The sequence below is a fragment of the Melospiza melodia genome, unplaced genomic scaffold (assembly GCF_035770615.1).
Source record: "Melospiza melodia melodia isolate bMelMel2 unplaced genomic scaffold, bMelMel2.pri scaffold_18, whole genome shotgun sequence".
Classification (NCBI taxonomy): Eukaryota; Metazoa; Chordata; class Aves; order Passeriformes; family Passerellidae; genus Melospiza; species Melospiza melodia.
In genome coordinates, this window is record NW_026948525.1 from 2907080 (window position 1) to 3050452 (window position 143373).

The following is a 143373-nucleotide window of genomic DNA, read 5'->3' on the forward strand; positions in this document are numbered from 1 at the left end:
GGAAGATTGACCAACCTTCCAGCCAATGGTATGCCAAAAGTTTCCATTCTTTAAATAATAGACTGCAATAAATTAGTAAAAAGAAAGATATGGAAACAAATCTCGCACAGCTGCTGGCTTTCCTCAGGCTCCATGGTCTATGTATTGCTAGACTTACTTCATCTAGGCAGAATATTAACTGCCCTGACTTGTTGGAGACTGACCACAAGGTCTCATCTGTGGTGGGCAGTCACTAAAATTAGCTCAGCAGAGGCATCTTCAGCTGTCCAAGTGTAGCAGAAATACATATTCTCTGCTTCATGGCTGTGTGGCAGCAGCTGCTGGTGTGGGTTTGTCAGCGTTGCTTCATGGATTACTCCTGGGAAGGAATTGTGTGCACAGGCACAGTATGATGGCTTCGATCTCCTCTAATTACTCCAATCAGATGATGGCCAAAACTTTTAGGCAAAAAGCATCATAACAGAATAATTTACAATATTCTTCAAACTACTCCTGTGGTTTGGATTTTCTTACTGATTAGGTTCAGTGTCTGGCCTCAAGAAATCAGTCCAGAAAGAACAGGCAAACCTCAGCTTGCAAGCTAGAGTGCAAGTCTTTAATCTGCTGGTTTTGCAGCATGTACAAACAACTTTCCAGCATATTTGCAAAAAAACTCTTAGTTTTTGCTATACCTATCCAGAACCTGACTCTCTCCTCATTTTATTTTGATTTGAGATCCAAGCATGATTTTTTTATGGACAGGAAGGTAAGAACCAGCTGCAAATACAGACTACAAGTGTGCATCTATACTGCAGGAACTGAGCTGTAGCTTGGAATTAAAGGCAAGAAGTGATGCCACGGTAAATGTGAACGTTTAGTGCTGGCATAGGAGCCTTCTGCAATGCCCCACCAACCCATGGTTCACATTGCTACAAACTCTCATTCTGATGTTACAAAGAGTGTTGAAGAGCTGGCTGTAAGTAAAAAAAAAAAAAAAAAACAGCCAGAATGTTAATTTTTGTTAATATGGCAAACAATGACTATCTAATACATCAGAGCTCATAGGAGTGAGTATTCAGATTTCCACTTAGTATGTGCTGGCAGTTTTAATTTGTAATCAACAGGTTTATCCAAATCAAGTTATCCATAGGAATTAATTTGCTCTTTGATCTACCTAAAAATGCCTCATTGTCTGATAAATTTAGTAGAAATTTGCAAAGTCAACAGTCCACAGATTTTCATTTCTTGTTTAGTGGCTATTCTGCAGGAAGGCTTTTACAGACTAATCAGTTTGGATGCAATTAAAATGCCAGTACATTTCATTTAGCCATCTTGGTATTAGAACAAAACCATATGACTGTGCAGCCTTTTAAAAATATTTTCAAATAAATTTTCAGATCAACAGTCTGAGTAGGACTCAGAATAAAAACTCTACCAAACTTCAACTCCATTGGAAGATTCCCTTGTCACCCTGTGAATCAGCTCTACATTCAGAAGATTAAAAGTCCTAATGATGGTGGTTTTGGTATGGTTAGGAACTGGGGAAGGGTCTTCTTCCTTCTCAGCTCCATGCTGCAGTGCCTTTGGGATCTGGCCCTGCTGGCTGTTGTTTGTGCAGCCCTGCTGTTTCTCCATGAGGCAGAAAGTGCAATTGCATTTCCAGCCCAGAGCCCGTGAGGAGTGGGGCGTGCAGAGCTGTGCCAGACCCAGGCCAGCAGCTGTGCCCCAGAGGGTTTTGGTTCCTGCCCAGTGCAGCTGGTGCATCTCTGCCGTGAGTGCCTCCCCTTGCCAGGTGCCCATGGATGGCAGGTGCAGGGTTCTGCAAGGGGCATGGAACAGGGTGGGGATGTCTGCTGGCAACAGAGTGCAGCGGAGAGCAAACAGTCCAGGATGGTCCTGGAGTGTGTGACAGAGAACTCCTGACACAGCTGGGGACTGAGCCAGTGAGGGAAGGCACTGCTGGGCCTGCTGTTTGTGAGGAGAGAAGGGCTGCTGGGTGACAGGAGGGTTGGAGGCGGCCTTGGGCTCAGGGATCACAAAATGCTTGTGTTTGAGTCCCAGAGAAGGAACGAGAGACGTTGGGGAAGTGTTGACCTGCAACAAATTGTGAATTTGTTAAGCTTTAACAGGCAATGCTTAGTCGTACCTTCCCTCACAGCAGTGGTTACTGTGTGCAAGTGGATGTCTTAGCCTTGAGAATAAAGACAGTGGGCCTGCTGAGGAGGTAGCTGCAATGCATTCAAGCAGAAGAAGGCTCTTAGCCACGGGAGGAGAATTTGAGGAACAGGATATTCACCACATGGCCACCAGAGACCCTCAAGAGACCCCTACTCTAAATGTCAGTAATTTTGGGGAAGTGATTTAAACATGTCAAACACTTTTTGAGAATGTTTAGCCTGTGAGTTTGAGCAAAGTAATGAATAAAAGTAATGAAAGTAATGTCTTAGTTCCGTGGATACTAACACGTGGGCGTGCATGTTTCAGGGAAGTGATTCCTCACGCACCCAGCACTGAAATAAAGTAATGCCTCTTTTCTCACACTGAGCTGGCAGTGTGGATTGGGCCCTGCTCGGTGACGTTCATTTTGGTCATTTCTATTGAAGCATAAAGAATGGTTGAAATGAAATATTTTCCAGCTGTTTCCCTTTGGTTTACCTGTTTGAGGGTTAAAATTCTGTGCTGCAGGTGTGCTGGGTGTGTGCAGAGCAGTGCAGCCCCAGCAACCCCTTGGCTTTCCCAGAGGTTGTCATGCCTTGTTGCCAGGTGTGCCCAGATGTGGCAGGAGAAGGAGCCCGCAGCACAGTGGGCACCGTGCCCTGCCCAGCCAGGGCTCTCTGGCACAGAGCAGCAGCAGCGCCAGCACCGTTCAACCCGCTCCCTCCTTGGCTTCCCCTGGCACACAGAAGCCTCTGGAAATCAGCACGGCCAGCGGCGTTCCCAGCTGGGAGCAGCTGCTGCTGGCGGGCAGATGCTGTCAGTTTGACTGCTGCCAAAGGGGAAGAAAGGCAGAGATGTACCCGCACCGGAGCCCTGGGCATGTCCAATAAAGGAGCAAATATGTGGGGAGATTTGTTAGGAAACATTTCAGCTGTGATGCCAACAGTGGCTTCTCTCCTGGTTCTGTGTGTTCTGGACAAATAATGCAATGGTTGGCTCTGACAATTAAGAAGCAGATGTTATGTGGATGTTCAAATGTGCAGTGATGGTATTGTAATATATCCTCCCATAGTCCTCTTTCCCGTCCCCCTTGTAATAGCCTGGGTAGTCAGGGCATTTGGAGAGGGCTGGCTTGTGACCAACAGGCAGGGTGTAACAACACCTGACCTCCAGTCAGGATGCAAGAAAGTAATCTCCACCAATGGACAGCAGAGAAAGAGTTGACTGACAAAACTTTTGGAGGGGCTAAGGGTATAAAAGGCAGAGCATCCTTTTTGTAGATGAGAACATGGCTGCTAGTCACAGAGACTCCCAATGCTGCAATTTTTCCTTATTCAGTCCTTTGTTAAGGTTTACTAAAGCTTAAAATGTTAAAAGTGAGAGTCATTTCTCACATGTGCAATGCTGTGGGCCATTGTCTTGGTCTGGTTTCCTTTGCTTGTGTCCCATCTGAGTGCTCAGCTGGGGTACAGGCTGTAGGTGCTTGAGGCACTCTTGGAGTTCCCCTTGGATCCCCTGAACCATGAGGGGAATTTGTGCTTCTTTGTGACAGAGAAGAACTTCCCTGGCTCTTTTGTGTTTGCTGTACGGAAGGTTGGTTATTGCTTTGCATAAATTCACAGACTAACATGCTTTGTGATGCTTTTCTTTGTCATACTTTGCTTTGTGATGTCACGGCATGGTTGCCACATCGTTGTGGTGACATCAGAAGGTTGCCTTGGTGCACAGAAGGCCTGAGTGTCAGAGCAGCCTTGCTCACATCAGGAGAACCCTCCTGGCTGGAGCATTGGTCAGTGGGTAGTTGCACTCTAAGAGGCCATTTGTTTTTCTAGTGTTGGAGAAGACTGGCACAGCTCTGGGAATATGATCCACCATCTGGCCACAGCAGCTTTTGCTGCTTATGGTGTTTGTTTTTCCGCGTATTACGTTATACACTTTGCACGTAAGTAGAGTTTTCCATTCTACTTAGGTTAGGGTGTATCCTAACCTGGCTTTTGTATGTCTTCCTGCTGGTGGCTGAGTTTCTGATTTTGAAAGGGAAAGAGCTTTAGGATGCCAGTGGTGTGGTAAAGCTCCTGTCATGACGTTCAGCTAAAAAGGGGGTGTCTGTAGCCACAGGGGCAGCATTTGCAGGGGAACTTGCAGGGCTTCTGTTCCCTCCAGGGGAGAGTCTGTGGCAGCAGAGTCTGTCATTTCCTCAGGTTGCTGGGACAAGCAAGACACCTTTGAAAATGTAGACTGGCAGAGATTCTTGGAAGGCCTTCTAAAACTCTGCAGCTGTTCCCAGAATTCAGAGAAAGCTTATTTATTTTAAAATTTTGTCATGAAAGGATTTGACTGTCTAACTTGACCTTTTTCAAAGTGCTAAAATAGTGATTCCCTTTGCAAGGAAATGCAAACTCCAAAGCAGTGAGTGTCTGCCACAGCTCAGGGGGATTTTAGGGAAGCTTTTCTGAGCAACTGTTTCAAGCAAGTAATGAGAACCGGTGCATGCAACTGATTAAAAAAAAAGAAAAGAACCTCAAGGAGAGGATTTCAGAAGCTGTTTTATGTCTTTGGTAGAACAGGAGCACTGAGTGTTAAAGAACAATTTGCATTTTCTTGGTCATATTTGTATTCATTTAGTGGCAAAACAGGCTGAAGTGTAGGCACAAGCAAGAATATTGTCCTGATCCCTTGCTGGCTGTGTGAATGAAATGTGTCTGCTGGAGGGATGTTGTGATACGGGAAATCATCTCTGTTTGGGTTGACTTGTTCTGTGGGATTCAGCAGCCCAGGCAGTTTTCTGACAGCATCTGGTTCATTTTCCCTTCCCACTACAGGTCACCTGAAGCGTGTATTCAGCAGTGCTGAAGATCCTGAGGTGAGTGAGAAAGGAACATTTCATGTTCCTGGTGTTTAAGAATTGTAGAGCAAGCTGAGAGCTGGGCCAGTAGCAACAGAGTGTAGAGAGCCAGCTAGGAAGGCTGAAAGAAAATCCATTTTCATGCCTGAAGAAAAATAACAAAGTGCGAAATGGATATTTTAAATTTCTACATCAGAGCTTTGAAGAACTACAAACCTAGTTTTGAAGAGAGAACCTTGCTTGCTGACGGCAGATAGGGTGGAATATTTACATAGGAGCAATTTCCTGTACAGTTGAATTAGACCATTTTAATTTAGTCAGAGTCCCTTAGAATTCTATTCCTATCAAACTTTATGATATCTACTTAGAAGATATCGTTGTAGAACAGGAAGGCCATCTTGGCAATGGTGCCTGCAGTATCTGAAGTGCAATGGGCACCTTTGTGGCTGGGGAGCTGCGTGGGCCCAAAGGACGCAGGGCTGGCGGCCGTGAGCAGCTGAAGATGAGGCAGCGTGGGGCCAGGGGGCCCAGAAGGCCAAGGGCACGGTGGCTGTGCCAGCAGCAGTGGGGCAGCAGGAGCAGGGCAGGGAGCGTGGCCTGTGCTGGGCAGCGCTGCTGCCACAGCTGGAGTGCTGTGTGCAGCTGTGGGCCCTGGGAAGCAGAAAGTCATGGAGGGGCTGCAGCGTGGGCACAGAGGGACAGGGGAGCTGGGCAAGGGGTGCAGCACAAGGCCAGGGAGGAGGGGCTGAGGGAGCTTTAGCCTGGACAATGGGGGCTCATGAGGGACCTTCAGGCAGACTTCCATACATCCCTGCTTTAGATCCATAGAGCCAATGCTCAGCACAAGGGTTGTTTCCCTGGCAAACAACCCTTCACTGCATCCAAGTGCTTTAGACACTGGAGTAGGTAACACTTTCATATTTTGTTTATTTGTTTGTTTGCTAGAAGGAGAAGCCTTGTGCAATTTCTCCGTCTCCAGGGAGCAAGGGAGCTTTTACTCAATCTTTCCTGCCCTTTTCCAGCACTGACAGAAACACATTACTTTCAGATTAATGACTCCTGTGTCTTTTGGCAGCCCAGGGAATCAGTGTGTGTTGTGTTTGGGAATTGAGCAGGAAATCAATGCCCTTGCATTCCAGCTGGTGCTCAGACATTAGAGGAGCTGGGAGGGGCAGGGCTGCATTTCTGATTCCAGCCACTTCAGCACCATCAGTGTGGGCGAGTCCAAGTGAAGAACTTGCCCAAGCACAGATGCACAAAGAGTGCAGTTCCCAGTGCAATGCTCTGGGTTTGGTTGCATTCCATAAGGACCGACATGCTCCAGATTCCCGAAGAGTGTGGGTTACTGAAGCAACAGGAGAGCAAGTTCAGGATGGCTGCTGATTGGGGCACTGCTGCAGAGTGCTGATGTGTGTAGTGACAGAAGGGACAGAATTGATTCAGGGTGACCTCCACGTGGGGAATAATGTGCTTTGACTCTATGATTTAGAAGGTTAAACAAATGCTTTCTTAGGCTATGCTACATTACACTAGTACTATATTAAAACTATACTATAGAGATACTATACTAAAAAGCTACAAAAGAAAAACTCGTGACTGTCTCCAGACAGTCACAACACAGATTTTATCTAATTAGCTAATCAAGCTAAACAACTATCACTAAAATCCACTTAACAAATCACTTTCAGTAAACAATCACTATAACACATTCTACATGTACTAAACAACAAGAACAGCCAGTAGAGATAATTGTTTTCTTCTCTAAGTTTCTCACTACCTTGCTTTAAAAAAAACCTAGGAGAGAGAGAGGAACTATATCTCTCTGTATTCAAAGAATGTAAATGCCACAGCACAGTAAAGAGAGATTAAAAAAGTGAGATCTGTTTATCTATCTGTCTTTTGAATCTTCCTGGCTCAGCTCCAAACCAGTGGAAGATGCAAAGCTCACCTAAAGGCATCCCTTCAGGAGAGGAGTAGAGACAAGTTCCATTGACTGATCCTGAGCAGGCAGAGATGTTTCCCCCTCCAGAGATGGTTGTTTTTTCGCCTCATGTTTTCCTCCTCCAGCCTCTTGTGCCCTGAAGCCTTCTTTTTATCCTTTAAATTTTTGCATGTCCTGAGGGAGTGGAACTATCCCATGCTGTAGCTGGGGTCTGGTGACTTTGCTCATACATGACACATGGTTTGCATTACATGACACATGGTTTCCTTCGCTGGCATCCCCAGGGCTGTGTACGTGCATTCGTTAATGGGGCCTTATGAGAAACTCTGTTAGTGCTGGTCAGAATTCTCCGTTGACAAAAGAGGGAGAAGAAACACCTTGGTCATCCTCCATATACTGAGGTGGCCGTAGGGGTTCTCTGACTTCCATCAGAGATCTTTGCATGCATCCTTATCTCCTGAATGACCCGGTTTTCTAACGAGAGTGTGGATGTCAGGAGGAAGGAATGCTGGTGCCGGCCTGAAGAGAAGGTGAACTCCAGAAGTGTCTCTCAACAAGGAGTGAGCTCACCCAGGAAGCCCCTGCAGAGCCAGGATGGAGCTGTGGGACAGGGCGGGGTGTCAGTCACTACTCAAAGACAAACAGGACATGGCAGAAGCAGAGGGAGGCTCTCACCAGACCCTTGAGAAATGCCACCCCTTCCCTGTCAGCTGCCTGAGAGGCTGCTGGAGCTTCAGTCCCAGATGGCCCCTGATTGTAGGGCCAGGGGCACTGTGGAATCTGTGCCTCCCCTCGGGCAAAGAACGACCCAGGAGAGCAGCAGCACAGTGCTTTGGGAACGTGTGAGCCCAGCAGCCTTTGAGTCTTGGCCCACAAAGGGCGTATGGGAAGTTGAAACCCATCTTCTCTTGCTTTCTGTGCAGGTGCTTCTAGAGAAAGAGCAGGAGCACACTGCCTCATCTGAGATGCCATGCCAGACTCAGGGACAGCTGTTCCCAGCCCGAGAGCAGGAAGAGCAGCTCAGGCAGCAGGTGGAAGAGCCACAGGAGAATGGCCAGGTGAGCCTGACTGGCCAGGGCACAGAGGGAAGGGCAGGAAGAGGGGCATAAACCAGAGCTCTTGGGACTGAGGAGGCCAGGGGTCCCACAGGCACTGGAAGCACAGAGCCTTGCAATCTGCAGAGATCAGCACCAGGACAGGAAGGTTACATTGGAAACAGAGCTGAGTGGAAAAGAAGCAGAAAAAGGGGCTGAATAAATTTGATTTTGAGGCTAAAAGAGGGAAAAGCTGAGCTTGATGGCAGCTCTCAGTCACTTGCTCTGCTTTTGTGTGCACAGAACATCAAGGCAGAGCCACAAGCAGAGCTGCCTGAAGCTCAGAGTGCCATCATGGCAGTGAAGAGGAGGAATGAAGACATCCAAGAGGAGAAGAATCTCCCTATGCAGAGGGGCAATCAACAAAAAGAGGTGAATGAAGGAATGGCAGCCACTCCACTCATGAAAGAGAGTCCTTTCCATTGTTGTTTGCAGAAAATTGACGAACAGATGGAGGCACAGCTGCAAGAAACTGAGACTAGGATAAAGACAAGGAAGAAGAGGCTAGATGAAAAAATTAAAATCATCAAAGAGAAAATGAATCACCTCCTTCAGGAGCAAAAGGCTCTAGGAAAGCGAGTGAAATAGCACTAGGCACTGCAGTCACCCAAGGGGTGGTTTCTGCCTGCCCTGCCTTTCCAGTGCAGAGCAGCAGCAGCGGGTGGGTGATGCCTCTGAGTGCCATCCTGATGAGGCCTCTGTCAGAGCTGCTCTCAGGGACACTTCCTGCTCTGCTGGATCTCAGATGATGCTCTAGACAGTGGCATTACTCCTTTGGCCATTTAGCCAGCAGTCATGCGAATGAACTCCTGCTGGTTTCTTCCAGGTGGCCTTGTTTCTTGAGGTGTTTTTGCAGGTGAACATGGTCACTCACATAGATTTGGAATACGAGCTACAAGCTGTCTGTATCCCTTGCAAATCTGCTCCTGTCCTTTACTTTCTTCCCAGTCGATGGCTCCTGGCTGACGGGGACAAGCTGTAGTCTCTGACTGCTTTGTTCTGTTTGACTTGAGGTGGAAGTGTCACCATCCTACCTGGCAGCCTGCAGAGAGTTCCAGCAAATGACGGGCAACCAAGAGCCCCGAGGCTGGCATGAGGCTCAGGATATGACCCATCCAGAGATGCTGCAGGATAAGCACATCCCGAGGAAGGTGCAGAAAAAGAGAATTTCATGGCAGGAGGTAGAATATTAGAATGAGGAGCTGCAAATGTATCTGCAGACCTAGGAGGGGGAAAGGAGTCTTTGGGAGAAGTGGAGCGGTCGTTGCTGCAGTCATCCTTCAGAACACGAAACTGGCTATGAACTCGAGTCAAACCAGCCTTTGGTTTTGACCATTTGGTTTCACAAGTGGACATCCAAAGCAATCCAGTTGAAGAGCTCTGCATGTGGCTGACAGCAGCTTCCTTAGGGCTTGCATTTCAAATAGCAATCTCTCTTGCATTTCAGGGCAATCTCTGCCACACCTTCCTGACATCAACTCATTTCTTGTCTCAGATCTACACTGACTCTGACACTGAAGCTGCTGCAGAAGCAGCAGTGCCATCCCAAGGAGCTTTTGCTCTCCAGCTGAAGAAGTGGAGCCTGAGCCCTTGGTTCACCTGCCGTGCTGACCCAGCTGCTGCTCAGCAACAGGAGATGGCGGGTGACTCCCTGGAGCAGCAGAGTACGTCTGGTATCTTTCTTATCTGAGGGACAGTGTGTTGTGTGCACGTGTCAGCACAGCTGTACCAAAGGGTTCTGCTCAGTTTAGTGTCACAGAAGTGCTGGCAGTGCTCCGAGGCAGCAAGAGAGAGCTCTGGGTGTTCCTGCTGCCTCTGAGGGCAGCTTAGACTGGCTGGAGTTTGCCTGGGCTTCCCTTCTCTCTCCCGAAGGCAGAAGCAGGGATTGTTCCTGGATCAGCAGAAGGCTGTGACTGCTTGAGTCCTAGCCATTGGCAGAAGCCCTGCTGAGATCAGTCTCTAGGAGAACACATCAAGCCCTTTGTGATTCTGCAGCACAACTCAATGAATCTGCTTCTTGCCCTTAACGGCTGCCAGTGCTGTGCTCTCAGATAAGATCTGGTAGGGTTGAGAAGGGAGCCCAGTGGATTCTGTGTCTACCATCACCTGTTGGGACAAAAAGGGCACTGATCTGCGCCTCGGCGTGGCTGATCTCAGAGCCCATCCTGTTGTATCCTGAATGGGGGCAACAGCTTGTCCGGGGCTCAGACTCACTCTGGCTTCTTCCCATCAGTGCCTGTCAGTGCTCATGCTTGGGCTTTGCCAGCCTTGTTGTGGTCACTGCCCTGCCCCTGAGGGCTGGTGGGAATGCAGAGGCTGGAGCCTTCCTGAGCTGGGAGGGTCCCACTGCTGCCCGGCTGCTGCAGTGCGGAGCTGCCTGAGGCAGCAGCCCCTTTCTCTGGGCCGGCTTCTGCCTCGCATGGCCTGGACTCACCAGAGGGTCAGCATCTCCTCTGGGCAGCTCTCTGTGTCACAGGGACGCCTGAGGAGCACTGCTGTCCTCTGTGCCCGTGCCCGCCGTGCCGGGTTGGGAAGATGGGGACGTGTGCGGTGCCGAGAGGGCGAGTGCAATGGGAGCGACTGAGCCGCGCTGTCAGGGTGAAGAGAAGCGGCGCGGTTCTTCACATGGGGCACGGGCAAGGGCGTCTTTGAGCTCAGCCTGCTCATAAAGGGTGAGGGTCCTGATGCTGAAAGCCCCGTGGGGATTGGTTCTAGCATGAGCTGCTCTGGTTTACAAACACAGAGGCATTCTTCTGGCAAACTTCTGCAAGGTGGAAAAGATGGGAACACTTGGCAATATTCTGAACTTGGCATCTGTTCAGAGGAATTGATTCTAGATGTCCAGGTGCATTTAATCTTAGCAAGTAGAAAACCTTTTCTAAATCTCACAGTGTTTATTCCCAAGAAAACAAAGGCACTGTTAGTTCCAGCTCTCCTTAATGTTTCTAGATGACAAACTTACTTGCCTTGGTAGGTATTCTCTTCTGGTCTCAGTCTCCTCTGAATGTATCTCCCTGTGCTTCCCTTTGTGCCTGCTGTCAAGAGGTCTCTCAATTCAAAGGATGCTGGTAATCAGTCTCTGTGCTAGCCACTTGTGCTGTGGGCCTGCTGTTCTTTTCTTGGTGTTCCAGTTGCTGTTTCTGTTGTTGTTAGCCAGTTGTCCACCAAGGGAGGGCTCAGAGCCCCAGACAGTGGGGCTGCCTTTTGTATCTCCTAGAAGGTGGGATCTCTGCTTTAAAGTGAACATCTTGCATTTTGTTTCCTTCAGGGAGAATAGTGAAGATGGAAAATCCTATTCTAAAATACATTGAACTGGAAAATATTGGCAGTGGGTGAGTCCAAGCAATGTTAATTGTACAAAACTATGCATCAGGTGTTTTGCGTGTGGAATAGGTATCAAGTGTGAAGTCAGACAAGTTGAAAATGTGTTCAGGTACTGGGCTCAGATTGTCAGTACTGATCAGAATTTCTAAGTGTGCTCAGAAGGCATTGTCAGACATCTCCATGCTTCCAGTGTCCTGCAGGTCTTAGGCATTTCCAGCACTGATCTCCTGTGTGGGCTGGCTTTCACTGCAAGATCTAAATGGCTTCTCCTTTCTCTGCTTCTGTTTTGGTTCTAGGACTTTTGGAGATGTTTGTAAAGCACTCGACACTGCCAAAGGAGGAGAGGTAAATGTCAACAGCCCCTGCAGGCTCTGCTGCACTTGAGGGCTTTCCCCTCTGGTGTGAGCTGTGGCTGGAGCTTTGGGCAGAGCTGTGCTGAAAAGGCACAAGAAGCACAGACTGGTGCCAGCCCACAGAACACATCTGGGACTTTGTCCTCCTCAGCTGCCGGAAGGAAGGCACGGAGGGCAGCGGTTCCTTTCAGAGAAGGACGCGCTCACTCGCTCTCCATTGCTAAAACAAAGGTGGTGCCTTTGAGCACCTCACTGCTCTTTGGGGCTACAGCTTCAGAGTCCTGAATTCTCATTTCTGGCTGCCAGCAAATCCATCTGAAAGTTACTGGTAGTTCCTTAGCCACCTGCAGTTCTGCACTTGGGAACTGCACATAGGGAGAGATCAGCAAGGCGTCCCTGAAAGCCCTAAGCCCTGCCCATAGCCTAGGATGTATCCACAGAGTATTAAGGCAAGGATTACTTCTTCTGAATCCCAAATGACGCAGCAGAGAGTGTGGTCAGAGGTTTGTGGGTGATAACTGAGACACCGCTGTTACCAAGTGGTCAAGGCAAAATGTCAGTGGCCCCACATGTCCTGTAACTGGCTCCCAAGGGAGCAGAGAAATGGGCTGTTGGAATGTCAGTTCCTAATTATTGCAGGGCCTAATCAGAAGGCAGTTTGGCACAGCTCAGCTGTGTCATTGCAAAATCACTCGCTCCACGTGTCTTGTGGTCTCGTGCCACCAACGTCTCAAGTTACTGATTTTCAATGTCTTTTTAGGTGGCCATCAAGAAAATACGTCTTCAAGGACTGAGGAAGAAGGAACTAAAAGTCAATGAACTCATGGTCATGAAGGTGAACAGGAATCCCAACCTGGTCAACTGTTTTGACAGGTGAGTTGTGCTTTTGTCCTATGAATGTTTGTTCACATATTGCGAACATGCAAGGTAAAATCCCACTTTGGTCAGTGGCAGAAAATAGAGCTGTAATTATTGGCTAATTATTATTGCTCTTTTCATCTCCAGTGGATGGGAAGAGATTGCATTTTGTCTGCTTGAGTCTTCGCTGGCACATGGTATTGGAAAATTGTTCAAAAACCCAGATGAGTTGTGTCTTACTAAATCAATGATCTCTATATTCGCAGCCACCACTTTGTTTTGGAGCTTGATTTTATTCAAGTGTCTTCTTACATCCAGATAAACTAACAAGGATTTCCCTTGGATTGTTGCCACTGTTTTCCATTGCTATGCATGCCAGGAAGACTAGGTGCTTTTTCCCAGAAACACCATGCATGACAGGCTTTTTTATCTGGGCTGTTACTAAACTGCACATTTTGCTTGCTGCCCATCTAAGACATCTCCTTTTTCGCAGCTGCACCTTTCTCTTTGAGACTGCACAGCCAAGAGGGGATGTCTGTTCCTTTGTTTTGTCTTTGTCTCAAAGGGATCTGAAAAGAAGAGTCAACCCGTCTTTTCCAAACAGCAACATTCATCTCCACGCCCTTGTTTCCTTCTTTCAGCTACCTTGTGGGTGAGGAACTGTCCCTGGTTATGGAGTACATGGATAGAGGCACTCTGAGCGATGTCATCAGCCACACCTACCTGTCAGAAGATGAGATGGCAGCCATCAGTAGGGAGGTCAGCAATCCCATCTGTGTTTCCAAGGGCTTGGGCAGCATTGTCTGGGAAACGGGGCCTCAGAGCTGGAGTGATTTCCTGTGCCAAGCTTTGTTTCTGTGTTGCTGCTATTCTATGGGCAAGTAAAAGCATCTCAAGTGAAAGGCCTGCCAGTGTCCCTGCACTCCCTGTACTCAGTGCCAGTACTCTTATCTCCTGCTGTTGTATTCTCGCTCTCTCTCTTGTATTTGTATTTGCTGTTCTCCACCTTGCCTCTCTAAACATTTGCCTGGAGTCTGTCTTCACTGCATTCCTTGCCTGTGAAAGAAAAGGTGCTGGTGGCAGGATTTGAAATGATCAGCAAAGAAAAAATACTAATTTCTCAGAGTCCTCAGCTGAAAAGGATAGTAGTGCAGCCAAAATGCTCTTTGCCTCCGCAAAGTGACTGGTGTGATACATCCAAGCCTGTGCTGAGGCCAGCAAGAAAATCTTTGTCATGCAGCCTCCCACCCAAACGTGATCCGCTTCGCACCAAAGGGAGGGACTTTTCCTTTCAAAACCCCTCCTTTGTCCTCTGCATGGAAAAAGCACGTCCACTGCAGCAGGAGTCATCCTGGCTGGTTGGCAAGGGACAGCCTACAACAGCAGGTGCTGTTGCTCTTTCAAAATCTGACGTGCCTTTCCTCAGAAAGGTCCTGCTCTGCAAGTGTTGGAGCAGCAAGCTCTTCCTCTCAGTGGCCATTACTGTTCTGCCCTTACTCCCCATTCCCCTGGAGAGGGAATCTTTTAGGTTCTTTGTTTTCTTTCTTATGGGATGAAATCACATCACTCATTTTTGACCTCCGATTTCTGTTTTCTCTCTCAGTGCCTGCAAGGACTGCAATTTCTTCATTCAAACCATGTCATCCACCAAGATGTGAAGAGCAGAAACATCCTTCTCAGAACTGACGGCTCTGTCAAGCTGGGTCAGTATATTCTTGGTCAGGTGCAGCGTTCCAGGGATGTGGGTGTGGGGCTGCTTGGCGTGACTGCCAGCTCACCAGAAATGGTGCTGGTGGCAGTGCAGGGACCCCAACTGCAAGCTGAGGGTACAGTTGGAATGTGCACAGAGGTATAAGGAACCACAAGCAGTCAAGAGTGGCCTTGCTCTGTGTGTGTCCCTTCCAGACAGAGGGAGCTACAATCTAAAGCTTCAGGGGAATAAAGTCCACTGCTGTGAGCAGCATTAAGAAACCTGGGTTTTTTTGGAGGTGGCCAATTCCATACTCCCTTGGCTAAAGCCCCAAGGAAATCGAGTGTGGACAGTTCTCCAGGAGATTCAACAGCACATTCTTAGCCTGAGAGTGGGGAATTCTTTTGCTTGGTTTCCTAATTGGAGCTGGCTTTCATGGTTTGTTGTTTTCTCCACAGCTGACTTTGGCCTCTTTGCTCAGCTCAGCCCTGAGCAGGGCAGATGGAGCTCCGTGGCCAGCGCTGCTGGGTGGCTGGCGCCTGAAGTGGTGACAGGCCAACCATGTGGCCCCAAAGTGGACATATGGTCTTTGGGAATCGTGGGCATCGAAATGGTGGAACGAGAAGTTCCTTCCTGGAATGCAACTCCTATCTTGGTAAGGTGCAAATACTCACTGATCCCACTGTCTTTCTCACCTGTCCCGTGTTCTGTGTGCCATTGGACAAAATCCCATTGCCATCTGCTGGCACCACTTCCACCAAGGTCTCCTTCTAAAAATGCCCCTGCAACACATCAGCATCTGCTGTAGCTTTGGTTGTATCAGAAAGGGAAGTGGCAGTTCAGAAACCTAACCAGTTCAGAAACCTGCCATTTTGGCCTCCAGCCGTGCCTGGCATTTCTCACTTGTTTTTTGAACAATGTTGGAACTCTGTTTCTGAAGGACAAGAATTTTTCAGTGGAGAGGGTAGACATGTGATAAACATCCTGAGAAATGGAGGTTAGACCTTCCCAGTTTCAATTTTATAGAAAACATAAGAGAAAAAGGAAAAAGAAAAGTAAACAAAAAAGGGAAAGAGAAAAAACCTACTACCAAAGCAATGCCCAAGCAGTTCTGCTTGCTTTCTCATTTTTTAAACACAGCTCTTCTCTTCCATTCTGTAGCATCTTTTCCAAATCCTGTGGTTGTTGAAACTTTCAGGCTTTCAAGTCATCTGTACATTGTTCAGTCACGGATGTGGGTGGCCTGGATAAGTTTAGGATGTGTTTTTCTCCAACTGTAGTTAGAATTGTTTGCCAAACCCTTGGCTGTTTCTTGGTACTTTAACAAGTTGATGAGCTCGCAGGCAGGTGCCTGGGCTGGGATCCAGCGTGGGCAGTTGACACCGGTGCTGTGTTTCTTTACCTCAGGAGCAGGGCCATCCCTGGCCTGCACAGTTCTAATGACAGGGAGAGCTCCAGCTCCCCACCATGGCCAGTGGCTGAGCTCAGCTGAGAGTCAGGATAAAACCCTCTTTGTCACCTCTGGTGATGTGTAAAAGGACAGAAAGCCACATAAATTATTTGTACACAAGGGGAGTGCATTGCCATTTCCGGCTTTGAAATTCTCCTTTGGCTTAAAGAGGATAATAGCAAAGTCTCTTTAGTCACCATCTATTTCAGTGCCAAGAGCACAGAGTTATCATAACAATGGTGGGCATTTTTATGGAGACTCCAAGGCCTCTTGCCATTGTTATTTTTGTCTACTTGAGATGGATTCTGCAAGTTGAGGTTTGAATAGTTCCAAGTTGGTGTCTTATGTTTCTAAATACCATCTTGCAAAAGCAGAATGAGCTTTCTCCCTCTGACTTGTCAGCTTGTTAGAGCTTGGTTCCACATGTACCACACTGGATAATGATCAGCTGATGTCTTGCCAATCTACACTGTAATTCCTTGGCCTGAGGAGTATCAGAAAGACCTGCTGAGCTCCATGGACACTGTCAGCTGCATGGAAGTGAGCATCCTTGGCCTTGCTGAAGAAACTGGAGCTCAGCTTAGGTTAGATGCTCTTGAGCAGGAGAAAGGCTGGAATCCTCAGGGGTTTCCAGAGGCCTGCATGCCCAGAAGGACTGAGTTCTGGGGAGCAGTTGGATGTTTCTGCACATCATGGAAAGGGATTGCCAGACAGGTCAAGCCTCACCACAGGCAAACATTACCCAGCTCTTCTCAGGCAACATTTGCTTTGGGTTTCAAGTTGTTCCTACTTGTCTGTCTGTGAAGATGCCCCTAAAACCACAAGGCAAGCCTCTCAGAACTGGTGTTCCATTTCCAGAAATGAAGAAAGGAAGCCCAAATACAAGGAAGTTGCTAAGGCACTGTATTTTAGAGAGGAACTTAACCCCCTGTGCAGTTTCTTCTCACTGGAAAACATGCCTGAAACCTGGGCATGAGGATGTAAAGGCCACAGAGTCTCTTCTGCTTCTTGCGCAGTGCTGCTGAAACACTCAGTGACCGTGTTTCTCTCCTAGCCCAAAGCAACATTCTCCACATCACCAAGCCAGAGCCTGGTGATGTGGAGAGCCTGCCAAAACCTTCCGTTTGTTTCCTGGCACTTTCTGGGATGGGCCTACCATTCATGCATTGATTTGTGTAGCCAAATGAGTCGAGGGTGACTGTAGGGATGGAACCTCTCCTTCTGATTTGACCATGAAAAGTTTTTCTTTTCCATGTAAGGAAAGCAGAATTTTTCAGGCTGCTGACAGACAGAGCTGCAGGTGGCTCCTGTATGTCCCAGCAGGCGTTTTCATCCCAGTACATTTGTGCATGCATCTTAATGTGTCTGTGTTGAAGATGAGATTCCAAATGTTTGTCTCCTTACCAGAGGAATACCTGGTGGATTTCCTTTCTTTCCTTCCAATTCCCATTGTTTTCAAGAACAAAGCAAAAAGCTTGATTGGTTTTGTTTTATGGCAGCTGTGCTTAAGAGACAAGAAGCACTGCAGAGATACTTTTCATATCCTAACCCTTGGATACAGTAGAGTTAGTATAGCAAAGTCCTTCTTCCAAAACGCCTTCTTCGAGGCTGATATGAATCCTCAGGGAAGGAAATGTGCTTGTGCTGATGTAGTTCCCACTAACTAGGTCAGGCAATGAAATCAGTTGCCAAGGCAAGATCTGCAGGACAGTGGGAAAGCTGTGGCTGCATCGGAGTTTGGGTTTTTGGTTGGTAAAGGAAAGTCATCTCTGGGTCTCTGCCAGGGCAGAAACTGCCACTGCAGAGTGGAGCTTAATCAATGGGATCTGGGAGAGCAGTGACAGATGGGAAAGAAGCAGGTGGAGCCTGGTGTCTCCTTTTTCCCCAGCCTCAACTCCTGATAGCCACAGGAGGAAGACAAAAGCTGAAGCAGCCCAACCTATTTTCATCCTGCCTGCGTGACTTCCTGAGCTGCTGCCTGCAGAGAGACGAGGCGCGGCGCTGGTCTGCCAAGGAGCTCCTGCAGGTAAAATGTGAAGGGGCTGCAGGTGAAACAGGCTCTGAGGGATGGGCTCCTCCTCCACTCAAGTCCAAGGCAGCAGATGAGCCCCCTTCCTCCTCACCTCCACTCTTGGTGCTCTTCAAATGAAAACAGTGAGGAATCCTAGACTGGGCTGGGTGGCAGGGCCCTGTACAGGTCCTGTGGTGCAAGTGTCCTGCAATGTGCAGGGACATCTTTTAAGAGATCATGTTGCTCAGAGCCCTTTGCCACTGGAGCCGGAATGGTTGGAGGGATGGGGCACCTACAAGCTCTTGGGGCAAGCTGTGCCAGGGTGGCACCATGCTCCGAGAAAACAAGTTCTTCCTTAGACCTACTCTGATTAGATTCCCTTTGTGTTTAAAAATATTTGTCCATATCCTATTGTAACTGACCCAGTTAAAAAAGATGTCCCCCACTTTCTTCAAAGTCACTCTGAAATCTTGGAAAGTGGCAATAAAGTCTCCCTGGGGCCTGTCCTTCACAAAACTGAATAACTCCAGCTCCCTCTGCATTTCCTGAGAGGAGAGGTGCTCTGTCCTCTGACTGTGTCTGTTGCCCTCTTTTGTAATTTGGTGGAGTGCTCAGTTTTATCTAATGGCAAAAGAATTGAAGTAGAGCAATGCAGGGTACAGAGACATGAAATGGTGGTGGAGGAACCCAAGGAAGCCAGTCCCAGCCTAGGGGTCAGAGATTTGGCTGTGGGCAGGAGGGGCTGTGGGGGGCTCACTGTGAGCCTCTGAGGGGCCCCGGTTTGTGCCCCCCAGCCCACCCTCAGAGGTTTCTGCCATGCAAACAGGGACAGCTGGGAGGGACTTTTCCCAGCCCCATCTGCTGCCTGGCACGCTCAAGCAGACGGCAACTGTGCCAGGGTTGCTGCCAGGTTGTGTGGCAGAGAGGGAACTGCAGGGCCCAGTGCCACTGGGCTGGCCCTGCTGGGAAGGAAGGAGCCATCCAGCACACGAGGGGCAGGGCATGGAAAGGTAGACACTGCTTTCTGTCCCTGTGGCAATCAGCACAGTGCCAGTCTTTCAAAGGCAGGGACCCATGTGAGCCATTGGAGTTTCCTGAAAGGAAGAAAACCCAGGGACCGAAAGCACCATTTCTAGAGCACTGGCAGGGCAAAAATCCCAACAAGATAAAGAAACCTGAATTAATGGATGAGTGGGATTCTTGGCCAGGTTTGCCTGTGATGGCAGGGTCCTGCACATGACTGCTGGGTAGCAGATAGTCCCACTGCTCCTCTTTCTGGGTCTTTTTAGGACCCAGAGCAATCCCAACTGAGCCTGTAAAGCATTGAGCTTGGAAAGTAATGGTTCACTGTTCACTGTTCTTTGTCTTTTTGTTGTTTGGTTTGTTGTTTGTTTTGGGTTTATTTGTTTTGTTTTGGTTTTGGGTTTTTTGTTTGTGTTTTGTTTTCTTTTTTGTTTTTGTTTTTGTATTCGTTTTTTTGTTTTTTGTTTTTTTTTGTGAACAGCATCCATTTGTAACATCAGCCGAGCCTGCATCCACCCTGGCACCACTCATCATCTCAGTGAAGAGGAGGATGGAGAAGCAAACGGTGCTATAAACATATCAGGACCATTTTCTCCATAGCCATCTTAGAGTAGGATTGTAGAGTAGTAGGGTACAGTAGGATTTAGAGTAGGATTTAGAGTAGGACTATGTGGAGAAAAGAAAAAAGACTCTGCACAATTTATTGTGAATCAAGGAGAAGCCATTTATTGTGCTTCTAAACATAGTTTATAATTAGTTCCTATCCTATAGCTTTCTGTAGTCATGCATTGTTTGGTTGCATCTTTTTCTTAATCTAATTGGTAGATGCTGTAAGGGACATTTTATTTGGGTTGCTACCCCTTTGTCTGTCAGCAACTTTTCTGCTTCTTCTTTCTGCTCGCAACATCACCTTTTTATCGACAAAGTTGAATGCAGCTTTATTAAAAACCTGACTTAGTCCTAGAAGGTTAGTTAGTTTAGTTAGCTCCAGAAGGTTAGGCTGGTTCATTTAGTGCCTGTCCATTTTTCTGTAAATACCACCCTACAGGATTATAGAGTAGGATTGTAAATAAATAAAGTTTCTGAAACTTTAACTCATCTGGAAGAATTCTTTCTTTCTCACCCTGTGAACAAGCTGAACATTTCCTTCTGAGTTGTCAGCTGTCTCTTAAAGGTGCAATGGCTTCTTTGGTGTTGTAAAAAGTACATACTACAGGACAGGCTCTTCACAGATATTAAATTATATATATATATATATATATATACTATATGTGTTATGGTGTCTTAGTTAGTAGTACTGTATTTTTTAAGTAGTGTGATATGTTGCGGTGTGATGTCATGGTTTGCCTCAGATACCCCAGGTTCCTCCCTGATAATTCCCTGCCAGGGGTGTCAATCATCCCTCCTTTCCACACCCTGACCCCTGCTGAGCGCTGTCTGTCAATCCTGGCATTCCAGAAGGGCATCCAGTGATTGGCAGAATTCAAAAGATGCCCTCCCATCCTGGAAGGACATTGGGCCATCCAGGTGTCCTCTGTCCCTTGAGACTTCCCCACCCGTACCTGGTTGGTGCTCCCTGTGTTCCTTCCCTGCCCCTCTGCCCCGGGTAAAAGGGCGAGCAAACCATGTGGTTGGGAGTTCTCCTGGAGCCCTTGCTGGATCCAGAAGCCTGTGGGCCAGGAATAAAGCTCTGGATAGAAACCCTCCATCAGAACCGACTCCTTTCCTTCGCCTCGCCTTAAAGCTTCTCCACCAAAGGTAAACCTGAACTCCTGCATGCCTGGACTTGCCTCCAAGCGCCCAGCTGCAGCACCCAGCTAGCCAAAAGTGTCTCTGGGGTAAAATTCCACAGTTGCCACTATTTGGTCAGGCAGCAAAGGCCAGACAAGCTCATGTATGTCCCGTCCAGCTATATTGGTAATTATTTCAGTGGTAAATATAGTTTTAGGTTATAACATTATGTAAAACAGGAGCTATGTGATGTAAGATACTTTTTTAACTAGCTCAAGAAAGGGATGGGGTAATCAAGAAATTCTTTGCCCAGAGATGACAGCAACAGGACACCAAGAGCCCCAAGGGAAGAATTCTTGCGTCCTTATTGGAAAAGATCAACTTTCTTCCACCTCCTTCCCGACTTTGAGGAGCCAACAGGATTAAGGGGGAGAACTTGACAATAAGCAGAGAACACCCTTTGTTTGAAAAGAATTTATGCATCATGTATGAGATATATGAAAATGCAACAGGCTATTGCTTTTAAGGGCTAATCCTTTGCTAGCCTGTGTGCTTTCGGGGCATAATTGCCCAGGAGGCACCAGGACTGTCCGTATGTCTTTGTTTTTATTGTCCTTTACTGTTCTGACTCTGATTGTCCAAATTCTTATTATTCTAACTTCTATTACTATCTTAATAACCATTTTATTGCTACTAAACGGTTCAAATTTAAAAAGAAGGGATTGTTGTTTTTCTCAATTTGGGCTGAAAGTTGGGAAGACTCTTCATTCATCCTCTCCAGAGCACACTGCCTTTGGCCAGCACACTGGCCCGTTTTGGTACATCTGTGACACTTCTAGTTGAGGCAGAAAGGGCAAGGGCATTTGAAGGCAAAACCAAAGGAAGAATGGAGCAGCCCAAATATCTTGCGCAGATTCAGGCCTTCAGCTGTGACTGGAGAGCATTGGGGTTCCTGCCACTTGGATTTGTATCCCTAGGTGCAATGTCTTTGGCTGGAGGAGAGCCTTGCTCAAGTGAGAAAGCAGAAAGATCAGAGAGGGTGCTCGGGAAGGTCTCCTGTGGTGCAGAGCTGTCAGCGCCTGTGAGGTGAGAGCGGGCCCGGCCTTGCCCAGGATGGAGCCCCAGCAGAGCCCCGGCAGAGGCAGGCTGGAAGGAGGCCCTTGGAGCTGTAAGAGGCAGCAGCCGGGCCCTGGGTGCCTCTTGCTGGGAGCGGGCGACTCCTCCACCCTCAGAGCCCAGGTGGCAGCTGGCTGCTGCCGAGGGGAAGCGCAGCCGTGCTGGGCACAGCCCGGCCTGGAGGCCATGGCCGTCTGGAGTGTGCCCAGGAGCAGAGAAAGACCAAGGGCAGCCGCGGGCCGCTGGGCTGGCTGAGGATTCCTCCTCTTCTGCCGGCTGCCCTGCAACTCCTGGGAAAGGCCAGCAGTGTGTGCAGCACTCTGGGCACTGGGGCAGGGAGCCGGGCTGCTCGGCAGGCTGGAGCACAGGGCAGCTCCTTCAGGCCCGGCACTTGTGCCAGGGGAAGCGAGGCCAGCGTGAGGCAGGGACAGCTTGGCAGGGCCCATCTGCAGGAGCCAGCGCCTCATGCAGCTCTGGGAGGAAGCGGCTGCAATCCTGCAGTTCTGCACTGAGCCAGAGCAAAGGTGTGAGATGCAGAGTGTTTGGCAGAAATATTCAGGCCCACCAGGCCAGCCTGCTTTGTGCTCTGTGGCGCACAGCAAGCGCTGTGGAATGCAGCTCTGAGCTGCTGGGAGAGAGGCAGTCGGGGATGTGCCTGAGGTGAGTCTAGGGGTTAGCTGAAAAGGGAATTAGGATAATTGAAAAGCGCAGATGAGTCGAGGGGCCAGCTGGGAATAGAATTGGGATAGTAGGAGAATGCATGTTTTAGTTAAGATTTTAAAATGAGGAAAGAAGCTAAGTTAGTAACAAAGCTAGCAGCAATCATGTCCCTTAGTTAAAGAGTACCAAATATATAAGGAAGGTAAAGCTAGGAGTGACAGGGATAGAGGAAGCAATTGTGAAGAAGCAGAGACCATAGAAATACCTTGCCTTAAGAATAATTGAACAGTTAGGAGAGGCTTGGACCATGACCAGCAGGTCCAAAGGTCTCGCCAGCTGGTCATGGGAGAAGAATTCACCATGAGGAAGACGGCTTTCTTCCTCCCATACAACCACTCCCTCATTTCAAAATCCCACCGACCCAGTTAAGGGACTACAATTGTGCAGCTGTAATAGATATTCAGCTGATAAAAATGCAAAGCAGGCAGGTAATAATTATGTATTATGGGTCCTTAGAAAGCCAATGTAAAACCTTTTCTGTAGAAATAGAGAACAGGAGTCTGCAGCTCCTTGCACATGTCTTTGGAAACTAGTTCACATGTGTCCAGCACTGCAATAAATACCCTTCTTTTCTACTATAATTGGTTGAAGAGTTGTTTGTCCGTGCTTCAAGGGTTATGCTGGAGTAGTGAACTGATTTGGAAGGGAGCAGAAGAGTTTCAGCAGGCAATTTTTGGAAGAGATGGAAGGCTCTTGTGACTGAAGGGAAAGCTATTTGGAATGGAGTAATGATCCCAAAGTCCATACAATTGTATCTTTGTGTCTGAATTTAAATCAGAATGCTTATAGATATCTTCATGCAATTTGTCTACAAATTTATCAAAGTCTTCATTCTTCTTTTGTGAATTTGTGTAAAAGACATAGTGTGTAACTCATCTGGAAGTGCAAGGATAGCATTATATGCCAGTTGTTGGCTCATCTGCAAGACTTGATCAATGCTCTTAGCCTGGGCAGTGGCAGTAGCCCAGGGCCCTTTGCCAACTAACTGATGTGCTGTTAAACCATACAGAGGATCACCCTGCACTCTAGGTCTTGCTGCTTCTTGAGCACACTTTTCCTCCCAGCTTTTATGAAACATCACCTGCTGATAGGGTGGCATTATAAGTCATATCAGGGTATGCACATCAGCTGGAATTAATGTGTTAGATGGAAAAACATACTGCAGAAGTGACTGTGCAAGTTGGGATTTTCAACCAAATTGTGAAATTACAGCTCTCAACTTTTCTAAAATCTTCCAATCGAAAGGTTTTCAAACTCTAGTGGCAGTATTAGTTACTACAGGAAAACTTTCTACATCATTTGAGAGAAAAGTCCCTTCTACAATAGCTTCTGCAATAACTTTTTTCTACTTTCATTTCTGAGCTGCTTCTATTTCAGGGTCACATTCCAACTCTAATTCCACATTCTTTACAGTGTGAGAGGGAGGATTTTGTTTAACTGGCTCGAATGCTGGCTCAGAGACATAATGGAGGAGTTTTTGCAAGAGAGTGGCCATATTCAGCCAATGCCCAATCCAGCCTGCTTGTAATAATGGACAATGAACACGTTCACAAAGAATGAATTATGGACATATTCAGAAATGGGCTCAGTATATCCTTGAAAAAGATACAAGAAGAAGAGTCATCAGGACTCAGCAAGTTTGTCAGCAAGTTTGGGAAAGTGAGCCATCGGTGGGCCAGACAACCCCAGCCAGACGTGTGAAAAATTAGATGATCCAATCAGCATTCTATTTTAGACGTGTGAACAGCTAGGATTAACCAATCATGTATTAGCTAGAGACACGTGGACAGTAAAGATTTATTATAAATAGAGTCTTTTTAGGAATAATAAATTTAGCTTCACTGGATCATATTGGTTATGTTGTGATGTCCCTGAACCTCCGCACCACGCACTTAAGGGTGGGTTGGTGTTGCCCATGAAATGTACACATCTGGGGAAGTGCCCTTGGCAGAGAGGGGCTGGATTGCCAAGGGAACTGCTTCCCCAGGAGCCCCCCGTGAGACAGGTGCAAGTGTCTCCATTTGACTCCCTGTGTTTCCTTCAGTCCTTGACGCCCCTTGCACTTTGCAGAGGGGCATGCAAAGGGAGAAGGCTGTGAAGAAATACGAATTATGTTTCTTGATTCAGAGTGTGATTTTATACACTCTCTCCTATGGTGCAGGCATTCTTCCCATAGAAAAGCTTTCCTTGTGTATTTGATTTATGTCTGCAAATGTTGATACGTAACTTTAGGTACCTGAATTTAGCCCATTTCTCCTCTCACTTTAATTTCAGAAAATGTCAGAATTACAGATGTACGCATTAAAGTTTCCAAGATTTCTGTGCAACAGAAAGATGAGTAAGCAGTAGTACAGCTTAATCTACATTACCTTTAGCAGTTACCAAAGCAAGAAGGTATTTAGAAAAGTGTGCCTTCTTTCGGCAATATTACAAATAGATTCTTATATAAAAATTATAATATTAGAATACTGGCTTTACAGAAATATTAAAATGGATTCTATATGTGTGATGTTAAAGTTGTGATCTTTATAACTTTGTTATAAAGATATAGTTTTTATTTCTGTTGTTAATTAAGCTTAGAGAGCTCCCAAGGCCTTGAAGATACTTGAGACTGATTTTGTAATAAACTATCTTTTAAAACTCTGTTTGGAAAGCAGAAGGTAGGAACATCAGTCATCTGTTGTGTTTGACTTTATTGTTATTTGAGATTGTAGTAAATACTGAGCATGAGCTGGGATGCAGATTGTAATTGCTCATCTTTCCAAAGATAGATATGGATACTATTAACATGTGCCCTGTTTATTGTTCCTAACTGACTAATTTACTGCAATAGTTTTATAGAGCATTTTTGTTGTTGTAATGTCTAAATGTAGTGGGACAATATATATTTGACTTGGGGTACTTTGGCTTTTGTTTTTCAAATAATAAAACCACTCTCTTCAGCCTGGTGAAGAAGAAATCTGTTTCTGTCCTTGTGTACAGCTATGGGTTTGTTTACATAGCTTCTCCTTCCCTTTTCTGCCTAGGCTTTCTCACCTGCAATTTTCAGTAGAAAAGCAACAAACCTTTGAAAGGCTAAACCTCAACATAACTGTGACCTTCAATCAATACTTCCTTCTTCCAATTTCTTAAGATCTTTTTGTCCTGGGCACTCAGTATGGCCTTTTTCCTCAAAGTTCTTTAGCTGTCTTGAATGCTTACAGCGTAAAAGGTAAGCCCTGATCTATTTTCAACTCCCTGCTCAGATGCAGACTGCTGGAAGGGAGCTAGGACTGGTACTGGAGACCTGGCAGCTTGTCCAGGAAGCAAAATTTTTGAAATAATGGTAATGTGGAGAAGCATGCAAGTCCGGGTGGTGAACTCAAATATGCAAGTACTTGCAGTTTCCTGACAGGACTTTACAGTTCAAGGGTATGGTCTCTTCTTATTTCTGTCCCTTAATGCTCAATCCTTGCCACATTTCTTCAACTTCTTTTGCATTGTCATCTTCTCTGTTTTCTTCCTCTCTTCTTCTCTCTGTGACTTTCTATGCAGGACAGATAACCTGTCATACAGTGTCAGCTTGCTCAGTGACCTGAGTAGTGATATGATGGTGTAGAAATTGTAGGTGCACAGTAGGCAAATGTGTCATGCTTCTGTGTGCCCTCTGCCGGCAGATCTGCTTCCCAAACCTTCAGTCAGACTTGGAAAAAAGGCTTGTCACCACTACTTTGTTGTGGTTTATGCATTGATGAAGAAACATTTCCATCTCAGCCCACTTAAGCCACTGCAGAGCAGGAGTTGTTGCTTTGGTAGCAGATGTGCTGGCAGGGTCCTTACAGCTCCACAAGATGTGCCTCTTCTAGAACAGATTTTTGCATTTTTGCACAAAAAAAACTATGCTTTAAATTGCACCAGTGTAAGTCATGCACTCCTGTAGATGTGCTTTCAGACATAGATATTTACATATATATGCCTAGTGAATGGCCTCCTGGGGAGCAGGAACAAATGAGGAAGGAAACTGGGCTGATAAAACATGCTTCTGCTTCAAGAAAAACCCCCCAGTCTTCCCTTTCCAGAGAAGGCTATAAACTTTTTCTTGATTGGCCTATAGGGGATAAACAAGTCCCTCCATGTCCTGATCTTTTACTAGTCTCAAATTATTTAGAAAAGTTTTAATTTCTTTTTATTTGGTGGGGGAGTGGTGGTGTTGGGGTCTGCACTTCAGACCTGTTCTCCCAGCAGCCAGGGACCTGCACAGCTGCTGTGGGTGGGGCAGGTGCTCAGGTAATTACCAACAGGTGCTTGGTAATTGCTAACAGCAGTTGAGGTGAGAAGTTGGCTTGTGCCTGGCTGAGGGCTTCAGGACTGTGGTGAGAGAAGTGATAGGGAGTGAAGTGGAAAATATTAGTTACACAAGCAAATCTGAGGTGTAGGTGGGATTTATCTGGATTAGGTACTGCATTTCATGGTCTTAATCACAATTTATGAAGAACTGAACATTTAACTATGAGATAGGACTATTTAGTTGTTATTCTAAATGCTGCATTTACTAATATGTAATGTAGTTTCTTTGTATTTGTTCAGAAGCTGTCCCAAAAACATTGAAGTTCAACTAAAGTCTTCATAAACACAAGTTAATAGCTTACTTTTGTTAAAAACAGAAGTTGAAAGGGCCAATGGCTCTTGCATTCAGTAATTCACACATTTTAAAGGAAGTGGCTCTCTCTTGTTCCTGTGGCTAGCTTGTCTCTTCAGACTAGAAAACATTTCTGGGAGCATTTCCTTGCTGCTCCTATATCTCTAAGCCCTTGGAATCTGATGCTAATACTATATTTTTCTAAAATTAGAAAATTTTAAATGTCTGTAGGCCCTTTCATTTTGTAATCTGCACCTGTCACTCAGAGGGGAAAAAAGTCTGGTAAGTTTTTTTCTTGTAGGCCTCTCAAATTGCAGCCCATTGCATTTAGCTGCAAAATCCTAAGTCATGCTAACAGGATGTCTGAAATGGACACTGGTAGAGAGTAAAAAAATTTGCCTGATACAGATGCTATCAACTATTTTTAGTTCCTGACAGTCCAGTATTTCCCTTACCCAAGGACTGTTCATATTTCTTTCTCTTTTTCTTGCAGCTCTCAGTTCTGTGATGACTGAGAAACAAAAATACAAAGTAAGCATATGCCGAGTAGATGGACTTTATGAGAATTAGGGGGCAATTTGACCATACACTGAGCTGTATGATTGCCTTCTTCTGTGAGATTGTAGAGGTGTTGTAATATATGTTGGGAAATAATCAATGCTATGAAAGCATGTATTTCATATAAAGATTGCAAAATCCAACCAAGTCTCTGATCACAAGCAACCTGAGAGGCGGGCATCTATTCAAATTCCGAAATTCCTGAAGGTGGTCGGATAACGATCGGAACTTTAGCCCAAGAATAGACACACCCAGCGCAATGATCACCATTATCCCGAGTCATGGGAAGATGCCTAAGAGCAATCATTGCCCTGTTGATAACATCGATCAAGATAGCCAAAGTCGCCAGAAATATACCTGTGAATACCTGACTTCCCTGAATCCGATCAGTGCTGGCTATCAACAAGGAAATGGCGATTGTCCAGCTCTGCACACTGAAAGATCCAACTATGAATATGCAGAGTTACAAAAGAAACTGGGACTTCTTAGCTCAGGCATAATAAACTATATAAAGCATCCCTACAAGAAGCAACTCTCGTGAATGGTGGAGGCTCCAATGCAATAGAGGTGGGATCCAGGTTCACCCAGCACCAACCCTGGGCTCGACACTGTCTCTTTGGCTGTGGTGGTTTTGAAGACCATATTTTAGTCGCGGAAAAAGATAAAGAAATCTTTTCGCATGTTTTATAATTTGGCTTTCGACTGATCATTCATAACACTTCCATATAGATGATTCCACATTTGGTGTCTTGCTGCATAAATCAAGAGCACAATCAGTCCATGATAAGCACCAGTACAAGCTGGACTTCCCAGAGTAGCCAACTGAAAGAATCTGAAAAGAAGAAATGCAGGAAATGACTTGGTAAACCTTGCCTGAAAGATGGGTGACTTTTTTTTCAGTAATCTATAATCCATTCCCTTGGCTTTTGGCTTTCTTAGCAAGGCCATCTGCATCCCAGATTCCCAATGAAGTGAGAAGCCTGGGCTTGTGCAAGTGCCTGAAAGATGCCCTGTTCCTCTGCAGGGACATTCAGGCTGGAACAGGAGCTGAAGCCCTCTCTGGGGCAGCCTCCTCCAAGCTGGAATTTGTGCCGCGCTGGGAGAGGAGGAGGAGGGGCAGAAGGCTGGCGCTGTGTGGCAGGAGCAGGAGGTTTGGCTGCAGGACATTCCGTCTGCACCGCTGCCCTGCAATGGGCGGCCCTGCCTGGGGCTCTGGGCCTGGCCCCGTGTGCGCTGAGCTGCCTGGGCTGGGCTCAGGTTCCCGCTGGGACTGGGCAGAGCCTGGGCTCAAACTGGGGGCAGCAGCAGTGCAAAACACCTCTGGGCATCTGCATTTCCTGCTGCTGGGAAGGAGCAATCAAGTGAGTCAAGAAATTCTGGTTTCTGTTTCTCCTGGTGGATTTTTCAATTTAATTCCACACTGCGGAGGCAATTTCTGTGATGGCCTCTGTCAGTTTATTCTGTTTCAGCAGTGCCAGCAACAGGACTCTGTTTGAGCACTGCAAATGTGGCCTGTGTGGCTTTAATTCCCCTCACTTTAGTGCTCAGGGGCTGGTGGACATTCCAGTATCTGCTGATCTTTATGCCTGTGACAAAAATACTGACTTCACTGTCATGAAAGCACCATGGGTAGCACCAACTGAAAGAGGCACTTGCAGTTTTATGGATAAAATTCAGGTGGCAAGCAGAAGAGGGCCAACAGCAGTCATGATCCCCAATTCCCAAGGCAAAGGCGCCAGCAGCCTCCTGCTGTCACCTCAGGGTGAGTCAAACAGAGGTGGAAACAGCGCTGGAACCCGATCCTTTCTTCCTCTGAGGGCTGGCTCAGGGCAGCACAGGCAGGCCCTGAGCAGTCAGGGCTGTGTGTGGGTGCTGGCTGCTCTGCTCCAGAATTGAGCTGGGAAAAGCCCTTGGGAGCCGAGGCAGGAGCAGGCGGGAAGGGGCCGGTGCTGCTGCTGCTCCTGGCCGGGAGCCCCGGCTGGGTCGGGCCGGCGCCCCCTGCGCTGCGGCTGCTGCTGCTGCCAGAGCTGGGCGGGACTCGGGGACAGGGAACGGACACGGGGGGACAGCAGAGGCCTGGCGGCTGCAGGGAGGGTGGCGCTGGGGCCGGGGCCAGCACAGAGCTTCAGCCCACAGTTAACCCCGAAGGAAACGCTGGGGAAAGGCTCCATTTCAGCCTTTCTGCACTCGCGGCTGTGAAGGGACTGAAATTAAAGAAGAACAAGCAGGGTCCGACCCCTTCTCCTTTTGGAGGAGCCCTGTGCCTGGGGCTGTGAGGGGCCATGAGGGGCTCTGAGGGGCCATCAGTCATGAGGCACCATTAAGGGCCTTGAGAGGCCATGAGGGGCCATGGGGAACTCTGAGAGGCCATAGGGGTCTGTGAGGGGCTGTGGGAGCCCAGGCACCTCATGCAACCAAGGGTCCATCATGTCCCAGCAGGGCCTTGTGCAACCAAAGGGACCATGGTGACACTATGGAGCCTCATGGTATCACAGGTCCATTGTTACACAGCAGCCACAGCAGGACTGCAGAACCAAGGAGGTCATTGTGACACTGCACAACTGTGCAAACCTGTGAGCCTACCAAGGAAAAGGCAATAGCAATGCCCTGGAAAGACACACCACAGGCTCTGGGCACTCCTCACAGCTCAAGGTGAGAAAAAAGGCTTCCCCATGGTGCTCTGCAGCACTGTGTTAATTTGTCCCAGTTCTGTCCTCTCCATTGGCCTTCTCTACCCCTTTTACACTTACATGTTCATGTTCTGGCGAGTTCTCCCTTCCCATTGGTGTGTAACCCTGTCCATCTACCCTGGCATTCCCTACTGGTCCCTTCCCACTGTACCACCCCTGAGCCCTCAGATCATTGGATACCTGGTGCCCTCCATTGCACCCTCTTTCCCTTCATTTATGCCGTGGACAATCCTTTCTCTTTGGCCTCTGGACACTTACAGCGTTTCTCTTTCTTTCTCTCTCTGCATGTGTGTGTGTGTGTGTCTGTGTCTGTGTGTCTGTGTGCTGGTGCTCTTCGTAGTTCCTACCCATTGGCACAAGACACTCTCGGGGAAGGTTTTGTCCAGACCACCTAAGACTGCAGCAATAACTCATTTTTTTCATTGACTCTGTGGTGTAAATAAACCATTCTGTCTAATCATGATCAGAAAAAAATCAGAACTGTATTTATATAAATTTATCTGCTATTCTATGATTAATCCTGTGGGACAAATAGCGATAAAGACCAATTCCAATGTCCAAACTTTTACACCTTTGAGAAAGACTGGGGCTGGGATTGGATCCAGCCATTCCCAGTCTCCTCCCTTAGAAAGAATTTTAGAAGTCTAGGGGCCCTGCACAAGTTTGAGGATCCATGGTGGCTGTTTCGTGTAATATCTGCACCTCACGTCTCGGCAGGAGTTTCTCCAATAAAGAAATAAAGCTTTTGCCTGAAGCTCCCACTGTGCCCATGACAGGAACCCTTTGAGTGTCTGGGACATCCCGGCTCTTTGGCAGCCTGGGGACTCCTGGGATGTCCCCGTGGAGCCCCCGTGAGTGCCTGTGACAGATCGGTGCCTTTGCAGCACAAGGTCCCCTGGGATGTCACCATGGAATGGCTGAGACTGCCTCTGACCACAGGGCTCTTTACCATCCCCAGAAAGCCCTGGGAGGTCTCCATGGAGCCCGTGTCTGTGCCTGTGACATTCCAGCTCTGGAACAGCCTGGAGACTCTTGGAAAGTCCCCATGGAACCCCTCCGAGGGCCTGTGACAAATCTGATCCTAAGCAGGCAACCATCAGAAGCCCCCCTGTTGCTATGGTCAGTTTCCGTGGCAACCATCACCAGCCCCCTGTTGCTATGGTCAGTCCCTCGGCAGCTCCATGGAGACCCCATGCCAGGGGTGGTTGCCATGGACACCAGCTCAGGCCTGCAGCCAGAGCCCGTTGCCATGGCAGCCATTGGCAGCCCCCATCCCCAGGCTCATGGGATCCCAGAACCACAGAATTGGCTGAGCTGGGAGGGACCCATCAGGATCCTCCAGTCCAACTGCTGGCCCTGCACAGGACACCCCAACAATGCCAGCCTGGGCTTGGCAGCGCTGTCCAAACGCTGCTGCAGCTCAGAGAGCCCTGGAGCTGAGACCCTTCCCTGGGGAGCCTGGGCAGGGCCCCAGCAGCCTCTGGGCAAAAACCTTTTCCTGACATCCAACCGGAGCCTGCCCTGACTCAGCTGCAGCCGTTCCCTCCACTCCTGTCCCTGGGCACCAGAGGGAAGAGGTTCCCACAGCCCCAACCAGGGACCCGCTCCCAAGGCTGCTGCCATGGCCACCAGGGCTGGCACCAGCTGGGATGCTCGGTTTCCACGGGCCAGGATTCAGGAATGGGATTCCCCAATTTCCTGCCCCTGCTAAAACCGCGCTGTCCTCGCTGCCCTCCCGCCTCCCCTGGAAAGCGCAAAAGGCAAAGATCCAAGGCTGGGATAAGAACAATTTATTGGGAACAGCAATGAGATAAGGAACGAATGGAACAGAAACAATATTGATAACAGAGTGTATAAATAAAACTGTTTACAGGGAAAACTATAACACAACTTACTGGGTCTGCCTTGCCACGTATTTCCTCCTGCCTGGAAAGCACACCCTTCTCCTCAGGGACAGAGAGAGAGAGAGAGAGGGAGAGAGAGTCCCTTTCCTGTCCCTGGCAATGACCTGAGGTGGGAGTGAATGTAATGGCACAGTCATTGCCAGACTCTCATGTTCTTCAATCCCACATCATGTCATTGGCAGAGGCAGGAAAAGGGACAGGTGTCTTCCTAACATGGATCAGAAGGAAAAATGGATCACCAGGGCCCTTCCCAACATCGATCCTCCAACTATGGATGAAGTTGGGGCAGTGCACAAAAGTCCTCCTGCATTGGGGCATTGGCAGAGCTTCCCTTACAGGTGCCTCCATTGGTGTCTGGTTAAGACAGAGATCTGGGTGAAGCTTTTCCCACACTGGGGACACTCGTAGGGCCTCTCCCTCTCCCCAGTGTGGATGCGTTGGTGTATGACAAGGGCAGAGCTGGAGCTGAAGCCCTTCCCACATTCCCCACACTCATAGGGCCAATCCCCAGCGTGGATCCTCTGGCTGATCAGGGTGCTGCTCTGCCTGAAGCTGTTCCCACACTCCAAGCACTTGTGGAGCTTGTGCCCATCATGAAGCTGCCCATGGACTACCAGCTCCGCGTTCTGGCTGAAGCTCTGTCCACCTTCCTGGCTCAGGGTGGGTCTTTCCTCCTCAGAGAACCCTGGGTTGGGTTTGGAGCCCCTCCTCCTCATGGGGGATCTCCAGGGCTTTTCCTCCCCATTGGATTCTTTTCCCATGGAGCCACTCAAACTGGCCTCTTCCATGAGGTTGTGCTGTGGGGATTTGTTGTCCCTGATCTTGATCCTCAGCTCCTTCTCTGGTAGAGGAAGGACAAGGACAGGATGGGATTTCCCTCCGTGCAAGAGGGAAGGGGAAGGAGATCCCCACAGTGCATTCCCAGCAGGATGGCGTTGGCAGCGGGGTTGTCCTGCAGCGAGGGGATTTTCTGGGCTGGGAGATGGAGCAGGAGAGAGGAGGAAAGGGGCACTGACTTCCTCATCATCTGCCTGGGTGTCCTGGGGCATCTTCCTCTTCCTTGAGGTGTCTTCCGCCATCTGGCCAAGTTTTAGGAACAGGATATTCCTAAAACAAGGGAGGAAAACAAGGGATTAGTACAATGAGCTTTGTACTGATTTAAAGGCAAACCTGAGGAAGAGTCTAAGCCATAATTCCAATTCAGTAACAAAATAAGGATCCAGGCAATGATACAGAAACACTGCCTTAAACTGACAGAGTCAGGATATAACCTGACACCCTGTTATTCAGGGTGGTGGCAGCAGTCCCAGTAAATGGTGACTGCAGTCCTGTTGGAGAGATGAAGGTGATTCTGTCGAAGCAGTGATCCTGTAGAAGGGTCTGGTCTTCCTCTGGAGGCCCAGTGGTGGCTAGGGAGTTCTTGTCCTCTGGGAGTTCAGTAGGCAAACTGCTCCTGGTGTATCAAAGTGTCAGCTTATATCCAGGTAGGAATGCTTGGATCTTCCCCCTGGGTGGAGCATCCCACAATGGGAGGATGGAATTTTATCAGTCCTGCAGTGACACTCAATGGCCCATTCACAGGAGATATCTCCCCTGGAGGGCGTTATCAGGGCTGAGTCATGGAAGAGATAAAGAACACTGCCCCACCTGTTTATAACAGTTGCTGAAGGTGGGGATTGAAAACATGCATTTGGTTACATCTTGCATGGCAACCTGAAACAGTGGGGTAATCCCTGTTCAGGGGGTGAACACCACCCCCCTTACCCAAACTGGCTCAGCTGTAAAACCCCCACCCCGAAAAGGCCACACACACAGGGGACAATGTCACACTTACCCTGCTCCAGGGGAGGTCTGTTTCACAGGCTGGGGGACTTTGCCAAGTGTTAGAATAATTTTTCTCTTTGTCCCTGTCGCCTTTGTGACAGCTACACATAGCTTCCCCTTCCTTTTCATAATCCGTATTGGGCTTTTTTTCCACTTTTCTTTTTTTAGAATGTGCCAGCATCTGAGCTGGAGCTGTGCAGGACCAAAGGAATTTGGATTTGCCACAAAATAGCTTCTACTGTAAGTTTATAAAATTTTGGGATTTATTTGCCTTTCCATCACAAGTGACTTGTGGGAAGAGTAAATTCAAGACATTTTATCTATGGTCAATTTTGATTTCTGACAAGAAACAACAGTAGTTTGTCTGGTGCCCAGGGGATGCTTGTGAAGCCTCTGTTCCTCTTGCCCTGGGAGATGCTTGGGGGGGTTTTTCCCTGTCCCTGTCACCCCAGGCCATTCCCCAGGGGGTCTCCATCATTCTCACCCTGAGGGATGCATGGGGGGTTCTCCCTCCCTCTCACCCTTTTGCCAGGGGGTACTCAGGGCAGTCTCTGTCCCTCTCAGCCCAGGGGATGCTCGGGGGTCTCTGTCCCCTCACCCTGGGGGATGCTCAGGGGTCTCCATCCCTCTGGCCTCAGGCAATGCCTGTGCAGGGCTGGGGACCAGGGGCTCTGTGTCCCTCTCACCACTGAGGGTGCTCAGGCCTGGGGGGGCTCTCCAACCTTCTCACACCTGGGGAGGCCGAGGGGGTCTCTGTCCCTCTCAGCCCTGCTGTGACCCCACCCAAACATCATCGGGCTCAGAGGGACAGAGACACCCCCAAACCCCCAGAAGGGCTGAACCTGGGATTTGGTTTGGGGCTGAGGATTTAGGAAGGGGCTGGAATTGGGGCTGGGATTGGAGTTGGGGCTGAGGTTTGGATTAGAGCTGGGACTGGGGTTAAGGCCGGACATGAGATTAGCTTTAGGGCTGGGGTTGGGATTGGGTCTAGGGCTAGACAAGTCTGGCACTGGGATGAGATTAAATACAGAACTGTGAGTGTGTCTAAACATGGAGTGAGATTGAGACCAGGATCAGGGTCAGGTTTGGGACTGAGCTCACCCAGAGTGGGACAGGGGGGATGTTATGGTGAGAAGGTTTGGGGAAAATCCTGGTTTGGGGAAAAACAAGGTGTGAATGCCTTTGGATGGGGATTCCTCCCACCCACGTCCATTTCTATAAGTCACCTGATGTCCCAAAATAAAGAGTAAATCAAAAAAAGCCACCAGGAGTTTCCCATTTCCAGTCTCATCCCTCTTGGGTTATGGTTGGTCCCCCTTCTCAGGGCTTGTGGGGATCCCATGGGGCCTGGGGATCCCCCCTCTCCAGGGTCCTGCTTTTGGATTCTGGGAGGTTCTGGGGTCCCAAGGTCCCCCTCTCCAGCCTCCCCTCAATCCAGCCACTTGGGGTTCCCCCTTCTTTCTACCACCTTGTCCTGGATTAGGGCAAATTTGGTTGAAACCCTCCAAAAGGAGTTTCCTCTAGAATGCTGATTCAGCATCCCCACCCTCAGCCAGTTTGGGAAAATATTTCCTTAGAGGAAAAAAAAAAGTTACTTTACAGGAAAAGCATTTACCAGCACAAAAATTGAACAATATTAAGCAAAAAAACCTCTTGCTGCTACAAAATATATGACAAACTCTGAAAGTTCCTCCTTGGGTTGTAGCTCCGCACACTCAATCTCTTATCAGTCTCTTATCAGTTTCTTATCAGTCTCTTTTCAGTCCCTCCAGCACTGGAAATGCTGTGGCCCAGGCTCAGCCAGGTGGGCCACAGGTGTGAGCTGCCGGTGGTGTTCTGGCTGTTCAGTACAGAGCAGATTTAAACAGCTCCAAAGAAAAAGAAAAACCACAGTCCAGGGAACTTCTCTGCCTCAGCGAGCTAAAAACTAACTAAAAGCAAAGGACAGCTCTGTCCTGCTGTCTGTCCATCCAGCAGCTGGAATGTAGAGGAGTGAGTGCAGTTTCTGAAAACAAACTGCAGCTTCTTCCTCCTCCCCTTCGCTCTCCGAACCAGCCTTAAAGGCGCAGAACTCATTTCTGGGCTAAACAGACGGATGGGGTCCGAGCATCATGAAGTCACCCCAGGACACCCCTGTCAGGGTCAGAGGGTCCCGTCCCCGCCTCATCTCCGGGCTGCCGGGGGTCCCCCAGCTCCGGTATCGCCCCTTCCCCTCTCCCCGCCCCGGGGGTCCCCCGTTCCACAGCCCCGGGTCTCACGGGGATCCCCAAAACCAATGTCCCGCCCCGTCGGTACCGGGCCATCCCCACGTGGACCCCTGGGACCCTCCCGAGGGGCGATCGCGGCTCCTCTGCCCCCGAAAAAGATCCTCTTGGGGAGCCCGGGGATATCCGGGGCTCGAGTCCGGGATCTGCCGGCTCCGAACACTCTCCAAAAAATCCTCCGGGAGACCCCTGGCTGGAGCCGGGGCGAGCTCGGCCTCCGCCCTCCCCTGCGGCTCGGGGCTGGGGGCGATGCTCCCGGGGCAGGGGGTGCTGCAGGCTCGGCGTGCGGGCGCTGCGAGCGCCGCGATTCTCCCGCTCCTGCTCCTCCTCTCCCTCCTCTTCCTCCCGCATTTCCTCCGCTGCCAGCCCGGACCCCCCTTTCCCACCGCTCTGCCCCGCGGCCCCGCAGCACCGGCTGCTGGGTGGGGGAGCCCCCGATCGGCCCCAGGGCTGGGCAGGGGCTCGGGGACACCCCCCGGGCGGATCCGTCCCCCCGGCCCGAGCCCCAAATTCCGCTCGGGGGCCGCCGGGCTCTGCGGGCCCGCCTGGCAACCGGGAGTCATCGAAGAGAAATGCTCTGGTTGGCTGGAAATTGTTCAGCGCGTCCTCTGATTGGCTGGAATTGTAAAAGACGCTACGCCCTGCGGGTGTTGCTGCGAGCTGCGGAGGCCGGGCGGGAGCCTTTTCCTGTTTCTTTCTGTTCTCTGAGACCTCTTTCCTTTTTCTTTTTCTCTTTGAGACCTCTTCCCGCTTTCTTTCTCTCCCTTCCTCCTCCCCATTTCTTGTTCCGTTCAGTCCACGCTCAATAATCGTCGGTTGCTTTCCCACGCTCTCATTCGCTCCTTCACTGGGGCAGAGGCGTCTCTCCCTCGCGGGGTCGTAATCCATGGACAGGGTCCCTTCCCACCCCAGTCCTTCCAGGACTCGCTTCTATTTCCTCCCTCCCTCTGCTTCCAGAGGGGAAGGTGCTGGAAAATGTCCATCAAAGCCACCTTTGCTGTGTGCCCTGGGAGCCCACAGAGCTGCTGGATCTACTCCCCTTGAGAGAGAAACTCCTTGGGAGGCACGGCAGGAGCAGCACCCTGGGAGCCTCGGGAATGCCCCTCTGGGATCCACAGCACACGCTGCCAGGGTCTGGAATTCCAGTTCTCAGCTATGAAAAGATGTTCCTGCCCTTGAGGGCAAAGCTGGTAAGAAGGAGCCAAAAGCCAGGTGGAACAAGATCTTACAGTGACATTTCACTGCGAGCCTTCATAACTTCCCCCATGGTTGTTGTAGCTCCTGAATTGGGAATGAAATCCGGGCACGGTCTTTGGTGTGAGCTGCCCTGGGTCAAGGGAGACACTGAGAGAGAAACAGAGCAGGCAAAGAGAGGCAGGAGAGAAAGGAGGGCCCAAACACAGTCAGCTGAGAAGGTGGCACTCTGAAAACAGACCAGAACTGACTGAAAAGGAATATAACAGAAAGGAATAATTTTGCACCTTTTATTTACTATCGAAATACAGTTTCTTCCTCTTCTCACAAACCTCTTGCCAGTGTCATTCAGCAGGGCTGTCAGAAAGTCCTTCATTCTGGGTGGATGTTGCAGGCTGCAGCCACAAGGAAAGAGGGAATGGGGATTTTCCTGCTCCTGGGGAGTTTGACATCCTCAGCTGAGGAGAGGAGGAGGCACCAGAAGAAAAGGGCAGCTGGGCTTCACCCTTCCACAGGAAAAACGGGGGAGGGAATCTCTCATCCTGTCTGCTGCTGCTCCCACAGGGATGTGAGGGCTGATCCCAGAGCCCCAGTGGTCACAGTCAGGGCTGCCCTCAGGGAATGCTCGCCTGGTATTGAGGGGCAGCATGGGAGCACGTTATGGTTTGACACTGGCACAATGCCAGTGCCCCCATGAAAATTCCCTCTCCCTGGCATCTGCTGTGAGGTGGTACTCGGGAATAGGCAAAGCAGGCTCCTGCTTAGGGAAAAAAGGGAAAAAAAAACTTTATTAACTAAACTACAAAAAAAAGAAACCACAAAGGAAAAAAAAAAAAAAAAAGAAAACACAAGGAAAAGGAAAACTACACAGAAACACTTCCCCCTCCTCCTCCAGATCCCCAGTACAATTACATTTCCCAAAATTATCCACACTCGGTCTGGCACCCTTCAGAAAATCAAATCTTCAGCTCATGAAGATTAGACGGAGTCTTTCCTTGTGCCACGGACTTCTTGCCACAATTAGCACCGCCCGGAGTCCTGCTGTCTCGTGACATCTCCTTTCCATGCCAAGGTGCTCTCACCACCAGGCATGGGATGGGGCAGACGCCTGCTTTCACGGTGGACCGTTTTAAGGATGCCTCGTCTCGTTACAAGCAGAGCACACTCTCATCTCTGGGACCTTTGTCCCCCCCATTTCTTCTACACCCCCTGGGGCCGAGGGGTCTCAACACCAAACTCTCTTGGCTACGAGCCCCCGCTTCCCCCTGCAATGCAGCCTCTGTATCACCAGGAAACAGTCCATGGATATACAACAAAAGAATCCAGCAAAATTGCCACTCCATCTTCCCCCATTCCTTCAACATCTCTCTTTCTCAGACCTCCTTACTGGCCTATTTCTTCCTTCATCCTCCACTCTTATCCCTTTCCTAGGAAAGGTAATGTTCCATGAAGTTCTCACTATCCACAAGGGTTAAAAGCTCTCCCAAGCAGCTGGGCTGCTCCCAGGGCCCCCCCCCTTCTCCTCCCAGCCGTGCTTGCCGGCACATGATATCAAGTTTCAAGGTAACAGTTCAAGCACAGGCTGCATTCTCTCTCCATCTCCAAAAGGAGGGGGGGGGGGGGGTAAACAGGTCGCTCAGTGCCCCCTCCACCCTTCCACCGAATCCGGGCCTACCGTAGATGGACCATGTGGCTTTCCCCTCCCCCAGCCCAGCCAGCAACTGGGCCGGGGGAGAGACCCAACTCCTTCCCGCCGGAAATCCAAAGAGAGCTCTGAAGGAAAAGAGCCCTGCTTTTAACTCCTTGTGTTTGTGGTCTCAAGAGGCGGATCCAATGCCCCACTGGTCAAACCAGGTGCTCATCTAAAAATCCGAACACCCATTGGTGACCACAGCAAAAACAACATATCCCAGATGTCCCATTTCCGGTCAAACCACGACAGAGCACCTGGATCTTGGGGCACCCAGCTGCTCCCCATGTTTGGAGGTGCCTGAGGAGGGCTGGGACAACGCCAGGGACATCCAGCAGTGACATCCCCCCTGTCCTGCCCTGGGGGAGCTCAATCCCAAACCTTACCCTGATCCTGGTCTCAATCTCACTTCATGTTTAGACACACTCACAGTTCTGTATTTAATCTCATCCCAGTGCCAGATTTGTCTAGCCTCAGACCCAATCCCAACCCCAGCCCTAAAGCCAATTCCATGTCCAGCCTTAACCCCAATCCCAGCTCTAAACCAAACCTCAGCCCCAACTCCAATCCCAGCCCCAATTCCAGCCCCTTCCTAAATCCTCAGCCCCAAACCAAATCCCAGGTTCAGCCCTTCTGGGGGTTTGGGGGTGTCTCTGTCCCTCTGAGCCCGATGATGTTTGGGTGGGGTCACAGCAGGGCTGAGAGGGACAGAGACCCCCCCCGGCCTCCCCAGGTGTGAGAAGGTCGGAGAGCCCCCCCAGGCCCGAGCACCCTCAGCGGTGAGAGGGACACAGAGCCCCTGGTCCCCAGCCCTGCACAGGCATTGCCTGAGGCCAGAGGGATGGAGACCCCCTGAGCATTCCCCAGGGTGAGGGGACAGAGACCCCCGAGCATCCCCTGGGCTGAGAGGGACAGAGACTGCCCTGAGTACCCCCTGGCACAGGGGTGAGAGGGAGGGAGACCCTCCAAGCATTCTCTGGGGTGAGAATGATGGAGACCCCCTGGGGAATGGCCTGGGGTGACAGGGACAGGAAAAACTCCTCCAAACCCCTGCCAAGCATCCTCCAGGGCGAGAAGCACAGAGACCCCTCGAGCATCCCCTGGGCACTGGCAAAATAAATTTGGCAGAAATCATACTTGACTCTGCATAAATCACTTTGATGAATATTTGATTTTCCCAAAAGTCAGATGTGATGAAAATGGAAACAAATCCCAAAGATTAATAAACTGACAGTGCAAGCAATTTTGTGGCAATTCCAAGTTCCAGGGGTTCCTGCACAGCTCCAGTTCAGCTGCTAGCACGTTCTGATAAAAGTGTAAATTCAGCCCAATACAGATGTCATTAAAAGGAAAGTAAACTCTTTGTAGCTGTCGCAAAGGCGACAGGGATGAAGGGAAAAATGATTCTCACATTTCGCAAAGCACTCAAGCCTGGGAATTCAGGAGTTATTTGGGAATTTAGCTACTTGAGCTGAGCTTCTTGTAGGACTTTTAGCAGCATTGTGTTCCTCACCATGGGGTGAATGAACCTTGTCAGTATCGCTAGTATCATTTGCTCCCTTTCCTCCTGTGATTTAAAAAAACATTTCAAGGAAGGATGTCGCAGACATTTTTTTCATAAAATCCTCTCTTTTAGGATTTGTCCTTTCTGGGAAGCTGGGGCCCCAGAAGAAAAATGCGAACAATAATTATCTGCTGATGTGAAATGTAACAGGAGCATCTGTGATTGGTCTTCTGTGAGTGTTTGGATTTGCTGACCACTCACGGGAGAGTTGGTCCTTGCTTTCAGCTGGACACAGAACTCTGTTATTCATTCTTTTCTTTCTATTCTTAGCCTAGCAAGCCTCTGCAACTTTTCTCTTTATTCCTTTTAGTATAGTTATAATGTCTTATATATCATATATCAATAAATCCAGCCTTCTGATCATGAACCAAGATTCTCGTCCGCTTCTCTCACCCTGAAGACCTTCATCAGGTCGCTGTAATAGAAGGACAACAAAATATTTTCTTTACACTCTGGGCCCACAAAGGCGATTTACCTCATCGGTTCTTCCATAAGTCACTCAGAGGAAGCTGCAGCCCAGTTTCAAAGAGTTCCTCCAGACAGAACCACAACCTCCTCAGAGGAGGGCACCATGCTGTTGTCAAAGGCACTTGGGGTCAGAGAACAGTGCCTAAACTCACTGTGCCAAAATAATTTCACAGTCTGGTGAGTCTGGTTAAGAAAAGTGTTAGAGAGATTCCACTGCCCCAATTAAGGTGATAATGAGACCAAACCCAAAATGAATTTTATTGAACAGTAAATGGGATAGAAAAAGGGGGGACAGGAAGGGAATGACAGGAAAAAGAGCCCTCCCCTGGGGCAGGGCAAGTGTGACATTGCCCCCTGTATGCGTGGCATTCCCAGGGTGGGGGTTTTACAGCTGAGCCAGTTTGGGTAAAGGGGGTGGTGTTCACCCCCTGAGCAGGGATTACCCCACTGTTTCAGGTTGCCATGCAAGATGTAACCAAATGCATGTTTTCAATCCCCATCTTCAGCAACTGTTATAAACAGGTGGGGCAGTGTTCTTTATCTCTTCCATGACTCAGCCCTGATAACGCCCTCCAGGGGAGATATCTCCTGTGAATGGGCCATTGAGTGTCACTGCAGAACTGATAAAATTCCATCCTTCCATTGTGGGATGCTCCGCCCAGGGGGAGGATCCAAGCATTCCTACCTGGATATAAGCTGACGCTTTGCTACACCAGGAGCAGCTTGCCTACTGGATTGCCAGAGGACAAGAGCTCCAGAACCACCACTGGGCCTTCAGAGGAAGACCAGACCCTTCTACAGGATCACTGCTTTGACAGAATAGTGTTCATCTCTCCAACAGGACTGCAACTACCATTTACTGGGACTGCTGCCACCACCCTGAACAACAGGGTGTCAGGTTATATCCTGACTCTGTCAGTTTAAGGCAGTGTTTCTGTATCATTGCCTTGATCTTCATTTTCTTTTAAATTGTAATTCTGGTTTAGACCCTCCCCAGGTTTGCCTTCAAACCAGTACAAAAGACAATGTGCGCACCCTTTGTTTTCTTCCCAGAACAGGATTTCCCATTCCCAAACCTTGATTGGATGGAGAAGGAGGCTGTGAGGAAGAGGAAGGATCCCCAGGACACCCAGATAGGTGAGGAGGAAGTCAGTTCCTATTTCCCCCTCTCTCCTGCTCCATCTCCCAGCCCAGCACAGCCCCTGGCTGCAGGACAACCCTGCTGCCAAAGCCATCCTGCCGGGGATGCACTGGGGGAATCTCCTTCCCCTTCCCTCTGGCATGGAGGCAAATCCCATCCTGTCCTTGTCCTTCCTTCCCCAGGGAAAGAACTGAGGATGGAGACCAGGGAGGAAAAATCTGCATGGCAGAACCTCGTGAAAGAGGCCGTTTTGAGTGATTTTAACGCACAGGAATCCAACAGGGAAGAAAAACCTCAGACATCCCCCATGAGGAGGGGCTCCAAACCCAGCCCAGGGTGCTCTGAAGAAGAAAGAGCCATCCTGAGCCAGGAAGGCGGGCAGAGCTTCAGCAAGAGTTCAGAGCTGGTGGTCCATGAGCAGCTTCATGATGGGGAGAAGCCCCACAAGTGCTTGGAGTGTGGGAAGAGCTTTAGGTGGAGCTCCCACCTGATCAGGCACCAGAGGATCCACACCAGGGAATGGCCCTACAAGTGTGGGGAGTGTGGGAAGGGCTTCAGCTACAGATCCAACCTTGTGACCCACCAACGCATCCACACTGGGGAGAAGCCCTACGAGTGTCCCCAGTGTCAGAAGAGGTTTCAGAGCAGCTCCAGTCTCCTCCAGCACCAGCGGATTCACACTGAGGAGAGGCCCTTCCTCTGCCCTGAGTGCGGGAAGGGCTTCAAGCACAACTCGGACCTCATCAAGCACCGGCGCATCCACACTGGGGAGAGGCCCTACCAGTGCGCCACATGTGGGAAGAGGTTTAAGACCAGCTCCAATCTCCTCCACCACCAGCGGATTCACACAGATGAGAGGCCCTTCCACTGCCCTGAGTGAGGGAAGGGCTTCAAGCACAACTTCACCTCATCATCCACTGGCGCATCCACACAGGGGAGAGGCCCTACGAGTGTCCCCAGTGTGGGAAGAGCTTCACCACCAGCTCTCACTTGACCAGTCACCAACGGAGCCACCAGTAAGGGATCCCTGCAAATGCCACAAATGCAGGAACAGCTTCATCCACCACTCCAGCTTCATCCCCCATGGGAGAACCCACATTGGGAAGAACCCTGGTGATCCATGTTCCCCATGATCCATGCTGGGAAGACACCAGTCCCTTTCCCTGCCCCTACCAGTGTCATGATGTGGAAGTGAAAAACATGAGGGTCTTACCATGGCTGTGTCATTACATTCACTCCCACCTCAGAGAATTTCCAGGTGCAGAACAGGGACGCTCTCTGTCTCTCTCTCCCTGAGAAGAAGGGTGTCCTTTCCAAACAGGGGAAATTGTGGCCAGGAAGACCCAGTGAGTTGTGTTTTAGTTTTCCCAGTAAACTGTTTCATTTATCCCTTCTGTTATCAATAATGTTTCAGTTCTGTTTGTCCCTTATCTTGTTCCTGTTCCTAACAAATTATTCTTATCCCAGCCCGAGATCTTTGCCTTTGTGCTTTCCATGGGAGGCGGGAGGGCAGTGAGGGCAGCGCGGTTTTAGCAAGAGCAGGAAATTGGGGAATCCCATTCCTGAACCCCCGCCCGTGGAAAACAAGCATCCCAGCTGGTCCCAGCCCTGGTGGCCATGGCAGCAGCCTTGGGAACGGGTCCCTGGCTGGGGCTGTGGGAACCTCTTCCCTCTGGTGCCTAGGGACTGGAGTGGAGGGAACGGCTGCAGCTGAGTCGGAGCAGGCTCCAGTTGGATGTCAGGAAAAGGTTTTTGCCCAGAGGCTGCTGGGGCTGTGCCCAGGCTCCCCAGGGAAGGCTCCCAGCTCCAGGGCTCTCTGAGCTCCAGCAGCGTTTGGACAGCGCTGCCAGGCCCAGGCTGGCATTGTTGGGGTGTCCTGTGCAGGGCCAGCAGTTGGACTGGAGGATCCTGATGGGTCCCTCCCAGCTCAGCCAATTCTGTGGTTCTGGGATCCCATGAGCCTGGGGATGGGGGCTGCCAATGGTTGCCATGGCAACGGGCTGTGGCTGTGGCCTGAGCTGGTGTCCATGGCAACCACCCCTGGCATGGGGTCTCCATGGAGCTGCCAAGGGACTGACCATAGCAACAGGGGGGCTGGTGATGGTTGCCTGCTTAGGATCAGATTTGTCACAGGCCCTCAGAGGGATTCCATGGGGACTTTCCAAGTGTCTCCAGGCTGTTCTAGAGCTGGAATGTCACAGGCACAGACAGGGTCTCCATGGAGACTTTCTGGGGAGGGCTTTCTGGGGATGGTAAAGAGCCTTGTGGTCAGAGGCAGTCTCAGCCATTCCATGGTGACATCCCAGGGGACCTTGGGCTGCAAAGGCACCAAACTGTCACAGGCACTCACGGGGGCTCCACGGTGACATCCCAGGAGTCCCCAGGCTGCCAAAGACCCAGGATGTCTCAGACATTAACAGGGTTCCTGTCATGGGCAGATATATTTATATAAATATGTATTATCTATTATGGTAATAATTGGACACAATTGCCTTAATCAGAAATATTTATGCCAGGATGGCATTGGTTGGACTTGATGATCCCAAAGGTCTTTTCCAGTCTATTTGATTCTGTCTTTCTTTGATAATTGGGACACTCTGGGGCCATTGTGACACTGCAAGGCCTCATGGAACTAAGAGGACCATGGTGACACCATGCAGCCCCACAGAACCAGGGGTCCTCTGTGGTGCTCTGGGGCCAAATGGAACCAGGCAGTGCACCGTGACACTCTGGGTCCTTGTGGAACCACAGAGGCCATTGTGATACTGCAGGGCCTTGTGTAACCAAGGGGTTTCACCATTTTGACACTAGAACACCAAGGAGACCATTGGGAGACTCCAGGGCCCAGTGGAACCAAGGGGCCATTCTGACACTGCGGGGCCTCATGGAACCACGGGGACATTGTGACAGTGCAGGATCCTGTGTCACCAAGGGGTCACTGTGACACGAGGGGGCCTCACGGGATCTGGAAGAACGTTGTGACACTGTGTGGCCTCGTGGAAACAAGGAGTACATTGTGACACTGAGGGGAGTTGTGGAACTACAGAGACCATGGTGACAGTGTGGGAACTCATGTACCCATGGGGCCATTGTGACACTCTGGGGCCTCATGGAACCAAGGGGCCACTGTGAAACTGCAGCACAAACAAGAACATGTGAAGCCCCATGGAACCAAGGAGTCCATTGTCACATTTTGGGGCCCCACGGAACCCAGGAGACCATTGTTGCTCTGCATGGTCTCATGGACCCAAGGAGAACAGTGTGACAGTGCAGGGCCTTGTGTAACCAAGAGGCCATTGTGACACTGAGGGGCCCCCTGGAACCTAGGACATCTTTGCAGATGACACCAAGGTGGATGTGAGTGTTGATCTGTGGGAGCATAGAAGGGCTTTGCAGAGAGACCTGGACAGGCTGGATTGAGGGGCTGAATCCAGCAATTTCAGGTTTAAAAAATCCAAGTACCCGGCCCTGCAATTTGGCCCCAGTGTTATAGGCTGGGGATGGAGCGGCTGAACAGCAGCCAGGCAGAAAGGGACCTGCAGGGACTGATGGACAGCAGGCTGGACATGAGCCAGCAGTGTGACCAGGTGGCCAAGAAGGCCAGTGGCTCCTGGCCTGGCTCAGGAATGGTGTGGCCAGCAGGATCAGGGCTGATGTGCCAGAACTGATCTGCCCCCAGCTCTGCACACAGACATTGCTGCTGCAGCTCCAGAGAAGGCAACAAAAGGGCATCTCTGCAGAAAACTTTGCTGGGACATCCTTTACTTCCTTTAAATACACCAAGAGAGCAGTTCCCCATTGACACAGTCTGTGGCCACAGGGAACATGGAGAGAAACAAAATGAGAAATAGCACAAGCAATTATGTTTCTTTGTGGACAGAATGGAAAAACTAAAACAAAGGAAAGAAATCTCCAAAATGAAACCAACAAGAAGTATCAAAAACTAGTTTTATTACAAGTGATTTGCAGAAATTGACCAGCAGTTTAATGTTCCTGAAAGCACCCAGTCATCAGTCTCCTCACAGCAGCCTTGAGCTCCTGGTTCCTCAGGCTGTAGATGAGGGGGTTCAGGGCTGGAGGCACCACTGAGTACAGAACTGACACAGCCAGATCCAGGGATGGGGAGGAGAGGGAGGGAGGCTTCAGGTGAGCAAACATGACAGTGCTGATGAACAGGGAGACGACAGCCAGGTGAGGGAGGCAGGTGGAAAAGGCTTTGTGCCGTCCCTGCTCAGAGGGGATCCTCAGCACGACCCTGAAGATCTGCACATAGGAGAAAACAATGAACATAAAACAACCAAATAGCAAGCAGGCACTAACTGCAATTAGCTCCAGTTCCCTGAGTGAGGAATTTGAGCAGGAGAGCTTGAGGATCTGTGTGATTTCACAGAAGAACTGGCCCAGGACATTGCCATGGCACAGGGGCAAGGAAAATGTATTGGCTGTGTGCAGCAGCGAATAGAGAAAGGCACTGGCCCAGGCAGCTGCTGCCATGTGGGCACAAGCTCTGCTGCCCAGGAGGGTCCCGTAGTGCAGGGGTTTGCAGATGGACACATAGCGGTCATAGCACATGATGATCAGAAGAGAAAGCTCTGTTCCAAGGAAGAAGTAAATCAGAAATAACTGTGCAGCACATCCTTTGTAGGAGATGTCCCTGGTGTCCCAAAGAGAATTGTGCATGGCTTTGGGGACAGTGGTGCAGATGGAGCCCAGGTCAGTGAGGGCCAGGTTGAGCAGGAAGAAGAACATGGGTGTGTGCAGGTGGTGGCTGCAGGCTACGGCGCTGATGATGAGGCCATTGACCAGGAGGGCAGCCAGGGAGATGCCCAGCAAGAGGCAGAAGTGCAGGAGCTGCAGCTGCCGCGTGTTTGCCAGTGCTAGCAGGAGGAAGTGGCTGATGGAGCTGCTGTTGGACATTTGAGCTGTCTTGGCATGGGGATCTGTAAGAAAAGTAATTATGGAATAGTTGGGTTTGGAGAGGACTTTAAATATCCCAGCACATCTTGGGGGCACTTTCCCCCAACTGCCTGCCCAGGGCTCTGCTGCCTGGAGCAGTCCCTGCCAGCAGCTGCTTCCCTGTGCCCAGGGCTGGGCCCTGCCAGTGCTGCCAGAGCCCAGCCCAGCCCTGGGGGCTCAGCTCTGCCCTGAAGACCCCTCCCAGCTCTGGCACTGCCCAGGGGATGCTCTGGCTCTGCAGGCTCTGATAGGAATGTCAGAGCAACCCTGAGGAGGCTGGAAAAGAGACACTGATGCTGCCTCAAAGGGGCCCTGTGCAGATATCTGTCACTGCCTGCTTTATTCAGATCTGAGACAAAATGTTTTTATTGTTCCATTCTGAACTGAGAGATGAAAATCTATAGGCTCCATCCAGGCAACCCTGAGCAGTATATTAAAAAAGCAGGATTTTCGCTTTTATGCAGCCCCTGCCTTGCTATGCTCCCTTTATAATCTACTTGCAAATGTGCTGCAGTTAAATGCCATGCTAAGAGCAGCCCTGAACAATGCAGCATCCTCCCCACACAAGGAGAACACTTCCAAGCCTTACCAGCTGTCACCTCCCACCCAGATCTTATCCCCCAGCACTGGGAGCAGATGCCAGGGCTGACTGAGAGCGTTCCCTGGCAGGCAGCAGAGTCCCTGCCCCAGCACAGCGCCCTGGGCTGCAGGACCCTGCTCTGCAGGACAGCCCTGGGCACCCCTGGCTGCTCTGCACAAGAGACAATCAGAGAAGGTACTCACAGGGTCTGTAGGCATTGGGATGTTCCAGCTTGAGGAGATCATTCCAGGAGCTGCAGCTGCATTGTCCTGCAGCCAGAGGTTCCTGTGCCAAGGGCCGGCAGTGATTCTGCCCCAGGCACTTCTCAGCACCTTCCCAGCCCTGACTGATTGAAGCTCTCTGTGCCTCTGAGCTGTGCCTGGGGTGGCTGCAGGCAGTGCCCCAGCCCTGCTGGGCTGGCAGAAGAGCTGCTCATCAAGGGAAATGTGCTTTTGAAGCTCTTCTTGCTTACCAGGAGCTGCCTCTGTGCCAGGAGCCCAGCCCAGCTTAGCAGCACAGACACAGCACCAGGACTTTAATGAGCCTCTGGGGCTTTGTGCTGAGGCCCTGAACATCAGTCCCTGAGAGGGAGCTGAAGAAACCTCTCCAGAACTCCAAGTCAGAATCCAATTCCAAGGTTTCTTGGACTTTTAATGGGTCCCACTGAGGAACACAACAGAGAAAGTGTCCCCAGGCCCCAGGCAGAGCAGAGAACTGGAGGCAGTGATGACAGGTGGGGACAAAGAGAAGCCAAGTCTTGGTGCCCTGGGGCACAGCAGGGTCTGTGCCACCAAGGGCTGGGAGGATACACCTTTTGCTGAGGCCCTGGGGCCTCCTGGAACAGCCCCAGCCAGGCTAGGCACTGTAAGCCCTTTGTCCTGCCCTCAGCATCCCCCCCTAGCCCACATCCCAGTGGCCTCAAGGATCTGCTGGAAGGAGTCGCTGGGGAGCCTTGCTCAGCAATGGCCCTGGGGGCTCTTTAATGCTCCCCGGGACTGCAGGTTTTTCAAAGGACTTTGGGTTTGGCTTTTGCCTTGGAGTCTCTGAGAGGTTTGTGCAATCATGGCCTCCAATTATCTGCTGTAATTAGTCCTGGAGAGGCTTTGTCAGTAACAACACTCAGTGGGGCTCATTAATGCTTCAAGGTACTTCAGTTATTTTAAGGTACTTGGTGTTGCCCTTTGGATACAGACTCTGTGAGAGGTTTGTGCAATCATGGCCCCAATTATCTATTTTAATGAGTCCCTTGAGAGCTTTGTACTGACATTCAGTGGGGCTCATTAATGCTTTGAGGTACTCAAGGTTTTAAGGTACTTTGGATTTTTCTTTCTCCACTCTCCATCTCTGAGAGGTTTTTGTGCCATCCTGGCCTCCAATTCTCTCCTGCAAGGAGTCCATGAGGAGCCTGTGTTGGAGAGGGACCTCAGTGGGACCCATTCATGCTTTTAGAAACTTTGGGTCTTTCCTCTGACTTTGACTCCTGGAAAGGTTTGTGCAATCTCCTCTCAGGCCCTGAGGTTCAAGGGCTCAGCTTCAAATGCACTCAGAGCTCATTAGGATCAGGCAAGTCCTGACAAACCATGGCTCTGCCTTGATTTCCCTCTGGTCTGGAGCAGTTCATCAGGAAGGTTTCCTTTTACAGTTACGGAGAAATATTTCAATGAGCTTCTAAGAAATATGTAATCCTATTTTAAAGACTGTATTTTATTACTTTTCTCTTTTGAGAAGAGGTGATTGCAGCATTCCATTCCTGATATTGCTGTAGTGCTTCTCCTAAGGGGGTCTGGCCATGTCAGAAGAGTTATACATTGGAACTGGAGTCCATTGTGGACAGCCATGCCTCAGATTCCCCAACCCCATGTGAGACATGATTTTCACTTTCAATATTTTCAATGGTTTATTAAGTCCTTATCAAAATACAACAGAAGGGTCTTGATTTTCATATCTTTTCAAATACAACAGAAGACTGAATAAAGAAAAGAATACAGCGCCAGAAGCAAAGAATTCAGTCACCATGTGCTCATCTACAAAATGGATGCTCTGTCTTTTATATCTCTAGCCCCTCCCAAAGTCTTGTCAATCGACTCCTTTTTCTCTGTCTAGTGGTGGAGATCACTGTCTTACACCTTGATTGGAGGTCAGGTGCTGCCATAGTAACAAGCTGACCCTCCCAAATTCCCCAACTACTGAGGCCGTCCTGTGATAACAATGCAAGGGGGAGGGGAAGGATAATTATACATCTACAAAACTTCTCTTAACATATATTTAATATTCACCCTTTAATTGTGAGAGTCAACCATACAATCACTCATCTATAAAACTCCCCCCTTTTCTTTTTCTCTAAGTCATTTTGCTTGAACAATTAAGTAAAAAATTTTCTCTCTCTCTTGAATGAGTCACACCAGCATCTGTTGATGTGGGCAAGGACAAGTGGGAACAGGTGAAAAAAAATCTCAGATTTTCCTCAGACACACTTATTTGGAATGGACAAAAGGACATCACAGAGGTCCAGTATGGCTTTGACTCCCATCTACCGTGCCTATGTGGCTGCTACCCATAGTCAGTTGTCGGTTTCTCGGCTGTTTAGGTGACCTGGAAAGGCCCGGGGTGGCCTTGGACAGCCCGCACTTCAAAGGACGAGAAGAGGCTTCAGATCTTTTCTCGGTCTCAGTGTTTATTAATTGTTTATCTAAAAGATTTTCTCTTGGACCGACAGAGGTCTGCTCAGCAGCCAGCCATGAGCTCACTGCGTGCCCCCGAGGCGGTCACCTATCTTTATACTCGAAGTTACGTATACAATATTTATCATTTCTCCCCAATACCTTTTACCCTTATTAACCAGTGCACTTTTAGTAATAACCAATCCCAAAGTGCCAACATCACCACAGAAGATGGAGGCAAAGAAGAAGAAGAAGAAGAAGAAGGACAGGACACGCCCCAATTCCTCCATCTTACTTCTTTAGACCCCCCTGTACATAAATCCTAAACCCTGTGTTTCACTCTAATTAACTTATCCCTTCACCATTCACCCAGTGAAATCCTCCCATCCTCATACAGGTGTCGTCTCCTGTGTAGGATCAAAGTCCAGCCACCAGACACTTCTGGCAACATTCCAGGACTCCCGAGCCCCCCAAGGGTGGTCTCGGTCACTCTGCACCTCAGTCCTGAGGTGCTGAGATCCCACAAGGTGGCAACCTTCTGGGGTGAGGTCTGGAAGGGTAACCCAAACATCATTTCATAGGGTGACACCCCCAGACCTGACGAGGCTGGGTTCTAATTCTTATTAAGGCCAAAGGGAGACATTTTGTCCATGACATTTGGGTTTCAATCATCAGCTTAACTAGAGCTCTTTTAAAAGTTTCATTCATTCTGTCAACCTGACCGGAACTCTGTGGACGCCATGGAGCGTGTAATTCCAATTTTACTCCCAGGGTCTGAACAACTTTCTGCAATATCTTCGATGTCATATGAGTTTCCTGGTCTGAATCAATCCTGTTTGCCATTCCATATCGGGGACTGATTGATTCTAGAAGGGTTTAACTCACAACATTGGCATTGGCTTTCACAGTGGGTACTACCTCTACCCAATGAGTCACGTGTTCTACTATCATTGGCAAAAACTTCCACCATTGTACCTGGGGAAGCTCAGTAAAGTCTACTTGGATGTTTTGAAAGGGCCTTAAGGCTAGTTCTCAACCTCCCCTGGGTGTTTTCCTAATAATTTTGTTACTTACTTGTTGACATATCACACACCATTCACTTACTTGCTTAGCTATTCTGAAAATTCCTTTGCATCCCCAATCCCTTAGAAATTGATCACTTAGCACTTTTGTACCCCATTGTGTTGTTCCATGTATGCCTTCTAGTATTTTCCTGGCAAAGGCCTTATTCAACATTTGCCTCGCATCTGCTAATCTCCACTTCCCTTTGTTATTTTTCTTGGCTCCCATTTTGAGGCGTTCTTCCTTTTATGTCCCACTGAATATCAGGACTTTTTGCATTTCTCTCATGGGTGTTAGTATTATTATTAGTTTTTCTGTCTCTGATTCAGTTGCATTTTTAGCTTATAAATTGGCTAAGTTGTTCCCTTGCTCCCCTTTTTGATGTCCTTTAACATAAACCACCATTACTTCCTCTGGTAATTGTAAGGTTTCTAACTCTTGTAAAATAATTTTTTTGTTAAATAGCCCCTTTCCCTTTGAATTGAATAGCCCCCTCTCTTCCCAGATTTTTCCAAAGGTATGCACTATTCCAAAAGTGTATTTTGAATCTGTATATGTTGTTCTCCATTTCCATGCTAATATTTCCAGAGCTCACTTTAGGGCATATGGCTCACACCTTGGGCTGACCAGTTGGAAGGTAACTTTCTCTTTTTTATGGCCACCAACCCTTCATGCACTATAGCGTACCCCAATACCCTGTGCCCCTTTATTACCCGGGAAGATCCATCGATGTACAATCGTTTTCCACCTTGGAGTGGTTGATCTGTTAGGTCCTCTCTTCCTTCAGTTTGATAGTTTATAACCTCTAGGCAATTATGTATTAGTTTCTCATCTGGTTCTCCATACAAAAACTGGGCAGGGTTGATTTGGTTACTCAATATTAGCTCTAAACCATTTTGTATTAAGACGGCTTCATAATTTAGCACTCAGGAATCAGTGAGCCATTTCTCAGCCTTTTGGCTCAGGATACTCCTTACTGAGTTTGGGATATATATCTTCAATTTTCCCCGAGAAGTTAATTTTTGCTTTCTGCTAGGAGCAGGGCAGTCACTGCCACAGCCTGAATGCAGGTTGGCCACCTCCAGCTGATAAGGTCTCGTAATTTTGATAAATTAGCCACTGGTTTCCTGGATCCTCCCCAGTCCTGGGCTAACACTCCATGTGCTACCCATTTTTCTATATCGACAAACAATAGAAGTGTTTGTCTAAGGCAAGAAGACTCAGTGCCAATGCACTGACTAATTTTTGCTTCAAAGCTTCAAACTTTTGTTCATCTTCTTCCCATCTAATCTCTTCTTCAACGAACTTTTCATACAAGAACTGAATGGTCTGCATGTATTCTTCAATCCATAGCCTACAATATCCCAACAGGCCTAAAAACCTTCTGACTTCTCTCTTAGTTTTTGGCCATGGGTGTGACACTATCCCTGTAATTCTCTCAGGGTTCAGCCACCAGCTCCCTTGACAAATCACATGTCTTAGGAATTTTACTTCCCACTCTACAAATTGGAGTTTACCTTTTGATACCCAAAGTCCTTGGTTCCCCAGAAAATTTACAACACTATGGTGGATTCCCAAACTTCTTTTTCTTCCCATCCTGAGAAAAGCAAATAATTTACATATTGGATGAGCTTTATCTCAGGTTTAATGGAAAAGAGTTGTATTATTTCTCCTAGGGCTTGACCAAAGAGGTTTGGGGATTCAGAAAACCCTTGGGATAACCCAATCCACTGAAGCTGTTGCTTCCTCCCAGAATCAGGGTCTTCCCATTCAAACGTTAATGTATCCCTACTTCTACTTTCCTCTGCCAGTGGGCACACCCAAAAAGCATCTTTTAGGTCTGTCATGCTAAACCACTGGTGTGCTGTAGGGATAATAGTAGTGTATAGGGGTGAGGCACTACTGGGCATCCATTCAGAGTTCTTTTGTTCACTTCTCTCAAATCTTGGACAAGCCTGTAAGTCCCATCTGACTTCTTTACTGGCAATATGGGTGTATTATGGGGGGACATACAAGGTTCTAAGGTCCTGTCCTCAAGTAGGTCCTGGATCACTGACCGTAGTCCTCATTTCCCTTCCAGGGAGAGTGGATATTGTCGTACCTGGACTGGATGGCTCTCATCAATTCATTTTATTACTATAGGTTTCATGTTCAATTTGCCTTGATTTTTCAGTTTTGCCCACATCATCTCATGAATTTTGCCCTCATCCTCTTCCCTTAATGGGAGAAGATTAACTACCATTTTTCCTTCCTCTGAGAGTACTCCAATGCTTAACTGCTAATGCACCTGTAAATCCTGCCCTAATGGATTGCACCCTGCCTCTGGAACTAATAGAACATCCCTGATTCCTACTTTATTTGCCCCTTCAAACTTTACTTCCTTTAAAACTGAGACCTTGAACTCCTCTCCTTTTGCACCTACTACTTGCCCCCTTTGGGATTCTACAAACACAAGTTCTTTCAGCTTCCGTGTCTACTAAGAATTCAAATTCTTTCTCCTGGAATCTATTTCTAAAGTTATCAAGGGCTCCTGATGGTAGTCTGTCATGAGAAGGTAGAGCCCTTGACATCCCTAGTCTTCCAATTCTCCTTTTTGCCCAGTGTCATAGAACCTTTTCTTTCTGGGGGCAATTCCTTCTAATATGTCCATTTTCTTTACAGTAAAAGCAGACTGGTCCTAAGTTCCCCTGTTTCCCAAACTCACCTTTTTGTGCCCAGTCCCAAGGAGCTGCATCTCCCCTCCTTCTATCTTCCCACACTAGAATCCCCCTCCCTTACCTGGGTTGTTCTTCATGTGCTGGTTTCCTTCCCTAATGGCGGTTGCCATTACCTTGGTCTTACCTTCATCCCTCTTTACACACTCCTTCTGTGCTTCCCTTAGAAGATCCTCTAACCTCCTTTCTTGCCAACCATCAAGCTTTTCTAACTTTCTCCATATATCTGGCCAGGCATGAGTGACAAAATTTATCTTTAGTAAGATCTGTCTGGCCACCGTGCCAGGGTCAACCCCTGAATATTGCCTCATATTCCTTCTCAGTCTCTCTAGCCACTCTGTCATGGTTTCTTTCATTCTTTGTTGCTCATTGAAAGCTTTATGAGGATTTTAATTATGGGGAGCTGCCTCTTTGATACCTCTTATAATCAATGTTCTATATTCCTCCATGTCTCGCCTGTCCCCAGCGCTGTTGTGGTCCCAGGTGGGGCACATTATGGGCAGTTTCAGATCCCCAGGAGGTCCTTGCACATGCCCCCTTTCCCATATCCATATCCCAGCTGCCTGGATCATGTGCCTTACTTCTGGTGTGAATGGTCATTACTGATTGCATCTCTTCCCATGTATAAATATTGGGCCCCAGAAACCCGTCTAACTGTTCCACTAACCCAGTGAGGTCCTCTAGTAATCCTTTCAATTATTTCTTGAACATTCTCACTTCAGAAGAACTGAGAGTCACAACTGCAAATCTAATTCCTCCCTGCATCCCACACAGGGGTACTTCCCTCAGGGCATATATTCCCGCTGCTTGGTTCCCATCCCCTGATCTGCTTTCCTCTCATTGTGCCACCCTGTTTCTGGTGTTTTTACTAAGCCCATCAGGGGGTAGGGGAGGTGTATCTGCAGCTATTGGAGGTGGAGGGGGTAAGTGTTCTAATGGGTCCCATTCTTTATTTTCTGATACCTTATGTGAAAGTCTATCCGAAAATCTTTCATTTTTGCCTCACAATTGTCATGAAGAGAAAAGACCACTGAAAGGTTAAAAACTGTTGAGTTAGTTGGGAAAGAAAATCTTATGCTTATTCAGTGTGTTCACAGGTGGTGTTTGCAGAACATGTCATGCTGTACTCGAAAGGGGCATGCTGCCCTTTCTGAACAATAGATCTGGACTTTCTCCCTCCCTCCTGACCTGGCTGGTCTGAGCTCTGGGGTGGATTCCCCCTCAAAGAGAAGACCCCTCTTGCCTGCCTTCAACCACTGTGACAGAAAAACAGAGATGCGAATCCCCTCATCAAGGAACCAAGACAAGACAAGAAACCCCCTTGGCACCCCCTTCCAGAGAGTGGGACTGAACACCCCACCAGCTCAGGGGGGAGATGTGCACAAAGGGGGGAATACTGCCCAGCATAAATGCACCTGCGAGCATTTGGTCATGAAAACAATGGAATAAACCCCCCTCCTTCTGTTCCTATTCTTTTCCCCTCCTTGGAAACCTTATTTCGGCCACCCTTCCCAGTGCAATCTGACCATGCTTTGAGATCTCCCCGCGACGTGCACCAGTGAGCTTCGACAGCTGGACCCCCGAAGGACGATTACTCGTTTCAGTAGCTATACCCTACCTGTCCTCCTTTCCTCCCTCTTCCCTGGTCTTACCCTTCTCTTCCCCAGATTCCCTCACCAACGCATATCAGCTGTGGTTATTTCAATAAAATTGCATTTTGTTGATTTGTTACTGAAAACCTCCTGTGCCTTGCTGGTTATGTTTTTTGCACAAAAAATCATCCGTCACCCATTCACTCGGACGGACCACGAAACCTTAAACATGCTCACCTTTGAGGGTGAGGTCTCCCCCTCCCACAGCAGGCAGCGTAGTCACTCTCTTCCTGATTGAATGGTTTCTTAGCTCTTACATGGATGTTTAATGCCTGACATATCCACCCTTCATCTGACCTGCATCTCAGCCAGTATACATGATTGCTCCTAATTTCCCTTTTGGTCCATTCTACCATGCAATAGTGAATCACTTTGAGCTGATCCTTGTCTCTGGTATTTGGGTCATATTTCCATTGGGCTAGTTTCCTTCCCAGTGGGCCATCTGGGGGTATACCTATTGGTACCTCTTCAGTTTCTACTCCTCCCCTTGGGGATTCATTATTTGCCCATAGTCCCATCCTGACTGGTGATCACAGGCCCTGCCCTGACAGAGCCCACCTTTCTAACCACAGGCCCTCTGGACAGAGCCTGCCTCTCTCAGAAGGGAAAAGGAAAGCGGGGTGGGAAAAAAAGAAACAAGGAAAGGAGGAAAGAGAAGGAAAGGGAAGAGAGAGAAAAAAAGCAAAATCTCTACTTCTATTTTGACAAGTAAAAATAAAAAAACTTATGATCCAGGGGTTTCTGCATCAGCGGATTGGTCCCTGCCCTTCCTCTCCTCCTCGGTTCAATGCTCCGATCTCACAGTCACACTCTGCTCCCTGTCCCGCCTGGCTCAGCTCGGTTATGGCCTGCCCCTGGCCCAATTCCCCTCAGCAGCTGCAGTCCCACCCCTGGCCCGACCTGGCTTAGCTTTGGTGGTTCCACCTGCCTTGATTCGACTCAGCAGCTTCCATCCAACTTCTGACCCAACTTGGTTCAGCTTTCAGTGGTTTCTCCACCCCAATTCAACTCGGAGGCTCTGCCCGTCCCAGTTCAGCTCAGCAGCTGCGGTCCTGCCCCTGGCCTGACTCGGCTCAGCCTCAGCGGCTCCACCTGCCCCGATTTGGCTCGGCTCAGCAGCCAGCCCAGCCTGACCTCCTCAGTTCGGCAGCTCTGCCCTGACATGACTTGGCTTGGTGGCCAGACTGCCCCAACCCCCTTGGCTTGGCAGCACACAAACTGCTGCACCAGCTCCTGGGTGATCCCCTGCAGCAAACCCCTTGGTGATCACCCTGCTTCCAGCCCGGCTTTGTCTGGCCCTGGAAATTACAGCACTGGCTGCACCCCAGAGGCTGCCCCCGCTCTGAGCACCGTGCGAGCCACAGTGTCACGTGGAGCTTATAGGTGGCCATTGAATCTTAGTGTGTATTGTATAGGTGGCCTTTGAATCCTAGTAAAATATATGTATTGCATAAGTGGCCTTGCCCCGATCCTAGTTGCTCTAAATGGGCGGCAGCTGTGGCTAATGAAGATAACTGGGATAAAAGGGTTGGTTGGCCGGTCAGGGAGAGCCTTAGAGGAGCCCTGATGAAGAAGCAGAAACAACACTGCTGTGAAGAGCTGCTTGTGAGGAAACCACCCATAAGGTATTGGACTCTAGAAATATGGTAACAACAGAGCTCACTGGCTCCCTTGGTGTGTGCCGGCTGGGAATCCCGCTGTGGGTCCCCGTCCTGGCACAAACACAGTTTCCCCAATGGGTGAACCCCGTTCACAAGTCCCCAAAAACCCTTCAGTCTTACGTGTCCTGCCGGCTATGGGGTCCTTGTCTATGGGATCCCCGCTTTCCTCCCCGCCATGCGTGCCACTGTTCCTTTTTCCTTTCTACTGTCCAATATCCTGATGCTTCAAGGGACCAGGATGGATCCAGTATATTACTAATATGAAGCTCACTTTCATACACCGGAATTACAGAGTCACAATCTGGCCAGAATCAGTTATGTGGATGGTACCCACCGCTCTTCCCCTCTTTTCATTATCCAGTCTCCTGATGTCTTTGGGCTTACAGCCTGCAACCACTGGTGGAACTGGGAGAGTCCGACAGACTACGCGCAATCTGTAGTGGGGGGCGCCCCTTTTGAAAACTCCTAAGGCCACCAGGTGTATTTCCTGGACAAGTCCCCATTTGTGAGAAATGATGCTCACTTCCAAAAATTTAAAAGGATTATTAAAACCTTCTCAAAAAATACAACAGAAGACTGAATACAAAAAATATTACGGCACTGGGAGCAAAGGATTTTTTCCCACTATGTGCTTGTCCACACAATGGATGTTTCACTTTTTAACCCTTTAGCCCCTCTCAAATCTTGTTAATCAACTCTTTCTTTGTTGTCCAGTGGTGGAGGTCATGTCCTTACATCTTGATTGACAGTCAGGTGTTGCCATAGTAACAAGCCAACCCTCCCAAATACCCCAACTACCAGGTAACCTTGTGATAACAACACAAGGAGGTGTAAAACATAACTGTAAATCTATAAAAATTGTCTTAACATATCCATAATATCTGCCTTTTAATTGTGAGACTCAACCATCGCATTACTCATCTATCACACAATTATATCAAAACTGCTTCCTGTTCCACCCTGACTGTCCCTGCAGAGGAACGGGGCATTTTTCATGCACTTCCACAAGGTCAGGCTACTCATTTCATGGTGAGTCTGAGATGGAGATGGCCATATTAAGAAGGAGAAAAGCAAAAGGAAATGGATTGGAAAATCTTAGAAAAAATTACCCTTCTTACAGGCAAGGTTCACCAAGTCATTCCCTGCATTTCTCCTTTTCAGATCCTTTCAGTCTTCTACTCTGGGAGATGCAGCTTGTTCTGCTGCTTATCATGAACCTATTGTTTTCATGCTCTTGATTTATACCAGCACAAGAGATGTACAATCATCTAAACTGAAAACAGAAACAAACTGCCTCTGACAACCAATTTTCATGTTCTAGATCACTTTCCAGGTGTCTGTGGAGATGTGTGAATGATTATCACACAACTCTCCATTTCCGGCTGCAGCTTCTGGAGATTCTTTCTCTGAATTCAGTCAGGGTTGCATTCCCCAACAAGTCTTGGTACCACATCCTGTTTTCCAAGGTTGGAATAGTCACAATGAAAACCTCACCAACAGCACAACTCCCCAGTCCACCAGGAAAAGAAAGGACAAGTTGTCCTTTTCTCTAAAAGTTGTCCAGTTCTCTAAACGCTTTGTCTTGCTTTGCTGCAAGAATCCTGCTGCACGGACAGTGCTGAAAGCCAAGAGAAGCTGCAGCTGGGGACACAGCTTCTGACAGGAGCTTAACCCCGTTTGCTATGAAAGGTTCTTGAAAAGAGCAGACAGGACTGTGGAGAAGATTCCTGGAAAATTGAAACAGCTTTCCAGAAGTGAAATTAAAATGGAAAGAAACCATCTGAAATGTTTTCCTCTCTTTATTTCCATGTTCCCCTTTTCCATCTTGCACTACTTTCCCATCCACTTAATTCCAAATGGATCTCACCTCTAAGATCGATGACTTGGCGAGTTTTAGACACTCTAAAATACCATGAGCTACACACAGTTTGCCTTCCCGTTTTTGTTGGAAAGCAACGCTGGAGCCATCAGTGCAGTGCTTGGGTCAGGCACGAATCCTGCAGGCAGGGAATGTGCCCCAGCAGTGTGTGACCCTCAGCAGGGACAATGCTCAGCAATCCTGCAGGCAGGGAATGTGCCCCAGCAGTGTGTGACCCTCAGCAGGGACAATGCTCAGCAATCCTGCAGGCAGGGAATGTGCCCCGGCAGTGTGTGACCCTCAGCAGGGACAATGCTCAGCAATCCTGCAGGCAAAGATTGTGCCCCGGCAGTGTGTGACCCTCAGCACTCAGCAGGGACAATGCTCAGCAATCCTGCAGGCAGGGAATGTGCCCTGGCAGTGTGTGACCCTCAGCAGGGACAATGCTCAGGAATCCTGCAGGCAGGGAATGTGCCCCGGCAGTGTGTGACCCTCAGCAGGGACAATGCTCAGGAATCCTGCAGGCAGGGAATGTGCCCCGGCAGTGTGTGACCCTCAGCAGGGACAATGCTCAGCAATGCTGCAGGCAGGGAATGTGCCCCGGCAGTGTGTGACCCTCAGCAGGGACAATGCTCAGCAGCGTTGCTGTGCTCGGTCTCCATGGAACCATGCCAGGAGCAGCTGCTGAGCTCAGAAGCCATCGCAGCCCCCGCCCTGCTCCAGAGCCCCCTGGCAGGGTGGGCTCCTGCCCTGGCTCTGTGTGCCAGGAGCCGGCAGCGCTGGGTGCAGGGAGCCCAGGGAGGGCACAGAAATGCTGGGTGAGAAATGCTGGGGCACAGCAAGATGGGCGAGTGCAGCCGGCCAGGGCAGAGGAGCAGCACGCACAGGGGGCACAGCCTGCAGGACACATGGCCAAGGGGAGAAAACAACAAACTGCTCAGGAGGGTGGAGAACAAACTTTTAGTTGCAAACTTCAGAGAATGAGGTACTTGGGAAATCTTAAACAGCATTGAATTACAGTAAATCACTTGACAAAGCACTGACTGCAAACTCTAACCTGTCCAACTTGAAGTTATCCAGATTTCGAAAAGAGGAAGTCAGGAGAAGAGAGAGAGGGAGAGAGAGATCCACAGTCAGTCATGGATCTCAGCTGCTGTGAGCTCCAGGGCCATGGGATGTGTCAGTGTCACACCCGTGTACAGCCTGACCTGCTCTGGTCCCTCTAACAATTGGGGTTTTTGGGGTGCCAGGGGCTTGGCAGCCACTTTGGGGCTGCATCAGAGGCTGCAGTGGCTGGGGTGGGACAGTGACTACCCCACCTATGCAGAACTCTCCCTGCCCCAAACACACACTGGAGATGTCTGGGGTCATCCAGCATTTCGCTGCTTTCCAGCACCGAGGCAATGGACTCTGGCTACAGCTCTGAGCTCATGCCCAAGGCAACCACCCCTGGCAATGGGGCTCCATGGAGCTGCTCTCAGGAACGCCCCCAAGAGCTGGGGAGTGCCCCAAAACTGCCTCAGAAATGAGAGATACCTCCAAAACTCTTCAGTAACGTGGAGCATTCAAAAACTCACTCAGTAAAGGGCTTCCCCTCCCTTCATCGTCCCCAAACTTTGGCTGCCTCATTCCAGACCCCAACCCACCTCCCCAGTCTGAACCCCAACATATCCCACCACTCCTGGACATCAAGACCCCCTTCCCAAGCCATATTTTGCTCATTTCACACCTCCCTAACCGCATCCCACCTATCCTGCACCACCCAGTGCCCATCTCATCCCTCCTGATTTGAAGCCGACTTTGCTCAATCCCCTTCCAACCCCATTCCACACCAAGGGGCTGTGGAATCAGGGAATTTTGGGGTGGGATTGAGTAGTTTTCAGTGGCATTGAGCAGTTTTGAGCTGACAGATCAATCCCTCTCATCTTTTGGAGTCCCAAGAAATAAAGACAACTAAACCAAATACCCACAAAACTCCCCCATATCCTCCCAGATATCTCCCAGAATCCAAAATTCCCCCAAAACTCAAGTAAAATGTGAGGCTTTAGATGCCTTTGATGAATTTGTTGATTTTTACCCCGATTTTCTGTGTTTTGAAGGGAGAGAGATAAATCAACAGATGATGAGAGGCAAAAAAAGAGGAACACATACCACTTCCAACTGTGTATCAAAGGGAATGTGAGTCACCAGGGCTCCGACCAATGTTGCTCCTCTGATGGGGATGGAGTTGGGGCAGTGCATGAAGCTCTTCCTGCAGTCGGGGCTCTCGCAGGCCTTCCCTTATCGGTGCCTCTATTGGTGTCGGATAAAGAACGAGCGGTCTGAGAAGCTGTTCCAACATAGGGTGCACTGTAGGGCCTCTCCCCGGTGTGGGTGCGCCGGTGGGTGACGAGGGTGGAGGTGTGCCTGAAGCCCTTCCCGCAGTCAGGGCAGCAGAAGGGCCTCTCCTCCATGTGAATTCGTTTATGTACAAGGAGATGGGAGCTGGTGTGAAACCTCTTCTGACACTTGGGACACTCATAGAGCCTGTCCCTGGTGTGGAACCTCTGGTGGACAACCAGGTCGGAGCTGTGGCTGAAGCTCATCCCACATTCCAAGCACTCATAGGGCCGTTCCCCAGTGTGAATCCTCTGGTTGCAGATCAGGTTGAATCTCTCCCCGAAGATCTTCCCACACTCCAAGCACTCATAGGGCCTCTCGCTGTCATGAAGCTGCTCTGAGCTCTGGCTGGATCTCCAGCCACCTTCCTGGCACAGGGTGGGTCTTTCCTCCTCAAAGCACCCTGGGCTGCGTTTGGAGCCCCCCCAGAGATCCTCCTGTGGGATCTCCAAGGCTTTTTCTCTCCACTGGGTTCCTGAACCATGGACCTGCTCAAAACAGCCTCTTCCACGAGGTTCTGCCGCGGGGATTTGTCCTCCCTGGTCTCCATCCTCAGCTCCTTCCCTGGCGTAGGAAGGACAAGGAGAGGATGGGATTTGCCTGTGTGCCAGAGGGAAGGGGAAGGAGATCCCCCCAGTGCATCCCTGGAAGGACGGCGTTGGCAGCAGGGCTGTCCTGCAACTGGGGGCCGTGCTGGGCTGGGAGATGGAGCAGGAGAGAGGGGGAAAGGGGCACTGACTTCCTCCTCACCTGCCTGGGTGTCCTGGGACATCTTCCTCTTCCTCGCATCCTCTTCCTCCATCTGGCCAAGGTTTGGGAATGGGAAATACTGGTTTGGGTAAAAACAAGGTGTGAATGCCTTGGGCTGGGGACTCCTCTTGCCCAAATCCATCTCCAGAAGCCATCTGGTGTCCATAAAAACCTCCAAAAATCAAGAGTGAATTAAAAAAAGCCACCAGGAGTTTCCCATTTCCAGTCTCATGCCTCTTGGGTTATGGTTGGTCCCCCATCTCAGGGCTGGTGGGGATTCCATCAGTCCTGAGGATCCCTCCTCTCCAGGGTCCTGCTTCTGGATTCTGGGAGGTTCTGGGGTCCCAAGGTCCCCCTCTCCAGCCTCACCCCAGTCCAGCCACTTGGGACTCCCCCCTCTTCCCAGCACCCTGTCCTGGCTTTGGACAAATTGGGGAGAAAACCTCCAAAGGGGTTTCCTCTAAAAAGCAATTCAAGCAGCCCCTCTCCCAACCAGATCAGGAAAATATTTCCTTGGAGAAAAGGGAAAAAAACCTGTTTATTTACCAGGCAAAGAATTAACCAGCACAAAAAGTGAACAATATTAAACAATAAAACCTCTTGCCGCTTCAAAAAAGATGACCAACTCAGAAAGTCCCCCTGTGGGCTCTAGCTCAGCTCACTTAGTCTATTATCAGTCTCTTATCAGTCCCTCTGGCGCTGGAAATGCCACCGCCCAGGCTTGGCCAGGTGGTCCACAGGTGTGAGCTGCCAGGGCTCTCTGGCTGTTCAGTCCAGAGCAGTTTTAAACAGCTCCAAAAAGAAAAAATCACAGTCCAGGAAACTTCCCTGCCTCAGCAAGCTAAAACCTAGCTAAAAGCAAAGGAGAGCTCTGTCCTGCTGTCTGTCCATCCGCAGACCACTGATACCTTAGGTTTAAAGTTTTTCTGTTCTGCTTCGGTGTGCAGCTTTTAGCTTTATATTAAGAGTTACTGGGATCTTTTCTCAGGGTGGTGAAGACAAAACAATCCTGTTCTAGCTGGAGACTCAAAGACAATCTCTTCAAACTTCAGGCTCAAAGCATAAACAACGTGAAAAGAGGAGGGTGGCCAAGCAAGAAAGGAGGATGAAACATCATAATTGGAAGCTATTAATTGGACTGTTAAGTCCTATATGTAAATAGGCTAAAACTTATAAAAATGTGAGATCTCGTGACCAAGCCCTCTTTTGCTCTCATCTTGGAGCCATCCAGGCACAGCCACAGCTGTGGCTCCGGTACTGCCAGGGTGTGGCCTTTGAAGGCATTTCAATAAAAATCAACTTTATTCCTCTTAACTCCGTGTGGCCTCTGTTCCAGCTCCTTAAGACATCACAACAGTCCAGGAGCCAGGATGTGGAGGAGTGAGTGCAGTTTCTGAAAACAAACTGCAGCTTCTCCCTCCTCCCCTTCGCGCTCAGAACCAGCCTTAAAGGTGCAGAACTCATTTCTGGGCTAAACAGACGGATGGGGTCCGAGCATCATGAAGTCACCCCAGGACACCCCTGTCAGGGTCAGAGGGTCCCGTCCCCGCCTCATCTCCGGGCTGCCGGGGGTCCCCCAGCTCCGATATCGCCCCTTCCCCTCTCCCCGCCCCGGGGGTCCCCCGTTCCACAGCCCCGGCTCTCACGGGGATCCCCAAAACCAATGTCCCGCCCCGTCGGTACCGGGCCATCCCCACGTGGACCCCCCGGACCCTCCTGAGGGGCGATCGCGGCTCCTCTGCCCCCGAAAAAGCTCCTCTTGGGGAGCCCGGGGATAGCCGGGGCTCGAGTCCGGGATCTGCCGGCTCCGAACACTCTCCAAAAAATCCCGGAGACCCCTGGCTGGAGCCGGGGCGAGCTCGGCCTCCGCCCTCCCCTGCGGCTCGGGGCTGGGGGCGATGCTCCCGGGGCAGGGGGTGCTGCAGGCTCGGCGTGCGGGCGCTCCGAGGGCCGCGATTCTCCCGCTCCTGCTCCTCCTCTCCCTCCTCTTCCTCCCGCATTTCCTCCGCTCCCAGCCCGGAGCCCCCTTTCCCACCGCTCTGCCCCGCGGCCCCGCAGCACCGGCTGCTGGGTGGGGGAGCCCCCGATCGGCCCCAGGGCTGGGCAGGGGCTCGGGGACCCCCCCGGGGCGGATCCGTCCCCCCGGCCCGAGCCCCAAATTCCGCCCCGGGGCCGCCGGGCTCTGCGGGCCCGCCTAGCAACTGGTGAGTCATCGGAGAGAAAAGCTCTGGTTGGCTGAAAATTGTTTAGCGCGTCCTCTGATTGGCTGGAATTGTAAAAGGCGCTACGCCCTGCGGGTGTTGCTGGGAGCTGCGGAGTCCGGGCTGGAGCCTTTTATATTTCTTTCTTTTCTCTGAGACCGTTTTCCAATTTCCTTCTGTCCCTCTGGGAGTTTTTTCCGATTTCTTTCTCTTCCTCTCTCCTTCCCGTGTCTCGTTCAGTTCAATCCAAGTTCGAGCAGATCCGGAGCTTTCGCTCCCATGGTCTCATTCGCTCCTTCACTGGGGCAGAGGCGTCTTTCCCATGCGAAATCTTAACCCATGGACGGGGTCCTTTCCCAGCCCAATCCTTCCAGGATTATGTTGGGGACTCGCTTCCATTTCTTCCCTCTACTTCCAGCGGGAAAGGTGCTGGAAAATGCCCGGCAAAGCCACCTTTGCTGTGTGCTCCGGGAGCCCACAGAGCTGCTGGACCTTGTACCCTGGCCCTGCACAGCTCCTTGGGAGGCACGGCAGGAGCGGCACCCTGGGAGTTTCGGGAATGCCCCTCTGGCATCCATAGCACACACTGCCAGGGGCTGGAATTCCAGTTCCCGGCCAGGTAAAGATGTTCCTCCCCTTGAAGGCAAAGCTCTAAGAAGGTGCCAAGAGCCAAGTGGAGCAGGATCTTACAGTGACATTTCACTGCCAGCCTTCATAACTTCACCCATGGCTGTTGTAGCTCGTGGATTGGGAATTAAATCATGACAGGGTCTTTGGTGGGAGCTGCCCTGGGTCAAGGGAGACCCTGAAAGAGAAACAGAGCAGGGAAAGAGAGGCAGGAGAGAAAGGAGGGCACAAACACAATCAGCTGAGAAGGTGGCACTCTGAAAACAGACCAGAACTGACTGAAAATGAACGGGACAGAAAGAAATAATTTTGCACCTTTCATTTCCTATCAAAATACAATTTCTTCGTTTTCTCACAAACGTCCTCCCATTTCATTCAGCAGGGCTGTCAGAAAGTTCTTTGTTCTCAGTCAATATTCCAAGCTGCAGCCACAAGCAAACAGGGAATGAGGATTTTGCTGCTTCTGGGGAGTTTGACATCCTCAGCTGAGGAGAGGAGGAGGCACCAGAAGAAAAGAGCAGCTGGGCTTCACCCTTCCAAAAGAAAAAGAGTGGAGGGAAATCTCTTGTCCCATCTGCAGCTGCTCCCACAGGGATGTGAGGGCTGATCCCAGAGCCCCAAGGGTCACAGTCAGGGCTGCCCTCAGGGAATGCTCGCCTGGTATTGAGGGGCAGCGTGAGAGCACCTGGATCTTGGGGCACCCAGCTGCCCCTCATGTTTGGAGGTGCCTGAGGAGGGCTGGGATGATGCCAGGGACATCCTGCAGTGACATCCCCCCTGTCCGGCTCTGGGTGAGTTCAGTCCCAAACCTGACCCTGATCCTGGTCTCAATCTCACTCCATGTTTAGACACACTCACAGTTCTGTATTTAATCACATCCCAATTCCAAACTTGTCTAGTCCCAGACCCAATCCCAACCACAGCCCTAAAGCCAATCCCATGTCTAGCATTTACCCCAAACCCAACCCCAGCCCTAAAGCCAATCCCATGTTTAGCATTTACCCCCATCCCAGCTCTAATCCAAATCTCAGCCCCAACTCCAACCCAGCCCCAATTCCAGCCCCTTCCTAAATCCTCAGCCCCAAACCAAATCCCAGGTTCAGCCCTTCTGGGGGTTTGGGGGTGTCTCTGTCCCTCTGACCCCGATGATGTTTGGGTGGGGTCACAGCAGGGCTGAGAGGGACAGAGACCCCCCCGGCCTCCCCAGGTGTGAGAAGGTCGGAGAGCCCCCCCAGCCCCGAGCACCCTCAGCGGTGAGAGGGACACAGAGCCCCTGGTCCCCAGCCCTGCATAGGCATTGCCTGAGGCCAGAGGGATGGAGACCCCCCGAGCATCCCCCAGGGTGAGGGGACAGAGACCCCCGAGCATCCCCTGGACTGAGAGGGACAGAGACTGCCCTGAGTACCCCCTGGCACAGGGGTGAGAGGGAGGGAGACCCCCCAGGCATTCCCTGGGGTGAGAATGATGGAGACCCCCTGGGGAATGGCCTGGGGTGACAGGGACTGGGACAACCCCCTCCAGCCGCTCCCAAGCATTCCCAGGGCATGAGGTACAGAGACTCCTCGAGCATCCACTGAGCACTGTGTTATAAATAAGAAGCTTGACTAGGCCAATATTCAAGCAGCAATCAATTTATTAATTAATATGGTAAAGTATGAGCAATACAGTGCTGGGTACAGTGGGGGAAGTTTTCCCTCCAACTGCACACCAATAGTTGAGTCTTACAGGTATTTAGAGGGGTACTTGTGATAAAAGTATTCACTAAATTTAAGAATTGTATAATTATCTTTATTATTATGCAAGTGAGAGTAAGCAAGGTTCAGCGCTGGGAGGCCAGGAGTCTCCACTCCTCTTAGGCATGCACTTTCCCCTCCTTAAAGTTTGCTTTTTATTGTCTTCTCTCGGATTCCTGGATGACGTGGTCTGTCTTCTGTGCTTGCTCCTCCGGTTGCTAGGGGGTCTTTTTCTGCATTCTGGTGGTCGTGGGATGAAGGCCCCAAGTCTTCTTCTTTGGCTGCTTTCCTTATAAGGCATATCTATAAGGCAAAATTCTACAAGCCAAGTAATTCTTGCGAGGTTAAAGATTGTTACCATATGTGGCGATATCTAGTTGCATAGGGTATCCTATACCTATAGGGTGGAATTTGCAAACAAAGCAATTCTTGTGAAGTTAAAAGATTGGTACCATATGTGACTGCACATAGGTACATATTATATCCTGGTAAACAAGCAGTTATAGCTGTTTAGCTATTGTTTTTATAATTTAAATTATCTAGCTATTAATGAACAAACGTATTGCTACTTATTACAGTACTCATAAGTTTTCTCAGCAGTTTCTATTTCCCAATTTTTATGTCAAAATTCTATAACTATTGTGATTTAGTTTTCCTTAGGATGTTTCCAGAAAAGGAATATCCCAGATCGTGGGAGTCCAGCTTCCAAAAAAAGGAAGAAGTCTCCCAGATGGTGAGGTGCAGCTCTCCAGATGTGGGTCCACCTTTTAATTGCAAGGACTAAAACTCTCATAACAGTGATGTCCAGCTTCCATTGGTCGAAACGGTAAATCCTTGAGTTGATGTTCATTTTCCTTTCTCATGCTGCTTTTCACTGTTTTGTTAAGGTGTGAGATACGCATGTTTCCTTTTATATATTCTAAAGCCATAGTTTCAAAGATTCTTACTACAAGCAATATTCTAAAATTGTACTTTAAAAGGTTATTATTGCAAAACTCTTTCAGGCTTAGCTACAAGCAGAAAGTTCCTGTCAAAAAGCAACATCTTTAATCCTTTAATTCAAATGCTCCTAAATGAACTTAAGACTTATAAATGGTAATTATGAACAAAAGATAGGTTCAAAGCCCTTCTTCCATGCTTTACTTTCCTCAGTAATTATTAGAATTTGTCTTTATAACTGTCCCATGGTGGGTTTCCACACATATTACAATCACAAATACACACGTTGCCTGTATGTACCTGACACGAAACACAGCTTTGTATTTCACAGGGGGGCACAGGGACGGCTCCTGTGAGAAGATGCTGGAAGCTTCCACCATGTCTGGAACAGCCAATTCCTGGTGGCTTCAAAGATGGACCTGCTGCTGGCAAAGGCTGGGCCAGTTACAAATGGTGGCAATGCCACTGCGATAACAGATTTAAAAAAAAATCAAAATAGAGATTGTGGCACAGTTTTACCTCCAGTCAGAGGAGAGCAGAGGGAGAACATGTGAGAAGAACAACTCTGCACACATCCAGGTCAGTGCAGATGGAGGGGCAGGAGGTGCTCCAGGCCCTGGAGACCCAGGCACCCTGCAGGAGAGCCATGGAGAGAGGGGCCCTGCTCCCAGGCTGGAGCAGCCTGTCCCTGGAGGAATGCACCCCCTGGAAGAGTGACCCATGCTGCAGCAGTTTGGGAAGGAGTGTTGTCCCTGGCATGGACTCACACTGCAGCAGTTTGCAGAGGGCTGCTGCCCCTGAAATGGTCTTACATGGGAGAAGCTCCTGCAGAACTGTCTCCCTTGGGAGGGACCCACGGTGCAGCAGGGGAACCACTCCTCTCCCTGAGCAGGGGCAGAAGCCATGGGTGATGAACTGACCATAACCCCCATTCCCTGTCTCCCTGCACTGCTGGGGTAGGAGGCAGAGCTGGAAGGAGGGAGCTGAGGGGCTTATTTTATTTCCCCTTTTCCTGCTCTGACTTTGTTAGTAATAAATGAATTTCACATCTCTAAGCTAAACCTGTTTTTCCCAGGACAGTATTTGATGACTGATCTTGCCCAGTCCTTATCTCAACCCATGAACCCTTTATTAAATTTTCTTTGTCCAGTTGCAGAGGGGAGTGAGTGAGCAGCCCACATGGATGCCTGGCATTTGGCCTGGGTCAACCCACAACACCTTGGTACCACAGGGTCACAATGGACCCTTGGCTCTATGGGGTCTCATTGGTTCCACTTAATTCAACAAGGCCCCAAAGTTTCACAGTGGTCTCCAGGATTCCATGATGCCCTGCAAGGTCAAAATGGACCTTTGGATCCACAGGGCCCAGAGTGTCACCATGGGCTCTTTTGGTCCTACAACTTCACAATGGCCCCTCGGTTCCATGTGTCCTGCACTGTTCCATGAATCCTTAGTTCCATGGGGTCCTGTAGGGTCACAATGGTCTCCTTGGTTTCATGGTGCCACAGTTGCCATAATTTCCATGGTATCACAACTGCCCTTGGATCCCAAGAGGCCCCAGAGTGTGACAATGGCCCCTTGCTTCCATGATGCCCTGTAGTGTCACAATGGTGTCCATGATTCCATCAGGCCCTGCAGTGCCCCCATGGACAGTTGGTTCAATGACACTCCACAAAGTCACCATGGCCCCTTGGTTCCACAGAGCCCCACTGTGTCACTGTGGTCTCCTTGGTTCCAAGGCTCAGAACTGCCAGAACGACCCTTTGGTTCCACCAGGCCTTGAAGTTCCAAAATGGTCTCTATGGTTTAATGAGTACCCCCTGTGTCACAAGAGACTCTTGGTTCCCTGAAGTTCTCCAGTGTCACAATGGGCCCCTGGTTCCATGAGGTTTGGTAGAGTCCCAGCTGACTCCTTGGTTCCATGAAGCCCTGCTGTGTCACAATGCCCATGGTTCCATGAGTTTCCATGGGGTCACCACGGTCTCCTTGGATCCCCAGTATCACCATGGTCTCCTTGGTACCATCCAGGCCTTGTAACAAGAGACAGGGAGCCATTTTGTGCCTTAGATGAAAGGCTGCAGAACTCATGGTTGTGAGCCTGTGTCACTGATTAGAAACAAAACCCACCTGAATCTGAACATCAAATATCATGTCGAGTACCTTCAATCCCAGCCTTGACAGAGGTAGAAAATACAAACAGAGATTCCACAGTAAATCAAAAACAGGGACCATATTTTGAATGCAGTCAAAATGCCTTCAAGTGCATTCAAATGCACTCACTATGATGGGGAGGTGATAATCCCCTGTTCCAAGAGTGAACTTAAGAAGGGCTGACTATTGAAGGAACTAGAGAGAACCACAATATAAGAAACGCAGGTGGCACAGGTGATTCTGCGATAGGGAGCCCAGAAAGCAAGAGCAGATGAACCAGTGCAGTTCCCTCCAAGAAGATCACGTTCACACGCTGTGGGCAGCAACCCCATCAGGCCATGCCACGATCCCCTGGTACAAGGGGGGTCACGATGGTTCGTTTCACTGATCTCAGGGTGCAAAGACACACTGCAGGACACTTTCAGTATTAACCAAAACAAATGCACCTTTTATTGAGTGCCCACAGCAGATGCAGCAGAAGGATCAGAAAGGAGATAAAGGACAGAGAGACAGGGAAAAGGAGGGGGGGAATAGCTGCCAACAAAGAGATGAAATCCTCGTGGTCCGGCCAATAGATCCGTCTGGTCACGTCGGGGAGAATCTCAAAATCTTTGGTTAACTCAGGGCTCTTTTATAATCTACCGCCAGGAGGGGAGCAGGACAGCACATGGAGGGAACAGTGGAGAATAAATCCATTGGGAACAGGTACAGACAGTCCAGTTCTGAACAGCACAAACCGGTGCTAGCAGTGAGCGGGGCCCGTTGTTTCTGGACTGGTTCCTATGGGAAACATCCTGCTTCCCATGGCAGACATCCCGCTCTAGTCAGGCCAGCACCCCTGGGTTAGAATTTGAAGGGTCTCAGTCTCAGTCCTTGGGGAGGGCTTTAATCTCCATCCTTGATGGCGGCTGTGAGGCAGATGAGGGATCTCTGGACCGTCTCTTACAGACGGACATCCCTAAACATAAAAAGAAATGTGCATTTCCCCTTAAAAATAAAATTTACGGAATTAGGAAAATGATAATTATTTTCATTATTTATGATAGTATTAGTCTATATTTGTATCACAAAATTTTAATATTTGTATTTAAAAATCCATACCTTTTTAGCAAGCAAAAAATTTATTGGTCATTAGTTCTAAGTAACACAATTCCCAACATTAATTCATTGACCAGTGTGGCTATTGATTTCTACTTCTTTAGTCTAATCTGTCCTATTTAAAATCCTTTTGTTATCTTTTTTATAATTTTCCAAGACAGGATAAAAGGGGCCACTTTGCGGTCCGTGGAGACATTTCTGGGGCACATTTAGGGCAGTTTTGGGTCTGGAGAGGGAATTCAGAGAGAATTTGAGGGTCTGGAGGACACTTGGGGGAGCCGGGTGGGCACTTGGTGGGGCAATCAGGGATTCCAGTTCGGGGTTCGGGGCAGCACTTAGGGGTCCAGGGGGGCGCTTGGAGGCCAGGGAGGGGAATTTGGGGCCCTTCGGGGTCCGGGCGGGCCCTTGAAGGGCTCTGATGGGGCTCTCTGGGGCGCGAACGGTGATGGGAGTTGTAGGCGCGGGTCTAATGCAGTTTAACGGAGCCGCGGAGCATCACGGGAGTTAAAGGCGCAGCTGCAATAGACGTCGGTGGAGGTGCGGGGCATGACGGGAGATGAAGTCCCGGCTAAAACAGAACTGGGCATGTGCCGCGGAGCATGATGGGAGCCGCAGTCCCGGAAGTGGCTCCAACGCTTTGTTTGGGGGTCCGGGAAGGCTCTTGGCGGACACTTCTGCATCCGAGCCACGACTTGAGATCCTCGGGGGAACGTAAACGGTTCGAGAGAACTCGCCGGGAACTCGGGGCGCTCTAAGAGGGCTCTTTAGGGCGCGGGGCACGGCAGGAGTTTTGGGCGTGGGACTGTGTTCTGAGGGGCTCTGGGGCCGTGGGGATGAGAGGAGATGAATTTCCAGAAGTGGCTGTACCGGGCATCTGTGGGGTTGGGAGCGCTCAGGGGGTCCGGGGACGCTTTTGGGGGACCTGAATGGGCGCTGAGGGGGCACTGAGGGATCCTGGAGGGTCTGGGGGACACTTAAGCGACAAAGGGGTGGAGGATCCCGGGGTTAGAGTGCGGGGCATGACGGGGGTTGTAGTCCCGGCTCCAATGGGGCTCAATGAGGCCGCGGGGCATGACGGGAGTTGTGGCTACGGTAGGCACCGTCCCCTAGTCTCCGATCTCTGGCACTGATTGGCTTCGGGCGGCGATGGGCGGGAGTCTCGGCAAATGGGATGCGGCAGAGGGGGAACAGCCCATTCAACCTCTCCAGTCCCTCCCAGTACAGCCCAGTTCACCCCCGATTACAGCCCAGTTCATCCCAAGTAGAACCCTGTTCAACCCCAGTGCCCCTCCAATCCCTCCCAGTACAGCCCAGTCCCTCCCAATACATCTGAGTTTATACCCAGTCCCTCCAAACTCCCTCCAGTGTAGTCCACAGGCTGCGCAAGTGTCCCCAGTCCTCCCTGATATGGCCCCAGTGTCACTCTCAGTATGTCCCAGTGTCTCCCACAGCATTCCCAGTATGTCCCCAGTCCTCCCCAGTGTCACTCCCATTATGTCCCAGTCCTCCCCAGTGTTTCCAAGGACAGTTTCATTTCTCACGTTGGCCGTGGCAGCCAAACCCAGCAGTGGGGTCAGTGCAGTGCCCATGGCCACAGCCCCTTGCAGTGGCCCAGTGCAGCTTGGGCTGATGATCCACCCTCACAGCTGGCCCAGGGCAGCTCTGCAGTGGCTTTGGTGGCACCTGGGGCTGGCACACACCTGAGCAGTGTGTCTGTTTGCAGTGGGGAAACTCAGCAGTTTGAGATGGCTGCAAAAAGTACAAAAAGGGAAAACCCCTCTGAGGCTGAGTGCAGCCAGCTCTGCAAGCACAGCAGGGCCCAGGGCAGTGAGGACAGACAGGATGGGGCTGGGCAATGTGGAGCAAGGTTGTCCACACTGGGTCAGAGCTCCAGGCACAGCTTCTGTGAGCAGGCCGGAGCTGCTGAGGAGAGACCCTGGGTCAATATCAATCACAGAATGCTGCAATCAAATGTAGTCTTAACAGAAATTTAATAAAAGACTTGGGAATAAAATATATTCCCAATAAAAATAGGAATGTATATTTTATTACTGCTCTTTGAAATCTTTCTCTGTAACTGGACTAGAAGAACTTTAATGACTCTCTCAGGGCTTTGCTGTTGTTTACATCAGACTCAGTCCTTGAAAGTGTCTTGAAAAAACTTCTCAAGAACACAAAGTTAAATTTGACTCCAAATTTTCTTGAGGTTTTAATGGCTCCCACTGAGGGACATGACTGCCTGCCTCTGCCTGCCCACACAAAGGCTCCTTCTGGGGGACATGCTGCACCACAGCCCTGCCCTGGCAGGGAAATTCCTTTCTCTTTGGGTCCTGTCTGTTTTCCCTATCTGCCCTTTGCCTTAATTCTTTCTTCCTCTAGCTGTTCTCTATTATGCCAAAAGGATCCACCATCTCTGAAACCTCCCTTCAGTCCCTCCCAGGTCTCCTCTGCTGTCCTCAGTCTCCACTCCACTGAGCACAGAGCTGCTTTGTACCTGTACATGAATTTGCTGTTTCAGAGGGTGTCATTTATTCAGGCCAGAGCTCTAGCGAGGGATAACTCCCAACCTCACATGGACATGTAATTCTACCAGTGTGTTGCTTCTATACAGTCACCAAATGTGAATTACAATTTACCCATTTTCATAAAACCCACCCCAAGTTCCCAGATTCAGTCCTTGTTTTCTCTGTCCCTGCACTCCTGAGCCACATGTCTTCATCTTCTCTTCCAAGCATTCCTGCTGGGAAAGCAGCCTCTGCATGCCTTGTTCCTGTGGTAAAAGTTCACAGGCAGGGTAAACATGGAATGAACCCTTTTGGTATCAGCCCCAGGCTCTGTGTGGGCAGGCAGAGGCAGGCAGGAGGCAGAGCTGTCAGCAAAGGAAGGGCCCAGCCAGGTGGGGCAGCCGGGGGATGCCGACAGCCTGCAGGGACAGAGGCGCAGGGCAGGGACACCGTGGGACAGCCTGGGCTGCACAGGGCACAGGGATGGGCAGCAGCTGCAAGACAGCCCTGCCAGAGCCAACTTGGGCAGCACTTTGGCCATGGCTGCTGGGCCTGGGCCTGAGGCAGGAGCAGGAGACAAGTGACCCTTGCAGGCCTGGGGCCTCATTGTCTCCTTGTGCCTGCTCAGCAGCCTGGCAGGGGCCGCCCCATGCTCCTGCCCTTGCCATTGCACATCCCCACATGCCAGTGCCCATCCCGGGAAGAGCCCTGAGCAAGGAGGGAGGGACAGGATCTGCCTGGCCAGGGGCTGGGGCTCAGGCCTTGGCCCTTTGCATTCCTGAAACACATCCAGGTTTGCTCAGCACCAGAGACACCTTTGCCTTGTTTGTCCCCAGCTGTCATCACTGCCTCCAGTGTTCTGCTCTACCTGAGCACTTGAGGACACTTTCCCAGTCGTGTCCCTCAGTGGGAGCCATTAAAACTCCAAGAAAATTTGGAGTCTAAATTTAACTTCGAGTTCTTGAGAAGTTTTTTGAAGACACTCTCAAGGACTGAGTCTGATGTAAACAACAACAAAGCCCTGAGGGGGTCTTTAAAATTGTCCTAGTCCAGTTACGGAGAAAGATTTCAAAGAGCAGTAATAAAACACACATTCCCATTTTAAAGGGTGTCTTTTATTAAATTTCTCTTTAGAGCAGAGATGATTGCAGCATTCTGTGATTGATATTGACCCAGGGTCTCTCCTCAGCAGCTCCGGCCTGCTCACAGAAGCTGTGCCTGGAGCTCTGACCCAGTGTGGACAACCTTGCTCCACATTGCCCAGCCCCATCCTGTCTGTCCTCACTGCCCTGGGCCCTGCTGTGCTTGCAGAGCTGGCTGCACTCAGCCTCAGAGGGGTTTTCCCTTTTTGTACTTTTTGCAGCCATCTCAAACTGCTGAGTTTCCCCACTGCAAACAGACACACTGCTCAGGTGTGTGCCAGCCCCAGGTGCCACCAAAGCCACTGCAGAGCTGCCCTGGGCCAGCTGTGAGGGTGGATCATCAGCCCAAGCTGCACTGGGCCCCTGCAAGGGGCTGTGGCCATGGGCACTGCACTGACCCCACTGCTGGGTTTGGCTGCCACGGCCAACGTGAGAAATGAAACTGTCCTGGAACAGACTGGGAGGACTGGGACATAATGGGAGTGACACTGGGGAGGACTGGGGACATACTGGGAATGCTGTGGGAGACACTGGGACATACTGAGAGTGACACTGGGGCCATATCAGGGAGGACTGGGGACACTTGCGCAGCCTGTGGACTACACTGGAGGGAGTTTGGAGGGACTGGGTATAAACTCAGATGTATTGGGAGGGACTGGGCTGTACTGGGAGGGATTGGAGGGGCACTGGGGTTGAACAGGGTTCTACTTGGGATGAACTGGGCTGTAATCGGGGTGAACTGGGCTGTACTGGGAGGGACTGGAGAGGTTGAATGGGCTGTTCCCCCCTCTGCCGCATCCCATTTGCCGAGACTCCCGCCTATCGCCGCCCGAAGCCAATCAGTGCCAGAGATCGGAGACTCGGGGACGGTGCCTACCGTAGCCACAACTCCCGTCATGCCCCGCGGCCTCATTGAGCCCCATTGGAGCCGGGACTACAACCCCCGTCATGCCCCGCGCTCCACAGAACCCCGGGATCCACCCCACCTTTGTCCCTTAAGTGTCCCCCAGACCCTCCAGGATCCCTCAGTGCCCCCTCAGCGCCCATTCGGAACCCCCTAAAAGCGTCCCCGGATCCCCTGAGTTCTCCCAACCTTACAGATGCCGGGTACAGCCACTTCTGGGAATTCATCTCATCTCCTCCCCCGCGGCCCCAGAGCCCCTCAGAACACAGTCTTGCGCCTAAAATTCCTGCCATGCCCCGTGCCCTTAAGAGCCTTGTTAGAGGTCCTGGAACTCCCCGCAAGTTCTCTCGAACTGCTTACGTTCCCCCGAGGATCTCAAGTCGTGGCTTGGACGCAGGAGTCTCCCCCGAGAGCCTTCCCGGACTCCCAAACAAAGCGTTGGAGCCACTTCCGGGACTACGGCTCCCATCATGCTTCGCGGCGCATGTCCAGCGCTGTTCCAGCCGGGACTTCATCTCTCGTCATGCCCCGCGCCCGACTGAGAGCCATTTCAGCTGCGCCTCAAACTCCCGTGATGCTCTGCCCTGTTTAACCGTTTTAGACCGTCGCCTACAACTCCCATAAACCTTCGCGTCCCAGAGATCCCAGTCAGAGCCTCCCAAGGGCCCGCCCGGACCCCGAAGGGCCCCAAATTCCCCTCCCTGACCTCCAAGGGCCACCCTGGACCCCCGGGTGCTGCTCCGGACCCCGAACCGTCCCTTGGAATCCCTGAGTGCCCCTCCAAGTGCCCACCCGGCTCTTGCAAGGTTCCTCCAAACCATCAAGTTCTCTCTGAATTCCCTCTCCAGACCCAGAACTGCCCCAAATGTGCCCCAGAAATGTCTCCATGGACCCCAAAGTGGCCTTTTTTACCCTGTCTGTGAAAATGATAAAAATGATGACAAAAGGATTTAAAATGGGACTAATAAGCATAAAGGAGAAATCAAGAGCCGCACTGGGCAGTAAATTAATGAAGGGAATCGTGTTACTTAGAACCAATGACCAATAAATTTTTTGCTTCCTAAAATGGTATGATTTTCTAATATAAACATTCAAATTTGGTAATACAAATATGGAATAATAATACTTTAAATAAGAAAAATAATTTTATTAGTTCAGGTAATTTTCTTTTAAGGGGAGATGAATAATTATTCTTATGTTTTGCGATGTCAGTCTGTAAGAGACAGTCCAGAGATCCCTCATCTGCCTCACAGCTGCCGTTAAGGACGGAGATTAAAGCCCTCCCCAAGGACTGAGACTGAGTCCCTTCAAATTCTAACCCAGGGGTGCTGGCCTGACTAGAGCGGGATGTCTGCCATGGGAAGCAGGAGGTTTCCCATAGGAACCAGTCCGTAAACAACGGGCCCCGCTCACTGCTGGCACCGGTTTGTGCTGTTCAGAACTGGACTGTCTGTACCTGTTCCCAATGGATTTATTCTCCACTGTTCCCTCCATGTGCTGTCCTGCTCTCCTCCTGGCGGTAGATTATAAAAGAGCCGTGATTTAACCAAAGATTTTGAGATTCTCCCCGACGTGACCAGATGGATCTATTGGCCAGACCATGAGGATTTCATCTCTCTGTTGGCAGCTATTCCCCCCCTCCTTTTCTCTGTCTCTCTATCCTTTCTCCCCATTCTAATCCTTCTGCTGCATCTGCTGTGGGCACTCAATAAAAGGTGCATTTGTTTTGGTTAATACTGAAAGTCCCCTGCTATTGGAAAAATGCTCCCAATATTACCAGTTAGATTGTGCCTAGGCCAGTCTGACCCTCGCTGCCGGGCCAAAGGCAGCAACTGCGGTGTATCACCCCAGAGATACCTTGGCTTGCTGGTGGTTGCAGCTGGGCACAAGTCCAGGCTTGTTAGGAACTCCGTTTACCTCAGGAGGAATAGCTTCAGGCGATGGGGAAGAGAAAAAGGAGAGGATTCTGCTGGACGGTTTAATGTCCAGAGGTTTATTCCATGGTTACAGAGGTCTGAACGTGAGCAACTGCTCCAACAGAACCCAGACCGCATGGTCTCATTCACCTTTTAAGCTCAGGGACAGGGGGAAGGGAGGTACAGGTGAGCCACCAACCAGGTGAGAGGGGCAAGGTCTCAGGGGAAGATGACACCCAGAAAGGCCAATGACCTCTGGGCATAGGGGCATCCTTTGAACTTGACCAACCACACGACGCCTTGCTGGAATGTTAAGCCTGATTGACAGGACTCACTCAGCATGGGGGCAAGGGGGAAGGGAGAGAGGCAAGGCACACCTGGGGGAATGACCTGGAAGGCCAAAATGGGACATTACAGCACACCACAACACCCTGCTGTGTGTCTTTGCACCCTGAGATCAGTGAAACGAACCATCATGACCCCCCTTGCACCAGTGGATGGTGACACGGCCTGATGGGGTTGCTGCCCACAGCATGTGAACGTGATCTTCTTGGTGGGAACTGCACTGCTTCATCTGCTCTTGCTTTCTGGGCTCCCTATCGCAGAATTACCTATGCCACCTTCTTTTCTTATACTGTGGTTGTCTGTAGTTTCTTCAATAGTCAGCCCTTCTTAAATTCACTCTTGGAATAGGGGATTATCACCTCCCCATCATAGCGAGTGCATTTGAATGCACTTGAAGGCATTTTGACTGCATTCAAAATATGGTCCCTGTTTTTGATTTACTGTGGAATCTCTGTTTGTATTTTCTACCTCTGTCGAGGCTTGGATTGAAGCTACTTGAGATGATATTTGGTGTTCAGATTCAGGTGGGTTTTGTTTCTAATCAGTGACACAGCCTCACAACCATGAGTTCTGCAGCCTTTCATCTAAGGCACAAAATGGCTCCCTGTCTCTTGTTACAAGGCCTGGATGGTACCAAGGAGACCATGGTGATACTGGGGGTCCAAGGAGACCGTGGTGACCCCATGGAAACTCATGGAACCATGGGCATTGTGACACAGCAGGGCTTCATGGAACCAAGGAGTCAATTGGGACTCGACCAAACCTCATGGAACCAGGGGCCCATTGTGACACTGGAGAACTTCAGGGAACCAAGAGTCTCTTGTGACACAGGGGGTACTCATGACACCATGGAGACCATTTTGAAACTTCAAGACCTGATGGAACCAACGAGTCATTCTGCCAGTTCTGAGCCTTGAAAGCAAAGGGACCACAGTGACACAGTGGAGCTCTGTGGATCCAAGGGGCCATGGTGACTTTGTGGAGTGTCATTGAACCAACTGTCCATGGTGACACTGCAGGGCCTGATGGAATCATGGACACCATTGTGACACTACAGGGCGTCATGGAAGCAAGGGGCCATTGTCACACTCTGGGGCCTCTTGGGATCCAAGGCCAGTTGTGATGCCATGGAAATTATGGCAACTGTGGCACCATGAAACCAAGGAGACCATTGTGATCCTAGAGGACCCCATGGAACTAAGGATTCATGGAACAGTGCAGGACACATGGAACCGAGGGGCCATTGTGAAGCTGTGGAACCAAAAGAGCCCATTGTGACACTGTGGGCCCCCATGGATCCAAAGGTCCATTTTGGCATTGCAGGGCATCATGGAGTCCTGGAGACCACTGTGAAACTTTGGGGCCTTGTTGAATTAAGTGTCCCTGCAGGGCCTGATGGAACCAATGAGACCCCATAGAACCAAGGGTCCATTGTGACCCTGTGGTACCAAGGTGTTGTGGGTTGACCCAGGCCAAATGCCAGGCATCCATGTGGGCTGCTCACTCACTCCCCTCTGCAGCTGGACAAAGAAAATTTAATAAAGGGTTCATGGGTTGAGATAAGGACTGGGTGAGATCACTCATCAAATACTGTCCTGGGAAAAACAGGCTTAGCTTAGAGATGTGAAATTCATTTATTACTAACAAAGTCAGAGCAGGAATAGGGAAAATAAAATAAGCCCCTCACCTCCCTCCTTCCAGCTCTGCCTCCTACCCCAGCAGTGCAGGGAGACAGGGAATGGGGGTTATGGTCAGTTCATCACCCATGGCTTCTGCCCCTGCTCAGGGAGAGGAGTGGTTCCCCTGCTGCACCGTGGGTCCCTCCCAAGGGAGACAGTTCTGCAGGAGCCTCTCCCATGTGAGTCCATTTCAGGGGCAGCAGCCCTCTGCAAACTGCTGCAGTGTGAGTCCATGCCAGGGACAACAGTCCTTCCCAAACTGCTGCAGCATGGGTCACTCTTCCAGGGGGTGCATTCCTCCAGGGACAGGCTGCTGCAGCCTGGGAGCAGGGCCCCTCTCTCCATGGCTCTCCTGCAGGGTGCCTGGGTCTCCAGGGCCTGGAGCACCTCCTGCCCCTCCATCTGCACTGACCTGGATGTGTGCAGAGTTGTTCTTCTCACATGTTCTCCCTCTGCTCTCCTCTGACTGGAGTTTAAACTGCGCCACAATCTCTATTTTGATTTCTTTTTAAATCTGTTATCACAGAGACATTGCCACCATTTGTAACTGGCCCAGCCTTTGCCAGCAGCAGGTCCATCTGTGAAGCCACCAGGAATTGGCTGTGCCAGACACGGTGGAAGCTTCCAGCAGCTTCTCACAGGAGCCGTCCCTGTGCCCCCCTGTGACATACAAAGCTGTGTTTTGTGTCAGGTACATACAGGCAACGTGTGTATTTGTGATTGTAATATGTGTGGAAACCGACCATGGGACAGTTATAAAGACAAATTCTAATAATTACTGAGGAACGTAAAGCATGGAAGAAGGCCTTTGAACCTATCCTTTTTTCTTAATTAACCTTGATAAGTCTTAAGTTGATTCAGGAGCATTTGAATTAAAGCGTTAAGGATGTTGCTTTTTGACAGGAACTTTCTGCTTGTAGTTAAGCCTTATAGAGTTTTGCAATAACCTTTTGAAGTATAATTTTAGAATATTGCTTGTAGTAAGGATGTTTGGAACTATAGCTTTAGAATATATATAAAGGAAACATGCTTATCTCTCTCCTTAACAAAACAGTGAAAAGCAGCATGAGAAAGGAAGATGAACATCAACTCAAGGATTTATAGTTTCGACCAAGGGAAGCTGGACATCACTGTTATGAGATTTATAGTCCTTGCAATTAAAAGGTGGACCCACATCTGGAGAGCTGGACCTTACCATCTGGGAGATTTCTTCCTTCTTTCGCAAGCTGGACCCCCACCATCTGGGGATACTCCTTTCTGGGATACATCCTGAGAAAAACTAAATCACAATAGGTATAGAATTGTGATGTAAAAATTGGAAATAGAAACTGCTGGGAAAGCTGATGAGTATCCCTATAAATACCTGTAAGCCTCAACTATCGGTGTGCAGATGGAGGGAAAACTTCCCTCGCTGTACCCAGCGCTGTATTGCTCGTACTTTACCATTTTAATTAATAAATTGATTGCTGCTTGAATATTGGACAAGTCAAGCTTCTCATTTATAACACAGCGCCCAGTGGATGCTCGAGGGGTCTCTGGACCTCATTCCCTGGGAATGCTTGGGAAGGGCTGGAGGGGTTGTCCCTGTCCCTGTCTCCCCAGGCCATTCCCCAGGGGGTCTCCATCATTCTCACCCCAGGGAATGCCTGGGGGGTCTCCCTCCCTCTCACCCTGTGCCAGGGGGTGCTCGGGGCAGTCTCTGTCCCTCTCAGCCCAGGGGATGCTCGGGGGTCTCTGTCCCCTCACCCTGGGGGATCTCGAGGGGTCTCCATCCTTCTGGCCTCAGGCAATGCCTGTGCAGGGCTGGGGACCAGGGGCTCTGTGTCCCTCTCACCGCTGAGGGTGCTCGGGGCTGGGGGGGCTCTCCCACCGTCTCACAACTGAGTGAAGGTGCAAATGAGATCATGGGAACGCAACCTGTGGATCTGCTCGAACTTGGATTGTACTGAACAAGAAATGGAAAGGAGTGAGGGAGAGAAAGAAATCAGAAATGTTCTCAGAGAGAAAGAAATAGGAAAAGGCTCCAGCCCGGACTCTGCAGCTCCCGGGGACACCCGCAGGGCGCAGCTCCTTTCAAAATTCCAGCCAATCAGAAGAGGCACTAACCAATTCCAGCCAACCAGAGCCTTTCTCTCCGATGACTCACCAGTTGCTAGGCGGGCCCGCAGAGCCCGGCGGCCCCGGGGCGGAATTTGGGGCTCGGGCCGGGGGACGGATCCGCCCGGGGGGGTCCCCGAGCCCCTGCCCAGCCCTGGGGCCGATCGGGGGCTCCCCCAGCCAGCAGCCGGTGCTGCGGGGCCGCGGGGCAGAGCGGTGGGAAACGGGGGTCCGGGCTGGGAGCGGAGGAAATGCGGGAGGAAGAGGAGGGAGAGGAGGAGCGGGAGAATCGCGGCGCTCGCAGCGCCCGCACGCCGAGCCTGCAGCACCCCCTGCCCCGGGAGCATCGCCCCCAGCCCCGAGCCGCAGGGGAGGGCGGAGGCCGAGCTCGCCCCGGCTCCAGCCAGGGGTCTCCGGGAGGATTTTTTGGAGAGTGTTCGGAGCCGGCAGATCCCGGACTCGAGCCCCGGATATCCCCGGGCTCCCCAAGAGGAGCTTTTTCGGGGGCAGAGGAGCCGCGATCGCCCCTCAGGAGGGTCCGGGGTGGTCCACATGGGGATGGCCCGGTACCGACGGGGCGGGACATTGGTTTTGGGGATCCCCGTGAGAGCCGGGGCTGTGGAACGGGGGACCCCCGGGGCGGGGAGAGGGGAAGGGGCGATATCGGAGCTGGGGGACCCCCGGCAGCCCGGAGATGAGGCAGGGACGGGACCCCCTGACCCTGTCAGGGGCGTGTCCTGGGGTGACTTCATGATGCGCGTACCCCATCGGTCTGTTTAGCCCAGAAATGAGTTCTGCACCTTTCAGGCCGGTTATGAGACCGAAGGGGAGGTGGAAGAGCAGTAGTTTGTTTTCATACACTGCACTCACTCCTCCACATTCTGGCTCCTGCACTGTTGTGATGACTTAAGGAGCTGGAACAGAGGCCAGACGGAGTTAAGAGGAATAAAGTTGATTTTTATTGAAGTGCCTTTAAAGGCCACACCCTGGCAGCAGAGGAGCCACAGCTGTGGCTCTGCCTGGATGGCTCCAAGATGGGAGCAAAAGAGGTCTTGGTCATGAGATCTCACATTTAAACAAGTTTTAGTCCATCTGCATATAGAAGTTAACTGCTCAATTAATAGTTTCAAATTATGAAGTTACATCTTCCTTGCTTGCATGCCTGCTCTCCTCTTTTCACATTGTTTATGCTTTGGGCCTGAAGTTTGAAGAGATTGTCCTTGAGTCTCCAGCTAGAACAGGATTGTTTTGTCTTCACCACCCTGTGAAACGATCCCAGTAACGCTTAATATAAAGCTAAAAGCTGCACACCAAAACAGAATGGAAAAATTTAAAACCTAAGGTATCACTTGTCTGCTGACAGACAGACAGCAGGACAGAGCTCTCCTTTGTTTTTAGTTAGTTTTTAGCTCTCTGAGGCAGAGAAGTTCCCTGGACTGTGGATTTTCTTTGGAGCTGTTTAAACCTGCTCTGGACTGAACACCCAGAACAACACCGGCAGCTCCCACCTGTGGCCCACCTGGCCGAGCCTGGGCTGTGGCAGTTCCAGTGCTGGAGGGACCGATAACAGACTGATAAGAGACTGAGTGAGCTGAGCTACAGCCCACTGAGGGACCTTCTGAGTTTGTCCTCTCTTTTGGAGCGGCAAGAGGTTTTATTTTTTAATAATGTTCATTTTCTGTGCTGGTGAATGCTTTGCCTGTAAAATAAACAGGTTTTTCCTCTTTTCTCCATGGAAATATTTTCTCGATCCAGTTGGGGGAGGAGCTGCTTGAATCTGCTTTCTAGAGGAAAATCTTTTGGAGATTTTCTCCCAAATTTGCCCTAAACCAGGACAGGGTGGTGGGAAAAGGGGGGAGCCCCAAGTGGTTGGACTGGGGGCAGGCTGGAGAGGGGCCCCCCAAAATCCTCCAGAATCCCTAAGCAGGACCCTGGAGAAAGGGGATCCCCAGTGTCCATGGGATCTCCAGCAGCCCTGAGACAGGGGACCACCAGAACCCCAGCGACTGGAAATGGGACACTCCTGGTGGTTTTTTTGATTCACTCTTGATTTTTGAAGGTTTTTATGGACACCAGATGACTTCTAGTGATGGACTTGGGTGGGAAGAATCCTCAGCCCAAGGCATTCACACCTTGGTTTTCCCCAAACCAGGATTTCCCATTCCCAAACCTTGGCAATATGGAGGAGGAGAAGGCTTGGAGGAAGAGGAAGATGAGGATGCCCCAGGACACCCAGGCAGGTGAGGAGGAAGTCCATGCCCCTTTCCCCCTCTCTCCTGCTCCATCCCCCAGCTCAGCATGGCCCCGGCTGCAGGACAACCCTGCTGCCAACCCCATGCTGCCGGGGATCCACAGGGGGGATCTCCTTCCCCTTCCCTCTAGCACGGAGGCAAATCTCATCCTCTCCTTGTCCTTCCTCCCCCAGAGAAGGAGCTGAGGATGGAGACCAAGGAGGACAAATCCCCAGGGCAGGACCTCGTGGAAGAGGCATTTTTGAGTGACTGCACAGTGCAGGAACCCAATGGGGAGGAAAAGCCCCGGCAATCCCGCACAAGGAGGGGCTGCAAACCCAGCCCAGGGTGCTCTGAAGAGGAAAGACTCAGCCTGAGCCAGGAAGGTGGACAGAGCTTCAGCCAGAGCACAGAGCTGGTGGCCCATGAGCAGCTTCATGACAGCGAGAGGCCCTATGAATGCTTGGAGTGTGGGAAGAGCTTCAGGAAGAGATTCAACCTGATCTGCCACCAGAGGATCCACACTGGGGAACGGCCCTATGAGTGCTTGCAATGTGGGATGAGTTTCAGCCACAGGTCTGACCTGGTTGTCCACCAGAGATTCCACACCGGGGAGAGGCCCTACGAGTGTCCCAAGTGTCAGAAGAGGTTTCACACCAGCACCCACCTCCTTGTACATGAACGGATTCACACAGAGGAGAGGCCCTTCCGCTGCCCTGACTGCAGGATGGGCTTCAGGCACAACTCCACCCTCGTCACCCACCGGCGCATCCACACCGGGGAGAGCCCCTACGAGTGTCCCCAGTGTGGGAAGAGCTTCTCAGACCGCTTGTTCTTTACCCGACACCAACGGAGGCACCGGTAAGGGCAGCCCTGTGAGTGCCCCAGCTGCAGGGGGAGCTTCATGCACGGCTCCAGCTTCATCCCCCATGGGAGGACCCACGTTGGTCAGAGCCCTGGCGATCCACATTCCTGGTGATCTGCATTGGGAAGACGCTGGGCTGGTTATTCTTTTGTTTTGGCCCTAATTTTCTTTGGATTCATCTTCATCTTTTTAAAACAGACAAAATCAGGGTAAAAATCAATAAATTCTTCAAAGACATCCAAAGCCTCACTTTTTACTTGTGTTTCAGGGGAATCTGGGATTCAGGGAGATAATTGGGAGAATTTGGGGGTTTTGGGGGTATTTGGCTTAGCTGTCTCCCTTTCTTGGCACTCAGAGTCAAGAGGGTTTGATCTGTCACCTCAATGCCACTGAAATTACTCACTCCCACCCCAAAATTCCTCGATTCCACAGCCTCATGTTGTGGAATGGGGTTGGAAGGGGATTGGATGAAGTGGGATGCAAATCAGGATGGGTGAGATGGGCATTGGGTGGGGCAGGATGCATGGGAGGAGGTTTGGGAGATGGGAAATGGGGGAAATATGGCTTGGGAAAAGGGGTTTTGAGGTATCTCACATTTCTGAGGCAGTTTTGGGGCACTCCCCAACTCTTGGGGGTTTCCTGAGAGCAGCTCCATGGAGCCCCATTGCCAGAGGTGGTTGCCTTGGGCACAAGCTCAGAACTGTATCCAGAGTCTGTTGCCTCAGTGCTGGAGAGCAGAGAAATGATGAACGGCCCCAGATCTTCAGTCTGTGTTTGGGGTCAGGGAGAGTTCTGCATAGGTGGGGTGGTCACTGCCCCACCCCAGACACTGCAGCCTCTGATTCAACCCCAAAGTGGCTGTCAAGCCCCTGGTGCCCCAAACACCCCACCTGAGAGAGGACCAGAGCAGGTCAGGCTGTGACACGGATGTGACACTGACACGTCCCACGGCCCTGGAGCTCACAGCAGCTCAGATCCAAGACTGACTGTGGATCTCTCCCTCTTGCTCTTCTCCTGATTTCCTCTTCTCAAAATATCATTAACTTGCAATTGGACAGGTTAGAGTTTGCGAAGTCAGTGCTTTATGAAGTGATTTACTGTAATTCCATGTTGTTTTAAGATTTCCCAAGTACCTCATTCTCTGAAGTTTGCAACTAAAAGTTTGTTCTCCACCCTCCTGAGCAGTTTGTTGTTTTCTCCCCCTGGCCATGTGTCCTGCAGGCTGTGCCCCCTGGGCGTGCTGCTCCTCTGCCCTGGCCGGCTGCACTCGCCCATCTCGCTGTGCCCCAGCATTTCTCACCCAGCGTTTCTGTGCCCTCCCTGGGCTCCCTGCACCCAGCGCTGCTGGCTCCTGGCACACAGAGCCAGGGCAGGAGCCCACCCTGCCAAGGGGCTCTGGAGCAGGGCGGGGGCTGTGATGGCTTCTGAGCTCAGCAGCTGCTCCTGGCATGGTTCCATGGAGACCGAGCACAGCAACGCTGCTGAGCATTGTCCCTGCTGAGGGTCACACACTGCCGGGGCACATTCCCTGCCTGCAGGATTCCTGAGCATTGTCCCTGCTGAGGGTCACACACTGCCGGGGCACATTCCCTGCCTGCAGGATTCCTGAGCATTGTCCCTGCTGAGGGTCACACACTGCCGGGGCATATTCCCTGCCTGCAGGATTGCTGAGCATTGTCCCTGCTGAGGGTCACACACTGCCAGGGCACATTCCCTGCCTGCAGGATTGCTGAGCATTGTCCCTGCTGAGGGTTACACACTGCTGGGGCACATTCCCTGCCTGCAGGATTGCTGAGCATTGTCCCTGCTGAGGGTCACATACTGCCGTGGTGTAGGACAGTCTGTAAGACAGTCTGTAGGAGAGTCGGGGGTCACGCACAGTCAGTACGGACGGGACGAGAGATCTCTGCAGCCAAGTTGTGAAACTATCGGTTTATTACAAAGGGCGTGGGTGCAGGGCCCTGTTGCGAGCTGCCAGCCACAGCTTGGAGCAGGGCCCAGAGAGGAGAGGCTTAAAGTGTAAGAGAATTAAAGGTTTAAGAGCAGAGAGCATGTAGAAAGAAGGGGGTGAAGAAGTGCAGAGGTGAGCACGAAAAGAGAAGAGGAAGAGGAAGAGTGGAGGAAGGGCAGTGGAAGAGCGAGGAAAGAGAAGAGAGAGAGAGAAGTGGAAGAGAGCGGAGTTCCCGTTACAATACAATAAATCATCTTCAGTGTTGAATATTCAGATTCTCTTCAACCAATCTACTACAGCATGCATATCCTATAACATTTCCATACAACCTATAAGAATCACTACATTACCATACTGTGTTATATTTTAAACCCTAAATCTTACTCTTTGGGCCCTATCTGCCAAGCTGCAGGGTCTGCTCTGACCCTTGGACCTGCCTGCTTGCAGAGGGTATTGTTTCATCAAGAGGGGATTACCTTCGGCTGGCCACACCATTGTTTTCCAGTTGTTCAGTAACTAAGGGATCTCAAAATGATCTTCCATTTCAATCTCGCTTATAGTTTCTATATTCTCAAAATCTCTTGCCAGGCAATCATATTTATAAGGCTTTCCTGTTCCATCTTCCCCAACACCGGGGCACATTCCCTGCCTGCAGGATTCATGCTCGACCCAAGCGCTGCACTTGTGTCTCCAGCGTTGCTTTCCAACAAAAACAGGGGAATGCAAACTGTGCAGCTCATGGTATTTTAGTGTCTAAAACTCGCTAAGTCATTGAACTTAGAGGTGAGATGCATTTGGAATTAATGGCATGGAGAAGTAGGGTAAGATGGAAAAGGGGAGCACAGAAATAAATTGAGGAAAACATTTCACATTATTTCTTTCCATTTTCATTTCACTTCTAGAAAGCTGATTCAGTTTTCCAGGAATCTTCTCTGTAATCCTCTCCGCTCTTTTCAAAAACATTTCCTGGAGAATGAGGTCGAGCTCCTGTCACAAGATGTGGCACCAACTGCAGCTTCTCTTGTCTTTCCACACTGTGCCTGCAGCAGGACTCTTGCAGCAAAGCAGGACAAAGGTTTGGAGAACTTGACAACTTGTCCTTTCTTTTGCTGGTGGACTGGGGAGTTGTGCCATTGGTGAGGTTTTCATTGTTACTGTTCCAGGCTAAAAAAACAGGAGGTGGTACCAGGAATTGTTAGGGAATACAAGCCTGGCTGTAAACTGGGGACAGCAGCACTGCAAAACACCTCTGGGAATCTCTGTTTCCTGCTGCTGGGAAGGAGCTATGAAGCGAGTCGAGAAGTTCTGGTTTCTGTTTCTCCTGGTGGATTTTTTAGTTTAATTCCACACTGCAGAGGCAATTTCTGTGATGGCCTCTGTCAGCTTATTCTATTTCAACAACACCAGCAACAGGGCTGTGTTTGAGCACTGCAAATGTGGCCTGTGAGGCTTTAATTCCCCTCACCTTAGTGCTTGGGGTTGGTGAGCATTCCAGTATCTGTTGATCTTTATGCCTGCGACAAAAATACTGACTTCACTGTCATGAAAGCATCGTGGATAGCACAAACTGAAAGAGGCATTTGCAGTTTCATGGATAAAATTCAGGTGGCAAGCAGAAGAGGGCCAAGAGCCATGAACTGCAATTCCCAAGGCAAAGGCAGCAGCAGCCTCCTGCTGCCACCTCAGGGTGAGTAAAACAGTGCAGTACACAGCTCTGGAACCTGATTCTTTCTTCCTCTGAGGGCTGAGTCAGCGCAGCACAGGCGGGCCCTGAGCAGTCAGGGCTCTGTGTGGGTGCTGGTTGGTCTGCTCCAGAATTGAGCTGGAAAAAGCTCTTGGGAGCCGAGGCAGGAGCAGGCGGGAAGGGGCCGGCGCTGCTGCTGCTCCTGGCCGGGAGCCCCGGCTGGGCCGGGCCGGCGCCCCCTGCGCTGCGGCTGCTGCTGCTGCCAGAGCCGGGCGGGACTCGGGGACAGGGAACAGACACGGGGGGACAGCAAAGGCCTGGTGGCTGCAGGGATGGTGGCGCTGGGGCCGGGGCCAGCACAGAGCTTCAGCCCATAGTTAAGCCTGAGGGAAACGCTGGGGAAAGGCTCCATTTCAGCCTTTCTGCACTCGCGGCTGTGAAGGGACTGAAATGAAAGGAGAACAAGCAGGGCCCGACCCCTCCTCCTCTGGGAGGAGCCCCGCGTCTGGGGCTGTGAGGGGACGTGAGGGGCCGTGAGGGGCTGTGAGGGGCCATGAGGGGCCATGAGGTGCCATGGGGAACTGTGAGGGGCTGCGAGGAACTGTGAGGGGCTGTGAGGGGCTGTGAGGTGTCACTCTTGAGTCGAGAATGACACAGGAACAGGCGGGAGGCAGTTTGTAGAGAGAGTGAAAGAAGGTTTTATTCAAGAGAACCTTGCGGTTTTTATAGCGTGAGATGATTTATTCTATTTGATTGGCTGGTTAACAAAAACACATTACACTGTCCTTGAGAAGAACGGAAAGACGAAGTAGAAGAACACCACCTGCAGATTGTTTATACTTAACAAGTTATCACATCCCTACAATACCCTAAAAATTCTCACACGCTGCTGTGAGAAACACTTGCTGTTTCTCTCTCTCCCTTCCAGAGCATCCACAGTGAGGGGCTGTGAGGGGTCTTGGGGACCTGTGAGGGAAGCCATGAGCTGTGGGAGGGCTGTGAGGGGCCATGAGGGGCCATGGGGAGCTGTGAGGGGCCATGGGGAACTGTGAGGGAGTCATGAGGGGCTGTGAAGGGCCATGGGGAGCTGTGAGGGAGCCATGAGGGGCTTTGAGGGGCCATGAGGGGCCATAAAGGGTCTGTGAGGGGCTGTGGGAGGCCAGGCTCCTCATGGAACCAAGGATCCATTGTGACACTGCGGAACCAAGGAGATCATTGTTGACAGTACAGAACCTCATGGAACCAAGGGGCCATTGTGGCACAGCAAGGCCTTGTGGAACCAAAGGGACCATGGTGACACTATGGAACCTCATGGTACCACAGGTCCATTGTTACACAGCAGCCACAGCAGGGCCCCAGAACCAAGGAGATCATTGTGACACTACACAACCTCAGGGAATCAAGGCATCCATGTTACACCAATGAACCTCATGGAGCAAAGGGTCCATTGTGACACTGTGGAACCAAGGACACTGTTGTTGACAGTAGGAAAGCTCATGGAACCAAAAGTCCATTGTGACATTGTGGGGCCTCATTGAACCATGGAGACCATTAGGACACTTCAGGACCACTGGAACCAAGGGGCCATTGTGACACTGCAGGGCCTTGTATAACCAAGGGGTCCGTGTAGCACTGCAGGGCCTCATGGACTCAAGGGGATCAAAGTGACACTGTGGGGCTCCATAAGGGGCTGTGGAGCTCCATAAGGGGCTGTGGGGCTCTATAAAGGGCTGTAGGGCTCCATGAGACCACGGGGCCATTCTGATGGTGGAACCAAGGATACCATTGTTACACTACAGAATAAAGGAGGCCATTGTGAACCAGCGGAGGAACCCGCTGGGACTACTGTGACACTTCAAGGGCATTGTGGAACAGCAGGGCCTCGTGGAAGCGATGAGACCATTGTGATATCCCAGGACCTCATGGGAGCAAGGGGCCATTGGGACACTGTGGTTCCCCATGGAAGCAAGGGCCTAGTGTAACACATCCACGCCTGCTGGAACCAAGGGGCCACTGTGATCCTGGGGAACCCAATAAAACCGAGGGGCCATTTGGAGACACTGTGACCTCATGGAAGCAAGAGACAATTGTGAAGTCCTATGGAAAGAAGGAAACCATTTGGACACTGCAAGGCCCCATGGAAAGCAAGGGGCCATTGTGCCACTGCAGAGCCAAGGAGACCATTGTTATATCACTGGGCCTTGGCCTCTTGGGGGCTACCCCTCATGTGCCTTCAAAACACTGGGGGCCCGTTCTTTTCTTCCCATTGAAAAAAACACTTTCAAGTCCAGCCATCCATGGCCAAAATTGAGAATCCGCCTCCAAAATTCCTAATATCCAATGGTACCTCCCAGACAAAAGCTGCCAGGGCTGTCTAGATTCCCTTGGCTGCCCTGGTGGCCCTGGTGTTGCTGTAGAGCCTGAGTGCTCTCAGGGCCGGGCACAGCCCTGGGGGTGGCAGGGCCGGGGCTACAGCAGGGACAGGCCATGGGAACTCCTGGGGCAGTGTTGACGCCTGAGGCCAGGCCCTGGGGGCTCCAGGCTCCTTGCCCAGGCTCTCTCAAGAACACACCCAGGCCAATGCTCAGCACAGAAAAGCCCCGTGAGCAGCCCCAGGCTGGCTGTGGGCAGGCTGGGGGCAAACAGCATGGCTGGGGCTCTGCAAGGGCCCTGGGGCAGACGGGAAGGAGCAGCAGAGCAGGGGCTGATCCATCCCCAGTGCGCTGCACAGCCCAGGGCAGCGTCCCAGAGCGTCCTCATGGAGCTGCCAACAACATCCCCCCTCTGCAGCCCTGGCCTCTCCCCCAGCTCACACAGGTGCCCCATCCTTGCAGGCACAGACACGGCAGCACTGGCTCAGCAGCCCCTGTTTGCATTGCACACAGCAGGGGGAGCACCCGCATGCTGTTGCTGTGGGGACATGAACCTGAGGGAGCACAAATGCCATCAGCCCTTGGGGCCAGCAAGGGCTGGGGGACACCAGGGAAACCACTCAGCTTTGTCCTGGCCTCTGCAGTCAGCCAGAAAGTTTGTTCCCATCAGATGGGAGTTTCCTGTCCCAGTGCAGATGCTGTTGCTCAGAGCCGGGGCTGCCTAGCAGCCACCCCCAAACTGCTCTGAGAATTTTCTGAGCTTCACCTTTGCTTTCTTTCCTCTTCCTGATACAAATGTCTTCCTATTGCCCAGCCCTGTTCCCTCCCCTGCAAGCAGCCCATCCCTGTTTGCCCTTTACTCTCTGGCCCCACTCCCCATTGCAGTTTCTGACTTGGCCCCATGGGAATGTCCCTTGGGGAGCAGGATCATCCTACAAGTGCTGCAGGAATTGTCTGCAGGCTCCTGCAGTGCCTGGTGCTGCTCCCTTGCCAGAGGCACCCCAGGCCAGGGGGCCACATCTGGGCTGCTGTGTCTGGCTCTGGGGCTCCCTGTTCTGGGCAGTGAGGAGGGGCTGGAGAGGCTCTGTGGGACTGACAGGATGGGCTTTGGGGCTGGCAGGAGAAGCTGAGGGACCTGGGCTGCTGGAGCTCCTGAAGAGGAGGCCCAGGGCTCCTCCTGCAACTGCTCCAAGGGTGGTTCCTGAGAGTCACAGAATCAAGAAGGTTGGAAAAGACCTTGGAGATCATCAAGTCCAACCTGTGCCCTGACACAGCCTTGTCTCCCTGAGCCTCCTCCTCTCCAGGATAAACAACCCCAGCTCCCTCAGCTGCTCCTCACAGGACTTGTGTTCCAGACCCCTCCCCAGCCTTTTTGCCCTTCTCTTGACACCCTCCAGCCCCCCCATGTCCTTCCTAAATTGGGGGCCTGGAACTGGACACAGCACTCAAGGTGTGGCCTCAACAGTGCTGAGCACAGGGGAAGAATCCCTGCCTTGCTCCTGCTGGCCACACCATTCCTGATCCAGGCCAGGAGCCATTGGCCTTCTTGGCCCCCTGGGCACACTGCTGGCTCATGTCCAGCCTGCTGTCCATCAGTCCCTGCAGGTCCCTTTCTGCCTGGCCGCTGTCCAGCCACTCTGTCCCCAGCCTCTAGCACTCCAAGGGATGTTGTGGCCAAAGTGCAGGACCTGGCACTTGGACTTATTAATCTTCATGTTATTGGACTCTGCCCATCCATCCAACTGTTCCCGATCTCTCTACTGTGCCCTCCTACCTTCCAGCAGATGGACACACACTCCCAGCTTAGTTTTGTCTGTAGATTTACTACTGAAAGACTCAACACCCTCATCCATGTTGTCAGTAGCAATATTGAACAGAACTGGCTCCAGCAGAGACCCCTGAGTGACACCACTGGTGACTGGCTGCCAGCTGGATGCAGCAGCGTTTACCACCACTCTCAGGTGTACCATTCACCTCCACTCAAGTGGCCATCCAGCCAGTTTTAGATGTTTAGTTGATGCCCCTCGTTCTTTCAGAGAATATTTAAAAACTTGATAATTTCATGGTCTGTAGTGGTGTTGACAGGTCTCCGAGAAGAGGGAAGAGAGGAGGATCTGACTCCATGTTTCAGAAGACTATTTTATTATTTTATGATAGATATTATATTAAAACTATACAAAAAGAACAGAAGAAAGGATTTCATCAGAAGGCTTGCAAGCAAAGGAGAAAGAATGGAATGATAACAAAATCCTGTGTCTGACCAGAGAGAGACACAGCTGGAATGTGATTGGCCATTAATTAGAAACAACGACATGAGGCCAATCACAGATCCACCTGTTGCATTCCACAGAAGCAGATAATTATTGTATATATTTTGTTCCTGAGGCCTCAGCTTCTCAGGAGAAAAATCCTAGCAAAGGGGTTTTTCAGAAAATACCATGTCTACAATGGTCGCTGTGCCCCACACAGGCTCTGACCACCACATCTCCCTCCAGCCCTTCTCTGTTTGTGACCAGCAGGAGACAGAGCTTTCTTTGGCAGTGGGAATTGCAGGAAACCTCCCCAAAGTGTAGCTTGGAAGGTTCAGCCTGGAGCTGAGGAGAAAGCAAAGTCCCTCGCAGGGCAGAATGTTGGTGCTGGAGGTGTGGCAGCGTGAGGCTGGGCCATGGCTTGGCTCTGTGTGCCAGGAGCCAGCAGCACTGGGTGCAGGGAGCCCAGGGAGGGCACAGAAACACTGGGTGAGAAATGCTGGGGCACAGCGAGAAGGGCGAGTGCAGCCAGCCAGGGCAGAGGAGCAGTACACTCAGGGGGCACAGCCTGCAGGACAGATGGCCAAGGGCTGGGCTGGGCTGGCAGGGCCACAGGCACCCAGGCCTTTGTGCCCTGGGCTCAGGCAGCGCCTCTGGAGGCCCCACAGGAGGAACTTTCCTGGCAGGGGCTGCACTTTGCTTCTCCCTCATCCCTCCCTGGGGAGGCTGCAGGGGGTGTAGGTTGATGCCATTTGTCCTTGCTGCCCCTCACATCCCCCTGGCCCACAAACAGCCCCGAAGCAGCAGTGAGGGACAGGCCCTGCTGGCCCAGGCTGGGCTCAGGGCTTGGCCTTTCTTCTTCCTGCAGCCAAGCCAGGCCTTGCTCAGCATTGCAGTTCCCTGCTCAGAGCCTTGGGCTCCCTGCAATCCTGCCCTCAAGGATTTACTCTCACCAGGCCCTGGGCAGCCTTTGGCACTCCCTGCCATCACTGGGGCCCAGCCATGCTCCAAGGACCTTGGAGTTTTGTTGCTGACTCCTTGAGCAGCTTCTTCATCCTTCTCTCTGTGCCTGAAGCTCCTGGACCCAGCCCCAAATCCACCCGCGAGTCTGATTAAATATACAGAAAGCCCTCAGGAGCTCTTTGTCTCCCTTCCATTGTCTTTGGGACTCCAGGGCTTGTGCAGGGATTGGAGTCAGTTTGGAGTTCTCTTCAGGAGGAAGATTTCAAAATGCAGCTCATGATTTTTGGTTTTTTAATCACATCAGTATTTTTTTATTTTTTAGCTATGAGAAGAGGGGATAGAAGCATTCCCCCAAGAAATCTGGATGCTGAATGTCTCCTTAGGAGGTCTGTGCATGGATAAGTATGAGCCCCTTGCAGGCTGAGCCTGTTTGGACAAGCTGCTTCTCACCCCCAGCTTCACAATGCCTGACATCACCCACCTGGGACTGACATCCCAAAACATAAGAAAAATTTAAGCAGTTTTCCTTATAAATATAAATTAATTAATAAATGTAACCATAAATATATTCTTCTAATTAATATAATACTCTTCAGTTTTTATTACATTATTTTTATATATTTTAAAAAATCTATACTTTTTTAGCAGTCAAAAAGATTATTCATCTCTCTAAGAAACACAATTGCCTTCATTATATAATTAATATCTACTGCCTATTTATTTCTTCCTCTTTATGGTAATTATTATATTTGTTGTCTTTTTGTCATCTTTTTTCATTATCTTTTTCTCACACAGGGTCAAAGGGGCCACTTCGGGATCCCTGGAGACAATTCTGGGGCACATTTGGGGCAGTTTTGGGTCTGGGGAGGGAGTTCAGAGAGAACTTGAGGGTCTGGAGGACACTTGGGGGAGCCGGGTGGGCACTTGGAGGGGCACTCAGGGAACCTGAGGGACAGTTCGGGGTCCGGGGCAGCACTTGGGGGTCCAGGGGGGCTCTCAGAGGTCAGGGAGGGGAATTTGGGGCCCTTCGGGGTCCGGGCGGGCCCTTGGGGCACTTGAACGGTGCTCTCTGGGGCACGGGGGGTGGTGGGAGTTGTAGGCGTGGGTATCATACAGTTTAACGGGGCCGCAGAGCATCGCGGCAGTTCTGGGCGCAGCTGCAATGGCTCTCGGTGGGGCGCAAGGCATGACGGGAGACGAAGTCCCAGCTGGAATAGCGCTGGACTTGCGCTGCGGAGCATGATGGGAGCCGTAGTCCCGGAAGTGGCTCCAACGCTTTGTTTGGGGGTCCGGGAAGGCTCTTGGGGACACTTTTGCGTCCGAACTGTGACTTGAGGTTCTCGGAGGAACTTAAATGGTTCGGGAGCCCTTGGGAGGAGCTCGGGGAACTCTAAACGGGCTCTTTAGGGCGCGGGGCATGGCAGGAGTTTTAGACGCGGGATTGTGTTCTGAGGGGCTCTGGGGCCGCGGGGGATGAGAGGAGATGAATTCCCAGAAGTGGCTGTACCGGGCATCTGTGGGGTTGGGAGCACTCAAGTGGTCTGGGAATGCTGTGGGGGGTCCCAAAGAGGGGCTGAGGGGGCACTGAGGGATCTTGGAGGGTCTGAGGGACATTTAAGGGACAGAGGGGGGGGCAGATCCCAGGGGGGGGAGGACTGTGGAGCGCAGGGCATGACGGGCGTTGTAGTCCCGGCTCCAATATGGGCTCAATCCGGCCGGGGGGCTCGACAGGAGTTGTAAGCAAAAAAAAAAAAAAAAAGGTGGTGCCAATATCAGGCACCGGTTACCAGGTCCTATACCAGGCGCTGATTGGCTTTGAGCGGTGGTGGGCAGAAGCCTCAGCAAATGGGATGCGGTGGAGATGGGAACAGCCCATTCAACCTCTCCAGTCCCTCCCAGTAGAGCCCTGTTCATCCCCAGTACAGACCAGTACAACCCCAGTACAGCCCAGTTCATCCCAAGCAGAATCCAGTACAACCCCAGTGCCCCTCCAGTCCCTCCCAATACACCTGAGTTTATTCCCAGTCCCTCCCAGTTCATCCCAATGTCATCCACAGGATGCCCAAGTGTCCCCAGTCTTCTCTGCAATGTTCCCAGTGTTCCCCAGTATGTCACAATCCTCCCCAGTGTTTCCAAGCACAGTTTCATTTCTCACGGTGGCCGTGGCAGCCAAACCCAGCAGTGGGGTCAGTGCAGTGCCCATGGCCACAGCCCCTTGCAGGGGCCCAGTGCAGCTTGGGCTGATGATCCACCCTCACAGCTAGCCCAGGGCAGCTCTGCAGTGCCTTTGGTGGCACCTGGGGCTGGCACACACCTGAGCAGTGTGTCTGTTTGCAGTGGGGAAACTCAACAGATTCAGATTGCTTCAAAAAACCCCCAAAAGTGAACCCCTCTGAGGCTGAGTGCAGCCAGCTCTGCAAGCACAGCAGGGCCCAGGGCAGTGAGGACAGACAGGATGGGGCTGGGCAATGTGGAGCAAGGTTGTCCACACTGGGTCAGAGCTCCAGGCACAGCTTCTGTGAGCAGGCCAGAACTGCTGAGGAGAGACTCTGGGTCAATATCAATCACAGAATGCTGCAACCGCCTCTGCTTTAAAGAGAAATAAAATAAAATACATCCTTTAAAATAGGAATGTGAATTTCTTACAAGGTCCTTGAAATCTTTCTTCCTAATTGGACTAGGAAAACTTTAATGACCCTCTCAGGGCTTTTCTGTTGTTTACATCAGACTCAGTCCCTGAGAGTGTCTTCAAAAAACTTCTCAAGAACTCAAATTTAAATTTAGATTCCAAATTTTCTTGAAGTTTTAATGGGTCTCACAGAGGGACACAACTGAGAAAGTGTCCCCAGGTCCCAGTTAGAGCAGAACATTGGAGGCAGTGATGACAGCTGGGGACAAACAAAGCAAAAGTGTCTCTGGTGCTGAGCAAAGCTGGATGTGTTTCAGGAATGCAAAGGGCCAAGGCCTGAGCCCCAGCCCCTGGCCAGGCAGATCCTGTCCCTCCCTCCTTGCTCAGGGCTCTTCCCGGCATGGGCACTGCCATGTGGGGATGTGCAATGGCAAGGGCAGGAGCATGGGGTGGCCCCTGCCAGGCTGCTGAGCAGGCACAAGGAGACAATGAGGCCCCAGGCCTGCAAGGGTCATTGTCTCCTGCTCCTGCCTCAGGCCCAGGGCCAGCAGCCATGGCCAAAGTGCTGCCCATGTTGGCTCTGGCAGGGCTGTCTTGCAGCTGCTGCCCATCCCTGTGCCCTGTGCAGCCCAGGCTGTCCCACAGTGTCCCTGCCCTGCGCCTCTGTCCCTGCAGGCTGTCGGCATCCCCCGGCTGCCCCACCTGGCTGGGCCCTTCCTTTGCTGACAGCTCTGCCTCCTGCCTGCCTCTGCCTGCCCACACAGAGCCTGGGGCTGATACCAAAAGAGTTCATTCCATTTTTACCCTGCCTGTGAACTTTCAGCACAGGAACAAGGCATGCAGAGGCTGCTTTCCCAGCAGGGATTGTTGGAAGAGAAGACGAAGACAACTGGCCTATGGGTGCAGGGATAGAGAAAACAAGGAGTGAATCTGGGAACTTGGGGTGGGTTTTATGGAAATGGGTAAATTGTAATTCATATTTACTGAATGTGCATTCATAAGCAAGACAATGGTAGAATTACATGTCCACATAAGGTTAGGAGTTATTCATCACTAGAGCTCAGGCCTGGATAAATGACACCCTCTGAAATAACAAATTAGTGTTCAGGAGCCTTATTATATTTCAGAGATTTGGTGACAGTGGTTCCTCACAGAACCAAGGAGTCAGCTGTGGCACTGTGCAAACTCATGGAACAAAAGGTTCATGGTGACACAGCAGAACCCCATGGAACCAAAATCCAATTTGACACATTGGGGCCACATTGAATCAATGGTCCATTGTGATACTGTGGATCCAAGGAGACCATGGTGACCTTGAGAAACCTCTTGGAATCAAGGGGCCATTGTGACACAGCAAGGCCTGGTGGAACCATGTGTCCCTTGTTAAGCTGTGTGGCCTCATGCAACCATGAGCCATTGTGACACAGTGTGGCCGCATGGAGCCAAGGGGCCAGTGTGACCCTGTGGATCCAAGGAGACCATTGGGACTGAGGAGCCTCATGGAACCAAGAGTCCATTGTTCCACTGTGGGGCCCTGTGGAACCAAGGGGAGCGCAGTGACTTGTGGGGCCTCATAGAACAATGGAGACTGTTCTGACACTTTGGGACCCACTGGAACCAAGGGGCCATTAGACCATGGCAGGGCCTGGTGGAATCAAAGGGACTGCAGTGAACACTGTGGGTCTCCATGGGATGAAGGGTCCTGTGGAACCAAGGATACCATTGTGACACTCTGGGGCATCATGGAACCAAAGGTCCATTGTGACACATCAGGGCCTCATGGAACCATGGAGGCCATTTTTACACTTGGAGGCCTTGTGAAACCAAAGGGTCATTGTGGCACTTCAGGGCCTTGTGGAGCCAAGGGGACCACAATGACACTGTGGGGCTCAGTGAAACCAATGGTCTGTTGTGACACTGCAAGGCCTTATGGGATCATGGAGACCATTGTGACACTAAAAGGCCCCATGGAGCCAAGGAACTATTGTGACTCTGTGGGGTCTTGGCAGGCCAAGGGGCAGTTGTCACACTGTGTGGCACCATGGAACCAAGGAGGCCATTGTGACACTCCAGGGCCCCATGGAACTAAGGATCCATGAACAGTACAGGACCCCATGTAACCAGAAGTCCATTGTGACATTGCGAGGCCTCATGGAATCCTGGAGGCCATGATGACACTTGGAGGCCTTGTTGGATCAAGGGGCTCTGCAGGGCCTCATGGAACCAAGGAGACCCTTCTGACACTGTGAATCCCCATGGAACCAAGGGTCCATTGTGACACTGCAGCACCAAGGAGACCCCTGTGACACTGCCAGGCCTCATGGAAGCAAGGGACAATTGTGACACTCTGGAGCCCCATGGAAACAAGAGGCCAGTGTGAGACATCTGGGCCTGATGAAACCAAGGATCCAATATGACACCACCACTGTGACCCTGCAGGGCCCCATGGATCCCAGGGAACAGGGAACAGGCCTGCTTGGCTTGGCCTGACTGGTCCAACTGCCCTTGGCATGTTGAGGGTCTCTTCTCATGTACCCCTGAAACCCTGGGGTCTGGGCTTTCCTTCAATTGGAAAAGAGCTGCCTTTCTCATTCAAGCATCCATGGCCAAAATGGGATTCCCCCTACAAAATTCCCAATATCCAGGGATTGCTCCCACATAAAAGCTGCCATTACCAACACGTCTGGCTGACCTAGTCTTCCTGAGGGCTGGCTCTCACCTGCCTTCAAACAGTGAGGCTCTGTGCTTTCCTTCCTATGGAAAAGAACTGTCCCTCCTGCACAGGCACCCATGGCCAAAACTCGTTCTTGTCCTCCAAAATTCCTACATTCAAGGGATTTTTCTCCCAGACAAGATCTCCCAGTAGAGACAGGTTGTGCTGGCCTTGCCTTCTGGTGGTTGCCTGAATTCTCCCCTGAAACACTGGGGCTCTGCCCTTTCCATCCTAAGGGAAAAGAACCATCCTTCTTCTCCAGGTGCCCATGGTTGAAATTGGGATTCCACCTTCAAAAGTCCTATATTCAATGATTGCTCCTACACAAAAGCTGCCATTACAGACATGTCTGGCTGGCCTTGGTCTCTGGTGCCTGCAGTTCATCAGCCCCTGAAGCACTGCGGTTCTGTGCTTTCCTTCCTATGGAAAAGAATCTTCTTAATCCTCCACAGCCAAAATTGCTACTCCTCCTAAAATATTCACTATATAAAGGGTTTCTCCCAGACAAAACCTGCCAGCTCTCGCTAGCATTGTGGGGTCTGATGGCCACCTGCCATCTACCCCTGAAACACTGGGGCTTCCTGCCTTCCTTGTGATGGAAATAGAACAGTCTCCTCATCCAGGGGCCATGGCCAAATTTGAGATTTGGCCCCTAAATTTCATATATCCAAGGATAGGTCCCAATCAAAAGCTGCCAGGAGAGACAAGTTTGGCTGGCTTGGCCTCCCAGGGGCTGCTTCTCATCTACAATCAAACCCTGGGGCTCTCTGCTTTCCTTCAGATGGAAAAGAAATGGCCTTTTCATCAAGGGACCAGTGGCCAAAACTGGTATTCTACTACCCAAATAATGTGTATCCAAGGATTTCTCTCAGGCACAAGCTGCAATTCCAGAATGGTCTGGCTCACTTTGGCCCTTGGTGGCTGCTGCTCATCTGCCCCTGAAACACTGGGCCTCAGCTTTCCTTCCAATGGAAGAGAATCGTTGTTCACATCAAGGTGCCCGTGGGCAAAACTGAAATTCGGCCTAAAAAATTCCACCTATCCAAGGATTGCTCCAAGGCAAAAGTAGCAAGGACACACAGGTCTGACTGGTGTTGTCCTGAGGTGATTTTCTTAGATTATGAGCAGAATGTTTTCATTTGCCAATACCTTGGAGAGGGCCCAGAGATCTCCCAAGGTGGGGATTGGATGCCTCAAGCACATGAGCACTGTACAGGGACAGAGGAGCTCTGTGCTCAGTTGAGTGGGGACTGAGGACAGCAGAGGAGAGCCCTGGAAGCGACTGAACGGTGGTTTCAGAGGTGGTGGATCCTTTTGACATAGTAGAGAACAGAGAAAGAAAGAATTAATGCAAAGGACAGATAGGGAGGGCCAGACAGGACCCAAAGAGAAAGGAATTTCCCTCTCAGAGAAGGGCTGTGGTGCAACACGGCCCCCAGAAGGAGTCTGGGTATTCCCTAGGCTTTGTGTGGGCAGGCAGAGGCAGGCAGGAGGCAGAGCTGTCAGCAAAGGAAGGGGCCAGCCGGGTGGGGCAGCCGAGGGATGCCGACAGCCTGCAGGGACAGAGGCGCAGGGTAGGGACACCATGGGACAGCCTGGGCTGCAGCTGCAAGACAGCCCTGACAGAGCCAACTTGGGCAGCACTTTGGCCATGGCTGCTGGCCCTGAGCCTGAGGCAGGAGCAGGAGACAAGTGACCCTTGCAGGCCTGGGGCCTCATTGCCTCCTTGTCCCTGCTCAGCAGCCTGGCAGGGGCCGCTCCATGCTCCTGCCCTTGCCATTGCACATCCCCACATGCCAGTGCCCATCCCGGGAAGAGCCCTGAGCAAGGAGGGAGGGACAGGATCTGCCTGGCCAGGGGCTGGGGCTCAGGCCTTGGCCCTTTGCATTCCTGAAACACATCCAGCTTTGCTCAGCACCACAGACACCTTTGCCTTGTTTGTCCCCAGCTGTCATCACTGCCTCCAGTGTTCTGCTCTACCTGGAACCTGGGGACACTTTCCAGTGGTGTCCCTCTGTGGGAGCCATTAAAACTTCAGGAAAATTCGGAGCCTAAATTTAACTTTCAGTTCTTGAGACGTTTTTTGAAGACACTCTCAAGGACTGAGTCTGATGTAAACAACAGCAAAGCCCTAGAGGCTCATTAAATTCCTTGTACTGTGTCTGTGCTGCTGAGCGGGCTGGGCTCCTGGCACAGAAACAGCTCCTGGCAAACCAAGAAGAGCTTCAAAAAGACATTTCTCCTGAGGAGCAGCTCCTCTCCCAGCCCAGCAGGGCTGGGGCACTGCCTACAGCCACCCTGGGCACAGCACAGAGGCACAGAGAGCTTCAATCAGTCAGGGCTGGGAAGGTGCTGAGAACTGTCTGGGGCAGAATCACTGCCAGCCCTTGGCAGAGGAACCTCTGGCTGCAGGACAATGCTGCCGCAGCTCGTGGAGTGATCTCCTAAAGCTGGAACATCCCAATGCCTACAGACTCTGTGAGTACAACTCTGGGTGTTTCTGGTGCAGGGGGGGTGAAATGCTCATGAAGCTTTGACATGCTGAGAAATGTTGTTCAGTCATAAAATATTTCCAATACAAGGATTTCATTAAAAATTAGGACATTTCCAAAGACTTTGTATTCAGTTTCCTAATATTGGAGAATGACAGGGAGCGGGGGGATTAATATTAAAGATTGATTATGAATTATTATTATGAAATTTTAAAAGTTCCTGAGATATTGGAACTGTTTTTTTTTGTGTTCTGTAGATTCACAGGAGATCCCTAATGTACTTTCAGCCACTCTGTCCATGAACAGCACCAGCATCCCCTTTGCTAGACCCATCAGGCTCAGTCTGAGCTGTCCTTTGTCCCACCTGCAAACACAACCTGCCCCAGCCAGTGCCCTGCAAACAGGCAGGGTTCTGTAAGGCCAAGGAGAGTGCACAGAGATTTGGGGTCTGTGAGTGCTGGCAGGGAGAGATCAGGCACAGGGAAACACCTGCAGGAGGGAAATCTCCAGGAAGCAGAGAGAAGATCAGGCAAGGAGAGAAAACAAAACCCAGCAATGCTGTGCCAGGGAGAGTTTAGAGATGCCCACAGGATCCCCTCCAGTGCAGCCTCTCCCTCTGAACAAGCCCCCTCCGTCCTGTGCCCCAGCCAAGCCTCTGCCCACAGGGCCGGGGCTCCAAGGCGCGCAGCCCCTCCTGTGCAGGCAGAGCTGTAGCAGAGCCGTGGGGCAGCTCTGCAGCCCTGGGCCCAGTTCCCTCTGCAGAGCACAGGGCTGGGAGCAGCTGCCCAGCCCTGGGGGCTCTGGCAGGGGGCACAGCTGGCTCAGGGTGATGCTGTCCCCAGTCCAGGCTCTGGGCAATGCTGGAAGGGCAGCCAGGGAAGGAGCTGCATCTCCCTTCATCCAATGCCATCATAAGGACACCTGGAATCTCCCTGAGATTTCAGTCCAAGCTTTGAGCTTCCCTCCAGGATACAAACCTGTCTGTAGCATCTCTGTGTTATCTAAAAGCCCCACGGTGAGACAGAGAAGGTCTATGATGAGAAAATGCTGTTGGGTTGGTGAAATGAGCCCTGTCCTGGGTACAAATGTGGGGCTGAGACCTTGAGAAGGGGATGGACATTTGGTGGACTGTGGGGATCCATCTGCTCTCAGCAATGTCAGGATGGTTTTTAAGGGAAACATGGGAGGGTGATCATCCTCTGTCTGGGAAAGGTGAAAGCCCAGAGAATCCTAGAACAGGACAGGGTGACAGACGTCCTCCCCTTCTTCTCCACTCACCACCTTGCCTCAGAGAACTCCCTGTTCTCCCTGAGGGCAGCAGAAATGCAAAGAGTTTCTGACATCCAAAAATAATCAGCAGGGGAGATGAAGAAAAGCTGTAAATAACACTAGTACATTTTAACAGACTTTACCATTCCTGTTCTCTGGCAGTGAGAGGGCAGATGCTGACAGGGCTTTCTCTTTTAACAGAGATTCAAAGAAGAACACGAGGACAGGTCCCTGTGCCCCTCCTATGTATGCACAGCAAGGCTGAACTATAAAAACCTTTGTGTGTACCTGCCCTGAACCTGAAGTCCCACTCAGGCAGCACCAGCCAGGGCTCCACCCTTGGAGCTGAAGGAAAATCTTCTGGAAATTGAAAAGGGTGTCAGAGTGTTACAGGAAAAGGGTCTGTGGAAAAAAGGCTTTGATTTTGCTGGAAGAATTTTCTCCTAACTGGTCACTGACTTTTCTCCATGAACAGCTCCCAGTGGCCAGAGAGAGCAAATGACCAACAGCAGCTCCATCAGGCACTTCCTCCTGCTGGCATTGGCAGACACGCGGCAGCTGCAGCTCCTGCACTTCTGCCTCTTGCTGGGCATCTCCCTGGCTGCCCTCCTGGGCAACGGCCTCATCATCAGCGCCGTAGCCTGCGGCCACCACCTGCACACGCCCATGTTCTTCTTCCTGCTCAACCTGGCCCTCACTGACCTGGGCTCCATCTGCACCACTGTTCCCAAAGCCATGCACAATTCCCTCTGGGACACCAGGGACATCTCCTACGCAGGATGTGCTGCTCAGGTGTTTCTCTTCGTCTTTTTCATGTCAGTGGAAGTTTCCCTCCTGACCGTCATGTGCTACGACCGCTATGTGTCCATCTGCAAACCCCTGCACTATGGGACCCTCCTGGGCAGCAGAGCTTGTGCCCACATGGCAGCAGCTTCCTGGGCCAGTGCCTTTCTCTATGCCTTACTGCACACAGCCAATACATTTTCCCTGCCCCTGTGCCATGGCAATGCCCTCGACCAGTTCTTCTGTGAAATCCCACAGATCCTCAAGCTCTCCTGCTCAAACTCCACCTTCAGAAAAATTTGGATTACATTGCTTGGTGTCTGTTTAGGTTTTGGATGTTTTGTGTTCATTGTTTTCTCCTATGTGCAGATCTTCAGGGTCGTGCTGAGGATCCCCTCTGAGCAGGGACGGCACAAAGCCTTTTCCACCTGCCTCCCTCACCTGGCTGTGGTCTCCCTCTTTGTCAGCACTGGCTCATTTGCCTACCTGAAGCCCCCCTCCATCTCCTCCCCATTCCTGGATCTGGCCCTGTCAGTTCTGTACTCGGTGGTGCCTCCAGCCCTAAACCCCCTCATCTACAGCCTGAGGAACCAGGAGCTTAAGGCTGCAGTGTGGAGATTGGTGACTGGATGGTATCAGAAAAATTAAACTGCTGGCCAATTTCTGCAAATCACCTGTAATAAAAGTCATCTTTGATTTTTCTTTTGGTGTACAGTGGTTGGTTTAACCTTCTCATTCATTTTTAGTTTTTTTTTTAAATATTGTCCAAAAGAAATGCTACTGGTTTTGCCATTTCTCATTTTGTTTCTCTCCACATTCCCTGTGGCCCCAGACTGTGTCAATGAGGAGCTGTACTCTCGGTGGCTTCAATTGAAGTAAAAGATCTCCCAGAAGACATTTCACCAGGGATCCCCCTTTGTTGCCGTCTCTGGAGCTGCAGCAGCAATGTCTGTGTGCAGAGCTGGGGGCAGATCAGGGCTGGCCCAGCAGTTGTGCCCAGCAGCAGCAGCACTTGGTGTTGCCAGTGCTGCTGCCATGACTCTGTCCCGCTGCCCTGGTGGCCCTGGTGTTGCTGTAGGGCCTGAGTGCTCTCAGGGCCAGGCACATCCCTGGGGGTGGCAGTGCCGGGGCTGCAGCAGGGACAGGCCATGGGCACTGCTGGGGAAGCGCTGACGCCACAGTCCAGGGCCTGGGGCCTCCAGGCTCCTTGCCCAGGCTCTCTCAAGAACACACCCAGGCCAATGTTCAGCACAGAAAAGCCCCGTGAGCAGCCCCAGGCTGGCCGTGGGCAGGCTGGGGGCAAACAGCATGGCTGGGGCTCTGCAAGGGCCCTGGGGGAGACGGGAAGGAGCAGCAGAGCAGGGGCTGATCCATCCCCAGTGCGCTGCACAGCCCAGGGCAGCATCCCAGAGCGTCCTGATGGAGCTGCCAACAACATCCCCCCTCTGCAGCCCTGGCCTCTCCCCCAGCTCACACAGGTGCCCCATCCTTGCAGGCACGGACATGGTGGCACTGGCTCAGCAGCCCCTGTTTGCATTGCACAGAGCAGGGGGAGCACCCCCATGCTGTTGCTGTGGGGACATGAACCTGAGGGAGCACAAATGCCATCAGCCCCTGGGGCCAGCAAGGGCTGGGGGACACCAGGGAAACCACTCAGCTTTGTCCTGGCCTCTGCACTCAGCCAGAAAGTTTGTTCCCATCAGCTGGGAGTTTCCTGTGCCACTGCAGACGCTGTTGCTCAGAGCCAGGGCTGCCTGGCAGCCACCCCCAAACTGCCCTGAGCATTTCCTTTGCTTTATCTTTGCTTTCTTTACTCTTCGTGCTGCAATTTTTTTCCTGTTCCCTCTCCTGCAAACAGCCCATCCCTGTTTGCCCTTTCCTCTCTGGCCCCACTCTCCATTGCAGGTCCTGACTTGGCACCATGGGAACGTCCCTTGGGGAGCAGGATCATCCTACCAGTGCTGCAGGAGTTATCTGCAGGATCATCCTACAAGTGCTGCAGGAATTGTCTGCAGGCTCCTGCAGTGCCTGGTGCTGCTCCCTTGCCAGAGGCACCCCAGGCCAGGGGGACACATCTGGGCTGCTGTGTCTGGCTCTGGGACTCCCTGTTCTGGGCAGTGAGGAGGAGCTGCAGAGGCTCAGCAGGACTGACAGGATGGGCTTTGGGGCTGGCAGGAGAAGCTCGGAGAAGGACCTGGGCTGCTGGAGCTTCTGAAGAGGAGGCCCAGGGCTCATCGGGCAACTGCTCTGTTGGAGAATTTTGTTCAGACATGGCTTGAAGGAAAAAGGCCATGAAAATATACAGCTGATGGAAAAGTAAAAAGCAGCTGTTAGGAGGAAATTCTCACAACCTGTTTCTGTAAACAGCTAAGTTCGCAAGCCTGTCTTCAATAACAGGTAAACATTCTGTCCTTGGCTGTTTTGAGAACAGACATGGAGGTTTTGAGAACCCTTCATATCAGGGTGAGAACACAAATCTTGGTTTCAATAAACAAACCACAGATATTGAAAACAAAGGGAGGGGTTAGTGTTTGATCTGTGGCCTATGGTGAGCTCGGGTTTGCAATATGTATGAGCTTAATTAACACGTTTATAAAAACGTGCCTTTTGGATCAATAACTGTAGTTTGATGCTGATCAACAAGGATGGGTCATCTCCCTTCACTTCAACACTGCTCCAAGGGTGGTTCCAGAGAATCACAGAATCAGCCAGGTTAGAAAAGACCTTGGAGATCATCAAGTCCAACCTGTGCCCTGACACAGCCTTGTCTCCCTGAGCCTCCTCTTCTCCAAGATAAGTAAATCCGGCTCCCTCAGCCCCTCCTCACAGGACTTGTGTTCCAGACCCCTCATCAGCCTTGTTGCCCTTCTCTGGACACGCTCCAGCCCCTCCATGTCCTTCCTAAACTGAGGGCCCAGAACTGGACACAGAACTCGAGGTGTGGCCTCACCAGTGCTGAGTGCAGTGGAAGAATCCCTGCCCTGCTCCTGCTGGCCACACTATTCCTGATCCAGGCCAGGAGCCATTGGCCTTCTTGGCCACCTGGGCACTCTGCTGGCTCATGCCCAGCCTGCTGTCCATCAGACCCTGCACGTCCCTTTCTGCCTGGTTGCTGTGCAGCCACTCTGTCCCCAGCCTGTACTGCTGCAGGGGTTGTTGTGGCCAAAGTGCAGGACCCAGCACTTGGTCTTGTTCAACCTCACTGTGTTGGATTTGGGCCCTGGATCCAGCTTGTTCAGGGCCTGTGCAGAGCCCTAGTACCCTCCAGCAGATCCACACTCACACCCAGCTTGGTGTCATCTGCAAATTTGCAGATGCTGGACTCAGTCCCCTCATGCAGATCATCAGTGCAGATATTGAAATCCACGCTGGCTGGCTCTGATCCCTCGGCCATCCTGTGGGTGCCCTGTGATGGCACTCAAGATCTGTTCCATAACCTTGCCAGGCACCCAGGTCAGGCTGACAGGCCTGGAGTTGCCCAGATCCTCCTTCCAGCCCTTCTTGGGGATGGGCTCACACTGGCACCTCCAGTCCTCTGGGACCTCCCTGCTGAGCCAGCACTGATGGTAAATGATGGAGAGCAGCTTGGGGAGCTCATCCACCAGCCCCCTCATCCCCCTGGGATGGATCCCATCTGCTCCCACACACCTGTGACCATCTGAGTGGCTCAGCAGGTTACCAGCTGCTTCCTCCTGGATTACAAGGGCTGTTCTGCTCCCTGTGCCCATCCACCAGCTCAGGAGAGCACTTGTCCTGAGGACAACCTGTCCTAATATTCAAAATTGAGACAAACAAGATGGTAAGTAGCTTCAGTCTTTTCTTTATCTCTAGTTACTATATTCCCCACTGCATCAAATAAAGAAGAGAGGTTTTCCTTATCCCATGTTTTGCTATAATTTGTTTTATAGAAATATTTTCTATTATTTTTTGCAGAAGTTGCCAGGTTAATCTCTAATTGATCTTTCACCTCTCTACTTTTCTTTCTGCATAGCCTAAAAACATCCTTAAATGCTTCCTAAATTCTTGGCCTCCTGCCCACAATTTTGCACCCTCTTTTTTCCCGAGTTCGTACAAAAGCTCCATGGGCAGCCAGGCCAGTCATTTTCCTCTCTAGCTCATCTTTTGCCACACTGGGACAGGCTGTTCCTTCCCCTCTAAGATTACTTTCTTGAAATGTGTCCATTTTTCCTGGACCCCTTTGTTTTTAAGGGCTGTTTCCCTTCAAAAAAATCAGTACCTTATTTTGTACTCCCCAAATCTACATCCTGAATAGGCCAAAGTCTGCCCTTCCTAATTCCAGTGTAGAAGTTTTGTTGGTGCCCCTCCTTCTTTCACAGAACATTGAAAACTTGATTATTTAATGGTCACTGTACCCCAGGAAGCCTCCAAGCCCCACATCTGCCACCAGCCCTTCTCTGCTTGTGAACAGCAGCAGACAGAGATTTCCTTGGCAGTGGGAGTGTTACCAAAAATTCAGTAAAAGAGAGAACTCCTTAACACCATTGTAGCATTAAGAAACAGCATTCTTTATTCAGCTGGATGCACGGGGGATAGCTCCTCTCAAAGCCACGCATGCTTAGCACAGCAAAGTTTCTGTTAATATTCTGTATTTTGCACACATAATCATGGATTGTCCCTGACTAAACATACATATGATAATAATTTCTCCAAAATCATTAACATATTTCCCCTCCCTTTTTGCATGCATTGTTCTGTCCTGGGGTCTTTCTGGTGGTCTCTGGTGGTTGTGGAACCCAATGTTCCCGTGGGCCTGGCTGAGCTGGCAAGACACTCAGGCTGGTGAATTTCCAGTTCCTCTTGTCACATGAAGCCATTTATTATAATGAAATATAGTTTTTGAGAAATAAAAGAATTAAAAGACACTTAAAAGTATATCAAGGGAATCGCAGAAGTTAATAAATAACCTAAAATACACTATTAGGAAGAACTTTGATCAGATATCTAGATACGTTAATAAATAATCTAAAATACACTCACAGAAGAAACTCTGGAATTAGAATATTTGAAGAAACAGAAGTGGAAGCCAATAAGTTAAAGTGACCTGCCAAGCCGTTAGAATCAAGCCAATAAGTTAAAGTGACCTGCCAAGCTGTTAGGATCAAGCCAAGTACAACAGTAACTTCAGCCAAGCCATGGAAAAACATACCAAAGATAACAGGAAGAAGTCCAAATTAGGAAAAGCTTAAAATTTAAGGAAGACCAGGAATTCATGGAAGACCCCCGCCTGCCTATGAATATGCATGTAATAAATGATGTAATCCCTGTTTAAAATTGTATAAAAAACCCGCTTTTGCTGTACATAATTCAGAAATCCATTTTGTGATTTCTCCGACGCGTCGTAATAAAATACCTCCTGCTTATCTGACTTAGACTGGGTCTCTTAAGCAGTTATTCTCGCCTTTTGGGGCAAAATTCGGCATCATTTTCCGGCACCCCAGATGGGACCAGACAGGAGATCCAGGCCTTGAGGGGTCCTCCCCGAGCCAGATCCGGGGTCGGGACCCTCTGGCGCCCCTGACTAACTTTTGTCAGAAGAGACTCCCCCCCCCGGACCAGTGCTTTCAGTGGACGAAGAGTACCCTGCATCTCCTGCTCCAATTAAGAGGTATTTCAATTCTTTATTGGTTTTGGAATAAAGCGCTTTGTTGGGAAACGGGGGTCAGACGTGACCGCCCAAAGGGAAAGCTGGGGGACGCCCCGGTAAAGAATCCCAGCTGGGTTGAAGTCCTAGCATTGGTTTGCTAGCATTGGTTTGCTAGCATTGGTTTGCTAGCATTGGTTTTGCCAGGGTTAAAATCCCAGCATTGGTTTGGTGAGGAAAAAAAAAAAAAAAAAAAAAATAGGAGGAAGAGAAAACGCAGGTTAAAGTCCTGCTGGAGGGAGTATTTGTTTATCTTGGTATCTTCGATCTGTTTTTACTGTGTGGGAACTGTTTTAAACATTGTGCATTGTGTTTTAAGGATCAAGAACTAAGATTGCTCTCTGAGAGGTCTGTCAGCCGGAGATCTTCTTGTGTCTGTTCTATGTGTCTGTTGCAAAATCTTACAGGAAATATCTTGTCGCTCTCTCTCTGTAATCTTTTAGAAGGGAATAAGTTGATAGACGCCCGGGAAGAAATTTGTCACCCCCTGCAATTGTTATACTGTCTACAGTTGCGATTGCATGAATCTGGCAAACCGGTATCTCACGGTCTGTAGGAAACCCCTCGTGATCAAACCTGGTAAAACAAGCCTGTTCTGATATAGACTATAAGGTAGGAACTATTTCATAATGGTGTGTGGGTATGGGTGAGAGTGAATGAGACGCAGCCAGGTCAGAAAAGGACAAAGCAATTGGAAATTGTGTGTATGAAGCGTTAAAATAAATTGGTATACAGTACATGCGAGAAAGAGGCTGATCTGGTTAGACAGACACAGGGAATAGCAATGGGAGGCCAACAGAGTAAGGACGTAAATATGAAAACCCCCTTAGGATGTATCCTAAAGCACTGGAAGGACTTGGGAGGGATCCCGGGGGGAAACAAAAGTAAAAAGACACTCCTTAAATATTGTACACAGTGGTGGCCATTGTACAAGTTAGATGACAATGAGAAATGGCCACCAGAGGGAACAACTAATTATAACACTATTTTGCAACTAATACTCCTCCTCCGCCGGCTCAATAAATGGGATGAGATAATGTACGCAGACATGTTCTTCACCCTAAGGAATAAACCTGAGTGGCAAAAAGAATGCGAAATTAATGTAGCCCCTCAAGATCCCCTAATACTAGCCCTGGAAAGGGATAAGAAGGGTCCAAAGCCCAAGGAACGTTGCTGTGATGCATGTAGTAGAAATGAGAAAAAGAAGGGTGCGGGACCTACCTGTTTTTATTGTCATAAAAAGGGGCACCTGCAAAGAAATTGCAAAAAGAAACAGCAAGATGAGAAAACTTCTCAGGAGAGTCAGAAAGGGCAAGGGTTTTGTCTAACGAAGAAGATCGAATTACACCTAGAAGAGCCCTTGATAATAAAGCTAAGAGTAGGTCCTCAGAGTGAAGAATTTGTATTTTTAGTAAATACAGGAGTTTCTCGGTCAATAGTGACAAAATTACCCCAGGGATGTGAAGTGAGTGGTGAGCAAGTTTCAGTAATCGGAATTACAGGAGAAGCTTTCCCTGTTCCTATAATAAAAGGGGTGAAAATTGAGACAAATGACAAATTTGGAGTAAATGATTTATTGTTGATACCAGAGGCCGAGGAGAATATGTTAGGCAGAGATCTAATAATAGCCCTAAATTTACAGATAAAACCCTGTGAAGGAAAACTTGAAATTTATTCTTCACCTAAAGAAGATGATCTAGAAATTAATGACATGGGTTGGCATTCAGGTGAAGTGGAAAAGTTTAGAGCGAAGGAGTCCGGTCCCTTTAGTCCCTCCTGGTCAGAGCAAGCTTGTGGATTTTAAAAGGGCAAGAAGGGACTATTTATACAGACTCCAAATATGCTTTTAGTATAGTACATACTTTTAGAGAAATTTGGAAGGAAAGGGGACTTATAAACACTCAAAGGAAGGGGTTAATATAGGGGAGGGGATAGTTCATATAAAGGAACACCAGAGGGGGAGGGATATTAGAGTCAGAGAAATAATTTGGCTGGTAAAGAAGCAAAAAGAGCGACCTTAAGAAAGGAAGATACTGAAATTATGACCTTACAAAAATATAGAAATTCAGCAGGAGACTCTTTCCCTTCCGCTAGTAGAATAAGGAGTTTTTCCTGATGATAGAATTATGATGCCAAAACCAGTGGCACATTAGATCTTAGATAACTTGTATAGACGGACATACTGGGAAGCAAAAGCCTTTTGTGGTCACTTTTAAAAAATTTTTTTTTGGATGTATGAGGATATTTGAAATTCAAAAGCAAATTACTCAGGCATGTCTCACCTGTTAAAAGGTAAAAAAAAAGAAGGTGTTTAAAGCCCTCCCTCTGGAGGATGCAAAACAGCCTAATGGCTATTTCCAAAGATCCAGGTTGAATTTGTAAAGTAAGTCGATGGAAATATTTGTTAATTATAGTAGATCAATTAACTCAGTGGGTTAAAAGCACAGTTCAAACAGTACTTTTGATTAATACAGGAGCAACTCTTTCGGTTTTAAATCAGGAATTGGTACCTAAAAGTGATCAATTTGTACAATTTGTGGGAGCAACAGGCCAACCAGAAAAGCCTTACTTTTAAAACCCATTAAATACAATATTGGGAAACAAATGGGAATTCATTAATTCTTATATTTACCAAATTCACCAAAGCCCTTATTGGGAAGAGACCTATTGGAGAACTTGGGAGCCATGATAAAATTCAACAAAGACAAATTGGGATTTCAAGTAAGTGAAGAGCAACTGATTACAGCCCTAAGCCTAACAATCAGCTGTATAGAACCGAAGCCTAAAAGTCACAATTTTGAGCAAATCCTGAGCGAGGCATACCCATTAGTATGGGCTACTGATATACCTGGAAAATCAAAACAAGCCACACCTATCATTATTGAACTTATGCCTGGAGCGAGGCCGGTAGTTAGGAAACAATACCCACTGAGGTTAGAAGATAGAAAGGGAATTGATAGAGTGTGAATCGGATTTTAATACACCAATCCTGCCAGTAAAGAAACCTAATGGAGCTTATAGACTAGGTTAGGATCTGAGAGCAGCAAACGAAATAACCAAGACATTACATCCGGATGGAGCAATTCTCCCACGATTTTTGGGAATCAGTTAGCCGAAGAATTAGAACAATGGGAAAGGCCGCTGGGAGATGGCACCCTCCTGCAATACGTAGACGACCTCCTAATAGCAACAGTGACAGAGGAAGAATGCATTGAATGGACTATTTCCTTGTTAAATTTTCTGGGTTTAAGTGGATATTGAGTCTCTCAACAGAAAGCACAGCTGGTGCAAAAAGAAGTGGTGTACCTGGGATACGAAGTCTCCAGAGGACAGCGATCCCTGGGAGCAGCTAGAAAAGAGGCCATCTGTCAGATGCCTAAACCAGAGACAGTGAGAGATCTGCGCACCTTTCTGGGGATGACAGGTTGGTGTCGGCTATGGATCTACCAGTACGGGATACTCGCTAAACCACTGTACGATTTGTTGAAGGAAACTAAGGACGTTCTAGTTTGGACTCCTGAGGCAGAAGGGGCCTTCAAGAAGTTGAAGCTGGAGCTAATGAGAGCACCGGCCTTAGGTCTCCCAGATGTATCAAAACCATTCTGGCTGTTCTCCCATGAACGACAAGGGATGGCCCTAGGAGTCCTAGCACAGCAGTTGGGAACGCACAAGAGAGCTGTGGCCTACTTCTCCAAGCGATTGGACGAAGTAAGTAAAGGATGGCCAGGCTGCCTGAGGGCAGTGGCTGCAGTGATAATTAACATAGAAGAGGCCAGGAAGCTCACGCTGGGCCAAAAGATGACTGTGTTAGTACCTCACACTGTGTCGGCTGTGCTGGAACAGAAAGGCAACCATTGGTTGTCGCCTTCCAGATTCCTAAAATACCAGGCCATCTTGGCTGAATCACATGACGTAACCATTCAGGTAACTAACATTGTGAATCCAGCTTCATTTCTAGAAGAGAGAGCCCCAGCAGAACCCATCGAACACGACTGCCTGGAAACAATTGAAGCCGTCTACTCCAGTCGCCCAGATCTCAAAGAAGAACTGCTCGAAGATGCGGACAACTGGTTCTCAGATGGCAGCAGCTTCGTGAAGCAAGGAGTAAGAATGGCTGGCTATGCAGTCACTACTACAGAAAGGGTAATTGAGTCAAACCCCTTGCCTGCAGGGACTTCAGCCCAAAAGGCAGAGCTGATAGCTCTGACTCGAGCCCTGGAATTGGCAGAAAACATGCAAATTAATATATGGACAGACTCTAAATATGCTTTCTCCGTTGTACATGCTCATGGGGCCATCTGGGAAGAAAGAGGACTATTGACTACACAAGGAAAAAACAGTCAAACATGCAGAAGAGATTCTGCGATTGCTAGAGGCGGTCCAACTCCCAGCACAAGTGGCCATAATGCATTGTAAGGGACATGTGAAAAGTGACACTATTCCAGAAATAGAGAACAGGAAGGCAGATACGGAAACTAAATTGGCTGCCACAAGAACTAAGGAAGTGGAAATAGTGGCCCTAATACCAGGAGAGCTGGGTACCAATATTCAGCCAGATTACCAGGAATCAGATCATAGATAGATTCAAAGAAATAAGGGCAAAATATTAGAAAAAAGTTGGAGTCAATTAGAAACAGGACAGTTAGTAGTACCAGGAAATGTGATGTGGCAGTTTGTAAAAGCAGAACATGAGAAGGCCCACTGAGGTCTAGATCCGCTTTACCAATATTTGCAAACCAGGATAGCAGGACCAAAATTATTTACTACTATAAAACACGTTACATCCCAGTGTGAGCGATGTCTGAAAAACAACCCGAATACGAGAACCAAGGTACACCAAGGAGTCATAAATCGAGGTAAATTCCCAGGTGAAGTATGGCAAATTGATTTTTCTGAACTCCCAAGAAAAGGGGGGTTTCGGTATTTGTTGGTATTAACTGATACATTTTCTGAGTGGCCTGAAGCATTCCCTTGTAAGACAAATAAGGAAAGAGAAGTAACTAAAGTACTGTTGAATGAAATTATTCCACGGTTTGGGGTACCGAAGAGCATTTCTTCGGATAAGAGTCAAACCAAGATCAAAAGAAAAGTTAAGCCCATTTGAAATTTTGTATGGTAGACCTTATGCTATGCAAGTTGTAAATGAGGACGCCATAGACCAAATCAGTAATCAATACATTTACGATTATGTAATTACGGTGAAGAAACAGTTTGATAAAAATGCTACTGTGATGATAGAGCACCAACCCAAACAACCTGATTGCAAATTGCATCCGTTTAATCCCAGTGATTGGGTATGTTAAGAATCTTTTAAGAGAACCCCTACAAGAGAAGTGGGAAGAACCTTTCCAAGTGTTGCTGATTACCTTCACTGCGGTTCGGATCAAGGAGCGACCCACGTGGATCCACTCTCACGGGTCAAGAAAGCTCTGGAGAACAAACAAGAGGAGCAGACATCATAATTCTGACTCCACCTCAAACCTTTACAACTCTGATCATTGAGTTCTCGAGGGACTCTCTGGATACCTGCTAAATGGGTGAAGCCTTACGTATCTGGGATGTCGGGTAGTGGGGTAGAATAACAGCAAGAGATGAAGGACGACGACTGCTGAGAAAGCTTTTCTTTAATATACAGCAGGACCTCCAGCGTCTCGCGCAATATAGTGAACCAGCTGCCAGAGCCCTAACAAACCCACCACAAGATTGGATAAACTGAGTTCTTACCACGCAATTTGATGAATCCAAACCACTGAATAGTACAGCCTGTTGTGCTTGTAGTAATATGTTTTGCTGTGCTTGGGTTGCTCTAAAGTGTGCTGGGTGCGGATATACTTACTGGTATGATCAGGCACTTGTGTGGCAAATTTAGTGTTAGAGGTGTCGTGGCCAATGAGCAAGAGAACATAGCTAGATTAGAGTGTTAAGTAAATTTACAGGTTTGCCAGGAAGAGAGGGACTTAATTTGTATGAGAGTGCAGAACAAATAATTACTGCTTTTGTGAGGTAGTGTTTGAATCACGAACTAAAGGGACTAGAAATAAGGAGAAATTCTCACATTGTAGCTGCCTGGTGTAAACAACAAGTCCCACTGACCCAAACATCTGTGGTAAAGCCGTTTGAAAGAGATCCTGACCAAGCATTAGATCAGTGCATCGAGAACCTTCAGAGATTGAGGGTAGGAAAGTGGGGAACAGCAAAACTCAAAAGAAAGAAGGGAAAAAAGAAGTGAAAGCTACACGAGATGCATTTCATTGCTGCTGTTGTATTATTGCTAGTGAGCTAAACAATTGGGATGTTGGGCCAAAAATGGGCCAAATAAAACGACAGAAGTTTTAGACTTATTAATTACAGGTGTACAAAGTGTTAATCATGCCGTATTACAGAATAGGGTGGCTATAGACTTTTGCTTTAGCGCAAGGCCATGATTGTGAAGAGTTCGAAAAATGTGCTGCATGGGAACGTGTTGCATGAGTCTCTCTGATCATTCTGTTTTGATTCACAGCAAGATTAGGGACATTCGAGGAGGAGTCCACAAGTTGAAGAAAAAAAAAAAAAGAGCTAAGAATCGATGAATGGCTAAAAAGTTTAAAACTTGGGCTATGGTACAAGTGTGTCAACGCCCTATAAGATTAAAATTTGACAAAAGAATTCGTAAGTTATAAGAAAAAGGGGGGAATGAAGACCCAAAACAGATAGACTTCAAGAAATAATGAGTTAAAACATAGAATGTGAGGCATTTGAAGAAAGCATAGCATTAGGAAACACATAAAGCAATAAATCAGCTAAAGTATGAAACACAATGACAGGAAAGAGAGATAGGTATAGGGGAACTGATGGGCTAAGCATGTTCAGAGCCAAGATGGGCTAAGCATGTTCAGAGCCAACAATGTCAAACTGACCCTAAGAGCTTTGCCAAGCCATAGGGACCAAGCCAAGTACATCGGGAATTGACCAAATTAGGAAAGGAGTTCAAAAGTTTAAGGAGGAAGACTCATCAGGAGACCCCAGCCCATGATGAAGGCAACTGGAACGACCACCAAGATGATCCTCAAAAGAGGTGTCCCCACCCATGCTCCGCCTATACCACGCCCCATATGAATATTCATGCAAAGATATGATTATGTATATGATCTGATGCAATCTTATATTCAAAACTGTATAAAAGCTTGCTTTTGTTACGGGAAACTCAGAAATCCATTTTGTGATTTCTCCGACGCGTCGCAATAAAATACCTCCTGCTTATCTGACTTAAGCTGAGTCTCTTAAGCAGTTATTCTCGCCTTTTGGGGCAAAATTCGGCATCAGAACACAAGCCGTATGAATAAGGACTGAGGGAGATGGGGTTGTTCAGCCTGGAGAAAAGGAGACTCAGAGGCGACCTTATCACCCTCTTCAACTTCCTGAAGGGTGGCTGTGGTGAGCTGGGGGTCAGTCTCTTTCTCCAGGCAACAACAGATAGAACAAGAGGACACAGTCCCAAGCTGCACCAAGGGAGACACAGGCTAGAATTCAGGAGGAAGTTTTTCACACAAAGAGTGGTAATACTGGAATCATCTACCCAGGGAGGTGGTGGAGTCACCATCCCTCGATGTGTTTAAAAAAAGACTGGATGTGGCACTTGGTGCCATGATCTAATTGAGGTGTTAGAACATGGGATGGACTCGATGATCTTAAAGGTCTCTTCCAACCCAGAAATTCTGTGATTCTGTTATTCATGGAACCAAGGATCCACTGTGACACTTCAGGGCCTGGGGGGACCAAGGGCCATTGTGACACTGCAGGGCCAAAGATCCAAGGGACTTTGTGACACCAAGGGGTCCCATGGAACCAAAGGGACATTGTGACACTGGGAGGCCTCATGGAATCATGGAGACCATTAGGACACTCTGGGGAACCGGGCTGACAGCAAGTTGGGTGCAAGTTTAATCTGCTGGAGGGTAGGAGGGCTCTGCACAGGGCCCTGAACAGGCTGGATCCTGGGCCCAAATCCAACAAGGTGACGTTGAACAAGACCAAGTGCCAGGTCCTGCACTTTGGCCACAACAACCCCTGCAGCACTACAGACTGGGGACCGAGGGGCTGGACAGCAGCCAGGCAGAAAGGGACCTGCAGGGACTGATGGACAGCAGGCTGGACATGAGGCAGCAATGTGCCTGGGTGGCCAAGAAGGCCAATGACTCCAGGCCTGGATCAGGAATGGTGTGGCCAGCAGGAGCAGGGCAGGGATTCTTCTCCTGTGCTGGGCACTGGTTGGGCAGCACCTTGAGTGCTGTGTCCAGTTCTGGGCCATCCAATTTAGGAAGGACATGGAAGGGCTGGAGGGTGTCAAGAGAAGGGCAATAAGGCTGATGAGGGGTCTGGAGCACAAGTCCTGTGAGGAGCGGGTGAAGGCCCTGGTAGTTGTTCAAGTTCTCCAGCCCTTGCTGGCCCCAAGGACTGATGGCATTTGTGCTCCCTCAGGTTCATGTCCCCACAGCAACAGCATGGGGGTGCTCCCCCTGCTCTGTGCAATGCAAACAGGGGCTGCTGAGCCAGTGCTGCCGTGTCTGTGCCTGCAAGGATGGGGCACCTGTGTGAGCTGGGGGAGAGGCCAGGGCTGCAGAGGGGGGAAGTTGTTGGCATCTCTCTCCATGAGGACGCTCTGGGACGCTGCCCTGGGCTGTCCAGTGCACTGGGGATGGATCAGCCCCTGCTCTGCTGCTCCTTCCCGTCTGCCCCAGGGCCCTTGCAGAGGCCCAGCCATACTGTTTGCCCCCAGCCTGCCGACAGCCAGCCTGGAGCTGCTCACAGGGCTTTTCTGTGCCGAGCATTGGCCTGGGCATGTTCTTGAGAGAGCCTGGGCAAGGAGCCTGGAGCCCCCAGGGCCTGGGCTGAGGCGTCAGCGCTGCCCCAGCAGTGCCCATGGCCTGTCCCTGCTGCAGCCCCGGCACTGCCACCCCCAGGGCTGTGCCTGGCCCCGAGAGCACTCAGGCCCTGAAGCAACACCAGGGCCACCAGGGCAGCGGGGCAGGGCCATGGCAGCGGCACTGGCAACACCAAGTGCTGCTGCTGCTGGGCACAGCTGCTGTGCCAGCACTGATCTGCCCCCAGCTCTGCACACAGACATTGCTGCTGCAGCTCCAGAGAAGGAAACAAAAGGTCATCTCTACAGAAAACTTTGCTGGACTGTGGCAGTGAGGAGCTATGTTCTTGATAGCTTCATATGAAAGAAATCCTTTTTTTCATTTAAAGGTATCAAGAGCACAGCTCCTCACTGACACAGTCTACAGGTCACAGTGGACGTGTGGAGAAACAAAATGAGATATGGCAAAATTGATTGCTTTCATTTAGGGACAACATTAAAAAAGGTAAAAAACCAAACAAAAGCTCCAAAATGAAACCAACAAGAAGTATCAAGACAACTTTTATTAGAAATTATTTTCAGAAACTGTCCAGCAATTTAATGTTTCTTAAATTGTCTAGTCATCAGTCTCCAGACTGCAGCCTTGAGCTCCTGGTTCCTCAGGCTGTAGATGAGAGGGTTCAGGGCTGGAGGCACCACTGAGTACAGAACTGTCACTGCCACATCCAGGGATGGGGAGGACATGGAGGGGGGCTTCAGGGAGGCAAAAATGCCAGTGCTGACAAAGAGGGAGACCACGGCCAGGTGAGGGAGGCAGGTGGAAAAGGCTTTGTGCCGTCCCTGCTCAGAGGGGATCCTCAGCACAGCCCTGAAGATCTGCACATAGGAGAAAACAATGAACACAAAACAACCAAATACCAAACAGGCGCTAATTGCAATGAGCCCCAGTTCCCTGAGATAAGATTTTGAGCAGGAGAGCTTGAGGATCTGTGGGATTTCACAGAAGAACTGGCCCAGGGCATTGCCATGGCACAGGGACAGGGAAAATGTATTGGACGTGTGCAGCAGAGCATTGAGAAAGGCACTGGCCCAGGCAGCTGCTGCCATGTGGGCACAAGCTCTGCTGCCCAGGAGGGTCCCGTAGTGCAGGGGTTTGCAGATGGACACATAGCGGTCATAGCATATGACAGTCAGGAGGAAAAACTCTGCTGAGATGAAGAAATAAAAAAGAAAGAGCTGAGCAGCACATCCTATGTAGGAGATGTCTCTGGTGTCCCAGAAGGAATTGTGCATGGCTTTGGGGACAGTGGTGCAGATGGAGCCCAGGTCGCTGAGGGCCAGGTTGAGCAGGAAGAAGAACATGGGTGTGTGCAGCTGGTGGCTGCAGGCTACGGCACTGATGATGAGGCCATTGCCCAGGAGGGCAGCCAGGGAGATGCCCAGCAAGAGGAAGAAGTGCAGGAGCTGCAGCTGCCGCGTGTCTGCCAATGCCAGCAGGAGGAAGTGCCTGATGGAGCTGCTGTTGGACATTTGCTGGGGCTGAACATGGGGACCTGTTCATGGAGAAAGGACAGTGACAAGTCAGGAGAAGCTGCTTGGAGCCAAACCTTGGCCATTCCCTGTAGCCTTTCCCACTGGGACTCCCCCACTCTTGTTCCTGCTCTGGGAAATCCTTCACCCAGGTTCCTGCCTGAGCTCCAGTTGTGCTGGCTGAGTGTGCCAGGAGCAGCCAGGCCTGTGCATGGGGGCCCTCAAGGAGCCATCCCTGCCCCACTGCCCTGGGTTTGTGGCCATGTGGCGGAGGGACAAGCCTGGATAATCAGGATTTTTCAGTGGAATCACTCAGAATGGAGATAGGCTTGGTAGCATCTGCACTCCTAGGTTTTTAGGACATGGATTACAGGAGCTGTTTTAAGGACTTTTTTCCTACCCACAGATCATTCCTGGCTCTCTGAGGTCAGAAATCCCCAGCATTCCTGCTGCACTCAGAGTTTGCCACTGAGAGATGAGAGAGGCAAAGGATTCCCTGCGGCTGAGGGAAGGTGAGGGGCTGTATGTTCTTGTTCCCAGCTGCCCTGGCTTTGCACCTTTGGCTGCAACCAGAGCACAGTCACACTCCTGGGTCAGCCTGGGATAAACCAGTCCCTGCCCAGAGCAGAGGGATCCCTGAATGTCTCACCTTCTCTCAAGGTCTCTGGGCAAGGTCTCAGAACCCCCTTGTGCCAAGGACACTCACGGCTCCCTTGGCAAACCCAGCAGCATTTCCTCAGCTGTGGCAGCTCTGCCCTTCCCCGTGGGACATTCAGGGAACTCCCAGAGGCTCTGGCACAGATTTGCACGCCGGAGGGCAGCTCAGAGCTTGGAAGGGCACAGCAAGGAGATCCCTGGCTGTGCCCATGATGGGATCTCAGGGATAGGGCTCAGCTCATTCCCCTTTCCCATGGACTGCTTTGCCCACAGCCCCACAGGTGCCAGGGAAGCTTGGACACCCCATTCCCATTGACACACCCCTGCCTGGCAGGAATGCCAAGGGCAGTGCCTGACTCAGCTGCTGCAAATGCCAGAGCCTCCCTGAGAGCAGCAGATAACAGTGACAATATCAGGCCAGGGCAGAACCAAGAGAAGATGTTGTGGTGCTGTGCCTGAGAGGGCAGGGCAGAGACAGCCAGGCACTCAGGACAATGTTCCCATGCCCAGCTGTGCCTGGCACCTCCCACACACCAACCATGCCATCATCCTGCCCCCAGCTCTGCTCTCTTCAGCCCCCTCTCCTTCCCTGAGCATCTCCCTGGGCCTGCACATTCCCTCCTGAGAGGAGCCTTGTCCCTGCCAGCGCTCACAGAGCCCATCCCAGCCTGTGTGCCCTGGCCGGGGCCCTACAGAAACCTGCCTGTGTGCAGGGCCCACGCTGGGGCAGGCTCTGTGTGCAGCTGGGCAAGGACAGCTCAGGAGAGCCCTGCTGGGCCCTGCAGAGGTGATGCTGCTGCTGTCCAGGGCTGAGGAGTGGCTGAGGGCCTTTCGGAGGCTCCCAGCAGAGAGACTGGCCAGATTAAGTCACAGTTCTGGAGTCTGTGTAAATGTTCAAACATTCCTTTGATGATCCTGTGTGTCCCTTTCAACTCAGAATGTTCTGTGATTCTGGGATTACAATTCCTGTTCTGCTTCTCTCATCCCCCTGTTGTCTATAATCCAAAGAGAAAAAAAAAAAAAAACCCTTGCAGCAGTGTTAGAAGAGTAAAGTAAAGTAAAAGCCAGACACTTATTGGAAACTTCCAGGTGTCCCAGTGGGAAAGGGCACACCCACCTCCTAATTTAAACAATTTATTAAGGTTGATAATTAGGATATTTAACAGGAGCATCCAAAAGGAGATTCAGTTTCCCTAGTTACACATCCCTGGGCCAACCCATTGGAGTAGGTCCAAAGGCTTCTTTGCCTTCACTTTTTATGACTGCTCATATTCTGCTCATTCTCAAAACCCAAAATGCTCCTATCTGTCCAGTTCCTAGAAGACTATATAGTATTTCAGGATTATATAAAAGAATAGGACTATACAGCATTTTAGGAATATATTTAGACAGTCAGGTTATTAAGAGAAAGGTAAGGAAACATACTAGATTTAATTCAGGATTAAAGCTATTTAAGAATATAATAGTGGTTTAATAACGTTAAGAGTTTAATAGAGTTAAGTAAGGATTATAGAATTGTAACTATATAATAGTAATTTGGAGAGCTATGAATATATAAAAATGTAAAAAGTACAAAAAACTTTTTGTCACCACCCCAACGTTCCCATCTTTCTACAAGTAGGAAATTGAAAACACTCTCAGGAAAGCTCCTGAACTTTACAGCAATCCCTGGCTTACCTTCTTTGGGAAGTGTCCTCTGGAGCTGTGCCCAGGCAGGTCTGGAGCTGGGAGCAGCCCTGCCCCACCCTGCCCCTCTCAGCTGGCTCCTTCCCCCCACAGCTTCTCTCCAGCGCTGGGAGCAGCTGCCAGGGCTGGCTGAGAGCGTTCCCTGGCAGGCAGCAGAGTCCCTGGCCCAGCACAGCGCCCTGGGCTGCAGGACCCTGCTCTGCAGGACAGCCCTGGGCACCCCTGGCTGCAGCCCCGGCTGCTCAGCCCTGCAGCAGAGCCTGGCAACAGGAGCTGCCTTGGGCTGTGCCTGGGCTGGGGCAGCAGGGAAAGCCAGCCCTGCCCTAGGGCCACAGCCCTGCCCTGGAGCAGCTCTGAGAGTCCTCCTGAAAGGTCCTCAAAGCTGTGGGATGTGCCAGCTCCAGGAGATCCCTGCAGGAACTGCAGCTTCTCTTCCCACAGCCAGGGAATGACTGTTTCAAACCTGGGATGATTTCTGCTCTAGTGAGCCCTGAGGTAGCTCTGCTCTGTGCTCCCAGCCCAGGCTGAGTTTAACCCCTCTGTGCCCCTGTGCTGTGCCCGGGGTGGCTGCAGGCAGTGCCCCAGCCCTGCTGGGCTGTGCACAGGAGCTGCTCCTGGCCAGAGCTGTCTCTCTGCAGCGCTGCCCTTGCCAGGAGCTGCCTCTGTGCCAGGAGCCTCTGTGCAGGTTTTTGAAATGATTTCGCATTTTGCTTTTGCCTTGGAGTCTCTGAGAGGTTTGTGCAATCATGGCCTCCAATTATCTGCTGTAATTAGTCCCTGGAGAGTCTTTGTCAGTAACAACTCTCAGTGGTCTCATTTATGCTTCAAGGTACTTCAGTTATTTGAAGGTACTTGGTGTTTCCCCTTTGATACAGACTCTGTGAGAGGTTTGTGCAATCATGGCCCCAATTATCTGCTTTAACGAGTCCCTTGAGAGCTATGTACTGAAACTTAGCAGGGCTTATTAATGCTTTGAGATACTCAAGGTTTTTAAGGTACTTTATGGATTTAAGAATACTTTTAGGTACTTTTAAGGATTTTCCTTTCCTCACTGAGTCTCTGAGAGGTTTTTGTGCCATCCTGGCCTCCAATTCTCTCCTCCAAGGAGTCCATGAGGAGCCTGTGTTGGGTATCTTTCCCCTTTCTGTTTTACAACAAAGATGGAATTGAAAGAATTTTGTAAGACTTTCTAAAAGCATTCAAACAATCATGGTAAAATTAACAATGCAACAACAACCACTAAGAGAACTAATAGTCCTGTTTTAGCTAGACAGCATCCAACCCTTTAGTCCCTTTGACTGGAAGAGTTTATTGAACCAGTCTTTGTTTTCCACTTGAAGCTTCTTGAATCCTTCAAGTACCTGAATGCTCTTGTGGATTGACTCGCTGTGGATGGAGAGGTTCATGCAACAGATACCCTCAGAGTCTACACAGCCATGCCCCTGTGCCCAGAGTAAAAACTCTGTCACTGTTCTGCAAGGTGGCATGTCTGATGGTCTCTATGTCTGAGAGCAGGACACTCAATGTGCGGGAGGTAGCATTGGTTTGCTTACTTAACAGGCACCCAAGATGGTCTGATTGTCCTAAAGCTTTAGCTGCAGCCACCCAAGGAAGTCCACACTGGGGATGCTACCATCCAATACCTGGATTAAAGCTTGCAAAGCCATCTCTTTGATATCATCCAACACTTCTCTAGGGATACCTGCTGCTTGGTCATCTGGTAGGCTGTGTTGTCCTTCTCCAGCTAGATAGTTGATTCCGCTCTTGCCTCATTATTAGCATAGTCACTATTAATTGATTTAGTAAACACTTCCATCCCACTTCCCACAGGGTGTATTCTGTAGGTGACAACAGCATGGTCATAATATATTTTAAATCATAGGGAGTTAAGACATGTGCTGTAAACATGGGCCTCATTAGGCCATTAAAACAAGGTAAGTCCCTCCTATGGTCTTTAGCTGCCCTACACAGATCCTTGATTTCCCCTCAAACCAATGGCTGATAGCTGGGATTCTGCCGCCTTCTTTCATAACATATGGGGGCAAAGGGAGTTTTGAGACTATTGGCCAGTCTCCTTCCTTAACTGCTTCTTGCTGGATTCTTTCCCAGGGATCTTCTGGGGTTGAGGGGCAAGGTGTCTCTGGGGAATCCAAACTGTCTTCTGGAGAGGAAGAATAACTTGGAGCAGAAACTTTTTGATTAGAAATAGTGTGACAGTTGGGCTTAGTATCTTTGACCATGGGTGTTATATTGTTGCTGGACAGTGAGGCAAGGGGCACTGCCATTTTGTCAGGTATTCCAGGCCTTGATTTAGGATGGTGGACTTCTGGGGTGGAGTTCTGGAGGCATGTCCCAGGGTGAAGATGGAATGATTGACAGTGGGGACATGACCCGCAGTTGTGGGGGTGGAGTCTGGAGATTTGTTCAGGGTGGAAGAGAAGGTTGTGGTAGCAGGAAGTGGAGGAGCCAAGATGGAGGGAGAATGGTCGGGCTCCCAAGTCACATTCAGGCTCCTTCCATCTTGACTCTCCAGGGCATGATGCTCCAAGACTGCCTGGCCATTGCCATCTTGGACCATCATAAAAGGTCTGAGAAGGGCAGGTTTGAGGGGAGGTCCCACTTTAGGAGTGACCAATGTATTGAGTTTTCAACATATTTCTTGCTGGTAAAGGGTCTCAAATTTGGTGTGGAAAATGGGGAGCATGGGGGGTGCAATGGGGTCCTTCTTGATTGAAAGATTGTACAGTTTAACTCCCACTGAGTCCCAAAATTCAGTGGTATGGATTTCGTCAGCAGAGGCATCTGGAAAACTTTTAAACATCCACCTCATGATTGATTTTAATTCATTCTTTGAAAATATGATGTCATTATCAGTGAGAATGAAAGGATCCATATATGCTCCTTTCTACTTTGGACATCTGGCTTCCCATTTTTCCTTTTCTTTCCCTTATGGGGAAGAGCCACCAGAACACCTCAAATCAATAATGGGATGTGGGTGTATCTTGTAAAAATGAAGTGACAAAATGGGCAATAAATGTCTTGCATTTCCCCAAACCCACCTGCAATCCTATGCAGGTGAAACCTTCATTGTCCCTGCTGATCCTGGCCAAGGTCCCTTGAAGAAACGATGAATCCGCCGGGCCCGGCACAATCCAAAATCCCGCAAGCACTGGCCTATCCATCAGCTAACCTCCAACTGACATGACTGACACAAGGAGCCCTGAATGTCATGGTCCCTGTTCGGATGCCAATTGTCACAATGAAGGTGGCTGCAACAAATCTCTCCAGTTCTCCTGACTTCAGGGCGAGGGTGGCAAAAAGGAAAAGGAACAGGATCAATGGAGTTGTTTAAAAGGAACTTTATTAACAGGGTGAAAAACAATAAAAATGGAGAAATTGAGAACAGTATGAGGGGCAGGATCCAAAGATCCAAGACTAAGAGGAAGCAAAAACATGTATGCTTGGAGGTAGAACACTCTAGAACAATAACTCCATAAGGGAAACAAGTAACCAATAGGGGAATAGAATTTGGAAAACTTAGCATAACAACACTAAAGGCTTATGGGGGAACTCTCAAGCTCACCTTAAGTTAAACAAATGATTCCTAGGGCTTGAAACTCATGCCCAATTCTTTTGGGGTAAAATCTGGCTGACTCTGAGTTACAGCTGGCCTAACTACCGTACCGCTTGTTTGCACTGGCTCCTTGTGACCATGCAGCCCAACAGAGCCACAATGATGTCCTTGGTTCCATGAGGCTCCACAGTGTCACATTGGTCCCTTGTATCCATAGTGCTCTGTGGTGCCACAATGGCCCCTTCATTTCACAAGGCTCCCAAAAGTCACATTGGTCTCCATAGGAAGGAAACCACGGAGGAAACCTCCATGTTTCAGGAGCTGATGAACGGCAGCCACCAGAGGCCAAGGCAAGCCTGACCTTCCTGTCTTGGCAAGTTTGCTTGCAGCAACTCTTGGATATTCAAAATTATTAATGTGGAGTCTAATTTAAAACATTTGTGCCTGGAGAAGAGTTGTTTTTTTTTTTCACAAAAAGAAAAGCACAGATTCCTTTCAAGTGTTTGGAAAACAGGTGAATGCTGCCCCTCAGGAGTGAAAGACAAACCAGACTTGTCTGTCCTGTAGCTTTCGTTTAGGAGCAATCCTTGGATACACAAACATTGGGAGGTGGAATCCTGATTTTGGCCATGGATGCATGGAAAAAACGGACAGTTCTTTTCCAGAAAAAGAAAAGCCCAAAACCCCGGTGTTTCATTGGCAGATGGGAGTGGCCTTCCATATTCCAAGGTCAAACAGACCTGTCAGATGACCCCTGGGAGGCCAAGGCTGCCACATCTATTTCATGTTCTCTTGCTTCCACAGGGCTCTGCAGTGTCACAATGGTTCTCTTGCTTCCATGATGCCCTCTGGTGTCATAATGGCCCCTTGATTACACAAGTCCTTAAGGATCTTAATGGTCTCCATGGTTCCACAAGGCCCATAGTGTCATAATGGCCTATTGGTTCCATGAAGCCTTGCTGTGTCCAATGGCCCCTTGGTTCCATTGGAGCCCAGTAGTGCAACAATGATCCCCTTGTTACCACAAGTTCCCATATTGTCACAATCGCCCCCTTACTTCCATGAGGCCCTGCAGGTTCACAATGGCCCTTTGGTTCCGTGGGGCCTCACAGTGTCACAATTGTCTCCATGATTCCATGGGGCCTTGCAATGCCACAATGCTCTCCATGGATCCATGGTGCCCTGCAGGATCACAACAGCCCTTTGGCTCCACGAGGCCCTGGAATGCAGCAATGCCCTCTTGGTTCCACAAAGCCCTGCTCCTTCACACTGGCCTCTTGGGACCATGCAGCCCAACAGACCCACAAAGATGTCCTTGGTTCCATGATGCGCCACAGTGTCACAGTGGCCCCTTGCATCCATGGTACCCTGCAGTGTCACAATGTTTCCCTGGTTCCACAAGTTCCTACAGTGTAACAGGTTCCACAAGGGCCTGCAGTGTCACCATGGCCCATTGGTTCCACAATGTTCTGCAGTGTCACAATGGTCTCCATAGAAAGGAAACAAGTGAGCCCCAGTGGTGCAGGGGCAGATGAGAGGCAGCCACCAGAGGCCAAGTCAAGCCAGACTTGACTGTATGGGCAGATTTTGTCCGGGAGTAACCCTTGGATATAGAGAATTTTAGGCGCAGAATCCCAATTTTGGCCATGGGTGACTGGACAAGAAAAACAGTTCTTTTCCATAGGAATAAATGTACAGAGCTCCAGTGCTTCACAGTCAGAGGGGAAGTGGATCTTGACATGTCAAATTCAGTGGGCCCTGATAGCCCCTAGGAGGCCAATCCAGACAGACCTGTTCCATGTTCCTTTGATTTCATGGAGCCCCATACTGTCACAATGGTCTCAATTCCATGAAGTCTTGCAATGTCACAATGGCTTCTTGGTTTCATGAGTCCCAACAGAGCCACAGGAGTCTCTTGTCTCCATGCCACCCCACTGTGTTACAAGGGCTCCTTGTTTATATGGACATCACAGGTCGATCACTGACCCTTGCTTCCATAGAGGCTCTGAGTTGCAAAATGGTCTCCTTGATTCCATGATTCCCGGATTCCACAGTCTCACCATAGTTTCTTCGGATCTCCATTGTCACAACTGACCCATGGTTCCATGATGTTCTGTAGTGCCACCGTGGTCGCTGTCAGAGGCTGGATGAGATCGATGTCCCAAGACACCTTGGGATGCTCGTAATGCCTGTGTGGGGCCAGGGCTGAGTCAGGACTTGGTTTGTGGTGGGACAGAGCCCTGCCCCAGCCCTGGCCTGGCAGAGCTGTCAATCACACAGTAGGGGCTGTGCTAACCCAGCTCTGATTGGCCCAGCTGTCAATCAATCACACACTAGAAGCTGGTGCTACCCTGACTCTGATTGGGTAAACAACTGGCAGTCCCACCCCAGGGATGGGCCCATGAAGGCCCAGGGGGTTAAAACCAGGAGCACGAGGCTAGCCCAATGAGGCAGAGTAAAAATTCATTTTGAATTAGGTGAAGTGTCTAGGAGAGGTAAAAAGTCTGTAAGACCAAAGCTGAAGGGAAAAACTGCGGGACAGAGATAGTGAGGAGACAGAGAAAAATAACCAGAAATGGCCACAAGGTCGATCTGCCCTGACCTAGAAATTCTTTTGATAAAGAGGAACTGGCAATAAATGTCACACGGAATGAATCTGTATGAACCTATTGTGAAACTGTATGCATATGTATTTGGAAGGGGAGATAAAAGGAAATCTGAAGTTCTCAGAGGTACACATGCCTTTTTTTAGGAGAGCAATCTCCGCATGCGTCCAGCGCTGTAAGAAACATACCAAGTTTTACAACATTTACACAAAGTTGTGATGTTTCTTCTTTTCTCTGCAAAACATTATGGTGAGCAAGCCAGGAGTTCTCTGTCCCCAGAGGGGCAGGGGGGAAAGACGGACCTCCAAGGCGCACCCTAGGATTTTTTCCTGGTGGGGCTCTGCTCGTCTCAACTTGCCACCTGCGAGGACAGACAAGGACCTGCTGGCCTGCGGAGGAAGATACGGTATGTACTGAGGGGCCCCCGGGGGAGGGAAAGGAGAGCAAGGGAGTAAACCACCCAGAGATGTCTGGGTTCAGCTGATGGTGCAGCTGTATTAGAGACGGGGTTCATTGTTCTGATGGAGCAGAACTGCTGAGCCTGTGTGTTTTGTTTGTGTGTGTGTGTGTGATGTCCGGACATTGTGTTGCTGTATGGTTAATGTGTGCATTGTGTGGTCAGTGCACTGTGTTTGTAATCGTGCAAGTGATAAGTGTATGGTGTATAAAAGAGAGTAAATCTACAGATCCAGAGTGCCCTACATTGCGGGGAGGGGGTGAGTACTACCCGTGTTTGAAGCAGCTGAGTTAGGCCTGAGGTGCCGGCTGCAGCGGTCTGTGGGGGCAGGGAGAGAAGTGCCCCGCGGAGAAGCGAGTGGAGGAATGTCAGTGATGGTATTTATCGTGTTTAAATGAAGTGATTTGTGTAGATTTGGTACATTTTAACCGTGAGTATGAGCTCAGAGAGTTCCTTTGCCTTGGATGTTTGGATTTGATCTCTAGACTGTGTGCTGTTATTTTGATTGTGTCCAGGAAAAATTGATGTGAGTAAATGCCGAACTATGGTATGCTGTGTTGTGTTGAGAAAAGTGAGCACTTTGAGAAATATGCCGTTTCCCAGTGATTTTGTGTGGTGATTTTCTACTGCTGCATTGTGGTAATTTGATTCTCAGATTGTATAGTAGTGTTTGTGGAGATGTTAAGATTTCGTTGAAACAAGAGCAGCATTTTACACAGGAGAACTTTAGTACGGTGATTTATGCTTAACTACAATAAAGAGTTAAAGGAATTCCAAGAATTCTCCCCCTCACAGCAATTCAAGCCTTGGCTTTAGTGAATTTGAGATAAAGGGGGGGGGGGTGCGGGTGCTGTGACTAGCACAGCCTTTTTGCAAAGCAGTAAAACAAGTGTAAGTAGGCACAGTGCTTAATTAGATTGTGCAAGAAAAGAACTAGAAAAGACTGATATTTTGTTTGATCAGAACATAGTGTCTATGTCACGTTTTTGATTAGCATGCTGTGTGAACTGACATTGGCTGTCCCCTGGGCACAGAGACAGCTCTGGATGCCCCGTCTCCCCAGGGAACACGGGAATGGCCTGTGGGCAAAAGGTGGATGTGCAGGTATTAGTGCAGTGCGGTGTTTATGAGAAACACTGGTATTGCTGTTTTGCTGTTCTAATAAGCGTCAGGGCACATGCCCCGAATATAAATTAGAGGTTTCTGGTCAAGCGGATTCAGAACTTAAGGTCTTGGAGCTTGTGTGTGGGAATCACATCTGATACCTGCCACCTGGAGTTGTGTCTATGGGAGGGAAACTGAGAAACTACTGTGAAGGTGTCTGTAAAAAGGTTTGAGTGGAAGCGAGATAGAGCAAGGAGAAATAAATAATGAGAACTGACCTGAGCAAAGAGGTTCCTAAATTAGCCCCTTTTGGGAGGGGCTCACTGGGAGGAGGTTTCCAGTAGGAGCAGCTCAGAAAATAAAAAGATTTATAATACTTCATTGCTGTTAGTACTGTTTTAAAATAGGAAGATAAATGGGAAAGAGGTTTTGTATGATGATATGTCTTTTTGTTTTAAGAAATCACCCAGAATGGCAAAGAGACTGTGAGATCAGACCGCCCTCTGGTCTTGGCCCTTGAAAAGGAAAACAAGGCAAAGAGAAAGCAAATAAAATGTTTTGTTTTGCATGCAGCATAAGATAGCAACGTATGAAATCAGGCAAAGATTATCATGCTGAAATGCAAAGCAATCACAGTTCGCAAAATGAGTACATATAATTTGCTAAAGGCTCCTCCCAAGGTAAGGGAGGAAGGGTGATGATGATCTCCCCAAAATGGAAGAATTTTTGTCGACACAAGGGTCATATATTCAGTTTTAAATAAAGATTAGTACCTGTCGAGAATGTTTATGTTGTAGTGTGGGGAATGAACAACTGGCCAGTCTGAGAAGGCATACTGGTGCAAACCTTTAAAGTAACATGTGTACTATGTGTACCTAAAGGCTTTTGTACAACTCGCTCAATTTGCTAAACATTCTCAAATGAGAAAGTTTACTCTGGAGGCAAATCATATAAAGATGTTAGGCTTAACATTAACAGGCACAAATTAAGAAAGACATTAGTAAGGAGATATTAGAATAAGTAATTAAGTGTTTTCGAGGGTATGGGCCTCTGCTGTACCAGGGAGACTGAAAGATGCTCCCCCATGAGCATCAAGCTTAAGGAAAGAACACAACTAGTGAGAACTGAGTAGTACCCTCAAAAGGAAGATAAGGAAGGAATCAGCCCAATAATTGATAGTACTGGACTAAGGGCTGTCAATAAGATAACACAGAATTTATACCCTGTGGTAGCAAATCCATATACTTTACTAACTTGTTTAATACCTGAGCTAACCTGGTTCACTGTTTTAGGCCTAAGAGATGCCTTCTTTTGCCTCCCTATCCACGAAGCCAGCCAGAAAATTTTTGCATTCAAACACAAGCTCACCTAGTCCATGTGCCTGAAGGCTTCAAGATTCCCCACTCCAATTGGAGAACAGCTTGCAAAGACCCAGAGTCCCAGGAAGCTGCACAAGAGGAAAGGAGGCTGTTGCAGTACGTGGACGATCTTCTAGTAGCCACTTGGACGAGGGAAGCAGGAGAAGCCTGGACGGTAAGCCTTTTGAATTTCCTAGGACTCCAAGGACACAGAGTCTCAAAGAAAAAGGCACGGGTAGCGAAACAGAAGGTAATCTACCTGGGGTAAGAAGTGAGTGCTGAGCAGCAGACTTTAAGGCAGGGAAGCCATATGCCAAACCCTGAAACCCCAGACAATGAAAGAACTCCGAACCTTCTTAGGCATGGCAAGGTAGTGCCAGCTGTGGGTTTATAATTATGGACTGCTCATCAGACCCCTCTATGCTCTTATTGCCAATGGAAACAGAGATCTCCAGTACACAAGAAACACCACACGGGCCTTTCACCAGCTAGAGAGAGTGCCCTCATGTCGGCTCCAGCTTTGAAACTTCCAGATGTAAGTAAACCATTCTTTCTATTTTTCCACACAAGGAATTGCCCAGGGAATATTGGCTCAGGACTTGGGTCCATACCGAAGAGCAGTTGCTTACTTCTCTAAGAAACTTGATGCAACAGCCAAAGGATGGCCAGGTTGCCTCAGAGCTGTAGCAACAGTTGTGCTGAATATTCAAGAGGCACACAAGTTTACCCTGAGACAAAAATGACTGTGCTAGTGTCCCACACAGTATCTGCAGTGCTGGAAGTAAAGGGTGGCCACTGGCTCTCATCACAGAGGTTTCTGAAATGCCAGGCCATCATGGTAGAGCAAGATGATGTAGAGATGGTAGTGACTACTATTGTCAAACCAGCTTCCTTTCTCAGCGGAAATCAAGGAGAAGCAGTACACCATAGTTGCCTAGAGACCATTGAAGCTACCTACTCCAGCCGCCCAGACTTAAAGGACTATCCTCCGGATGATGCAGAGACCTGGTTCACTGACAGGAGCAGCTACATTGCCAGTGGAAAGCGGCATTGCAAAGTTCACAGTGACTACCTGCAGAGAGGTAATAGAGTCTGGACCCTTACCAACAGGTACCTCTGCACAGAATGCTGAGATAAATGCATTGACCCATGCCTTAGAAACAGCAAAAGGCATTCAAAGTTGTGCATGCACATGGAGCCATCTGGAAGGAGAGGGGACTGCTGACCTCACAGGGAAAGAAGAGACAATCCAGTTGCTGGAAGCAGTTCAGCTACCTGAAAAGGCATAGTAAGGGCATATTAAGGCACACCAGAGAGTGAGCTTAAAATTGGAGGAAGGAAATGAGCTGGTGGATGGAGAGGCAAATGTCGACGGAAGGGAACCAGGACATCATTTTGATCATCACAGGCTCGATTTTATTGATCAGTACGGCGGGTTAAATACAGTTAATAATGAGCTTCATACATATTGCAAAAGTTGAGCTCAGGATTGGTCAGCTTGCATATCAGCACCTACGCCTACTTCTACATTCCTATGGTTCTACTTTTGATACTTTCTACATATTCTTAGGATGTATTCAGGGCTAATCTCAACTCCCTATCCTCATGTTGCAGCAAGGTCGCTGCTGACTCTTCCTTTTAGCTTGCTGACTGCTGACTTTTCTCCTTCAGTTTAACCAGCGGCATTATGTCAGTGTGGCCTTTCTCAGCTAACCAATTATTAATAATGCTCTCCACATTTCCCCCGTTTTCTTCTTGTGCAAGGAGATTAGTTTGCCATGTTTTTGCTATTGTACGGCTGACCATGTTTTGGATACAGTTAAAGATACAAGGCAAGATAAGCAAAAACAGTAAAATTACACCCAGCAATCCTATAGCATAGATCACAAGGTTCCTCAGCCACGGTCCGAGTCCCAGGCCTTTAAGCCATTCGTCAATTCCTAAACCGTCTTCTTCCTTAAGTTTGTGAAGTCCCTGTTGTAACTCTTTTATCTTAGTGTGAATGGACACTGAATGATCAGACAGATTCATGCAACACATTCCCTCGAACTCCTCACATCCATGCCCTTGTGCTAAGAGCAAAAAATCTACAGCAGCTCTATTTTGCAAAACAGCATGGTTAACACTTTGCACATCTGCAGTTAGCATGTCTAGAATTTGTGATGTCTTGTTCAGCTCATTCTTTGCCCAGCATCCTAATTGTTTTGCTAAATTCATGGTTTTATTGGCAGATCCTCCTGGTAAGATAGTTGAAACTACCACCTGCTTGAATGTGCCCCAAAATCGTGGATCTCCTATCTTGCTGCAGTCTAAGTCATGTATGCTACGTTTTTTCCTGTTTGAATTTTGACTCAGCTGCATTAGCAAGGACACATTAGGATGAAACAATGACAATTTTCCCAAAAAACAGGGTCCACCCTGTGGTTTAGCTGGTATACCATTCCATGCCCTGTCTCCACAAATCAAAAATATTCCTGTGGGTAATTTCATTGGTGCTGTGATATTTGTGCCGTTACATTGACTGTAATGCTGTGGAGAGAATTCACTCACATTCAGGGATGAATCTAGGGTGGCCCATGTTTCTTTAGGTTGGTTTAAATTCTGAGCACCCGAAAGTTTGAAGCTAAACCATCCACCAGCTGTAGTGTTAGATATGCTGGCATTTGTACTTCCAAAAAGATCCAATTCCTCAGGAGGAGAGTGCAAAGAGGTGTTAAGTGATTGGATTAGTAAGCATTGACGATAGCCATCACTCTGACCTGCAGTATACCCTTGTTGCACTGGCAATGTGATGTTTGACATGTTAGACATACATAAGGTTTGATTGTTTATCAAACTACAAAATTCTCCAGGAGACCACACCGGAAGTCCCACCAGGCATGTTCGAAATGGGTTAGTGACTCCTCCAAGACTAAGACAAAGTGATGATTGGTTAGTTTGATTAGCAAGCGTTACCCATAAATTTTCCCTTGGTTGACTAAAGTGTGTTACTCCTACTGCTTCACTTGCTACAGCATTGAGCAGTATAACAAAAACAAACCTCATTTTTCTTTCTGCTTACTTTGTTTTTTGTTTCTTCGCTGTCTTTTCCCTGGTTTGCTAGATTGTCTATTGTAAGGCTGAGTCAATTCTTGAATATACTGATCTAATTCTAAATCAGCATCCTTGCTCACAGGTATAGCACGAGGTAAGTTTGAAGGCAAATCAGCTTTGCAGCGAGCTGCTATGATGCGTGAGGCTTTAGTAATTTCAAATATTCTAAGGTTTTCCTGTAACTTCCACCTAAGATATGCTATAACCACTTGTTCTGCACTCTCAAAGAGCTGTAATCCTGTCCGTCCTGGCAGGCCAGTACTTTGTTCAAGAGCTCTAACCCAGATATGATTTCGAATCCACTTTCCAAAACAAGATGTACACCATAAATATCCCAATGACTTCTGTGAATACCAATAAACCTGATTACAATCTGCACAATGCAAAGCTACCCATGCATAGCATTTATCTTTATCCCTTTTGCAAACATAACAAGGAAGCGAATGTAAGTAAGGACCAGTATAAAATTGTGTATCTTCAACCCAAAGCAACCAATTCAATGGTGGTGATCGCAAAGCCTCTTCAGCCTTTTTACTATATGAGGCTAACAGCTCAAGGTCTTTCTTTAACACAAGGTGTATCTTATTTCGTAATCGTAGTTCTTGTTCGTTATCCTCCTCAACAACTATATCCTCCCGAGGGTCCCACAACAGCAAAATTGTTCTAATCATAGAAAATTAATTAGCAATCACTGATACCCCTATTCAAATGAGACCGTTCCCCTTTTTGCCTTCTTCTTCTTATCTATCTTCAATCTTGCTGCTCCTAATTTCACTGGTCCTGCCACTTTCAAACTTAATTTTTGCAACTTATCAACGCAGCAATATAATGCTCTATCAGGATCCCCTTGGAAGGGTCCTACAACTGAATGCTGTGTTAAAGGCACTAATTTCCTACACCTTATAGAAACTATACGTGATTTACTTTAAACCTTAATTCTATTTACAATACATTGTATTTCCCATCGATAATAAGCAAGAACCTTCTGTTCAGGAGACTCATAAAGATTTAAAGCTATATATGCGTTTTGCCCCGTTTGTCTCCTCAATTCATCTTGCCAGCTTTTACCCCACGTGTGCTCGTGTTTACAGGTATGACACCACAAATCCCGTAATAATGATTGTTCTATCCAAAAAGTTCTTTTACAACCCCCACAACGTAGAGCTATCCAGGCAGCACAATGTGAATTGTGACAGTCAAGGCAATGTAGTTTCGCTGGATCTGTTAAGTGAAAAGTTGATAATGAGTCAATGAAACCAATCAACTCCTGGGCCGTCCGATAGTGACGTGTCAGTGCTCTGTCCACCGCTTCCGAGTACCCCTTCAATTGAAACAGTAGTGGTTGTAGGACTAGAAGCAGTTTCTTCCCCAGTCGCTCCTTGTCCTCCTCCGTAAGGCGATCCACCAGAGGCTGCATCAAAAACAGGTTTAGTCCACTTAGCAGGCATCCACAAAGGCCCTGTAGGTGAGGAAACACAAAGATACCCCCGACCCCAATATAATAGCTTTGCAGGTTTTTCCCATAATCCTGTACTTGGGTTCTTATACTTAACCCAGACCTCTGCTTCCTTAGTATTTTCCTGACCTGACCTCGGATGATGTTTAATTGCAGGGGGGGTATCGTCTTCCCCAAAAATGCATAAATGATTAATCACATACAAAACCTTAGCCAAACATGCTTGTGGATCTGTCAAATCTTGATGTTTTTCAATATACTGCTTGAGGGTACCGTTTGCTCTTTCCCGTAAAGCTTTCCTTAACTGTATCAGTAACTCATACAATCGTTTATTATTCACTTCCTTAATTGCTGCTTCCTCTATTCGTTTGACTACTCCTGCAACATACATAGAGTCTGTGACCACATTTAAAGGCTCCTGTAAGTTGGACACCGCCCATACTACTGCTAACAATTCCAAAGTTTGTAAGCTATCTGCAGGGTCTGCTGTGAGGAGTTGATGCTTCCATTGTCCTTTTTCTTGCCAGGTAACAGCAGCACGCCTTGATTTCTTTCCTGCATCTGTAAAAACTGTAATAGCTCCTTCTATGGGGTTTTCTTCTCTTAAAGGTCGAGTAATCCAGTTCCATTCTGTCATCCATTGCAAAACTCTAGGCACTAATTTACTAGTCTCTACTTTAGCAGGTGACATCAATAATGCTTCTTGTAAATTCTTTGAATTTATCAAGTACCAGTCCAAAGTTTCTTTTTCCATAGGTAATCTAATAGTAGCAGGTTCTCTACCATCCACTTCAAGAATTCTGAGACGCCCCTTTTTGATTAATGCAGCTAATTGTTCAATTTTTGAAAATATTGTTTTCTTATGCTGTAGTGGTGGTGACAACCATTCCAAAACCCGTATCTCCCCCGTTTTCTCTTGTTCTTGAGAGAGAGCACTAAGCAAGTGGCAAGGGCTATTCCAAATAGTAAGGTCAATGGGGTGGTCGAGTTGTCGACGAGACACATACCCTTGCTGTACACAGTTACTAATTTGCTGCAAGGCAAGATGATGCTCCTTTGTCAGGTGTACAGGAGTAGTAGGGTCCACACCTTTTAACAAAGGTCGTAGGGCTTCTAATAAGTGATTTGGTACTCCCACAATAGGCTTCAGCCACTGTAAGTCTCCCAGCAACTTCTGTGCATCATGTAGAGTTTTAATGTCCAATTGTAATTCCAATTTTTGTGGTATCACTATTTGATCCGTCAAAGTCCATCCCAAATATTTCCAGGGCTTTGTAGTCTGAATTTTCTCTGCAGCAATAACAAGTGAATATGCAGCAAGAGTATTTTTAATGGTGTTAATCTGTAAAGAGGAGAATGGCTGTTGCTGTGCAAACAAAATATCGTCCATGTAATGATATATTATAGTTGCTGGCCATTTACGACGTAGTGGCTGTAATGCTGCATCAACATAAAGCTGACATAAAGTGGGAGAGTTGCGCATGCCCTGCGGAAGAGATGTCCATTCAAATCTTTTATCTGGTTCCCCACGATTTATTGCTGGTAAAGTAAAAGCAAATCTCTTCATGTCATCAGGATGCAGGCCAATAGTGAAAAAACAATCCTTTAGGTCAATAATTAAAAGTGGCCAGTGTTCTGGAATCATAGCTGGATTTGGAAGACCAGGCTGTAAGGCCCCCATTGGTCCCATTTGGTCATTTACAGCCCTCAAATCATGTATCAAACGATATTTCCCTGATTTCTTTTTGATTACAAAAATAGGTGTATTCCAAGGGCTTGTGGACAGTCGCAGGTGTCCCTTTGTATATTGTTCCTGTACCAATTCATGGGCATGCATAAGACTCTCCCCTTTTAATGGCCATTGCTTAACCATCACCGGTGTATCCGTTTTCCAGGTGAGTGGAATGGGGAAAGTCCAAGCAATGGCAATTACCCCAAAGGGTGCTGATTAGTTAACACCACTCCCAATTGTGTTAAAATGTCCCTTCCAATTAAACAGGAAACTGTAGGAGGCAGTTGAACAGTTGAAAACACAGCAGATATTTGTTGATTCTCAATGCACACAGACAAAGACGGCGACCTGCTTGCCAATGTAAATCCTCCTACTCCTGTGAGCATGTTTGATGAAGGAAATAGAGGCCAATGTTGTGGCCAGGCTTCTGGAGAAATGATGCTAGTATCTGCTCCTGTATCCAATAATCCATAAAGGGTTATGCTTTGATGCCCATAGGTAATTTCAACCTTTTGTTTTGGTCTATTTTGTAAATCCACAGTTAAAAGTGTAACACCGGTAGAGCCAAAACCTTTTTCATCCCGTGCTTGCCCAGTAAATGATTGTATTCCTGATGTCATTTGTGACAGTGGTACCAATTGTGCAATGCGTTGTCCTTTTGTAATTTTAATCGGAGGATAAAGGGTGTAAGCCATAATTTGTATTTCCCCTGTAAAGTCCGCATCGATAACACCAGGCAAAACAAATAATCCCAACATAGTTATAGAGGAACGTCCCAGCAATAATGCTCCACATGTTTGTCCATTTAGTATAAGAGGACCCTTTATTCCAGTGGGTATCCTCTCAGGCCGGTTCGTCATTAGTGTGACGTCTACTGCTGCTGATAAGTCCAAGCCGAGGCTCCCGGTTGTTGCGGGTTGCAGACAGGAGGTGGCAGCGATGTCACGGCAGCTGCTGGTGTCTCCGATGTCACGGCGGCAACTTGTGTCTGGGCGCGGCCCCCATGATTCGCGCTCTGCAAATGGTTTCCCGACCGGCGCCTACAAGCCGTAGTGTTGTGGGAGCTGGATCGACAGTGTTGACACCATACCCCAGTTGCTCGGCACGTTCGGCGTGTATGTCCTTCGTTGCCGCATCGGTAACACTTGAGGAATGGCTTCGAGCCCCCTTGAGTGAATGCCAGAGAGCCATTTCGGAGAGGAGCAAGAGCAGCTAGCACCTGATTTTGGGTGGACTCTGCTTGCTTTTGCAACCCCAATCCTAATTCCTTTAAGGCTTCTGCTATAAATGCCTGTGAAGCTGTTGGCATTAATGCCATTCGCTCTAATGCTTCCTCAATAGTCCAATTTGCCCCTAAAGTAGCTAACACTCTCTGGGTTGCTGGATTGCTATTTTGCAAGGCACACTGCTTCAATAGCGCCCCCTTCATGTAATCTGCCACACCAGCCCGATCTATAGCAGTAGCTGCTCTATCTATAAAATTTCCAAATGATTCTTCCCTTCCTTGCTTAATACCCATATAAGCCGGTAACCCTCCTGGCTCTTTAACCATATCTATTGCAGCACGCACTAACCACATAGACTCTGTAAGTTTATCTGCTCCCGATATCATCTGTGCCTCTGTACGTAAAAATGCCTCTAAGCCCATCAGCTCCTTTACTGTTACTCCATGTAATGGGTCATGTGCATTAAACAATAACTGCTGATGCTGAGTGAATATCAACCGAACTATTCCTCTTAAATCATTAGGACATAAAACCTGAGTATTAAAAAGATAATCTAACATTTGCTTAACAGGTTCACTTTTTACTCCAAACTGACTAACCGTAGAACGTAGCTGAGTTAACAGCTTCCAATCTAAGGGAGTATATTCTGCTATATTATGCGTAAGGTTCCCCTGTGCATCATACTGTGGTGTGTATGTAACTGGACATGCAAGACTAGAAGCTATTTCCACCGCCTCACCATCCCCCATTTGCATTACTTCTTTCGCCAAAGCAGCCCAAGCTTCCCTCCTCTGTTTAGCCATCTCCCCCCATGGATCACGGTGTGCCCCTGGGATGGGATCTGGCCCTTTAAGGGTGCTATGCTGCTGGCGCTTCGGTGCAGACACCGAGGTTTCGCGCGGGGGGGGCAGTGAAGCAGAGGCTGGCTCGCGCGGGGGAAGCGGGAGCCCCCCCTCCCCCGCTGGAGCTGACAGTGAAACCGGAGCCGGCTCAAGCAGAGCCTGCCTGCGGAGGGGGACCAGCCCCCCCGCTGGAGCCGCCTCGGGCGGGGAAATGGGCCCCTCCCCCACCGAAGCTGTAACCGGAGCCGGCTCATTGAGGGGTAGCGGCGGAGGCAAGGCTGGCGGCGGAGGCGAAGCTGGCTTGCCCCTCCCCCCACCATCCGACTCGCCCTCCCCCTCTGACAGGAAAGGTGCAGACGGTTCCACTGCGCCTATAGAGAAATCCTCCACACCACTTTGCTGGGGACTCTTAGGCAAAAGTACCTTAGTTACAGAGGGTGCCAGGGGATCATCTTCACGACCATACCCTATATTCCTCTTATGAGCTTCTGTTGCCCTTTCTGCTGCCTTTCTCTCAGAGACCTGCTGAAGTAACGTGTTATACACCACCCGCCATAACTTCCCGAATTTCTTTGCTGACTTATCATCATCTAGTACTGTATCCCACAATATTTCCCCAAACTTTCTCCACTCTGATAACTCATGAACTGTATGAGGATTAGAAAAGATACCCTTAGCATGGCCATAAGCTAATAACCCTGGTAACTCCTTTTTTTAAATCTATCCCTTTTATCCCACGCCGCTCTAAATAGGCGGTAAATAAATCATATGCCGCTTGCCTATCCATACCTATTAATCAGCGCGCGCTGTTGCAGCTCTCCAGGCTCCTGCGACACGTATTGGCTTAAGTCACCGTTGTGAACCTTAAGGGTGCTTCAAATTCCGGCACCGTCCCGGCTGCTGGGACCCAAACCCAACTTCCGGACCGTGGCGTAATCCCTTTTTCTTTTAATCCGAGAAAAAGGGCAGAGATTCGGTTATGCCCGCATTCTCCACCATTTGTCGACGGAAGGGAACCAGGACATCATTTTGATCATCACAGGCTCGATTTTATTGATCAGTACGGCGGGTTAAATACAGTTAATAATGAGCTTCATACATATTGCAAAACTTGAGCTCAGGATTGGTCAGCTTGCATATCAGCACCTACGCCTACTTCTACATTCCTATGGTTCTACTTTTGATACTTTCTACATATTCTTAGGATGTATTCAGGGCTAATCTCAACTCCCTATCCTCATGTTGCAGCAAGGTCGCTGCTGACTCTTCCTTTTAGCTTGCTGACTGCTGACTTTTCTCCTTCAGTTTAACCAGCGGCATTATGTCAGTGTGGCCTTTCTCAGCTAACCAATTATTAATAATGCTCTCCACAGGCAAAGAAAGCAGCAAAGGGTGAGGTACAGATTTTCCTCGAAGGTAAGCCAGAATACAATAATACTAATCAAAAGAGACGTACAACTGCAAGAGGTGGGCTACCATTGAAACAGAGCTAGTAATCCCTTCCCATTTTCATGGTTACTAGTGAAGGAAGAGCACTAGAAAACACACTAAGGCCTAACTACTTAAAAGCTTTTTTAGAGTGTGGCTCCTTTCTCGAAATGACCAAGGCTGCGAGTGATACAGAGTGCATTGAAATGAAGCGTTGACTTTGAAGTAATAATGTCCACAGGCTTTCTAGAACACACATCTGATTGAAAGAATTGTTGTATCGTTGTCAGGAATTTATATGCCACTATCACTCAGGTGAGCTGATAATGTGATCCTTGCCTCCAGAGTAACCCCAACATACCCCCCCGGGCCAAAACTCGGTCAGACTGGGAGAGGCTATGGGCATGTACAGCAGTGGCAAATCAACTTTTCAGAACTCCCAAGGAAAGGGGGGTATCAGTATTTACTGGTATTAATAGATACATTTTCAGAATGGCCAGAAACATTCCCCACCAGAACTGTCAAAGCTCAAGAGGTGACCAGATTATTTTTACAAGAAATAATACCACGCTTCAGAGTTCCAGCCACGATATCCTCAGATAAAGAATCACATTTCATTTCCAAAATAGTGCAACAGATTAGTAGCCATCTGGAGCAGGGAGTTAGATAGCCTGGGGATGATGTATATGTTAAGTCTCTTACAGAGAAGACTTTGGAACCACAGTGGGAGAGACCACTGCAAGTACTTCTCACCACCTTCACTGCAATCAAAATCAAGGAGCAGAATGCCTGGAGCCATCACTCTTGGGTGAAGAAGGCCCAGAAGCCCCTTCAGGAGTGACACCAGGAGACAATGAACGCAGACTAAACTTACTCCGGTAAAATGAGTGTATTGCGGTCGGGAGTAGTTCATACTTTAGTTTACAGGATTGTTTTGTATGGAATTATAACTGAAGTTTTAGGACAAGAGAGCACCTCTACCCAAAGCAATGCTGAATGGCCTTGGTCCCTGGCATTTAATCAGTATACTGGATCCATGGGAAAACCTTCTGAGATAAAAGATTTAAACATATCTACTGTAGTAATCCACGAGAATCAGGTATGTGAGGAGCAGGAATGGCAGGAACAAGAACTGTGAACACTTCAAGGAATCTGAGGAGAAGAAATCAAAGTAAAGTGCTGGGTCATCAATAGGATGGCTTATGAGAGACCAGATGTAATTAGTGTCTGAACCTCCCCTGGTGTACATGAACACCAGGAAGTCTGTGATAGCCTAAGTGGATCAGACTGTTGGTGTAATTTCACCTTGATACAGCCTGTAGAAGTGACCTGCCTTTGAGCTCGAATTGCTATGAGACTTTCATTCGAATTCAAAGTGGACACTGCACCTTCTACCACAGCAGGGCCCATACTAGTTCAGACTCTACCCAAACTCCAAACTTGAACCTAACGTAGTAAAGAATGTGACTGAACAACAGCTATTATTCAATCCAGAATGGTCTCTCAAATGTGTGGAGTTGATAATGCAAATTAACATCTCAAAAATCCAACCAGCCTTCTCCTCCTTCCTAAAAACTTCCTTTGAGGGCTCAACAACATGGTTACAAAAGCAGGCATATCTCAGGAGCAGAACAAGAAAGGAAGGAGCCAGCTCTCCTGGTGCCTAAAACCAGGAACACCAAGAAATCAGTTTCCTTAAGTCATTTTCTAAGCTGGTTGAACACCCAGGCAATGGCTGGTAAAGGATGCTGAACTGCAGGTGGTGAATTAACCCAAGCAAGGACGGTGATTTTCTTTATTTATAGCTATCCCTTTTCCTACTGAGATTTGGATCAGTGATTGTCCAATCTGAGGCGGTTGGATTCTGCTTAAAAGAGGTAGAGAGAGAGACCCCCCCTCAGAGCTCAGCAGCAGGCTGTAGGATTTTGAGCATCACTTTTGTGCTGTGTTTCAAGTAGCAGAAACCTGATCCCAGTTTCTTCTGAGGCACTGCAATGAATTTAGGCTCTTCTCTCAGACTTCCCCTTCATTATTTACTTGAGGCTTGGACCTGAAGCTAGGGGCAAGGTGGGTGAAGTTTTGTAGACCAGGAGAGACATTCCT

The 143373-nt window shown here is 49.6% G+C and overlaps 1 protein-coding gene and 1 pseudogene across 1 annotated transcript; one reads left to right on the forward strand and one right to left on the reverse strand.

Annotated features, from left to right (window-relative positions):
• The first annotated feature begins 42668 nt into the window (after positions 1–42668).
• Positions 42669–95321, forward strand: LOC134433332 (zinc finger protein 271-like; annotated as a pseudogene).
• Positions 95322–119069: 23748 nt separating this feature from the next.
• On the reverse strand, positions 119070–119655 carry LOC134433491 (olfactory receptor 14J1-like; the record flags this gene model as incomplete). The annotated part of the gene is made up of 1 exon (XM_063182341.1): positions 119070–119655. A coding segment is annotated over one exon (537 nt), but the record flags the coding sequence as incomplete, so codon positions are not given.
• Positions 119656–143373: the final 23718 nt, after the last annotated feature.